Genomic DNA, 144,179 nt, shown 5'->3' with positions numbered 1-144,179 from the left:
TGGTTGATAGAAATTTGCATGTTATTTATGCTCAGTAGGTTGGTATTAAAATCATTTACACGACACACGACACAGAAGAGGAGAGTATGGTGTTATAATAATAAATCACTTAGGATGAGGTGTTAAGGAGAATATGGGTTCAGGTTCGCCGGTATGGTCTTCGGCCTTCCATATTTATCAATCGTACTAAAATATATACAGTATATATATATATATATATATATATATATATATATATATATATATATATATATATATATATATATATATATATAAATATATCGTCCTTCCTCCTCACAGTATCTTCCTCCTCAAACGACAAATGTTATCCTTCCTTCTCACTCTCTTTTCTTGTATGCTTCGTGCTTCTTTGGCATCAAAATACCTTCCATTGTAATACCTTCCACTGACGCAATTGGTGGTGAAGCGTCGACAAACTTTTGCACGTGACTGTACCTCTAATCAATACGAAAGCGCTCTACCCAGTTCCTCTCCTTCATAAGCTTTCATTCCCAATCATACCCCTCCCCCCTCTCTCTCTCTCTTTCTGCTGATTTCCCCAGCCTCTCACTTAAATTCTCCTTCCTTCTGTTACCTCCATCTGTTTGTCTCAGTCTTCCTTTGTTCTCCCTTTCTCTCCCGTCTCCCTCCCCCTCCCATACTTCCCTCAGTCTCTCACACACTTTCTCTCACCTCCCTCTTTGTCCCCTATTCCCTTGTTTAGCAGTTTCTTCCACCACCCTCTTTCTCCCCTATTTCCTTCTCTTTTTCACTCTATTGTTCCCACCACCCTCTTTCTCCCACACTTCCTTCTTGTCTCTCACTCTGTCCTCCTCTCTGCTCTCCTACTGCCTCTCTTTCTCCAATTCCAGTGAACCTAAGCATGTCCTTTGGGGCCAAGTTTGCTCAGGAGGCGATGAGGGTCCTTCTTTAAGCTCTTGGGAGGATCAAGTCTGAAGTCTGATAATTGCATCCTTGCCTTAAGTTGGTCCCTCCTCCTCTCTCTACCCCCTTACCCACTCCACTCTTCTTCAGATCCTCTCTCCTCTCCTTCAGTCTCCTTCACCATCCTTGCGTTTCCTTATTTCGCTTTTCCTCGGGTTCGTCTTCGTCTCTCTCTCTCTCTCTCTCTCTCTCTCTCTCTCTCTCTCTTTATCTATCTATCTATCTATCTCAAGTGTCATCTATCAATCCCCATCCATTCTTCGCCTCCACTTCCATCCTCCTCGTCCTTCTCCTCCTACTCCATCTTGAACTTCTTCTTCTTCTTCTTCTTCTTCTCCTCCTCCTCCTCCTCCTCCTCCTCCTCCTCCTCCTCCTCCTATTACTCAAACGTCAATTAATTATCAATCCCCATCCATCCTCTTGCTTCCTTTCCATCCTTTTCCTTTCCTCCTCCTCCTTCTCCTTTTCTTTCATGTTTAATAGTCTTCCTCCACCTCCTCCTCCTCCTCCTCCTCCTTGGCCTTGTCCCAGAGAGCCCTTCTTACAGTCCATCTCCTCCCTCCTCATCAACAACTTCACTGGATTCCGTGGACTGGGAACCAATGTCATTTCCCTCAGTATGATGTAGGCTAATCAAACCTTCATTTCGCTTCCTTTAATTAATTTCAAATCTCCTAATTCATTTCACTTCCTCTAATCACTTCACCTCCTTAATATATATCACCACCTTTAATCCATTTCACTTCCCAAAATTCATGTCACTTCCTTTTATTCATTTCACTCCCTACATTCATTTTACCACCCTTCATTCATTTCACTTCCCTTAATTCATTTCACTTCCCTGAATTTCACTTCTCTTTATTCATTTCACGTCCCTATATTCATTTCACGTCCCTAAATTCATTTCACCGCCCTTACTTAATCTCACTTCCCTTAATTCATTTCACGTCCCTAAATTCATTTCACTTCCCTTAATTCATTTCACTTCCCTTAATTCATTTCACTTCCCTTAATTCATTTCACTTCCCTTAATTCATTTCACTTCCCTTAATTCATTTCACTTCCCTTAATTCATTTCACTTCCCTTAATTCATATCACTTCCTTTAATTCATTTCACTTCCCTTAATTCATTTCACTTCCCTTAATTCATTTCACTTCCCTTAATTCATTTCACTTCCCTTAATTCATATCACTTCCTTTAATTCATTTCACGTGCCTAAAATCATTTCACTTCCCTTAATTCATTTCACTTACGTTAATCTCATCAGTGCTACAGAGAATTTTACTTTTCTTTTTCCCTAGAGCCAGATATTTTTAACATCAGTGGGAATTCGTGTATCAAAAAAATATTCTCTCTCTCTCTCTCTCTCTCTCTCTCTCTCTCTCTCTCTCTCTCTCTCTCAGCTACAGCCACACGATTTCATAAATTTTTTGGTAGATGTCTCTTAGTGCGAAGATTAATAACACTATTTTACCTTAGCGGTGGTTGAGAGGGACACCTTCATGTGGTCGCACTGATATGCTGGGCGCTACAGTCCAAATGGGGGATGGTGGACTGCACGAGAAGGGCAGTGTCAGTCTTATGTCGACCGGGTTCACGTTCAAATGAGCCTGGGTTGCATTTACTATTACTACTGCCACTGTTACTACTACTACTATTACCCATAAGAGTACATTCAAGGGTAGTTGAGAGGTTATTGCTCATAATTTATAAAGCAACTGAGGGGGAGATCGAGTCTGGTCACCCTCGCCTATGTCAGGTCTGAGGAGTCTAGCACAGGTCTGTGTGTGTGTGTGTGTGTGTGTGTGTGTGTGCTAATTGTTTAGCGTATATACCTATAAATCAGTACAAGTATTTACCTACACGACATAAAAAATATTAAAATTGGCCATCTAAGTTAACCAAAGACCAAATCAGTGTAGGTATAAAGAAGATGATGATGATGTACATGATCCCTCTTACCTCTGTTTCAACTTCGTTTTTCAGGATTTATGCAGCTGACTTGATAAATCGAAAGGGGTTCCTGTCACCAGTCTTCAATGGAAATTGTATTGGAGCTGAAGAAAAAAAAATAATGCTTGATTTAATACCTGCACAGAGGGGAAAAAAATTGAGGCACCCTGGAAATTTCATTTCCTTCTTTCTTTTTTTCCCCTTCCTAGCTGTTGTTTTTGAGCTAAATTCCTCCACGCTGGTCTTCCTTGACCTTTTGACCTTTTCGATCTTATGTTCCCACCTGGCTTTTCCCTACCTCTCCTGCAGTGAATCAACGCACCTGCCAAAATTCGTGTACCAGAGTGGATATTTAAGATTCCTTTGGGTGGCACTCCACCACACAGCTAATACACACCCCCACTCCCTACGCCTTCCATATCCCTGGTGAACGCTGGAGTGCTTGCGTTGTTCTCAGTGAACCTGTATCACCTTAGCTCACACGCAAAGCAAGCACACATGCACGTACACCGCACCTATGTTACCTCAGCACACATGCACACAAGCGCACACGCACACATGCACACACACAGCACCTATATCACCTTAACACATACGCACACAATCACGCGCGTGCAAAAGCACACTATCCCTTCATTTCCTCAGCACGCCCGCACACAAGCACGCACGCACACATGCACATACAACGCACCGATAGGGGGGCACGTACGCATAAAAGCACGCTCACACGCCAGCACACACACAATCCCTTCTTTACCTCAGCACGCACACACACACACACACACAAAGGCGCACACACACATGGACGTACAACGCACCCAGAGTGGGGCATGCACGCATTCAAGCACACACACTATCCCTTCATTACCTCAGCACGCAGGCACACAAGCATGCACGCATACATGCACATACAACGCACCCATAGGGAGGCACGCACGCATACAAGCACGCACATACACAAGCACACATACTATCAATTCATTACTTCAGCACGCACGCACACAAGCACGCCCGCACACAAACGCGCACGCACACAAGCACGCCCGCACACAAACACGCACGCACACACGCAAATACACTGCATCTATATCACCTCAGCACGCACGCGCAGACGCACGCACGCATATTGGCACGCACGCCATCCCTAGATCACCCATACTCGATTATTTTCCAGCTGATGATCCACTTTCGCGAATGTGGCACCTGTGCACTCCTGCCGCGAGGTTGGTTGGATTCAGTTTCATACCTGAAATATCAGATTTACTAAAAAAATTGTATCTTCTACTCTAATTCTCATAAATGCTGTTTTGTATTGTCACTGTACTATACAAATAGACATGAAACGAGTATGTATCTGTGCTTCACCCAAACTGACAATGAATTTGAGGAAGTTGAAATTGAATTGAAATATTTATTGTTGTAAAAGGTACAGGGTTATTCCATCTCCCTATATGTTTTAAAAAATAAACGCATTTGGCTGGGTAAGTGCAAATAAAAGGTACCTTAATATTTAGGCACTTGTTACAATACACAATAGTACCATTCTAAGTAAATTAGTTTTTTTTTTGTCAGTGGTAAAGTGGTGGAAGTGGGACGGCGAATGAAACAGTCGCTACAGAGGAGGGGGGAACATGAGAGACGGCCAGGCGGGAAAAACAAGTTGTCTCGTCTCGCAGAATGTCAGACTTTATTATGGATCACACCTACTCCATTGCATCGATACCTTCGCCCATATTATCCGTAAGTATATATATTTATTTATTAGAGATGCAACCAAACCATCATAATGGTCTTGGTATTTCATTCTCTACACCATTCTTGTATACCTGGCGTCTAGTGGTGTGAGACGCCAGGTGGAGACACGGTATTGTGTGGTGCACAGGCTCGAATCTCAAGAGAAAGCGGGTAATTTTCATGTATTGCCACCAGGACCACAAGCAACAATTCTTTCACCTTATGTTTTCCCAGATATTCGTTCTTTTCCAGCTTATTTCATGTAGCTCAGTGGCAGAATAAGATGATACAACAGCTCTACAGTTCTTCCATTGCACTTCCTCATGACTAACATCATTTTCTAGTGTAAGTCTCTTGCTACAAACCAGCATACAAGATGAAGAGAAGGCAATTTTAGGCCAAGTGAGAGTAAAAACAGTATAGTCATTGTTCTAGACTATGGTAGTCAAATTTCAGGCCCCAGCACTTCGAAAAGGGTAACACTGGACTGGATTTTACCGTATCTAGCTGACATACCCTTCAGCTACCTTTCTGGTCCTGCTTGTTTCTTCTATACCGCGTTCATTCTAACTTGAAGACCTTAAACTCTTTTCAGCTTAGTTAATGGCCAGGAGTAGTAAGACTGAAGGGTTGATTTGACTAAACACTCTTTTACTCTAACTTGGCCTAAAATTGACACCTCTCCATCGTGAATGTTGGTATAAAAAGAGATTAACACTTGAATGATGCTAGTCACGAAGGAGTGCTATGGAGACGACGTGGAGTCGTAGCATTGTTTTATCCTGCCACCGAGCTACGTGAAAGAAGCTGAAAGGGAAAGAAAATCTGGGCCAAATTAAAGTGAAAGGAATATAGTAACCACGGCAACTCAATATTACCTCATAACAAAAGCCAACTGAAAGTCATGGAACTATAACTTAGTTGTACGATGTGTGGGAGTTGCCCAGTTCCATCGGACAACAATAAAACCACTGAAATAATAATGTTTTTGAAGGAACATTGTATTCAGAGACTCTCAAGACTAAGGAACCATAACCCATAAGTGTTTGACTATAGACACACGGTATCATATGAAGCTGCTGAGTTTTTTTTTTTTCCAATACCTACAGTATAGTACAGAAATATTCTATCATAATTTTTTCCACCTTGAGATTTTATTGAGCTTGTTTTCGTCTACCTGTGAATGCTTTTCTTAAGTTGGGAGTGGATCCCCATTTTTTAACGCTGATCAACAGTCATAACAGAGCGTGATTCACCTGCGCTAGACCTTAATCAAACACTTTGATCTGACAGAACCTGACTTATCAATGACCGTAATGTAATGAAGTACCTAAATAACCGGTAACTGTAATTTGCAAGTGATACCCGACCATCAACTGAGCCTCACTGTTGACCATCACATACACATTAAACAACAGGGCTCATTAACTTTTACAGAACAATACTGATCTGAACTGTACCGAAAATCTTTAATTACAGCGCTTACACAATCTCACGGGACTGTCTTTCTCAATTTATTATGTATGCTGAGGCCAGGGAGTGCTAGACTCAGGCAACGCTTCCATTCAGCCCTGGATAGAAGACACTGTTTTTGATCTAGCTTAAAACTGCCATACTTCCGTCTTGAATGCTTAGTTGTAACAATTAACCAACACTAGAATATGTTGTTGTGGAAATGATGTAGAGCGAGAGTATCGTCTTTTTTTTTGTCACTGAGGTACTTGAAATACCCAGCAAAAGGATGAAAAACTGAGTCAGGTTTGAGTAAAAACAGTACAGTGGACTGAACCAGCACTCCGATAATCCAAGGAGGTCTCAATTACCCTTACTTCAGCACATACAGTTTATGGTATTTCAGAACAGGACGCAATAATCTTATGTACATTATTATGATGCTACACAACTGAATTCAATATGCCACGGATTAACACAGTGAACAAAATATATTACTAAGGAAAAGATACAGGAGAGATTTCTGTACCTGTGAGAATATAGCCACAAGTTTGGAGGGTACACACCCAACTTTACCTTAGTTTATTAACGCATCGTAAGTTTAGGAAGGACAGAGAGAGAGAGAGAGAGAGAGAGAGAGAGAGAGAGAGAGTCAGGGACAGTCGATTAGGTGTCATCGTACACCTTGGAGTAGTGAGAATAATTACATTTAGCCAGACAGCTGTCGCTTTGTTCCCGCACCACAACACTCTGTAGTGTACTCTCTTACTTGCTTAACTTACGATGGTAGGAGGAATATTAAAATTGGATGTGAGTCAAAGGGGAATTATATTACTTGTTTAACTGTACAATGATAACAATTCAGTGATAATACAGGGACAAACTTGTTATTATTTCCGTACTGTGGCGAGCGTGAAACACTAGTATGTGAGGTGCCGTGTGTGAGTGAGGGAGTGTGGGTTAGCGTGACCATGCGTGAATGTGTGAGTGCTTAGGTGTGACGTGTCAGCTCTACGGGATGCAGCTGTGTGTGTGTGTGTGCGTGTGTCGGAGTCTGGAGCTACAGGGAAGAACAAGGGACCCGGGCAGGCCGCTTTTATGACAGGCTGCAGCAGGGCACGCCGGTGTTAGCATCTCTAGAAGGCCCGGTGATTGGCTAAGATGAGGCACGCGGCAGCTCATTGGTCAGGTGGGGTCACGAGGTCAAGGACTGCGACTTCATAGGTCAACACAGCAGCTGAGTCATAGTGGGACGCGGTACCACCTGGTGCGTGATTGGCCGGGTACCTGTGATCTTCCCATGTCGACTACAGGCGGGCAACAGTGCAGCGTCCCTGACCACGTGTATACTGCTGGCCGTGTGGTGCATGTAATATGATGCAGGGATAATTGTGTGGAATGTATGAATGTTATTACACATATGGGAGTATGTACTTATATAGGCAGCTTATAAATTATTAATTTTACAAACATACAACATAGAGATACATCATATGGCAGTGTAACTGAGGGCAATTTGTGTTGGGCATTGGAAATACTTGGGCAGTCTGATAAGTCGGCCAGCTCTAGTGTAAGTGTAGGAGGTTGCGGTGTTAGTCTGAGTGGAATGTGGACATGCTGCAGTTGCAGCCATGACTGGTAAGGTCTGTGACGTGGAAGTAGGCGGTGTCATGTTGGAAGGGAGGGATGAGGTGCATGTAGCTGTGGGAATAAGGTTGGAAGAAGAGGGTGGGGGATGGGAGGAAGGTGGTGTGGTGGAAGTGGTGGTGGAAACCAGTGGACTAGAGGATCTGAGTGATAGTGGTAAAGGGGGGTAGCAATTAACAAAGGGCGTCTGGGGTGGGCGACAAGTCGTGGTGGGTGGGGGGGGGAGATGTGGTGGAGGAAGTCAGCCGAGTAAAGGGTGTGAGTAATGATGGTAAAAGAGGGTAGCAATTAACAAGGGGAATCTGAGGTGGGGGACAAATTATGGTGGGTGGGGAAGGTGGGAATGTGGTGGAGGGGGAGGATGTTGTAGTGGGTGCACTGGTAGCAGGGTGTGGTGTTGAAGGCATGTTAGCTGGTTTGATTCTGTCGGCCGACACCGTGTACTGTTTGCCTTCCCTGTCTATAGAAATTAATTTGTCTGTTCTAGCAGTGACTGGGTAGGGGCCTTCATAAGGTGTTTGAAGTGGTGGCTGGTGCTGGCCTTGCTTGATGAGGACATACCCAGCAGTTTGCCATTGCTGAGGAATGTGAGTGGGCTGCAGGGGGTGTAGGCTTGGGGGTGTGGGTTGAAATGCCTGCATAGCTTGTTGAAGAGCTGGGAGGAGTGTTAGTGCTGGCATTGCATTTTGCTGCCGGGTGAACTGGCCCAGAAGTCACAAGTCCTCCCCATAAGTCAGCTCAGCTGGAGAGTTCCCTATATCCTCCTTTTCTGTGGTTCTGAGGTTCAGGAGGATTATGGGAAGAGCGGTCACCCAGTTGACAGGATGTGGAAGAGCTCACAGTGCCTCCTTTAAGCCGCAGTGGAACCGTTCCACCATCCCATTGGACTCCGGGTGGTAGGCTGATGTATGGTGTCGCGTAGTACCTAGAAAGGAGAGCAGGTCTCGCCAGGCCTTTGACTCGAACTGGACACCTTGGTCAGTGATTATGGTGTGCAGGGTGCCGAAACGAGCCACCCAAGATGACAGGATGTGGTATGCCACCCTCTCAGCCATAGCTTCCATCATCGGTGTCGCTTCTGCCCACCTTATAGCCCTGTTGATGCAGGTGAGAATGAACCTGTTCCCCCTGGACTCTGGGAAAGGGCCAACGATGTCAAGGTGGACCGTGTGGAAACGAGTGGTGGGAGTGGGTAAGCTCTTTAATGGGGTCTTAATGTGATGGTGCACCTTGGCAGATTGACAGTGTGCACATGTCCTTATCCACTGCATCACATCTCTATGCATGCCAGGCCACACCATGTGGCGGCTAAGGAGGCTATGTGTGCCGCATATGCCTGGGTGTGACATGTCATGGTAATGTCGGAAAATCTGATGCCAACATGTGTTGGGTATGAAAGGGCTAGCTACTCCACAGGATATGTCACACCACAGCTTAATGGGCGAGTCTGGAACATCGAGTTGCTGAAACTGTAGTGCAGTTGAACCCCCGATTGTCGTAGGTAATTCCTGATCCGTCGTTTGAGAGAGGGCCAGGGTGGCATGGCTGATTGGAGGGGGAGATGGGGCCACCATCGTCACTACCCGGGAAAGAGTGTCAGCCACAGTGTTTTGTTCACCTTTGATGTGTTGTATGTCTGTGGTGAAATCAGAGATAAAAGCCAGCTGCCTTGCCACCCGCAGAGACCAGTGCTCACCTCTCTGGGCCATGGTGAATGTAAGTGGTTTGTGATCAGTAAGGACACTTAATTCCCTGCCCTCCAGGAAGTACCTGAAATGTCTGATCGCTTCATATATTGCTAGTAGCTCCCTGTCAAATGCTCTATATTTGCACTGCGCTGGAGTGAGACGCTGGCTGAAGAACGCAATGGATGCAGTAACTCCCTCAGCCTCCTGCTGGAGAACAGCGCTCACTGCGTCCGAGGAGGCGTGTGTGACAAGGGACATGGGAGCACTGGGGGCAGGGTAGGAGAGGCAGGGGACACTAGTGATGTCTTTCAGGGTCGTGAAGGCTTGGATCGCCTGTGGAGTCCAATCAATTGGTTTAGATGAGTTTCTCTATGTGCCCTTCAGGAGATCATTGAGTGGAGCTAAGATGGAGGCCTCTTGGTGGAGGAAGCAGTGGTAATAGTTGACCATCCCAAGGAATTCCTGGAGTTTGCATGGTGTTGCTGGACATGGGAAATCCCGGATGGCCTGCACTTTCTGGGGAAGGGGCAAGATGCCAGTGGCTGAGACTCTATGCCTGAGAGAGTCCAGTTGCTCTGCACCCAGGATGCATTTTGCCAGATGGATGCCAAGGCTGTGTTTCTGCAGCTGGCAGAACAGGTCTAGAAGATGATGCTCATGCTCAATGTGCGACGGGGAGGAGATGAGGATGTCATCAATGTAGACAAGGACGTTGTCTAGGCCCCTAACCACCTGGTTCATGTACCTTTGGAATGTTTGTGCTGCATTCCGTAACCCGAAGTTAATTTTGGTATATTCAAACAGTCCAAACGGGGTGGTGACAGCCATTTTAAGGATGTCCTGGGGGGTGACTGGGATCTGGTGAAAGGCCCGTACCAGATCTATTTTGGAGAAGACAGTCGTCCCATGCAGTTTGTGGTGGAAGTCCTGGATGTGGAGAATGGGGTAGCGATCAGGGGTGATCATTGCATTAAGGGCCCTGTAATCCCCACATGCTCTCCACTCATCCTCCTGTGCCTTCGGAACCATGGGCAGTGGTGAGGCCCAGGAACTGGATGATGGCCATATTATGCCCTCCTGCAGCATGGTCTGAAACTCCTGCTCTGCTGCCCGTCGTCTTTCATGAGGCAAACGGCGTGGGCAGACGAAACATGGTGGTCCTGAGGTAACTACACAGTGCTGCACACTGTGGTCGGTCTGCCCGCATTGAGGAGTCAGTGAGGTTAGGAGGGGAAACTGCCACAGAATGACATCATAGGAAGAATCACTTTGGAGGTGGGTGATAAGAACAAGGCTGGCTGCACACTTCGAGGCTTGAATAAAAGAGTTAGATGGCCTGTGATACAGCTGGTGGTGCTTGGTGTCCTCCACCAAATCGCATGCCTCCAGGAAGTCGGCTCCGAGGATGGGTTGCTTAACGTCTGCTATCACGAAGGGCCATGTGAATGAGAGGGTGTGAGAGAAAACCACCTGCCGGGCTCAGTACTGTATGTGGCGATAAATGAACCATTGCCCGCCACAAGGTCAAAGGCAAGTTGATGGTGGCACATGTGATGGGGGCTTGGGGGAATGATTCTAAATCCAGCCCCTGTGTCTATTAGGTACCTTGTGGCAGTGGTGGCATCCTCAACCCACAGCAAGTCCCGAGTGCCTAGCAGTTTGTGAGGGGAATGTGGAGCATGGTTGGCCTGTTCATGATTCACTTTGGCGGGAGACGTTACTGCCTTGGTCTCCTGCTGGCGGCGTTTCCTGAAAAGATACAGGGGGGAGTGCAGCAACGGGCCGCCTGACCGAGCCGTTTATGATGCACACAGAGGGTGTACTCCTGTTGCAGAGGTTGTACAGTGTTTAGTTTGGTATATGACACTACAGGGGCATTGGTGGGATTGTGCGGGGGATAAAGGGTTTCATTGGGGAACTCTGTTGATGGCGCACTGGGGAGATTGTTATTGGGTGGACACACTGGTAAAGGGATTGATGCACTGGGGGAGTTGTTATTCAGGACAAGTATGGATTGTTCTATCTGGTTAACTTTATCTGTTAATTTACTGAGCAGAGCACACATATCTGAGGATTGCTTGTCTCTGTAAGACACACTATTAACACTGGGGGTTGCACTAGGGTTGATCACTCCTTTGTTGAGCGTGGGATTATTTATAGGAATTGCATTTACTTTGGTACTGAAGTAATGTTGTTGCATTTCATAAAGTGTGTCTGCTTTTACGAGGAAGTCTTAAAGGGTAGCATCAACACCGAGAGAAGCCAGGTGTAGGCAGAATTCTGGCGGCATGAGCTGCAGAAGGCGGTGCCGCAGGAGATTGTCAGATAGTGTCGCCCCCGCAGTTGTCAGTGTGGCTTGGATATGGGCGCACAGTACTGAGGGGCACTGGTCTGTTGGTTGAATGTTGTTCAGCTCCAGAAGCAGGGCCTGTTTTCATTTACCCAACACCCTCAGGAGACTGTTTCTCAGTGCTGTGTACTTCCCTGTGGTTGGGGGTGACAGTAGCACATCCCGCACGAGAGCTGCCACTTGAGTAGGTACTGCTCTAACAACTGTAGTGTATTTTGTGTCGTCGGTAATGTCTTTGGGCCATGTGGCATCAATGTGTGTAAACCACGTGTTTATGTCGTAAGAAAACGTGGGGAGACGTTGCTGGATTATATATTCCATCGCAAGCTCACTCCAGGGATCACCAGTGTAGTGTACTCTCTTACTTGCTAAACTTATATTAAATTGGAGGTGAGGCAGAGGGGAATTGTATTACTAGTTAAATTGTACAGTGATAACATTTCAGCAATAATACAGGGACAAACTTGTTATTATTTCTGTACTGTGGCGAGAGTGAAACACTAATACGTGAGGTGCTACTGTGTGAGCGAGGAAGTGTGAGTTAGCGTGACCATGTGTGAATGTGTGAGTGCTTGGGTGTGACGTGTCAGCTCTGCGGGGATGCAGGTGTGTGTGTGTGTGTGTGTGTGTGTGTGAGTCTGGAACTAGAGAAAAGAACGAGGGACCCGGGCAGGCCACTTTTATGACAGGCTGCAGCAGGGCATGCCGGTGTTAGCGTCCCTAGAAGGCCCGGTGATTGGCTAAGGTGAGGCATGCAGCAGCTCATTGGTCAGGTGGGGTCACGAGGTCAGGGACTGCTACTTTATAGGTCAGCACAGCAGCTGAGTCATAGTGGGATGTGGTACCACCTGGTGCGTGATTGGCGGAGCACCTGTGATCCTCCCACGTCGACTACAGGCGGGCGACAATGCGGCGTCCCTGACCACATGTATACTGCTGGCAGCGTGGTGAATGTAATATGATGCAGGGAAAATTGTGTGGTATGTATGAACTGTGGAGGTGGATTATTACGCCACAACCCACACACATCACACATACCAATTGTTGGCCATGCCACACATTTAGTTCACTAATTAGAAATAGTTCATGACTGAACAGAAATAGTAATTGCCAACTATTAAAAAAGAAATAGAAAGAAGGAAATAGATTTAGAGAGATAGACTGATATTGATAAATAGATAGATTGATAGAAGGACAGATGGGCTTTCAATAAGTATGGCAAATCAGCTGGAACCGACACTGATGATATTGATCTGTGGCCAGATAAAGTAATCAGTGTCAGTTGCTACGGATTCACAACACCGATTTTCAAGGACCATGAAGTGAAAAACATGCGAGGCGACAGGAATTTTGATGCTGAATCTAAGCTGCCACACCCCCACCCCCCAAAAAAAAGTTGTCCACAGTATGTACGAAACTCTACGACGCTGAACGAAGCCTGTTCAGAAATGCAAACTAGTCCTGCCGAGATATTAGGCGGCGTTTCGTTCATTAGGGAAACTGTCGCACACATCCTAACAGACACCTTTTTTAAGCATTGTACACCCGCAGACATTTCCGCTTTTAACACCTGGCAAAGAATTCGAAGCACGGACAGTGAGTTTCGTGACGTCGAAGCAGCTGCCACAGAATAATTTTTCTGGTTAATGTGTTTTGGAGGAGGCCGTGGATCGGTGGAGAGGGATGGGATAATAAGAGGGAAGGGGTAGGAGGTGATGGAGTATTCTTCCCTCTAATACTCTACTGCTATAGGCATCAGATCGCCATGACATTAAAACAGGTCAGGTAACATTTCCCATTACCACAGTGTAATGTGTATGCCATACCGTATAGCTAGTTGTATGATGCAGTTGTAGTCAAGGTTGTGGTACGCTCAGCACCAATTAAATTCACGTAATCCCCTTTCCTTCACAATGAAGAAAGAGCAGGATTTAAGAAGACAAGTTATATACAATGCTGATACTGTGTGTGGAACTGTGATCCGTATAAAATCAAAGGAATTACTCTCATCTATCTATTCTCAAGATCCTTTCATTCCCATCTTTTTCATTTCTTTCGTCCTTTTTTTCCCCTTCCGACGAGAAAGCTACACTTCAAACAATAATTCTTCTGTGTTCTCTGCATTCCGGACGTATCTTCCAAATTTGCTCACGTCTATCTTTCTTCCTCACCCACATCGTTGATGTGATAGAAAGCGTTAGGAATACACTGAGGTGGTTTGACGGTGTGGACAAGGTGGAGAGTGAGACTAACGAGGAAAATATGTAAATGAGGTGGACGGGAGGAGAGGGAGGGGGAAACCGAGGATGAGATGGGGAGATGGAGTGGAGATGTGTGGAGAGGAAAGGGGAGACCGAGGATGAGATGGAGGGATGGACTGATGTATGAGGAGGGAGGAGGAGACCGAGGATATGTAGGGGTGGGGTGGAGATGTATATGAGAGAGGGAGGTTGTAAGTAATATAGGCATTTATAAGCATTGTTTCACTCACTAATACCTGACCTTTTTTTGCCACATTACCTGATCATCATTTCTAACTGTTTCTTCCTCTAATGCTATGTAAAGTTTGTCCTCCACATTGTCATTGATTGGGGAATCACTCTGGCCCTGAATTTCGTACCGTGGCATGACATGGCTATACTGGCCAGGTCACTGATAACAGGTGAATTGCTGAGACAATGGCATGCAGGGGGGGGGAGGAGGTCATGCTGGGTAAGGCATTGTCCCTGCCTGGCATCTTGTTGAGGAAGGTGTCACTTGTTTACGTACCAAAAATGACTAGCGAAAATTGAAAATTGTGCAAATTAGGGACCTTGCAATTTTTTCGCGTTTATGTACGTCGACGGGATTGGCAGTGACAAAACGTGTGGACGTTAAAGAACGTCGACGGGACGCCGCGGGTTAAAGGAGGCACTGTGAGCTCTTCCACATCCTGTCAACTGGGTGACCGCTCTTCCCATAATCCTCCTGAACCTCAGAACCACAGAAAAGGAGGATATAGGGAACTCTCCAGCTGAGCTGACTTATGGGGAGGACTTGTGACTTCTGGGCCAGTTCACCTGGCAGCAAGATGCAATGCCAGCACTAACACTCCTCCCAGCTCTTCAACAAGCTATGCAGGCATTTCAACCCACACCCCCAAGCCTACACCCCCTGCAACCCACTCACATTCCTCAGCAATGGCAAACTGCTGGGTATGTCCTCATCAAGCAAGGCCAGCACCAGCCACCACTTCAAACACCTTATGAAGGCCCCTACCCAGTCACTGCTAGAACAGACAAATTAATTTCTATAGACAGGGAAGGCAAACAGTACACGGTGTCGGCCGACAGAATCAAACCAGCTAACATGCCTTCAACACCACACCCTGCTACCAGTGCACCCACTACAACATCCTCCCCCTCCACCACATTCCCACCTTCCCCACCCACCATAATTTGTCCCCCACCTCAGATTCCCTTTGTTAATTGCTACCCTCTTTTACCATCATTACTCACACCTTCTACTCGGCTGACTTCCTCCACCACATCTCCCCCCCCCACCCACCATTACTTGTCGCCCACCCCAGACGCCCTTTGTTAATTGCTACCCCCCTTCACCACTATTACCCAGATCCTTTAGTCCACTGGTTTCCACCACCACTTCCACCACGCCACCCTCCTCCCATCCCCCACCCTCTTCTTCCAACCTCATTCCCACAGCTACATGCACCTCATCCCTCCCTTCCAACGTGACACCGCCTACTTCCACGTCACAGACCTTACCAGTCATGGCTGCAACTGCAGCATGTCCACATTCCACTCAGACTAACACCGCAACCTCCTACACTTACACTAGAGCTGGCCGACTCATCAGACTGCCCAAGTATTTCCAATGCCCAACACAAATCGCCCTCAGTTACACTGCCATATGATGTACCTCTATGTTGTATGTTTGTAAAATTAATAATTTATAAGCTGCCTATGTAAGTACATACTCCCATATGTGTAATAACTTTCATACATTCCACACAATTATCCCTGCATCATATTACATGCACCACACGGCCAGCAGTATACACGTGGTCAGGGACGCTGCATTGTTGCCCGCCTGTAGTCGACATGGGAAGATCACAGGTACCCGGCCAATCACGCACCAGGTGGTACCGCGTCCCACTATGACTCAGCTGCTGTGTTGACCTATGAAGTCGCAGTCCCTGACCTCATGACCCCACCTGACCAATGAGCTGCCGAGTGCCTCATCTTAGCCAATCACCAGGCCTTCTAGGAATGCTAACACCGGCGTGCCCTGTTGCAGCCTGTCATAAAAGCGGCCTGCCCGGGTCCCTTGTTCTTCCCTGTAGCTCCAGACTCCGACACACACACAAACACACACACACACACCTGCATCCTGTAGAGCTGACACGTCACACCTAAGCACTCACACATTCACGCATGGTCACGCTAACGCACACTCCCTCACTAACACACTGGCACCTCACATACTAGTGTTTTACGCTCGCCACAGTACGGAAATAATAACAAGTTTGTCTTTGTATTATCACTGAATTATTATCATTGTACAGTTAAACAAGTAATATAATTCCCCTCTGCCTCACATCCAACTTTAATATTCCTCCTACCATCGTAAGTTAAGCAAGTAAGAGAGTACACTACAGGGTGTTGTGGTGCGGGAACAAAGCGACCGCTGTCTGGCTAAAGGTAATTATTCTCACTACTCCAAGGTGTACAACGACACCTAATCGACTGTCCCTGACTCTCTCTCTCTCTCTCTCTCTCTCTCTCTCTGTCCTTCCTAAACTTACGATGCGTTAATAAACTAAGGTAAAGTTGGGTGTGTACCCTCCAAACTTGTGGCTATATTCTCACAGGTACAGAAATCTCTCCTGTATCTTTTCCTTAGTAATATATTTTGTTCACTGTGTTAATCCGTGGCATATTGAATTCCGTTGTGTAGCATCATAATAATGTACATAAGAAAGAGATTATTGCGTCCTGTTCTGAAATACCATAAACTGTATGTGCTGAAGTAAGGGTAATCGAGACCTCCTTGGATTATCGGAGTCCTGGTTCAGTCCACTGTACTGTTTTTACTCAAACCTGACTCAGTTTTTCATCCTTTTGCTGGGTATTTCAAGTACCTCAGTGACAAAAAAAAGACGATACTCTCGCTCTACATCATTTCCACAACAACATATTCTAGTGTTGGTTAATTGTTACAAGTCAGCATTCGAGACGGAGGTATGGCAGTTTTAAGCCAGATCAAAAACAGTGTCTTATATTCAGGGCTGAGTGGAAGCGTTGCCTGGCTCAAGCACTCCTTGGCCTCAGGATACGTAATAAATTGAGAAACACAGACCCATGAGATTGTGTAAGCGCTGTAAATAAAAACTTTCGGTACAGTTCAGATCAGTATTGTTCTATGAAGGTTAATGAACCCGGTTGTTTAATGTGTATGTGATGGTCAGCAGTGAGGCTCAGGTGGTGGTCAGGAATCACTTGCAAATTACAGTTACCGGTTATTTAGGTACTTCATTACATTACGGTCATTGATAAGTCAGGTTCTGTCAGATCAAAGTGTTCCTGCTGATTAATTTGATTAAGGTCTAGCGCAGGTGAATCACGCTCTGTAATGACTGTTGATCAGCGTTAAAAAACGGGGATCCACTCCAAACTTATGAAAAGCATTCACAGGTAGACGAAAATAAACTCAATAAAATCCCAAGGTGGAAAAAAATTATAGTAGAATTTTTCTCTACTATAGGTATCAGGAAAAAAAAAAAAAAAAAAAAACTCAGCAGCTTCATGATACCGTGTGTCTATAGTCAAACACTTAAGGGTTATGGTTCCTTAGTCTTGAGAGTCTCTGAATACAATGTTCCTTCAAAAACAGTATTATTTCAGTGGTTTTATTGTTGTCTGATGGAATTGTGCAACTCCTACACATTGGACACTAAGTTATAGTTGCATGAAATTCAGTTGGCCTTTGTTATGAGGTAATAATGAGTTGCCGTGGTTACTATATTCCTTTCACTTTAATTTGGCCCAGATTTTCTTCCCCTTTCAGCTTCTTTCACGTAGCTCAGTGGCAGGATAAGACAATGTTACGAGTCCACGTCGTCTCCATAGCACTCCTTCGTGACTAGCATCATTCAAGTGTTAATCTCTTTTTATACCAACATTCACGATGGAGAGGTGTCAATTTTAGGCCAAGTTAGAGTAAAAGAGTGTTTTAGTCAAATCAACCCTGCAGTCTTACTACTCCTGGCCATTAACTAAGCTGAAAAGAGTTTAAGGTCTTCAAGTTAGAATGAACGCGGTATAGAAGAAACAAGCAGGACCAGAAAGGAAGCTGAAGGGTATGTCAGCTAGATACGGTAAAATCCAGTCCAATGTTACCCTTTTCGAAGTGCTGGGACCTGAAATTAGACTACCATAGTCTAGAACAATGACTATACTGTTTTTAGTATCTCACTTGGCCTAAAATTGCCGTCTCTTCATCTTGTTTGTTGATTTATAGCAAGAGACTTACACTAGAAAATGATGTTAGTCATGAAGTGCAATGGAAGAACTGTAGAGCTATTGTATCATCTTATTCTGCCACTGAGCTATATGAAATAAGCTGGAAAAGAACGAATATCTGGGACAACATAAGGTGAAAGAATTGTAGCTTGTGGTCCTGGTGGCAGTACATGAAAAACACCCATTTTCTCTTGAGATTCGAGCCTGTGCACCACACAATACCGTGTCCCCACCTGGCGTCTCACACCATTAAACGCCAGGTATACAAGAATGGTGTAGAGAATGAAATACCAAGACCATTATGATGGTTTGGATGACAGAAGTAAATGGATAATATCGCTAGAAGAAAGTAGAAAGTACAGTTAACAGGAGGCCTATTGGCACATGAGATAATCTGTTGGGAAAAAAAGTCTGCTAAGATCTAACCAACGTGGAAGAGAAAAGGATAGAAAAGAGAAAAGCTCTCCCCCTCCCACCCACCACACCACTTTCTGAGCATCATCAGCAACATCTAAATGAAGCTGTACTTGAACTAGAAATCATAGTTGCATTTCCCGGTAGTGAAATGAAGACGACCGCTGCTATTTCGAATTTCATTGTTGCATGTAACTGGTGTGTGTGTGTGTGTGTGTGTGTGTGTGTGTGTGTGTGTGTGTGTGTGTGTGTGTGTGTGTGTGTGTGTGTGTGTGTGATATACTTTTATATTTTTCCCTCTAATCTATGTCCTGACGTTAGTGATTTTGTTTGTACGAAAATAGTTTCGTAAATGACTATAACAAGTTTATTGTAAACCAGTATATAATTTTTTTCTTCCAGAAAGTGCATTCCACGGCGCTGCCTCCTTGACTGAAAGTTGACAACATGCAAGGTAAATTATACACACTCTTATTTACCTCTTGTATAGTTGGCCACTCATGAACCTGGGACAGTGTCTGCATGAAGTGGAGGTCTAGCCACAGTTTTTACGATCATGCATCACAATTACTTGGTCATTGCAGCAGCAATTTGACACTTGCGTTATTCATGTCAGTGCCGCCAACAACCACGCGATTATGTCAGTGTTGTCAACTGTACCAAACCCCAGATCCTTGCTATACCGCGATGCTGTACCAGGTGCGTATGTTGCCTACTGTATCTCATACCTTTCTTTATGTATGGCCTCTTATCCCTTGAGCATTATATTCTGTAATATCGATGATATTGTGTTTACATATCATACTTGATTCTGTGTGTGTGTGTGTGTGTGTGTGTGTGTGTGTGTGTGTGTATTCTTTATATATATATATATATATATATATATATATATTATTTCTTGCCATCGAGCTAAAAAGCGTTGTTTCGCACCAAAATTCCTCTTCATCTTTAATTAATTCATTGTCTGATAAAGGGACAAATGTTGGGATTGTCTGTAGCACTTTCAAAAAATTTAAGTTTTCATTTTGCTCCCTCCTTTCCATCCCTCTTACACTGCCTTAATTAGTCAGGCCAGGAGAACATGGACTTTTTTTTTTTTTTCATATTTACAGTACACCTTCCTCTGGCTTCTCCATCCTTGATTTCTTCTTCCATGTCTGTCATATATAACATTCATTGCCTTCTACCGTTTTGTGACATATGTACCTCCCATATCTTTGTTTTGTTCTCTCTCTCTCTCTCTCTCTCTCTCTCTCATTCCAACCCTATTATTTAATACGCCTCCTCTGTCACTTTCTCCGTTTGTCCTTCGCAGTTCTTCAATAACTTTTTCCGTAATCCTACCACCTCATTGCGTTTCTTTGCCTTACGTTTTTAAAAAAATAACAAAGGAAGGAAAACACTCTGATACAGGGGTAAAAAAAATACAGCAGTTTACAGGTATTCTCCATTCAAAAATAAATCTGAAGCAGTTTGACTTGAACTGCTGCTGGCAAAATTTTGGAAGGAAACTAACCTGGTGTAGCGAATTCCATCAATAACGCCATTATTCCATATTGCTGATCATTGTTCTCGTCTCCGTACATAGAAGCTAACGGCCTCCATCCACCTATACACTTTTTGCTTCCACGTTATCTACCAGCGCCATCCTTCCACCTTTCCACTCCTCTCTCTCCTCTCCTCCACGCCTAAATTGCCCCCATTTCATCAGTCAACCAAGACACAATCGTTACTTCTCTCCAGGCTTTCCCTTCTACGCACCTCTCAACTATACTTTCTTTACCTTAACTTAGCCCAGATATTTGTTCTCCTCTAGCTTGTTTCACGTAGCTCAATGGCACAATAGGACAAAATTCTTCCCTCACCCTCTCACTTCATTTCCAATTTCCCTCACTACCGGTAACTTCTTTATTCCCCTCACTTTCTTCCCTCATCCCCTCTATTTCTTCCCCATTCCCTTCACTTTCTTTCCTCATTCCCTCACTTTCTTCCCTCTTCCTCTCACTTTCTAAACCTATTTCCCTCATTTTCTTCTCAATTCCTCTCACTTTCTTTTTCTCCTCACTTTGTTCCCTTTTCCCGTTACTTTCTTCCCTATTCCCCTCACTTTGCTCCCTATTCCCCTCACTTTCATCCCTATTCCTCTACCAGTCTTCCCTATTCAACTCACTTTCTTCCCTATTCAGCTCACTTTCTTCCCTATTCCCTTCACTTTTTTCCCTTTTCCCCTCACTTTCTTCTCTACTCCCCTCACTTTCTTCCCTATTCCCCTCTTTTTCTTCCCTATTCTCCTTCCTTTCCTATTCTCCTCATTTTCATCCATATTCCCCTCACTTCTTTTGTATTCACCTTACTTTCTTCCTTATTACCCTCACTTTCTTCCCTATTATCCCTGTTAAATAGGATAAGGTAGGAAGGTATGCAGGTAGCCAGGCAGATAGGTGAAAACCAGTGTTGATAATGTGGATGATGTGGGGAATAGTGCTACCAGTATAAAGTCGTGAGACGTTGGATAGTTCATTTATTTTCTCTGTCACTCCTGCAGCTCCGTCTCTCATGAATCGTAGGTGAGGGATAGACACTCTTGGATTACGAGGCTTTATTGCGAGTTATTGTTGGTGTGCTGGACAGAGTAACGTAGCGTGACGGCTAACCTCCTACACTGTCCTATCTCCTAAGCTCCCTTCTGCCTTCTGTTGTAGACTCTGGCTCTATGATTGCTATACCTGACTTCCAGGAATCTATACTACTTTGGTGGGTATGTATGTAATGTCTGGTACTTTTCCTGTCACATGAGCTAACCGGCTTTCGGCAGTTACCCCACGAGTTAGCTGCATAATAGGATTCTCCAGCATCTGGAAAATGTTTGCTATACATTCTGTGTATGCATTCTGGCTAGAGGATGTGTACGTCTTTACCGGAGCGCCAGATATTACAAGTGGCACAAGTGGTACCTACTGTGATATGAGGTATATACAATGAAAGACAAAAGTCGTGTCCAGAAATCTGGTGAAAACATCTGCTGAAAGGCTAAAGTTTTGGTGCACTTGGCTCTGCGTCATACGGAGGGTTGGCAGCACTGACATGAGTTGCCATGTGCTCCAGGTGACGAGCTGTGGATGAGATCATGGCTTTAATTACTAAGCAAAATAAATATATATAGTTGTGTTTTCCAGACTGCTAATTTTACTTGATATATGTATGAACAGTTTCTCATCTGTTCTCTTTTTTCAGTACCATGGTGGGAACACTGTAAAGCAGTTTTAAAGACATGTCCGGGTTTGGGTTCTTCTTTATTTATTTAACTTCTGCTTAGCTGAAGTTGGTAATTATAAGCTGTAATTGTAATTGTCTGTCACAAACACCGTTGTCACATATGGGGATAGAGTTAGTGCATAATGACAATCAATTGTTTTGTTGTAAGTGGCGAAATGAATCCCATAGGCTTGAGTTCGAACGCATAACTCAGAAAATCGAAATCTACACAGAACTATTAGTGTGCTTTATTCTAGATCCAATTCGTGTTTTACGGAATAAGCACTGCTTACAGGTGCTGCCTTCCATCGCTGTGATTGCTTCCTGGTCCTATATTGGTGTGGTAACAATAGGAAGACTTGAACAATGACTGCTGTCCGTTGTGCCTTCTTCCCGAATGCACCTAATCCGAGCTATCTGCTTGGGATTCTTTCCTCCTACATAAAGATATATCATGTCCTCTCAGTAGCTGGACGCATGCTGTTTTGCCCTGCCCATTCCAAGGAATAAACTAGGTCTGCCTGACGTTTTGTAGTAAGGTTTAAAGTGTAACGGCCAACAGTCATTACCTGACCGAATATGGTGCACACTTCGTCTCTCAGATGCAGCAGTTCTCGCAAATGGATGTTAAGGCTTCAGCATTTCCTGGTTTCGTTTATACTTTCATCATCGTAAATATGAAGCTTGAGGAAAGTCTGGCTAGCCAACCACGAATATGTAGCTGTGGTAGAGCCCTCAGAATGTTTCACATGTTACACTTAATCTTCGGACAAAACTGGGACACGACGTTTGTCTTCCACTGTACTAGTGCCTATAATTAATACATGTCTATAACAATTACATAAGACGTATTAATGCCTATACCCTCACTTTCATCCTATTCCCCTCACTTGCTTCCAATATCCCCTCACCTTCTTCCCAGTTCCCCCCCACTGTCTTCCGAATTCCCTTCGCATTTTTTCCATTTACTCTCTTCTTTTTTGCTCCAAATATCTTCCTTTTGCCCTTTCTTTCATCCCTATTCCCTTCACTTTGCTGCAGTGGCTGGATTTCACTAATATTTTACACCCTCCACTTTTTTTTTTTCATCTTTTCTCGTTTTTTTAATTGTATGTTTACTACAAGTCTGGCGATTTTTTTTTTTCAGTTTGTGAGAATGATTTTTTATTTATTGATTTACTTTCTGAGTGAATAAGATTATGAGATGTAAGTTTATTGAGAGTGTGTGTGTGTGTGTGTGTGTGTGTGTGTGTGTGTGTGTGTGTGTGTGTAACAGTAGTAGTAGTGTTAATAGTAATAATAATAATAAATATAATAAAGATAAGAAAAATAATGATATAGTAATAATAATAATAATAATAATAATAATAATAATAACAACAATGTATTGTCGTTATTATTATTATTATTATTCTATCTATCTATATACCTAGGCTGCTTCCCCCAAGGAAAGGGAGGTAGCCGAGACAGGACGACACACTCCCCATTTACTCATCCATTCAAACACATTCATTCGCATCTTAGCCCCAAAGGGGAAAACGGACAGATCCTCACCGCACCACACCGCACAAGGGTCAACTGCGCAATGCAATCAGCGACATCCGCAGCAGGGCCCGACAGCAGAACTGGTTTACCCCTGCCACATCATAACAGACCTATCCCCTTACCCGCACCTGACCTGACTAGCTGATTATTATTATTATTATTATTATTATTACTGCATTATTGTGGTAGGTGGAGGCGCTCACCATCAACTCATTCGATGTAATGCTGCACTTGGGTGACTGTCCATTCCTCCCTTCCTTCTTTCTTTCCTTCCTCTTCTGTCTTTATGTCCTTTATTCTTTCCTCTTCCGTCCACGGGTAACTCTACACTCAATGACAGGCCGATTGGTTTCCTGTACACAAGGGCACCATTTACTGTTTTGGGTGAAAACCATATAACCAAACCATGGCGCCTGATGGTTTAGTGGGTAATTAAGGCGCTCCAGCCGGATTGAGACCGTGTAGATTCATATCCAAGGGGTGGTTGGGGTTTACTCCTCACGTTATACCACTCAGGGATGAATGAGGCTGGTAACTCTCATCTTAAATGTCAGGACCAACCTCCCTAGCCCCGGGCTCCTACGCTCCTATGGGGCATTACAAGATTATTAGATGATGATGATGATGATGATTATTATTAGTAGTAGTAGTTTGTACGGTTTATCAAGTCTGTAGCGCAAAGTTGTCAATACACCTGCTGAAGCAGCTTACTATGCATGCTCATTTCATGGGATAGATAGATGATACTTACAGCTTATTTTTCAGATAACTCTCCATCTATTGCCAGACTCCTTAATTTCGTAAGGGATGGACACAAACAAATTGCCTCCGTCTCTCTGTCCCCCGCCATTTCACAGCCCTGCTCCAAGCTCGCACCTCCCTCTCTCATATACCTCTCCACTCCATCCCTCCATTTCATCCTTGGCTTCCCCCTCCCTCTCCCCCCCCCTCCACATCAATCACATACACTCTCCTCGTCAGTCTTTCACTCTCCATCCTCTACACATGACCAAACTACCTCTGTGTTTCTCTTAACGCTTCCTAACACATCTACATCCACACCACAACGCTCCTTCACTTCCTTATTTGTCAATCTGTCTCTCCATGTGACTCCACATGCTCCTCTCAAATAACTCATTTCCACTGCTCTCACTCTTAACTTGTGTCCCTCCAACAAGGTCCAAGCTTCACTTCCATACGTTAGAGTTGGTATCACAATACTGTCATGCAGTAACTTCTTCACTTCCATGCCCACTTCCCTGTTTTTTATCATTGCTTACAAGGAATCAGCAACCTTTCATCCTTGTTGTACCCTTCCAAACACTTCACCCTCCAAATTTCCATCCTTACTCATCACACTACCCAAGTACTTAAACGTACTCACATTTTCCATTTCCTCCTCGTCCAATCTCACTGTAATTCACTGACTTCATTTCTCTCGAAGACCATAACATTATTCTTCCCTACATTCACCTTTAGATTCCGTTTCTTACACACTCTCCCAAACTCATCCACCACGCCTTGCAGCTCCCCTTCTTCTTCACTTAAAAAAACACAGTATTATCTGCAAACAACAGTACACGGAGTTTCCAAACACTACACTCTCTCATTAGGCCCGCTCCAACAGCCACTGCCCTACCCTGTATCCATTTCATAACCCCATCCATATACAGATTGAACAACCATGGAGACCTGACACATCCCTGTTTCAATCAATAGAAAAATTCACTCAGTTCACTGTCCATACGCACTGCAGCCGTAGCACCCTCATACATACTCTTCACGGCATTATAATAACTTCCCATTTACTCCATATACTCGTATTCTTAATACTTTCAGATAACCAATAATTATAAACAGTTTCTTTTAGCTTTGGACCAATAAAACCACAATAATGTGTGTGTGTGTGTGTGTGTGTGTGTGTGTGTGTGGTGATGTGATAGATGAGCAATGTTTGTGTGTCTGCGTGAGTGTGTGCTTCTGTGCGTGCGTACTATACTCGATTTTTTCCAGCTGATGATCTACTTTCGTGCATGTGGCACCTGAGCACTCCTGCCGCGTGATTGGCTGGTTTCATTTTCGTACCTAAAGTATCATACTGTATTTACAAAAAACAATTGTATCTTATTTTCCAATTCTCATAAATGCTGTTTTGCATTGCCATTGTAATATACAAACAAACGTGAAACGAGTATGTATCTGTGCTTCACCCAAACGGAGAATGAATTTGAGGAAGTTGAATTTGAATCGAAATTTTTATTGTTGTAAAAGGTAAAGAATTGTTGCATCTCTAATAAATAAATATATATACTTACGGATAATATGGGCGAAGGTATCGATCAATGGAGTAGGTGTGATCCGTAATAAAGTCTGACATCTTGCGAGACGAGACAACTTGTTTTTCCCTCCTGGCCGTCTCTCGTGTCCCCCCTCCTGTGTAGCGACTGTTCCATTCGCCGTCCCACTTCCACCACTTTAACACTGGCAAAAACGCTAATTTACTTAGAATGGTACTATTGTCTATTGTAACAAGTGCCTAAGTATTAAGGTACCTTTTATTTGCCCTTACCCAGCCAAATGCGTTTATTTAATATATATATATATATATATATATATATATATATATATATATATATATATATATATATATATATATATATATATAGGGAGATGCAACAACTCTGTACCTTTTACAACAATAAATATTTCAGTTCATATTCAACTTCCTCAGATTCATTGTCCGTTTGGGTGAAGCACAAATACATACTCGTTTCATGTCTGTTTGTATAGTACAATGACAATGCAAAATAGCATTGAAGAGAATCAAAATATAAGATACATTTTTTTTGTAAATATGATACTTCAGGTATGAAGCTGAAACCAACCAATCACGCGGCAGGAGTGCGCAGGTGCCGGATTCACGATAGTGGATCATCATCTGGAAAAAAATCGAATATAGGTGATCTAGGGATGGCGCGCGTGCAAATATGCGTGCGTGCGTCTGTGCATGCGTGCTGTGATAGAGGTGCAGTGTATTTGCGTGAGTGCATGCGTGTTTGTGTGCGGGCGTGCTTGTGTGCGTGCGTGCTGAAGTAATGAATTAGTAGTGTGTATGCTTGTGTATGTGCGTGCTTGTATGTGTGCGTGCCTCGCTATGGGTGCGTTGTATGTGCATATGTGCATGCGTGCTTGTGCGCATGCGTGCTGAGGTAATGAAGGGATAGTGTGTGTGCTTGATCGCGTGCATGCCGCACTATGGGTGTGTTGTACGTCCATGTGTGTGTGCGCCTTTGTGTGTGTGTGTGTGTGTGTGCATGCTGAGGTAATGAAGGGATTGTGTGTGTGCTGGCGTGTGAGCGTGCTTGTATGTGTACGTGATTGCTTATGCACAGCGACTTTCAAGGCTTAATTATCTGTAATGAGAAAAAACAATGATTTTAAACTTTCCAATTAATCATTCAACAAACTGAACTGCACGCACATTCAGTAAAATCTGTATAGCTCATCTTCTACCACGGGCAACGAAATTATCATTCATCCCTCTTAATTTGTTTTGCCTAAACTTGGCACAGATTTTAGTCCCTTTGTAGTTTATTTCACGTAGCCCAGTGACAGGAAAAGACAATGCTAAGGCCACTACTTCCTTTCCAAAGCACTTCGTTGTGACAAGCATCATGTTGCAGTGCACTTTGTCGTGACAAACATCATGTTGCGGTGTTAATAGCTGGGGATTTGGCAGCTTCAGGCCAAGTTAGAGTAAAAAGAGTATAACGTCTTCCTCCAGGTTACTGGCAAACTCCAATACAGTGTCACCAAAGCACGGCTGGTATGGTACAAGAAAGATAATATTCTCGGATATTACCTGCTGTATAACCGCCACTGATAGTATGATCACGCAGACTGTTTCTCATTCCTCCACGGGGGGCAGGGTGGTTCAGTGGTAGGACTCGGGACGGGGGGGTTGTGAGTTCGAGCCACGCCCAGTAGCTGCCATGCCGGGAGGGTAGTGCCCCCCTGTCATCTAGCAGGACTCTGTGGTCTAACAAAATCAAGCTCAGGGGAACATTTCCCTTTCCTTCCTCCATGTTACGTTCAATATCGTGTTGTGAGGGTCGTCCACTGTATGGGTATGTCATCGCCCTGGCTGTTAACCCGCCCCATCCCAACCACTTTTCCACCACTGACTCCCTCCAATCCTGACCATTTTTGGAAAAAATTTTTTTTTGGCTCAAACCTCCGCTTTTGGTGAGAAATATCGAAAATTCATAGAAAAATCGCTCACCTGAGGTTTAAAACACTCGATACAGGTAGGAGTACCTCCTTACCTTACTGGGTTTTCTAATAGGTTGGCACCAAAGAAAACGAGTTCTATGGGAGGATAACTATTTCACACCACTCATAAACGGTATTTATTTATTTACTTGGTACGAATTTATATGTAGTACGAGAGTATATTGGTTTTCAAGCAGTAATATAGGCATTATAAGCATTGTTTCACTCACTAACTCATCACCATACCTGACCTTTTTTTGCCACATTACCTGATCATCATTTCTGACTGTTTCTTCCTCTAATGCTATGTAAATTTTTGTACTCCACATTGTCATTGATCGGGGAATCACTCTGGCCCTGAATTTCGTACTGTGGCATGACATGGCTTTACTGGCCAGGTCACTGATAACAGGTGAATTGCTGAGACAATGGCATGCAGGGGGGGAGGAGGTTATGCTGGGTAAGGCATTGTCCCTGCCTGTCATCTTGTAGAGGAAGGTGTCACGTGTATAGGTACCAAAAATCACTCACGAAAATTGAAAACTGTGCAAATTAGGGACCTTGCAATTGAATAGTGTTTATGTACGTTGATGGGATTGGCAGTGACAAAACGTGTGGATGTTAAAGAACATCGACAGGACGCCGCAGGTTAAAGCAATGTTAATGGCATAATGAGCTTAATTGTTACTGATATACATTATTTGCTAGCTAATTCATCCTACACTCATTCCCCTCTCAGTGCTTGCATGCATATCTATTCATCTATCAATTTATCTATCTGTCTCTATCTGCACACACGTGTGTGTGTGTGTGTGTGTGTGTGTGTGTGTTTGTGAGTGTGTGTGTGTGTGTGTGTTTGTGAGTGTGTGTGTGTGTGTGTTTAATGGTAGGTGACCAGGTTAAGTAACTAGTGGTATAGTATATCCAGACTACCTTCTGCCACCTCACAGAGATTAGAACCGCTGCTCATAAGGCACATGACCGTCAGTCCGACCGGCATTCTAGACCACTACATCACCAGTAAGACAGTAGATAAAGTTATCGCTACAACCGTATATATAGATTTCCAGTTGCTGCCACACTCACCACAGCAACTGCCACACTCATCCTCACAGCAGCTGCCAGACTCACCACAGCATCTGCCACACTCATCCTCACAGCAACTGCCAGACTCATCCTTATCCTCACAGCAACTGCCAGACTCATCCTTATCCTCACAGCAACTGCCACACTCGTCATCACAGTAGCTGCCACACTCATCCTTATCCTGACAGTAGCTGCCACACTCATCCTCACAGCAGCTGCCACACTCATCTACATCCTCACAGCAGCTTCCACACTCATCCTCACAGCAGCTGTCACACTCATCTACATCCTCACAGGAGCTACTACACTCATCCTCACAGCAGCTGCCACACCCATCCTCACAGCAGCTGCCACACTCATCTACTGTACATCCTCACAGCAGCTGCCACACTCATCCTCACAGCAGCTGCCACACTTATCTACATCCTCACAGCAGCTGCCACACTTATCTACATCCTCACAGCAGCTGCCACACTCATCCTCACAGCAGCTGCCACACTTATCTACATCCTCACAGCCGCTGCCACACTCATCCTCACAGCAGCTGCCACACTTATCTACATCCTCACAGCAGCTGCCACACTCATCTACATCCTCACAGCAGCTGCCACACTCATCCTCACAGCAGCTGCCACACTCATCTACATCCTCACAGCAGCTGCCACACTTATCTACATCCTCACAGCAGCTGCCACACTCATCCTCACAGCAGCTGCCACACTCATCTACATCCTCACAGCAGCTGCCACACTCATCTACATCCTCACAGCAGCTGCCACACTCATCTACATCCTCAAAGCAGCTGCCACACTCATCTACATCCTCAAAGCAGCTGCCACACTCATCTACATCCTCAAAGCAGCTGCCACACTCATCCTCACAGCAGCTGCCAGACTCATTCTCATCCTCACAGCAGCTGCCAGACTCATCCTCACAGCGGCTGACAGACTCATCCTCATCCTCACAGCAGCTGCCAGACTCATCCTCACAGCAGCTGCCAGATTCATCCTCATCCTCACAGCGGCTGCCAGACTTAACCTCATCCTCACAAACCAAGATAGGTTTCAGACAGCGGCAGAATGCAGTGGCTCTTAAGTAAGCGAGAACTGTTGCAAATGCAACACTTTCTTTGCAGTAATTCCTAATTCCTAGGCTAAAAGTTGACACTTTTGTCGTGAATAGCGAAGTTTGGTGACAATTATGTTAACATCGAGGCATAGAATTAAGAACTCTATATTTATTGCAACCGCAGAAGAGTTTATTCCTGTGATTAGATTCCACCACAGTCAAAATTATCATCGGCTAGCTCGTTGGTGTGACTAAATTGTTGGACGGCAAGTGATACGTAAGCCTTCTTCCTTCGTGCAAGCAAAACTTTTGTCATTTTATATTTCATTTGGAGTCAGTAATAAAAACTGAAGTAAATTATCAACTTCCCACTGCAAAGACAATAGAGTAAATACCAGTTCCCATAAGTACGGTATATTTAGACGTGAACGATGCTCTACCACATAATTTAGTGACTGTGATTGCTGTAGAAGGGAAGAGGGGGGGGGGGAGACCAAAGATGAGATGGAATTATGGGGAAGGGGAGACCAAGTATGAGATCGAGGTATGGGGACGGGAGACCAAGGAAAGGATAGAGGGATGGGGAGAGCGACACGAAGGAGATGGAGAGGGGGAGACAAAGTAGGTGATGGAGGGATTGGGAGGCGGAGACGAAGGAGGAGATGGAGGGATAGGGAGGGGAAGACGAAGTGATGGAGAGGGGAAGATCATGGGGATTAAGGAAAGAGAAGAGGAAGACGAAGGAGGAGATGGTTGGATAGGGAGGGGAAGACGAAGGAGGAGATGGTGGGATAGGGAGGGGAAGACGAAGTGGGAGATGGTGGGATAGGGAGGGGAAGACGAAGGAGGAGGTGGTGGGATAGGGAGGGGAAGACGAAGGAGGAGTTGGTGGGATAGGGAGAGGAAGACGAAGGAGGAGATGCAGGGATGGGGAGAGGGAGATGGAGGGATAGGGGATAGGGAGACAAAGAAGATGGAGAGATTGGGAAAGGGACACCAAGGAAGAGATAGAGGGATGGGGAGTGGGAGATGGAGATGGAGGGATGGGGAAGAGGATAAGGAGAGATGGGGAGGAAGAGACTAAGGAGGAGATGGAGGGATGGGGAGGGGGAGACCAAGGATGAGATGAAAGGATGGTGTGTGGAGATCTATGAGAGAGGGATGTGACTTGGAGGAAAGGAAATTAAATATCAGAGGACAGGGTGACTTGAAACCAGCCACGATAACTAACGCTTTCTTCGACCCACCCTCCAGGTACTGGATATAATAGCGAGTCGTTTGTATACACGGTGTCCCGCTAGATTTTCTATAAACTTCCGCAGGATTTTGTATATCTAATTTTGAGTAAACACTGCCATATGAACAGGATTCCATTTCTCGGCCTTTACGGATATACAGACACTTATAACTTTATGGGTGAATTATGAGACACCACTTCACCCATACGGTCATGGGTAATTGTAGCTCCGTAATAATCGAAAATTTGAATCCATATTGTATTACGTTTTTCACATATTATTATCTTTAAAGTATTCTCATGAACATTTTTAAAAATCTGGCGGGACAAGCTGTATGCTCCGTGTAGGCGATAAACCCGAAACCCGTGGCACCTGCACTCTGATGACAAAGTGACGTTAATGGTGCTGCTCTTGTTAGTGATGGTGATGGTGATTATGATGCCAGTGTTGATAATGTTGGACAATGATAGTGTTGGACACCTTGCCTCCTTCCTCTTTTGTAGCTTGTAAATACAGTATGTAATGCAGTGGTGGCTTCGACTTACTGTGTTTAATGGTGATGGTGGTGATACTGATGTTCATGATGATTATAGAAGTGTTGGCGGTGATGATGGTGATAGTGATGGAGAGTAGATTTTATAAGAAAACTGTTAATTGTATGCATAATGACGCTGATGAAGTTGGTGGTGTCAGTAGTAGTGATAGTGTTTACTGTACATCTAATATTCTCTCTAGTATATTAGGAACTTCCTCTTCCAAGACGCTAAGCTCGCTAATGAATTTTTTGTTTCGAATGAGGTATTTCCTAACTTTACAACGTTCACCTTGTCTTACACACACACACACACACACACACACACACACACACACACATACACACACACACACACACACACACACACACACACACACACACACACACACACACACACACACACACACACACACACACATACACATACACACACGTCAGAACACCCTGCATATGACTCGACGTCCACCAGACCCAGCATCAACAAAATCATGCCAATGAAAAGCTCTAAACTGATTTTTCCGCAGAGCACTCTCAGTCATGTTGAGAGGAAGTGACATCAGTGGCAGCCCAAGCCAAGGCGGCGACAAGATAGGTCATGGGGTCAGTAACACGACAGAAACACGGTCATGGGAGTAGCAACATAAGAGACACATGGGCATGGGGTCAGTATCACCATAGACACGTAGTCACGGGGCCAATAACAAGATAGATACAAGGACATAGGATCAGTAACACGATATACACACAGTCATGGGGACATTAATATGCTGCATTTGGATCTGTTCCAGGATCTGTTTAGTGATTCTCTTTGGTGCTGCACGTTATAGAATGGTTACACTAATAAGCTGGCAGGCTTAATATCGCATGTTGGAATCCTGATGGATCAATGGCAGATGCTATTGGCATCAGAATATAAAACATATATTTCCACATGTTTTTCGTGTGTCCACCAACTTTCATGAGAACAACATTTTGTTGCCAATACACGATTCATTATAATATTCCCTTATTTCAAGGACCGGTGGGAGCAAATAGTACCCAAACAGGTGGCATTAATGCTGGCAATTCTCTGTTGCTCATAGCAGGGCGCCTTATAAAACCGATGGAAATTTACATTGTTTAGTGGTCGAAAACAAAAAGCAAGAGGACACGCTATATTTTGCACTACAGACCCCTGGTTTCTTGTTTAATGATGAGCGCGCGCGCGCGTGCGTGTGTGTGTGTGTGTGTGTGTGTGTGTGTGTGTGTGTGTGTGTGTGTGTGTGTGTGTGTGTGTGTGTGTGTGTGTGTGTGTGCGCTTGAGTAAGAGAGAGAGAGAGAGAGAGTATGCAAAAGGATGTAGGTATTATGTGAAGGATTTTATAAAGGCGTCAATTGCAATCTATACGATCGAAGAACAGTTAACCTCATGCACTGTCAATTTCGAGATGCCTGGACGCATCGCGGTAAAAGTTCGGGGGGTCTTTGGCAGGAGGTGACAGACCGAGAATGACAGTTTCATAACTATTCATGTGCATTTTTTGAGTGTGTGTGTGTGTGTGTGTGTGTGTGTGTGTAATTCTCTAAATGTCAATGCAGAGTTCAGGAAATGTATGTACGTGCGAAGGAAGGGTCATGAGTTTGAATATTAGTTTGTGCACGCGCGCGTGCGTGCGTGCGTGTGTGTGTGTGTGTGTGTTTGTGTGTGTGTGTGTGTGTGTGTGTGTGTGTGTGTGTGTGTGTGTGTGTGTGTGTGTGTATGAATGCAGATTCATCAAAATGTGTGTAGCCTATGTGAGAAGGAAGGGTCATGAGTGTGGATGTTACTTTGTGTGTGTGTCGGGAGGGGGGGTGTCTGTGTGTGTACTATTGCGTACATGTGAATAAGCAGATGTGTAACTAAGTATTTATGAGGTTGAATGTGGGTGTTGGTGTGTCAATGTGTTAGTAGTATGTTCCAGAGTGTTAGCACCGCAGTGTGTCAATACGCCTGTGAGCAGAGGATGTCGGCTAGAAGTACGGTGAAAACATAGATAAAAGAAGGAAAATGACAAGGACAACAGAACAGGATTAAGAATACAGAACCTGACAAGAAGATTGAAGTGCTGAAACAAATTTAAGAATTGGATAGCGAATGAGTGAGGGAAAGAGAAATGACTGTGAGGGAATGACAGCAAAGAAAGAGAGAGAGAAGGTTCGAGAGGCGAAGAATCAGAGAGTTATAGTACAAAAGGAAAATATACATATGCCGAAAATAGGGTATAGCTAAGACATGAAGAACAGGGCAAGGGAAAGACAGTGGTAGAAGTCCGAGAAAGAGGGTGGGCCGGGAAGAAGACAAACTAAAACATGAGACAGAAAACAAGGAAGAACATAGCAATGAGAAAACCGAAAGAGGACAAGAAGGAAGAGAAGCATCAAGTACAGACAGGATTCACGAAGACGGAACAAAGAAACAAGAAATATTATGATAATTAAAAGAGATGTATAGGAGAGGATCACTAGGAAAAAAAATATGCCATTCAGTAAGTTATCCGATTATTTGTTTTATTCTGTGTAGAAAATTTTAGTTGAATTCAGCCTACAAATTACCTTCCTTGGTGGAGGGCCTAGAGACAGTCTCCGTTAACTCATTCAGTACAATGACGTGTTGCATCGTCTGTTCTAGTTTCCTGTACGTCAAGAGGTTTGAGACGGGGAAATGACTCTAGAACACACGGAGATTTGCCATCGGGTGGAAGGGCCTACTCATGCTAGTCGGGTTAATGGCTTATAACTTAAATTTAAACGTCATATCTTTTATTCAGCCTTTACGAAAACACTGGGAGTGAAAGGATTAGAAACGACTTCCGGTAAAACCTCTAGTAACATGATGTCTCCTATTGCATCTTTGTACAATTAGACATTCCCATTTTTAGATACGGGGGCATCGCTAAGAACTAACTGTCCGGCCGTCATTTACTAAAGAATTTGAGAAATGAGACATTCAGCGCATGTAGAATATAGTACTCCTGGAACTGTTACTTTTGCGTTTATTGAGCTAAGAAGAAGCATGTGTATAGTTTATTATTATTTGCTTATTGAATATAGCATACTCCATCATCGGGACCCACAGAGAAGAGGCACAACAGACCACAAACGACTCCGAAAACAGAGAAACGGTGGAAGAGAAAGGCAGGCGAAGTACTAAAATCTCATAGAATACCAGACAGAAGTGCAAGACTCGGGTAATACTCTGAGCCACACAGACTTACGCACCAACACACTAACACTGAGCAATGCAACATTGAGAAACGTTGCTCTTTGCAATATTCCCGCAGCTCCTGTGCACTGAGGAACGACATAACGTCTCGGCAACGAACAATACAATACAATGCTAAGGCGACACTGGCTGTTCACTATCGTAATATAAAACACGGACAGGGCACCCATACTTTGACGATAAGTCAAGTCATTCAGAGCGGGGCGCCGATACATGTTGCACCGTATGTCCAAAATGCTATCTATAGTCGGCCTTGCGCCCGTAAGCGCCTGTGGTGTGGCTCGCACCTGTTTACAATGGTGCCACGTTTCCTCAACTTGCGATGTGAAACGGAAGCTATTTATGTACAAGGCATCACAAATTCGATAAATTCAGATGAATAAAACTTACACTTGTGTATTTTGATGGATGAATCAACAGTAATCTAATTATGCATAAAATATTTATACAGTAACACAGAAACATGGCATACATATTGTACAGTGTTGCTAAAAGAAATAGCAGTCACTTTTAATGTTTTTTAGCGTAGTTTTAGGGTGGTTAATAATATTACAGTTATGGATATAATAGAATGAGCCTGAAAAAAGAAGAAATATGCCAATATCCAAAGTAAAAGAAATAATTCATATAATTCTTGTGAGTGGCAGCACTGACAGATAGCTTCCCTACAGAGAGAGAGAGAGAGAGAGAGAGAGAGGCAGGAGAGGGGCATGCATTGAATGCATTGTCGGCATCACTAAATATAACAAAACCAAATTAACAAATGAAAGCACAATTATAAATAACTTATAAAAGAATCAAAAGTACTCAGGGTGGCTCACATTTCCCGCCATGTGGTAGGTGAATCCAGCCCCCCCTCCCCCTTCCCTCCCTTCTTAATCCCTCCTGGGTGTCTCAGGTCAAATCCCCCTTCACACTTCCCCTCCCCCCTGGACCACCACCCCAACAAACCCACATCCACACTCCCACCCACACCTACACCCACACCCCACTACGTCGGGGTGTATGAATCAGTAACGTAACAAACCTCTCAGCAGACAGTAACTTTGACACTCCATCTACTACTAAATATAACAAAACCAAATTAACAAATGAAAGCACAATTATAAATAACTTATAAAAGAATCAAAAGTACTCAGGGTGGCTCACATTTCCCGCCATGTGGTAGGTGAATCCAGCCCCCTTCCCCTTCCCTACCTTCTTATTGCCTCCTGGGTGTCTAAGGTCAAATCCCCTTCACACTTCCCCTCCCCCTGGACCACCACCCCAACAAACCCACATCCACACTCCCACCCACACCTACACCCACACCCCACTACGTCGGGGTGTATGAATCAGTAACGTAACAAACCTCTCAGCAGACAGTAACTTTGACACTCCATCTACTACTAAATATAACAAAACCAAATTAACAGATGAAAGCACAATTATAAATAACTTATAAAAGAATCAAAAGTACTCAGGGTGGCTCACATTTCCCGCCAGGAGAGAGAGAGAGAGAGAGAGAGAGAGAGAGAGAGAGAGAGAGAGAGAGAGAGAGATAACGGTATAGAAAACGTGGCAACACTGTACACAGGTGCGGACCACACCACAGCCGCAAACGTGCGCGAGTCCTACTATAGTAAACATAAGGTCCTGCAGAACCCAATGATATGTACTCATTCTGAATATTATCCACAAAGCAATATTGACGCTGGTTACATTGGTTTAATCGGTTTACCAAATCTCGGGGGGAGACGGCGGCTGAATCTGCAGAGAGGCGGCCTGTAGTCCTAATGGACCCAGGTTCGAATCCCGGCTGAGGCAGAGAACAGTTTAAGGATTTGAATTTCATAAAAAAACAGACTTTCCTGATCTACCAGTTGACCCGCCGACATGTAAAAGAACCCCCGCTAATACCGATACACCAGTCCTGTATGAGACAACCCTAGCAGGTATTCAATATGGACCGTGGTTGTTAGCGCCGAAGTGGTGACATGTGGAGGTGTAGGAGGACTACTGGGCCTTGATATAGGCCACTGCCCCGAGAAATAGGCCCTGAAGCCTTTGCCCAGAGTTGGACACCTTAAAAAAAAAAATCGCAGCATTTGCCATTTCGCATGAACAGCAATAAGCTTACAGTTATTAGTTAGATCGTTGTTTCTTTCTCTAGCTATCTCTCTAACACCTCCACCCCGCCTCTTCCCACCAGTTTCTGTCCACAGACGCCACCACCGCTACTGGGCATCTTCACCTTCACCCTGACACTTTCCAGCCTCCAGCCTCTTCTTGCAGACTTGCCTCTACGTCACATTGCCTCTTCTGCACTTTGTCTCTTCATCTCCATCTTGCCTCACCACGCTACCTCCAGACCCATTCTGTCTCTCCTTTACAACCCTGCCGCTCGTCTTCAACCCAATATTTATTCACCCTACATATCTTCTACTAGGTTAACTTTCAGATTCTTCGCTTCTGCGTCACCTTGCCACTTCTCTTTCCCACTTCTATTTTTTCACACTTTATTTTCTTGTTCTTCATTGTGTCTTACCTAAACTTCCCTGCTGCCTCTCGTGAACTTCAGCTTTCCCTCTCCACCATCTCTCCTCCACTCACTTCCCAAACCGGAGCAGGAAAATGTGTGGTCAATTTACTCTTTAAAGAGTAATAAATATGTGCGAGTGCGGAAGGAAGATAAGTTCAAGGAATAGGGTGCGAATGTGTGAGAAATGGGAGGAGTGTGGAATAAAGGAGAAAAACGAGGGATTTGGGAATGTGGAGTGAGAAAGGTGATTCGTGGATAATGGGATGTGACTGTGGGATGAGGTACGATGTAAGACTGTGAAGCTAGGTGAGAAGGAAGGAATTTTGTGCATGGGTAAAGTTAATATAAGACATGGAATGCAGTGCAAGAAATGGTTTGCACAGAATGGAGTCAGCGTGATGGGAAGTGAAGCGAAAACTGGGCAGTGTACTTGATGGGAATGAAAATGTAAGTGATGGAGCAAAGGCCGTGGGAGAGATGACTGGTTGTGGAAATTTGAAATGAACTGGGGAAGGAAAAACGTGAACTAGATATTTATAGTCGGAAGGAAGAGGCCGAGTAAAAAATGAAATAATTGAATGTGGGCATTTACTGATTCAGTTAGACAACTTTACCGTATGACTGTGCCCCTTTTTATTTCGTTTTTGCCACTTTTCGGGGATTTTATTCAAATTAAACGATAACTTCGTGTGGTGACGGGAAGAATAAATCTCGTATAACCCATACTTTACGGTACCATATTTCTTCCTCTAATCTTGACATAGTCAATTATGTTTCTCCTTTACTATTTGTCGCTTTTTATTACTCATCTTTCCACTTCAGATGATTCTGCACTGAATGACAATCCTTAATGTTTCCTGTAATAAAGGAAACAGTTTACAACACTAGGTGGTAACCATATGATGCAAAACTCGTAACGGCATGATGTGGGGCCCACCATGGTACCTCTGTTAAATGAGTGGAGAGACGTAAATATGACGTCCATCCGAGAACCAAACTACCAGACTTTTCCCCCCACCTCACTGTGGCGTCTGCCACAGGGAACATCTGTTCGCTGCACGGGATGGCCCTGCAAGGGAGGTTGCTTTCCTACGGTTGACGGGTCTGCACGGACAAACAGACAAAAGATTCTCAATAACAACAACAGCAGCAAAAACTGTCAAATGATTTTATTCAGACTGGAGAAAAGTTTTCGCAGTTAAGCACTATCAACAGACATGCCTGCGATAGATATTTTCTTAGGATAGAGATAAAGCAATTTACGTCTGAAATTAATTGTCGGCATCATATCGAATACAGGCATACTACTGTATCAGAGGAACATATTTTATGCATATAATAGTCGTGCATCATCTTAATTACGCCAGTTGCCTAATAAACTATAGATCTCCATTAAGTATTCGCTGACCCTTTAAATATGGTGACTTAATTAGTTTACTTTTGTTACCGCCAGGCAATATTCAAGTTAGGAGCTATCTTTTGACGTGAAGAGGTAAGTCGCAATGTTTAGGTGGCGAAATTCCTGTATGAATGAATGTATTTTAATGTCAACCTTTATTCAAACTTTTTTTTTATGTGTGAAGTGCAATCAACGGGCAATGTAAACCCAGTATTGCACAGAATCTATTTTGTGAGTTATGTGAGTTAAAAAGTTGTTGGTTATGTGAGTTAGTGATGAAGTTTGAGGTGGGCCACTGGAATGCACCTTGCAGGCTGGAGTGTGCCTGGGACGTGACTCAAGCCGGTGTGTTGGTTCTCACGCCCTCATCCCCCGCCAAGTTTACTATTTACACTGTTTTCTCTGCGTATCCGAGTGTTGCTATACCTCTCTTACTGTAATTTGGCCTTGGTGGTAGGTGGTGCCGGCTATCATCTACTCGCCTGATGTGGTGCTACCTCCTTCATCTTTAGCAGTTTTTTCATGTCTGCCCTCCTCTCTTCCTATCGCTCTCATCCTTCCTGTCACTTTTTATTCGTCTTACCACTTCAGGAGGCACGACACTTAATGACAAGCCTAAAGGTGTCCCGTAATCAGGAATCCATTTACAACGCTGGATGGTAACCAGACGACAGGGTGATGTGAAGCTTACTATGGTGCCTATGTTAACTGGGTAGAGAGATGAAAATGTGACCTCCATTCAGTAACTAAACCTCCACTCCCCTCCGCACCTTGCTGTGGCGAAGCGTTGTGTGCCGCACGGGAACGACAGTTCACTGCATGGGACGGCCCTGCAGGGGTTGTTGCTTGCCTGGGGCTGATGGGTCTGCGCGGCCAGATAGTTCGGGGTTACTCAACACCAACAACTACAAAACAACAACAGTAACATTAACAGTAAGAACTCTAATTTGGCCTAAAATTATTTCTCCATATTAAATACTGAATTGTAAATGTTAACGCTAGAACATCATGGTCGCCATGAGGAAATGTTTTTAAGTGAATGGAAAATCATATAATGGTGTTACTCTCCCGGTGACCTATATGATATAAGCTGCCAAAAGACAACAACCTAAGTCACGCGAAGGTAAAAGTACCATAGTTCACAATGTTTACATGTTTGCTTACATTTAGACGCCCACTGGTCTTATAGCACCTATTGTGGTGATCTTCAAGCCCTTACGTGCAGCTCTGAATCACTAAAAGTCAGGTGTTGGATTTCCTATCATGTAAATCCACCAGGGAATAGACCATAACATATTATAATGTTGTGGACTACGGTGGTCTGACCTTGGGTCCTGGCTGTTGCTATAACCTTACATGCTACAGCTCACTATGCCTCATTCAGCACATCCTTGCTCTCGCATTCCACATACTATTTTGTATTGTATTATGAAGAGGTTGCTTGGGATTTGGTCCACTCCTGGTAAAAAAAAAAGAAAAGGACGTGGCTGTATCAGTTCTGAACCTCCATAAACAATATATGAGATATTCTCAGTCAATTTATCTATTAGCAAAAGGTTGAGGTGGGTGCAAGCACCATGTGGCACTTAGCCACAGTGCTCATCTCCTGAATTTTGGCCTTTGAGCCAGAGACTGGATAATCTCCCTTTATCTACAGACACTAGGACACTGCATCATCCACTTTACCGCAGTTACCTTTCCTAGGTGTTATCCCAGGTAATCATTTCCACTACCAGCACAGTTGCCCTCACCAGGATTTGAACAATGGATTACAACAGAAAGTAAACAGCAACAGACCTAATGTCCCTTTCGAGCACGTTTGTTACAGAGTGGACTATGATTACGATACCTAAATCTATGGACAATAACCGGCACCATATAGCTAACAATGTTAACCACTCAGCCACTGCTTATTCACAGTATCGTATTCCTAATTATACTCCATAAGGTTGCACGGTGTAATAAATTATATCTTTCTTCAAGCTAATCGCATAGTAGAACACTTCATCCTACCGTTCTACAAAAAGACACGTTAGAGCTGAATTAATTCGTGTGCTGGTAGCATGAATGAAATACAGACCACCTCATGGAACCAGAAGGATTATTGAGGACGGTTTCTCTATCCGTCACTACGAGAGTCTCTAACTTCAATAAAATTGTCCGTCAGTGAAGAAAATAATACAACAAATACAGTTGTAATAAAGACATTATACCTCACATATTTATGTCCATCTCACCCAGTCTTGCCTTTGCTCTCTCAAAACTGCCCTACAATTGCCTATGTCTTACTGAGTGGTGTATAAGATAAAATACTTTTGTTCCTTGCTCCTGCCAGATAAGTTCTTTCAAATTTGGACAGACCTACCAGCGAAGGGGTAAGGGACAATCTCTATCAGCTGTGATGGTGTTTACATCTTTTTTGGCTACCGGGGTATTACACTATTCAGTTTAAAAGGCATTGTCTTGAAGCGAAGAGAATAATGGCTTAAACATTTATGACAAGATTATCACCTACCTCATTAAGCAGAGATACACTATAATTATGAATTCGACTAATGTCCAAAGGCTGACGGCAGAATGTATAATGTGGTCTATTGCCTTGCACAGTTACTTTCATATTACTAATATCTTGTCATTGCGCCTTGACTTCGTGTTATGACTATGCCTGGCATGAGCGGCAGAGGCCGTGTGTTCCTTGTGCAACAGTAGATGCAGCTACTCTGCGCAGATGTTGCCAGTTCCTGGGGTACTGTTTGTTATCCTTATTTCACGAGTTTAGGAACCTTCTTACGGCAAAGATATTTTATGGCCATTCATTGCGGAAAGGAAAGAACTATGAAAATAAGGCAGTTATAGCATAACTCAGGTTCCAGCAACATGAACACTCAACCATTACTCCAATGCACTGTCCATGAAGTAGGACGATTGCTGACTATATAACACTTCAAAATGTTAAGTGTGTAACAATTTCTGGCTTCAGAAGTTTACAACAGCTCTAGGTCTCACGGTCACGTGCATTTTCCTCAAGATCTGGAAGGTCAAGTTTGCTTATGGTATTACCCTGCGAGTCACGTCTCTGGCAGCGGCACAAATTCCCGCGAGAAGAAAATTTTATACCACGTGGTCTGGGGTTATGATGCTGGGTCGTGACTAGCCCTGGTTAGGTGTGGTGCTGGTCGTACTGCGCTGTGATAGTGGTGTGTTGGTGTTGTACTGGTGCCGTGTTGTGTTGATGATATAATGCATTGTGCTGTCGCTGAAAAGGTCTGCTTTGTTTCTTGTTAGTATGCTGTGGTGTTGCAATGGTGCTATGTTTTATAATCTTTCTGATGACAGTATTGTTGTTTTGGCAGTACAGGTAAACCTATCTAACTATTTCCGCCGACGAAAGTTGGAGAAGGCCATGTATTAACCCCATTTTGTCTGTTTCTTTGTTTGGTCACAAGGTATCTCAAAAAGTTACTGATGGATTTCAACAATTGTTTGTTGATATGTGTGTCGTAAGTCAGGAAAGAGTATAACAATTTTAGTGGTGATCTGAGTTGTCTGTATAGGCGCTGGCGGAGGTATGCGCTCTCTGACTAGTCATTTTTGTAAATGGTGCTGTGGTGTGTTACTTATACTGGGATATATAGTTCTATAGGATTCAATTGAACTGCTTTATTATACTGCTGGTGCTATTTCGTGCTGCTGATCCTGTGATGTGATATAGTGTGATGCTGATTTTCATCAATGTGTATTCTACTGTAGAAGAAAGCATATAGTGAGTGGATGAGAAACAGGGGGGTGGAAGAAGTTGAGAGACGGAAGAGAGAATTATATGTAGAGAGGAAGAGTGAGATGAAAAGATTAGTAAGAGAGAGTAAGAAGAAAGTAGATGAGGAATTTGGAAGGACCTTGAGTGTAAAGTGGAGGGAATGTAAGAAAATGTTCTGGAAAGAGGTAAAGAAAGTTAGACAGGGTGCAAAAGAAGTTAGCTGGGGAGTGAAAGATAAAAATGGTAGATTACTCGTGAACAGGGGAGAAAAAGTGAGCAGATGGAGAGAACACTTTAAGGAATTGTTAAATACAGAGAATGAAAGTAATGCAAGGGTAAGTGGCTGAGGAATGGCTGGGAAGGGGAGATTTGGAAGAGAGGAAGAAATCAGTTGTGAAAGCAATGAAGAAAGTCAAATTGGGGAAAGCCCCAGAAACTGATAAAGTGTGTGGTGAAATGCTGAAGCATGGGGGAGAGACAGAAGTAGAATGGATGTGGAAGATGTGCAAATTGGCCTGGGAGGAACGTAGAGTCCCGGAGGATTGGAAGTCAGGTATAATTATTCTCCTCTACAAAGGAATACAGAAAAAAAAAGTGTGTGGTAATCATAGGGGCATTTGTCTTCTTAGTGTAATAGGAAAAGTATATAGTAGGATACTTATTGACAGAATTAGGGAAATAACAGAGGAATTAGTTAAGAACAGGGAGGTTTTAGGAAGGGAAGAGGTTGTGTAGATCAGATATTCATTCTTAGATGTTTAGTGGAAAAGTTTCTAGAGAAGGGAAACAAGTTGTATGCGGCCTTCATGGATTTGGAGAAAGCATATGACAGGGTGGAGAGACAAGGATTGTGGAAAGTACTGAGAATATATGGAGTAGATGAGAAGTTGGTGAAGACCGTGAAGAGTATGTATGAGGGTGCCAAGGCTGCAGTGCGTGTGGATAGTGAACTGAGTGAATTTTTCTATTTGAAGGTTGGATTGAAACAAGGATGTGTCATGTCTCCATGATTGTTCAATCTGTTCATGGATGGGGTTATATAAGAGATACAAGGTAGGGCAGTGGATGTTGGAGCAGCCCTAGTGAGGGAGGGCAGTGTTGGAAACTACCTGTAATGTTTTTTGCAGATGATACTGTGTTGTTAGGTGAAGACGAAGGGGAGCTGCAAGGCTTGGTGTATGAGTTTGGGAGAGTGTGTAGGAAATGGAATCTAAAGGTGGATGTAGGGAAGGGTAAAGTTATGGTCTTCGAGAGAAGTGAAGTCAGTGAATGTACAGTGAGGTTTTATGAGGAGGAAATGGAAAATAAGAGCGTGTTTAAGTACATGGGTGGTGTGATGAGTAAGGATAGAACTTTAGAGGATGAAGTGTTTGAAAGGATGCAACAGGGAAGAAAGGTTGCTGGTTCCTTGAAAGCAGTGATAAGAAACAGGGAAGTGTGCATGGCAGTGAAAAAGCTACTCCATGCCAGTATTGTGATTCCAAGTCTAACGTATGAAAGTGAAGCTTGGACGTTGTTGGAGGGACAGAAGTCAAGAGTGAGAGCAGTGGAAATGAGCTATTTCAGAGAAGCATGTGGAGTCACATGGAGAGACAGACTGATAAATGAGATTGTGAGGGAGTGTTGCGGTGTGGAAATGGATGTGATAGGAAGCGTTAGAAGAAACACACTGAGGTGGTTTGGACATGTGGAGAGGATGGAGAGTGAGAGACTGATGAGGAGAGTGTATGTGAGTGAGGTGGACCGGGGGAAAGGAAGGGGGAAGCCAAGGATGAGATGGAGGGATGGAGTGGAGAGGTATATGAGAGAGGAGGGTGTGAGCTGGGAGCAGGGCAATGAAATGGTGGGGGATAGGGTGACATGGAGGGGATTTGTTTGTGGCCACCCCTTACTGGATTAAGGCGTCTGGCAGTAGTAGTAGTAGTAGTAGTAGTAGTATTCTAGTACCAGTATTGGATATTCTAATGACAGCAATACATGCTTACCGGCAGCGATACCGTGTCCATATCAGTGTCAGGAATGTGTGCATTTGCAGCCAGCAATGTGTTTCACAGAGGCAGTGATGTGTGTTGTGTTGCTGACAATGTGTGTTCTTGTGGCAAAGATTTGTTGTAACGGTATCGATGCGAGTTCTTAAACTAACTCTGCCATTTTTACTGCCATCAGTATGTGCTCTGTTATGTGGCAGCACTTTGTTCTTCAGCCAGCGATACACTTTCTCCTGCCATCAGTGTTTGTTCTAATGCTGTCAGTGTTTATCCTAACACCAACAGTTTGTATGACAGTATCATCACTATGAGCTTCAGTTAGTGTCAGTAGTTTCTTCTAACAACAGCGATACACATTATAGTGAAATAGGGACATTTTCCATCACATTGATCCACCAACCTGGGACAGCCCCAGTTTCCTTCTAAACTGTGGTTAGATATGATAACCACCACAGCCACTGCCACGTGCCCTGTAATGGTCATCACATCATTGATTAGAAACTTTTATTTGGCCACACATTTTCCTGCTCTGGTTTGGGAAGTGGGTGAAGGACAGATGGTGGAGAAGGAAAGCGGAGGTTCAAGAGAGGCAGCAGGGAAGGTTAGGTAAGACAAAATTAAAAACAAGAAGATACAGTGTGCAAAAATAGAGGTGGGGAAGGGAAGAGGCAAAGTGACAGAGAAGCGGAGAACTGGAAAGTTAACCTAGTAGAGTATATGTAGGGGGAAGAAAAAATGGTTTGAAGACGAGGGTCAGTGTTGTAGAGACAGAATGGGTCTGGAGGCAGCATGGTGTGGCAGGATGGAGATGGAGATGTTAGGTGGAAAAAAGGTAATGTGACAAGAGGCAGGTCTGAGAAGAAGAGACTGGAGGTTGGAGAGTGTCAGGGTGAAGGTGAAGATACTCAATGGTGGTGGTGGAGTCTAGGTGGACAGAAAGTGTTGGGAAGAGGCGGGGGTGGAGGTGTTGGAAAAATAGCTAAAGAAAGACACAGAGATCTAACTGATAACTGTAAGCTTACAGCAGTTCATGCGAAATGGCAAATGCTGCAATTTACTAAGATTTGGTAAACTGATTACAGTAATGTAACCATTGTCAATATTACTTTTTGAATAATATTCGGAATGGACATATATCATGAGAAATAAAGTCTTTTCTCCGGAAGTGACTTGCTTAAGGTCATTTGTTCATCTACTGAAGGAGTACTGTTCTCCAGCCTGGAGTTCTGCAGGACCTTATGTTTTCTAGATAGCATTATGGACATAGGGTGCAACATGTATCGGCGCCCAGATCTGAATGACTTGACTTATCGCCATAGTGTGGGTGCCCTGTCCATGTCTTATATTATGATAATGAACATCCCGTGTCACACAAGCATCGTATTGTTCATTGCTGAGACATTATGTCGTTCCTAGATGCACAGGAGCTGAAGCAATATTGCAAAGAGCAGGGCTTCTAATTGTTGCATTGTTTAACCCCTTACCCGCTGGGATGGCTGGACTGTGCAGTGCCCCTCCCGCAGGGATAGCAGCACTCTAAATACATGATAAATTAGCTACTTCCAGGTCGATGGAAGTATCACTTATCCTTTTCCCTTTTATATATATATATATATATATATATATATATATATATATATATTAGTCTGAGAATAGGTCATAAGGGATATTTCAGTGGGTAATGAACATGGAAAATGAGCGACCAAGTGCACATGGGGTGTTGCCAGGTGATAAATTAGCTACTTCATGGCCAATGGCAGTATCAGTTAGCCTTTTCCCTTTTCTATATATATTTTTTAGTATGAGAATAGGGCATAGGGCACATTTCAGTGGGAAAAGCGAATGGAAAAAACCAGCCGGGAGTTGCGTTGTGTGGCCTGGCTGTACCTATGCGGAGGAGGGGGTAAGGGAAGGGAGGTGGGGAGGCAAGGCAAACACAAAAAAAATGGCTAAATTGGTAACACTGGATGTGAGCACTAGCGGTTTTAGCAGTGCTGCCTATAGCTACACACTGGTAGTACTAATAGATGATACAAGACGGCACTTGAAAGCATGGGAGTTTTAAAAAATCCCTGAATCACAAAAGTGATGCCCTGCAGTAGGATACTTATGTAACGAGTGTCACGAAAGTGGCGGCCCGCGGGTTAGGGGTTAATGATGGTGTGTTGGTGTGGTTTAAGTTGCCTGAGTGTGTAATTATGTTTGTTCCTTGCAGTGCTGAAAGGAGTGATCCCTCAATTATCTGGACGCTCAGTATCTGGAAGTATCCAGTATCTGGATGCTAGGCATTGGCTCTATTAAACCATTATCCGAATTTACTTGCTATTATCCGGACGTAAAGGTGCCCAAGAACTTCGGCCGGCCAGCTGACATGTCCAAACATTTGATGTTGTGGCCTCTGGGCTCGAGCCGTGAGTGGGAAGAAGTCAGTAAGCCACAACCAGAGCTAAAATGTCTGTCCACTCCTGTACTGAATGGTCAAAGTTGTGTGTTCGTCCAATCGCTCCAAATGAACCTCCAGCACCAGAGCAATATGACTATGATGCACAAGTGGTGCCAAAACATCTGTACGCATTCCCACCCAATGTCTAGTATTGCGCTGCCACCAGGCTAGCTCTTTCCTCACTGCCACTGCGTGTGTAACACGGACCACAAGCCACAAGTACACATTCACTGACAGCACCTGTCCGCCTCTCCACCGCACATTGATAGTAGCACGGCCACAGGGCTAAGTCTTGCCCAACTGCCACCACCATCAAATAGAGACCACAAGCCACGAGCACATGTTCAGTGACAGCACCCATCTGTCTCACTACCGATGGTCGAAAATTGCGCGACCATAGGGAGGCACTCACACCACACACAATGAAAGAGAGAGACCTTTCCATGCTGAGGACAATATCAGTACAGTAGAGTAATTTCTGTATCAATGCATATGATAGTAGAACAATAGTGTACTGTACACAGTACAGTACTGTATGTGTGTATGTACAGTACAATACTGTACAGTACACTTCCATTAGGTATGGGTATTTGTTTCAGTGCCACAGTCACCTGCCTTTACCAAGTAGCCGTATTTGGACAGGATAGGTTTGGTAAGGTAAAATACAATTAATCTACGTAATTTTGCCTGGAAAACATATTGAACATATTTTTGAGAAAATCCTATGTTTTTTTCTGAAAGGATGAGACGAGCATGGTTCCTGGCTGAGGGGTGCGGGTGGTCACATCGTGTGTAACACAGACAACAACCCACTAATACATGTTCGGTGACAGCCTCCATCCTTCTCTCTATCGAAGGTTGAAAATTGCGCGGCCACCAGGAAACACACATGCACAACACACACAAAGAGATTCCTTCACAAGCCATGATGACAAAGAGTATCAGCACAGTAATTTCTGTACCAATGCATATGATAGTGCAGTACTACGGTACTGTACTGTAGTGTATGTGTGTACAGTACTGTATGTACAGCACAATACTGTACTGTACTACACAATACACCTCCATTCGGTATGGATATTCGTTATGATACCTCAGTCAACCACTTTTGCCAAGCAGCCCTATTAGGAAGGTTAGGTTTGGTAAGATTAGATAAAGATATCCTATGTAATTTTGCCTGGGAAAGACACTGAGCATATCTTTGAGAAAATTCCATGGTTCATTTTGAATGGAGGAGGTGAGCATTGTTTCCGGCTGAGGGGTACCACTGGCCACCATGCATGTAACACAGATCACAACCCAAGAGTAAATGTACGGGAAAGCCGTCTGTCCGGCCCTACACCGAATGGTGGGAGTCCCTCAGCCTCTGGGATTAGTATGGAAACCCCCCATCACACGGGCCTGTCTGCTTCTCTTCCGAATGTTCAAAGTTGCCTGGCAGGCCGTATTAGCCATACACTGCCTAAGGCGGTGATCTACTGGTCATCCGCTGTTGCCGTCATGTACTAACCCTTGCCTGGGCGAAAGGAAGTGAATCTTCTAGACAGATGTCCGTTTGCTGCATGTGGCTTCCTCTGTGCTCAAAAACAATCATTCAGTGCGATATGGCAGTGCTGTACTGTCCTGCTTGCCAGCAAACAGAAGTCTGCATCTCAGTTCCTGTCTTTCTTCCCCTCGTGAGTGATTCCGCTTGCAACGATGGCTGTGACTGCCGTTGCTTTTGTGGTGGTTCCCTACCTTCTTCAGGTTGTGTCCTTTCTCTGCTGCATTCTTGTGTGTGTGGTGTTGGCCTCACCACCATCTGAGAAATGGAAGAGGAAGGTTCTAAGTCTGGAGAAGAAGCTTGAGTTATTGGGCAAGGTTGATGTGGGTTGGACCACAGGATGCATTCTTTGCTAATATGATCTAGCCCGTTCAACACTGTTCGATATCAAGAAGTCACGTGACAAGCTTACACAGTACAGACAGTACTTTGGTGAAAGCACACAACGTGGTGACAGGAATGTAATGGCCCAGGCCCGGCATGCCATTATCGACCGGTCAACTTTGATGTGGTTTCATCAGCAAAGTGGTGTCAGTGCACTAGAGCATGGGACCGAGGTGAAGGCTGCTGCTAAGAAGTTTGCATGCCTGCACAATGTCCATGCCTTCAAGGCATCAGAGGAATAGCTCTTCAGGTTCAAGCTATGCCATGGAGGCTGTAAGGCATACGGCGAAGCTTTGAACGCGGCTGTGGAAGAAGTAGATCCATTTTGCCAGAAACTGGTGTGCTTGATCAAGGACAAGGGCCTTGCCCTTGGTCACATCTATAACGCTGACAAAACTGGTCTGTTCTACCACTCCTTGCCCACCCACACGCTGGATGAGGAAAGGGAGAAGTCTGTGCTTGATCGGAAGTTGTCCAAACAATGTGTCTCTGTTTTGTGCTGTGCCAATGCTAACGGGATGCACCACCTCCAACCCGTTGTTGTTGGGTGGGGAAAACAACAACATTGTCTCTGTGGGTTGATGGATAGTCTGCCTGTCGTGTGGTACCATTCTGTGAAGGCATGGTTGACCACTAAGATCTTCAGAGATCGGTTCTACAGACATTTTGTCAAGGAGGTTATCCGTTATCAAATGGAGGTTATTGGAATCATTGAAGACCAGTTGAAAGCACTCTTGCTCTTGGACAGTGCTCCTGTGCATCCGTATGAGAAGGGTTTGGTTGCTTTTAATGGGTGGATTAGGTGCATGCTTCTGCCACCTAATACAACTGCTCTGATTTAACCAATGGACCAGGGTGTGATCGTGCCTGTGAAGAGACTGTACTGCCGGTGATTCCTCAATGAGGTGACGTTGGTGCTGGAGGATGAGGACGCAGTGGAGGACACACGTGGGGAGCAGACCTTGCAGAATCTTCAGTGTTATGACTTGAAGTCTGCTGTGTTCAATAGGGCAAAAGCATGGAAGGAAGACTCTGTCAAAACCCTCGAGAGCAGTTGGTCTCATCTCCTGCAGGGAATCAAAGCCAAGCACGACTTCGAGGGCTTTGACTTGGATGATTTCCACAATCGTCTTAGACAGGCAGGAGAGAAGGTGAATGCCTATGACGTGCGGGATTGGTTGGATGACGACGGCAGCGATCCTGGCTACCAGACCATGTCTGATGAAGGGATCGGCACTGCCACCTGTGCGGGCATGGAAGAGGACAGCGGGACTAATGAGGATGAGGATGAGAACCCTGACTCGCAGCCCTCCGCAAATCCTTCACTCCCTCGTCTCAGTATCCTCCATGGCTACCTGGAGGGGATGCTGGAGTATGATGAGCATCCGCACTGTGACAGAGAGTTAGTGCCACTCAGCCTGGCGATGGAGCTGTGGGCAGTCCGGGATGTTGTTTTCTTCCAGCAGAATAGTCAGTCCTACCATCAGACCAGGATCAACTCATTCTTCAAGCCTGCTACCCCCACGAGTGCCAGCCCATTCTAACTACCACTACCACCACCACCTTGTTTCCCGCCTTCACCTTTGGACCCACAATCGAGCACATTGACAGCCAATGAGTGTATGTTACACATAAGTTTGTGGCTGTCTTCGATGTCTCCTGAGATGGGTAGGCCACCATCACCGCACCGCATATCACCAGTCATTGCCCAGATCCAGGTGGTTTAGGATGACGAGGACAAGTTGTTTGACCTCTGTTAGGTGCCAGTGCTTGCCACTAGACCACATGGGACAACCTGCTGGAGGTGGTGGGTTACGAAACCTGGTGGCAGTGCTCTGGGTGGTAAGTACCCCAGCCGAATGTTTTTTGGCAGGTAGCTTTAGGTTTCTTTCGTAGTTTCCTTGATGCTAAAATTTATTTGGGATATTCCTATGTGTGTTTGAGGTCGCAATATGGCAGAATGTCCCGAAAACAGTGCCAATAATAGGAGAGGTACTGTACATATAGTGGTGTTTAGATAGGGTGTTTTTTGGTTTTCAGTGGTTTTCATGCATGGTGTTCTTGGTGTTGAAAATTATTTAGGATATTCCTATGCATGTTTTGATGCCACAGTATGCCAGAATGACCTGAAAACACTACCAAAATAAGGAGGGGTACTGTACATACAGTGGTATTTAGGTAGGGTGTTTTTTGGTGTTCATTGTTTTTTCTGCATGGTTTTCTTGGTGCTTACCATTACTTTTGATATGCCTATATGTGTTTGTATGTCTAAATGTGCCTGAATGACTGGAAAACACTGCCAAAATAAGGATAGGTGCTGTAGAAATAAGTTTGGTATAGGTTGGAGGTGGGTAGAGGTAGGGTCTGGGTGTGGTAGGGGAATAATGTTCATTATCCAGATGTTGCCACTTCCCAGACACGCCTTTGGCACTATTACGTCCGGATAATCGAGGGATTACTTATTACCTGAATTGTGTACTTCTCTCTGGTATTCTATGAGTTTTTAGTATTTTGCCTGTCTTTCTCCTCCACCTTTTCTCTGAGGTTGAAGTCACTTGTGGTCTGTTGTGCCTCTTTTCTAGGGGTGCCGATGGTGGGGTATGCTATATTCAATAAGCAAATAATAATAAACTAAACACATGCTTCTCCTTAGCTCAATAAATGCAAAGGTGACAGTTGATGGAATACTATATTCTGCATGTGCTGAATGTCTCATTTCTCATATTTGTTAGTAAATGACAGATGGACAATGTATTTCTTAGAGGTGCCCCCGTATCCAAAAATGGGAATGTCAAATTGTACAGATATACAATAGGAGACATCATGTTACTAGAGGTTTTACTGGAAGTGGTTTCTAATCCTTTCACTCCCAGTGGTTTTTGTAAAGGCTGAATGAAACGGTGTGACGTATAAATTTTATTTAAGGTAGAAGCCACAAACCCTGCTAGCATGAGTAGGCCCTTCCACCCGGTGGCAAACTTCCATGTGTTCTAGTCATTTCCCTGTGACGTGTGCCTGATGTTATGTATTAATCTTTAGTATACTTTATATGTTCTCATGTATGAAATAATTATTTAATTGCCTTTGTAATCACAAGTGATTGTTTAGTTATATATATATATATATATATATATATATATATATATATATATATATATGTCGTATGTATACGTGTACGTGTGAAAGACTCGTGAAAACCTGTAGTCTTTTCCCACGTGCCCCTCATTTATAAAGACTTACCATTTTTTCTGTAGTGTTGGGGGGTGTGGATGTGTATTTTGAAGTATCCTTATTATAAAAACATTGTGAATCCCTCTCAGACAGCATTTGGTGCCAGTGTTTCCGTATTCATGATCGTTGTATTATAACTATTAGCACAATGGAAATGTTTTGTCACTTAAGTTTAATTGTGAAAGGGCGTCCTCAATTGCTACTTTTGCACCCGCACTTTTGTCATATAAACGACATTGTTACCATGCGAAAGTCGACTTTTATGCATGGTTGCGAAGAGAGCGGACGTGTGCTGAGCTCTTCTCTAGCTTTTAGGACTGACCCACTGGCAATAGTTTTATTGCATTTTTCCCTAATTTAGTTAGGTTAGCTAGTTCTCATATTCCTCCCTACCCTTCTTAGAGATATAGTAGGTGTTTGTATCTACCCACTGAGATTGCCTTTGCTTACTCACCTCTGGAGTGTACCCCCCACTGATCGCTGTGGGATGTGAGTTATACACAGGTGTGTCTTCCCGATAGTGGTTTGAGAGGGTAATCTCAGACTAGGTGTGTCTTTCCCGGGTACTTTGTCCTTTACTCATTTTTCTCCTTCTTCCCACTTCCCCCACGAGGAGGAAGTGGTTCCTATGGCATACGCCCCTACTGCCACCCCCCCCTTCAGGGGGGGAGGTAGTCCTGACCGACCCCTGACTGCTGCATGAACAGACTGCCCTGAGACTGAACGGCCCCAGACACGTACCCCGCTAGACTTTAATGTAAATAACACAACCTTTGTCTTACTTCATGCGGTTGGTTCTGCACCCCTGTCCAGCCTCAATCCCTTCATCATTAAGAAGGTGATTGATGGGTGTGCCAGTGAGGTGGAACAGGTGAAAAAACTTGCTAGTGGGGACGTTCTAGTCTATCTATCTATATACCTAGGCTGCTTCCCCCAACGAAAGGGAGATAGCCAAGACAGGACGACACACTACCCATTTACTCATTCATTTAAACACATTCATTCGCATCTTAGCCCCAAAGGGGAGAAGGGTCAGATCCTCACCACACCACACCGCACAAGGGTCAACTGCGCAATGCAATCAGTGACCTCTGCAGCAGGGCCCACAGCAGAGCTGGTTAACCCCTGCCACATCATAACAGACCCATTCCCTTACCCGCACCTGGCATGACTAGTTGATAAGACCAAATGCGGGAGAACATCCCCTCAGGGCTGTGTCATCACTTATTCATTCACAATTTCCCTCCATTTATTTCTGTCACGCACAGTCACTCTTCGTTGTTCAACAGACATCTCTCTTGCATCCAGCGTTCTCTTCACACTGTCCATCCATCGTATTCGTGGTCTTCCTCTCAGCCTTACACCTCTCACATCAGATCTAGTTAACTTTTTCACCAATCGCTCATTATCCATTCTCTCCATATGCCCAAACCATCGCAACACCCTCTGCTCAACTCTACCAGCCATCTCCCAAACAACTCCAGTTCTCCTTCGCACTTCATCATTTCGCACTTGATCCATACGCGTCACTCCACACATACTTCTCAGACACCTCATCTCCATTACATTCAAACTTTTCCTCTCTGCTACACCCATATTCCATGTTTCAGCCCCATATAACGCAGTCGGTACCACAACACCCTCATACAGCCTTCTCTTTACATCCATTTTAAGTGAACAACATCTAAACACTTTTTTAATTCCTCCCAGCACCTTTCCTACTTCATTTATTCTGAACTTCATTTCTGCATCTATTCTTCGATCCACAGCAACATGTGACCCTAAATATTTAAAACACTCTACCTCCTCAAGCAACTCGCCATTCAAAACTATATTCATCCCCCTGCCATCTACCAACCTCGTTCACTTCATCACTTTACTCTTATTTTCATTTACTTTCAATTTCCTCCTTTCACACACCCTTCCAAACTCCTCTGCCAGCTGTCTCAATCTCTCCTCTGAATCAGCCACTAGTGCAGTATCATCTGCAAACAGCAGCTGCTTCAGATTCCACTCTCCACCAGCAACATTCACCAGACTCAGACCTCCACCTAAAACGCTTGCATTCACCTCCCTTACAACACCATCCATGTAAATATTAAACAACCAAGGCGACATCACACATCCCTGTCGCAGCCCCACTCTCACGGGAAACCAATCACTCACAGCATTTCCCACTCTTACACACGCTATACTATTTACATAAAAACTTTTCACCCCTTTTAGTAACTTACCATCAAGTCCATACAATCATAAAACAGTCCACAAAGCCTCCCTATCAATTCTATCATACACTTTCCCTAAATCCATGAATGCCCAAAACACATCCTTGCCTTTCGCTAAATACTTTTCACACACTTGTCTCACAGCAAACACCTGATCCACGCATCCCCTTCCTTTCCGAAAGCCACACTGCTCATCACCAATCACTCCCTCTGTACCTCTCTAACTCTCATAATTAACACTCTACCATAAACCTTACCTACAACACTCAATAGATTTATACCCCTAAAGCTAGTACATTCATACTTATCACCCCTGCCTTTATACAACGGGACCACACAAGCACTTGCCCAGTCAACTGGCACCATACCTTTCACAAAGTACATATTCAACAATCTTACTAACCAGTCAACAATAGTCACTCCACCACCCTTCAGGCATTCCACAGCACACCCATCCATACCTGCAGCTTTCCCTGTTTTCATCTCCTTTACTGCCTTCTCCACCTCCTCCTTCGTGATCAAAGAATCATTCAACTCTCCCAACACATTTATTCCTTGCACCCTCCATCCGCCACGATCTCAGCCACCCTTTCCTCCTCTACATTTAACAATCTTTCAAAATACTCTGCCCATCTCTTCCTTACTGCATCCATCTCAATTAACATCCTTCCATCCTCTGCTTTTACTCGTTCTTCCTTCCCAGACTCTCCCTTTCGCACCCTTTTCACCTCCTACGAAAACATTTTCTTATTCTGTTGAAAATTCTCTATCAGCTGCCTACCCTATCTCTCATCTGCTGCCACTTTATCATCATGCACAGCCCTTCTCGCCCTATTCCTCTTTTCCTTATACCTTTCATATGACATGTCATCCTTCCTCTGTAGCCACACTTCATATGCACGTCTCTTGTCAGCCACAGCCATACTTACTTCCTCGCACCACCAGTCACTTCCTTTTCTTACACCACTACCCACATATCTCACACCACACACCTCTTGTGCATGCCCCACCACAGCACTCTTAAACAACTCCATTCCTCCTCCACACAGCCATTTTCCTGATCTTTCACTGCGTTCCACTCATCTTTCAATTTCTCCTGATACTCTATCTTTTTCTATCTTTTATCCAACTCACTCGCTTTCAAAACCTCCCTGCCACACCTAACCCTCCTAGCTCTCGCCCATCTCTTACCTACTCTTAACTTTCCCTCCACCAGGTAGTGGTCAGACATACCTCCACCCTCCCCTCTCAGAACTTTCACATCCAACAGTCTTCCGATTACATTCCTAGACACAACCACATAGTCCATCAAAGCTCTATCAACAACCCTTCCACCCTCCTGTCTCACCCATGTATACTTATAAATATCTTTCTTCTCAAACAGCGTATTTCCAATCACCATCTCTCGCTCAACACACATCCCTATCATTTGTTCCCCATTTTCATTTCTAGTCTTCTAGTAAAGACCGTAAACTCGTGCCAGGTAAAGGATTTAATGATGTTGAGCAAATTCCACTGTTATGATGTTGTGCCGAGGATCCCTCATTCCATGAATTCCTGTAAAGGTGTTATCACCTGCAGGGACCTCCTGGTAGTGGAAGACGACAACATCATCCGTGAACTTGCTCAGCAAGATGTAATTGATGCCCGCCTCATAACTTGTTTCCAAGAAGGCATAAGGACAAAGACAGCCACAGTAGTCTTCACTTTTGGAAAAGTATCTCTTCCTACCAATGTGAAAGTAGGATGTGAAATTATCAATGTCAGACCCCCTGGGGGTAGGGGGGTTTCAAGAATACTCCCCCAGTATCCCTGCTTGTCGTACGAGGCGACTAAAAGGGTTGGTGGTGGATTAGTGCCCCACCCTGTAAAAAGAACTAACTAAAAAAGCAAATAAAGTGCCTCGGACCCAGACGGACCATACATTGATGACTAAGGAACAGACAAAGGACATTCTTAGGGTGGGAACATGGAATGTAAGAGGAGTGAATGATGAAGTGAAAGAGAGAGAGATTGTTCAGGTGCTTGAGGATGCAAAAGTGGATATATGTGAAGTTAAGCAACGTTGGGTCTGGTTAGTACTTGGATGGGTGACCGCCTGGGAACACCAGATGCTGTTGTTCTCCCTACGTGTCAAGTGGGGTTGGTGGAGGATTAGTGCCCCTCCCCTGTACACAATTAGTGATTAAATCTAAGCCCTTGGTCACCCCGTTTGGGATACATGGCTTCTGTAAATACAGAAGTTCACTAGATCATTTAATGAATATGGAGCATTGTATTGCAGACGCGTTTGCCAATAAAGAATTCATGGTAGGGGTGTTCTTGGACATCAATAAAGTCTATGACATGACATGGCTACACAGTATACCGATGAAGCTCTATGCTTATGGTTTAAAAGGAAATTTGCCTATTTCTATTTCAAATTTCTTAACGGACAGAACTCTCTCTGTCAAATTGCCCTGTAATGTAACATCGGATATATTTATCGAGGAAAGCGGGGTGCCACAGGGAAGTGTGCTTAGTCCCATTTATTTAGTATTATGATCAATGATATTCTGTCATCAGCTCCCATCTCGAGGAATCTTAAATACTCACTCTACGCTGATGATTGAGCAATATGGCACTCTTCCCATAATACACAATTTTCGGCTGGGCGGATTCAAGCAGCCCTTGATTCCGTCCACCAATGGGCCTTGCAGTGGGGATTTAAGATTTCCATCCCTAAGTGTGCCACTGTAGTTTTTACGACTCGTAAGGTACCTAATTTGTGCTTAACTTTGGATAATCAAGAGGTACCATTTCAAAATTCTGTAAAGTTTTTAGGAATACATTTTGATCGTCATTTGAACTTCAAAGTTCATGTTAATAATTTGATTGCTCGTTGTGACAAGCCGTTAAATGTCCTCAAGTACCTAGCGGGTACTACATGGAGGGCCAACAGAAAATCTTTATTAATGGTGTATAAGTCCCTTATTCGATCAAAGCTAGACTATGGCACACAGGTGTATGGCTCGGCATCCGATGCCACGCTGAAAGGATTGGATGTGTTGCAGAATAAATTTTTGCATATGTGTCTTGGAGCCTTCCAGGTGTACCCGTGTAGCTCGTATGGAAGTGGAGGCGAATGTGCCTCCCCTCCGTATTCGCCATGACCACCTGGCATTATCGTACAGGTTGAGAACATCAAGGGAAAGTAATATCAGCAATGTGGCCTGTACCACCCCTGCGCCAATACCACCATCTTATGCGGGGGAGGGGGTGTCGGCCACTTGCCGTTCTCCTCCACTTCCTGACTCAGGAGCTTGGTGTGGACCTCAGTGACTGTGACAAATTAGTGATTAAAAATATAGTGCCTTGGGAGCCACCTGCTTTCACTGTTGATGTGTCATGGCTCCCAGCACCAAAGACCAAGGCGCTAGAGGTGGAGGTCCACCACTTGTTTCGTAACATCATCGTGCACCACTTGAGATCCCACCAATTGTACAGCAACGGTTCCAAGTCGAGTGAATGTGTGGGTGCAAGTGTATGGTCGACCGAATGTGCCCTCAGGTATCGGTTGCCGACTCATATATCTGTGTTTACCTCCGAACTTTTTGCTATTGACAAAGCCATAGACTATGCTCTCAATTCTAGGCATGACTTATTTGTCATATTATCAGATTCAAAATCAGCTCTTCAGGCGATTGCTTCTTGCACTACAGATTCTAATGAGATCCAGGGCTGCATTGTTAATAAACTGCATTCATGCAACAAGTCCTTCATGCTGATCTGGGTGCCTGGTCATTGTCGCATTTACGGCAATGAGTAGGCTGACTTACTTGCAAAGTCAGCTGTAGAGCTCGAGGAGACTTGGGACGTTCCTCGTGATCTATGGTCGAGTCTCTCTCTCGGAAAGAAATCAATCAATCTTCTGTGGCAAGGTCAGTGGACCAGAATAAATATTCCAACACGAAAGCCGTACCTGGGTGACTGGGACACTGCCAACCTTCCCAGATGCCTGGACGAAAAAGTGTTGGCTCATTTGCGGCTTAATGCCACCATTGTAACGCACATTAAACCTTATATGGAAAGACGATTCTCACGGCACTGTGACATCTGTGATGCGGTGTTGTCTATCAGTCATATCATCCTGCGCTGTCGGCGATTTATTCGTGAAAGGACTTCACTTATAAATCACTTTCTGTTGCCAACAGATGTCCCATACCACTTTCCACCATCCTGGGTGATGGGGACATTGTTATGACTGATAAATTGATAACTCTTGAGACAGACCAGATTGATCAGAGTGATGTGACTTTTTGCTGCTTGGGTGTGGCATTTTATCGACTGTAAAATATGTATATATTGTACTATTAATTAGGGTTGACAGTTGACATATTTGAAATAGTTCCTCCTCCCACTGATCTGTTTCTAATATTGATGTCCCCTACATTAAAGCCCGTTCCTCGCCTGACAGTCACCAGCTGATGAGTGCAAGTGTGCAATATAGAAAGGTATTGGGCACTTGCAGTCGATGGTGGTTGGTTGGGCGAGGTCCTTCACTTTTTGTACATATTACGTAAATATATTATATCATCTTGTTTAAGTCATTCTAATTAGGGCCGACAGCTGACGTATATGGAAATATTCACGGCAATGCAGAACCTTTCATATATTGATGTCCCCTATATTAGGTTGTGCCTCGACTGACAGTCAGCAGGTGATAAGTGCAGGTATGTAATGTAGAAAGGCATTACATATCTGCAGTCGATGGTGTTCTCTTGGTCAAGGTATTTTTATTTTAATCATTACTGTACGTTTAGCTATTTGTCTTTTTAGGATTTAGTATAGATTAGCGATTTGTCTGTTAGGCTATTAGTTTTAGGGTCATTAGATTAGGTATTTTTGTTTATGAATAATGTAAGGTCAAAAAAAAATAAAAAGTAAAAATAAGATACAGAAAAATAAAATAAAATAAAAATTTTATATATATATATATATATATATATATATATATGTGTGTGTGTGTGTGCATGAGAGTGTGTCTGTATATATGCATGGAAGTGTGTGTGTGTGTACATATATATATATATATATATATATATATATATATATATATATATATATATATATATATATATATATATATATATATGGTCTTAATGACCAGGGCTTTCTTGTGGTCCAGTAGGCCAACCCCAAAAAAATAAGGCGAAATTCAGTTGAGGGCTGAAATTTGCATGAGGAAGGTCTGCCGAGGGAGTACGTGAATATTTGTTTTCGTTCCTGTAATGTAAGCTCCGCTGTTGAACCGCATCCACACCCATATACCCGTAACTCAGATAAGTCTTAGTTCGTATATCATACTTAGGAACTCTTATTATTGTTATTATTACTATTATTATTGTTATTATTACTATTATTACTAATGTTCTTATTGGTTTGAGACTCCTCGTGTCCCTCCCAACTTTGTATCTATTGTTTATTAATTTTAGGATTTCAGGGTATTATCGTGCATAAAATATTTCATTCGTTTTGATAATATTTCTTTACGTGACATTTCTAGTCATGATTTTTCTAAATTAGGTGTTTGTTATTGTTCATCCATTATCCCTTTGTAAAATTTAATTTGTTATGTATTTTTTTTTCTATTTTTATTCCCCCTAGTGCCCCATGATTTTATTATTGATAGTGGGATGAGAACCTGAGTTATTGCTCTGAAGTGTGCCTTTCCTTGCTTCAGATTTCTTTTTCATTCAATATATTTTTTTATTCTTTTATAACGCAGTCAGATCATCATAAATAATTTTATATCCTTTGCGCCACTTCAGAGTCGTAACAAGAAAATGGCTTAACCTCGCCAGGATAATACTCAGAAGTATCATGTGTTTATAATTATTATTGTGAAATATTTGAAATTTACGGGTGAAGGCGTTAAACATATTGTTTCAACAGCTGCCCAGTGAAACTGTTTCAGTGCTATCATGGAAGGGCAGAGTAGCGATAGCATTGTGGCTCCATTGCACATTAATAACCAACAGGATGCCCAAGATTTTCTTCGGAGCACACCAACAGAGGAAAGAGTTAGACAATTAAAGAGACAGCAGTTGTTGTGCCTAGCTAAAGTGTTGGATGTCACATATGAATCTTCTAATGTGTTCCCCCTTGCAAACTTGATCTATCACCAGTTATTTGGGACTGACCCTTACTATGTTCCTCCTTCACTGTCTGACCTTGAGAGTGAAAAATCAGAGCACTTATAGGTATCATTTTACAAGTGGACAATACGCAGTTTGGGAATTTTAGCACCATTAACGTATAGTATAGTCCCTAAGGATCATAATGAACCCCATAACCCCATGTGGAAATTGATATTTTCAGAGATAATGAGTTTCATATAAAATTCCCAAAAAACCTACCTTGGATCTTTACTCGGCCACTCTGGGTAAAAAATGAGTGCGTTTGTACGTGTGTTTGTCTTCCCTTCAACTGCGCATGCGTCTCGTATGTCTGTATCATCCACTCATAGGCCTACTTTAGGTCACGTGATGGTATTCTACCAATGAATTTGAACGCTGGTCTTTGATTCCTTGTGGATGGAAAATTCAAATCCTTCTCGGTATGGCCTCTGAAGAAGAAGGACGTGCTGTGTGTTCCTGATGTGATATTGATTATTTACAAGTGATTAAGCGTTTCCACTCAGAATCGGAGGAGGCTATTGAGTTTCTTAGAAATCACGGTGTATTACCTTCGGAAGTTTATTGCCCAGACTGTCAGGAACCGTGTAAATTTAGAAAAGGCAGCGGTACCGTGGTCGGTACAAAAAAAAAAGCAAAAACCAAGAAATGGGTACAGTGCAGTTTTTGTGTCTCTGACTACAAAGGAACTTTTCTGGACAACACACACCTCCTGGCTTGGCAAATTATGTTGTTCATAAACCACAGGATTCAAAGGTTCTGGAACCACGACGTTATTGCCAGATGACCCTTGTCCTGGACAATCATATCTCTAGGGTAAGCATTCCGCTAGGATAGGTTGGGTATATTGGGGTAGGTTTGGTTAGGTTTAGTGTGTTTGGTGAGGTTATGTTACCTATTCCCCTAGGATAGGTTAGGTATGTTGGGGTAGGTTTGGTTAGGTTTAGTGTGTTTGGTGGGGTTACGTTACGTATTTCCCTAGGATAGGTTAGGTTTGTTGGGTTACATTTGGTTAGGTTTAGTGCATTTGGTGAGGTTACGTTACATCTGTTTGGTTAAGTTTCGTCTGTTCCGTTATGTTACCCGGTGGTGCAGTATATTTTTCTGGTGGTTTTTGATGCGATTTGAGTTGTTTTTTTACTTCATTTTTTTTGGGGGGGGAAAAATGTTTGATTTCAACTACTTGTCCAATCAAAGTTCATGATGGGAAAAGAGGGGAAATGAGGCATTTCCAACAAAAATGAAGGTCAAAAACATTTAAATCGCATCAAAAACTACCAGACAAATATATTGCACTACCTGGGGGGTGTATTGTCCACTTGTAAAAATTTACCCACTTATCTTATGACAGCCTTGTTAATCAGACTGTTGTTCATCAGAGAGATTGATTATAATGAAGGAGAAGCCCAGCGTGATCACGAGCTTAGAATGTTGCAGCTCAGATGGCATATGCATAGGGAAAAGAGAGAGAAAGAGAAAGGGAACTGAGAGAGAGAGAGAGAGAGATGGAGAAACCTAGAATGAAAGAGATGGAAAAGGAAATTGAGTTAGAAAGGATTAGATTAGAACAAAAGAGATGTGGTCAGGATACAGGCTCACTTCATCAACATGTAAATCCGACTCAGCTAGTTCCTGCATTTGATGAGAACTTTGTACTGGAATGCTTTGACTGCTTTGAAAAGGTAGCCAAAGGCAATCCATGGGATAAGGATTTGTGGGCTTCCTATGTACAAACGGCGCTTAAACCCTTAACCGTGGGACATCACTTTCGTGATGCTCGGGAGCACGGGATCATACTGCAGGGCATCACTTTTGTGATTCTGTGTTATTTTGAATTCACCCGGGCTTTCAAGTGGTGGCTTGTATCATCTAGCAGTACTACCAGTGTCCAGCTATACTCAGTTGTGCTAATGTCACCTGTACCCCCATCCACTGTTGTTAATTTAGCCATTTTTCTCCCGTCCTTGACTCCCCCCCTCCTTACCTCCCCTCCATTACCCTCCCCTCCCGCCTGACCAGCTGTGCTGCGCTACACAAATGCTGGATGGATTTTTCCACTCATTTTATCCATTAAAACGTCTCTTAGCCCTATTCTTACAAAAAATAATATATAAAAAGAAAGAGAAAAGATAATTGATACTGCCATACATCTGGAATGGGCTAATTATCACCTGGCAACACCTCATGTGCACTCGTTCGCTAATTTTTCCTGTTTATTTCCCCTTGAAATATGCCGTATGACCTGTTCTCATAATAAAAATATATATAAGAAAGGAAGGGAGAACCCTAAGTGATATTTACATTCACCTGGAACTACCTAATTTATTATGTATTGTCTAGACTTCCTGCCAGTCATTTCATAGCGTATATATTAGAAGCTGTCACCACGCTGACATTGGCAGCCCTTCACTGCCCCTAGGCCACAGCATTCAGTTTACTGTCGTCTTTCAAGGTGAAACCACGTCGGATTCACGCCTGTCCAATTCCGCTGCTTTTTAGCCTCATGCAAAGGGCCCTGTGACCTCCACCCCTACTAAACCTCGTGTGGAAAGGGGTAAAGGGCTAAGTGACTGCTATGGAACGTGGACTGGCTAATTTATCAATGAAAATGATGGACAGTGACTACGATCTTTCTGATGACTGTAAAACAGTGCAAGTGGAAATGTAAATAATGTGTAAATAATGTGTAAACAGCAAACGAAAGCAATGAATGTAAATATAAGTGAATAGTAGAAAATAGTTTTATAAGTTACTGCAAGTGACAGTGCATAACATAGTGTAAAAAAATAGAAATGTAAATAATGTAAATAAAATAGAGAATGTAAATAGAAATGTAAATGAGTAGTAATATAAGCATACGAGTATATATACTAGGAGTAATGAAAGTGAAAGTTTCACTCTAGCATGTATGAATACTGGGAAAATGAGAGTGAAAGTGACAGATTCGCTCTCTACGCTAGTATACAGGACGAGAAAGTGAATGCCTGGAGTGAAAATAAATACTAGTACTGAAAGAAACTTGTAGATAAATATTGTATATATAAATGAGTGTAATAAAGTACTAGGAATATAAAGTGTGAATGTGTTTATAAATAATAAATGACACCTCTGCCTCAGAATACTATCGGGGAACAAGCATGGGAGGAAAGCTCATATGCGCTCATAATTTACATTGCTTTCACTGTGTTTTTTTTTGGGGGGGAATATGGATTCCAAACTACTTGAAATTCATAGAGTAGTGTTTGTAGTTATAATATCATGCAGTGGTAACCATATTACGGGGTATCAGGATGTGTAAAGTGGAGACTTTGTTACCCAATTCAGAAGTATCCACAAGTCCTACAGTAGACGACGAAGGCTCAACAAACATCCCAGGGAAAAGATGAAGGTATGTGCCATATGCATATTTTATTTTAATATTCAATGACTAATAACTGATTTTTGGCAAATATTTTTAAAAAGTCAGTCGGAGCGCGAATATCCTCGTGGGATGCGCTAGGAGTGCAAAAACAACCCCGCGGTGTAGGGGTTAAAGAACCAACAACTTTTCTTCTTTGTTTTACACTTTTGAGCACTTCACCCTCAAAACTTCCATCCTTACTCATCAAACTACCCAGGTACTTAAACGCACTCACGTTTGCCATTTCCTCCTCATCCAGCCTTACTGTACATTCTGTGACATCATTTCTCTCAAAGACCATAACTTTATTGGTCCCTACATTCACCTTTTAATTTCTTTTCATACACACTCTTCCAGACTCATTCACCAAGCCCTGAAGCTCCTCTTCATCACTTAACACAGTATCATCAACCAAATGGGGTCCCTTCTGTTGTCATCAAGAACTGTGCTTCTCCGCTTAAACCCTGCCTAGGTAAACTCTTTTGCCTTTGTCTGTCAACTTGTACCTTTCCTTCTTGCTGGAAGTTTGCTCTCATCCAGCCAGTCCCAAAGAAGGGTGACCATTCCCAACCCTCTAACTATCGCCCAATTGCTTTAACATCCCGTGTCTCAAAAGTTTCGAGTCAATTCTTAACAGTAAAATTTTAAAGTATCTTTCCTATCATAACCTTGTTTCTCATTGTCAGTATGGGTTCCGTCAGGGACGCTCCACTGGCGATCTTCTCACCTACCTTTCACACTCCTGGTCATCCTCTTTTCGGGACTTTGGTGAAAGCTTTGCCATTGCACTTGACATCTCAAAGGCTTTCGATCGAGTCTGGCATAAATCTTTAATTTCCAAACTGCCCTCTTACAGTTTCTATCCATCTCTCTGTGCCTTCATCAATAGCTTCCTTTCTGGTCGTTCTATAGTTACTGTTGTAGACGGCCCTCGTTCTCCTTTTAGATTTGTCAACAGTGGTGTTTCTCAGAGGTCTGTCCTATCACAAACTCTCCTCCTTTTAATAGGCAATGGCCTTTTAAGCTGTACGTCTAACCCTATCTGCTCATATGCTGATGATTTCACCCTTCACCTTTCCATTCGGTTCCCACAACGTCCATCTCAGCAGTTACTTCAACAAACAAGGGATGAGGCTATGGCACACCTAATGTCTGACTTGGCTCGTATCTCTGACTGGGGTAAAAGTAATATTGTTTTTAATGCATCAAAGACTCAGTTCTTACACCTATCAACACGACACAATCATCCACAGGAGGACCCATTAATGTTTAATAATATCCAGCTTAATCCTGCATCGTCTTTAAACATACTTGGGGTTTCATTCTCTCGGGACATATCTTGGAAAGATCATATTACATCTCTTGTAAAATCTGCTTCCAAGAGATTAGGTGTGCTAAGCCGACTCCGTACCTTCTTTACTCCTGCACAGTTATTGACTTTATACACGGGTCTTATTCGCCCCTGTGTGGAGAACAACTCTTGCGTGTAGGGAAGCTTTCCACATACAGCTCTTCTCAGTAGGGTGGAGTCAAAGGCTTTTCGTCTCATTAACTATCCTCCTCTTTCTGGCTTACTTTAACCTCTGTCTCTTCGTCGCACTGTTGCAACTTTATCTCTTTTCTATTGCTTCATCAATGGTCACTGCTCCTCTGAAATGTCTGCTTTCATCCCTCTACCTCTATGATGGGCGGGTAGCCCCCATCTACCAACAAACTCACACCCTTTTTCTGTTAAATTCTCTAATGCAAGAGTTAATCGTTACTCACAATTCTTTATTTATCCAACAGGCCAACTCTGGAACTGTCTCCCTCATTCTGTATTTCCCATATCCTATGATCTCCAGTCTTTCAAATGCAGTGTATCCAGGCATCTCGAAATGAATAGATTTTGAATCTGGCTCTCTATTGTATTGTTTTTGGTTTTTCTTGGAAGGAACGGTTTGCGATCTCCTGGCTTTTGGTTCCTTCTTACTTGCATGAAAAAAATAAAACAAAACAAAACAGCGTAGGGAGTTTACAAAAACTGCCCTCTTTCATTAGGGCCACTTCAACATCCACTGCCCTACCTGTATCTCTTTTATGACCCCATCTATACACAGACTGAACTACCAAGGAGACATGACACATCCCTGTTTCAATCCAACTTTCTAATAGAAAAATTCATCAAGTTCTCCATCAATATGCACTACAGCCTTAGCATTCTCATATTTATTCTTCAAGGCATTCAGTAACTTCCCTTTACTCCATATATTCTAAATACTTTCCACATTCCTGGCCTATCCATCTTGTCATATGCTCTCTCCAAATTCGTGAAGGCCGCTTTCAATTTCTTTCTCTTCTCTTCTCCACCAAAGATCTAAGAATGATATCTGATCTACGCACCCTCTTCCCTTTCTGATACCTCCCTGTTCTCCAACTAATAATTTCCCTAACTTTGTTAATAAGTAGCCTACCATATACTTTTCCTATTGCCCTAAGAAGACATATGCCCCTGTGATTACCACACACTTCTTTTTCCGCTTTTCCTTTGTACAGGGGAAAAATTATACCAGACTTCCAATCCTCCAGGACACCACCTTCCTCCCAGGCCAATCTGCACATCTTCCACATCCATTCTACTACTCTCTCCCGAGTGCTTCAGCATTTCATCACACACTCCATTAATTCCTGGGGCTTTCCCCAATTCGACTTTCTTCATTGCTTCCACAACTTCCATCCTACTGATTTCTTTCTCTCTTCTCACATCCCTCCGACTCCCAGCGACTCTCCTACCACTTATACTTGCATTACTTTCATTCTCTATGTTCAACAACTTCGTAAAATGTTCTCTCCTTCTGCTCACTTTTTCTCCCTTCTCCACTAGCAGTCTACCATTTTTATCTTTCACTCCTCGATAACTTCTCTGTCATCTTGTCTAACAGTCTTTACCTCTTTCCAGAACAGTTTTTTACATTCCCTCCACTTCACACTCAAATTCCTTCCAAAATCACCATCCACTCTCTTCTTACTCTCTCTTATTAATCTTTTCACTTCTCTCCTCCTCTCTGCGTATAACTCTCTCTTCTGTCTCTCAGCTTCCTTCTCGCCCCTGTTTCTCATCCATTCACTATATGCTTTCTTCTTTTGTGCCACAGCCTGTCTCACCTCTTCATTCCATCATGCAGTTCCTTGTACCGCCTTTCGTCTGCTATTCGCCCCACACGCCACCTTACATGGTACACAGATTTCTTGTGACAATCTTGGCTTGTAAGGGTAAAAAATAAAGCAATAAGGATAGTGAGGAGGAACAGAGGCGATAATATGAACACGAATAATGACAATGAGAGATACCTATCCACACGGAACTCACACAATGCTTCCATAATGGGTGACTACTTACAAAAAGCTCGATGAAAACAGTTCCTTCATCAGTGGGGTAAGCAGCAGCCAGGTAGTAAAGGAGGAAGTCAAAAGCAATGTAAATATGAACTGTGTAATATGTACTATACCTTGTAATGGTTGCCCAAAAGTGTATAAAGGTGAGACCGGGAGAGGTCTTAGGAGAAGACATAAGGCAGATGTAAGCAGGCATTGCTCTTTAAATTCCCCAGTCCCACATATACAGTATATCAGTGCCAGCATCTAACAAAATGTTAAGAATATACTCGTACCATTTTAAGTACCTGAGGACTTTGATGAGTAAGGATGGAAGCTTAGAAGATGAAGTGCTTGAAAGGGTACAGCAGGGAGGAAAGTTGCTGCTTCCTTAAAAGCAGTGATAAGAAAAACGGAAGTGAGCATGGAAGTAAAAAGGTCGCTGCTTGATAGTATTGTGATACCGACTCTATCGTATGGAAGCGAAGCTTGGACCTTGATGGAAGGACACAAGTCAAGAGTGAGACCAGTGGAAATGACTTATCTGAGAGGAGCATGTGGTGTAACATGGAGAGACAGGCTGACAAATGAGGAAATGAAGACACATTTGATGTGGATATGGATGTGATAGAAAGCGTTAGGAGAAACAGATTAAGATGGTTTGGCCATGTGGAGAGAGAGAGAGAGAGAGAGAGAGAGAGAGAGAGAGAGAGAGAGAGAGAGAGAGAGAGAGAGAGAGAGAGAGACTAACGAGGAGAGTGTATGTGAATGACGTGGAGCGAGAGGCAGGGGGAGACCGAGGATGAGATGAAGGAATGATTTGGAGAGGTATATGAGAGAGGGATGTGTAAGATGGGGGGAGTGCAGCGAAATGGTAGGGAACAGGGCGACATGGAGGCGATTTGATTGTGGCCACTCCTTACGGGATTAAGGCTTTTGGCTATAACTGGATAGATGGACATTATTAAGTCTTATAAATATCTTCCAAGCATCTCAGTTCAGTGACGGGTTTTACTTATTCACAGTTTTTAGTTGTACTCAAATTACTATATATTCAGCTTTTGGATCCCTCATACACGACTGGATAAAAGATGGCAGCGGTAAATGTCACTTCCATAGCTCGAAGAGTTTCTCCAGTTTGGAATATAATCACCTGAAGATGGCAAGAATATATCAGAATATAATTTACGTGAATGTTAGGATTAACGTGACCCATTTAGATTCACGTAACTTATTAAAGTTAATGTTAAAAGAAAAATGGTTCATATTTGTTATTCCACTACCAAGGTCAATGTCTCCTTATTTGCTCCATTTTAATATATATATATATATATATATATATATATATATATATATATATATATATATATATATATATATATATATATATATATATAGTACGCTGATAGTTTCCTTTTATTTATTCTTGCTACTCCCGGGAGATTGAACTTATTTATTAATTTTATTTATTAATACATCTGCAAAGAGACAGACCAAATAATGTTAGAACATCGTCTGCGTTAACCCCTTCGCTGATGGAAATCACCTGATGGTGTCATGAAGGAAAGAATAAAAGGGATAATCGACCTGAAGGGATTTTGCTCGACAAATACCCTTTAATATGATCAATTTTACATCGAAGGTCCCTAAATTACACCAATCATTTAGCCAGCTTCTCCAGAAACATCGATACTAAAACTATCCTCTCATTCCAGCAATCACTTGCCCGTTCGTTCGTTTTTCGATATCCTTCACCTGTAATGAAGGCCGGGCCATACATTACCCCGGATCACGTGCCCTTTCCGTGGCCACAGCACTGGATACCGCCTCCTCCTTTCTACGTAAACGCTATATTCACGACGTCCAAAGTCTCGTTTACCGACATTCGATCGACGGGGGTGTTCATTACGTAAGCGGTTGGCGGTGGCGGGGTGTTTGAAGGCTTTGCCAAACAATGCCTCCCCCCAACACACACAACAACACGGGACCTTGTCAGACCCAGCCTTATCACGACTAAAAGCATAACACTCTCTCTCTCTCTCTCTCTCTCTCTCTCTCTCTGACTAACACTGACTAAAACTAAAAACATAACATATTAATTCACCCTCTTTCTTGACTGCCCACTACCCCTATCTGACTGTCTGTCTGTCTATCAAACTAAAAACATAACACAATAATTCACCCTCTTTCTTGACTGCCCACTCCCCCCATCTGTCTGTCTGTCTGTCTGTCTGTCTGTCTCTCTGTCTCTGTCTCTGTCTCTCTCTCTCTCTTTCTCTCTCACTAACACTGAATAAAAAAATATTCCCTAATTCTGCTTACTATGAATAACTCTTTGACTATCTTACTTCTAAGATGGAACACATCCTACCAGTTTTTCCTGTCTCTGACACCTCCATTGTAGGTAATTTCAAAGTTCATCACCATCTTTGGTGAGGATGCCTACTTCTTTTCTATCCTCAGTGCCCTAGAGGAGCTTGTACAACACCCTAGCCATATCCCTGACCGCCATGGCGAGAGATCCAACATACTGGACCTCTTCCTTACAGCTAATCCTTCTATTTACATTGTTACTCTTTTCTCTCTGTTGGGTTCCTCCTATCACAGCCTTATCGCCTTAATCTGTCCTATCGATTCAGTAAGGCCTGTGGACCCTCCAAAGAAGCGGCAGGAGTGGCATTTTGGAGCTGCTGATTGGGAGGCCCTCAGGCAGTACTTATTCGATTTTCTCATGAATGATTACTACTTCCATGGCAAAGAGCCATCGGAGTGTGTCTCATGCATTATGGGGTTTATTTTCTCAGGCATGGAAGTAGCCAACCCACCCCTGAACCTCGTCTTTTTTTTATGTCCCTACCCGGAACCGTGGTAAGTCTGTTCTTTGCTCTTTTAAGTCTGTTCTTTGCTCTTTTAAGTCTGTTCTTTCGTACTAAATGCTCTGAACTCTCCAACTCAGACTCTTCCTGCTCAGTCTGACACCTCGTCAAAATCCTTTCTAACACCTTTACTTCACCATCCCTCCCTTCCTCCTCTGTTCTGCTGTGATGGCTCTGTAGCTGTCTGCACTACTGAAAAAGCAGATCTCTTTCCTCAGACTTTCTCCTCAAATTCTGCCATAGACAATTTCGGTCCTCTTCCTCCATAGTTACCCCTTCTGACTTCTTCATGGCTGACATTAAGATGTCTTCAGTTGATATGCTGTCTGCCATCACTGGTCGCAATACTAACAAGGCATATGGGCCTGATGAGGTTCCTCCTTTTGTCTAAACCCACCGCGTGCTGGCTATTTTTAGCCCTCTGGGTCACCCCAGTGCCAGCCATTTTTTGACCTTTTTTTTTTTAAACTAAAATGATAGATTTTGATGTGGAAACAACGAATTTCGCCATTAAAATGCTCACCGAGGCTCGGAAATGAGTTTCATTGAATCCTGCACACTCGTGTACAGGTATAGCCGCTCTCTCACGCTTACCATGTATGTGAGAGATAGCCAGTTTCTATGAAAGGTATACTCAGGTATTTATACTGGGAAGGTATAGCAATGTTCAGTACACTTTTCTGATCACTTATTACTTCAGCATCTATCACAATTTGCATGTCTTTCTCACTGTGAATGCATTATCTTACACTTACTTGAAGATAGGTACGACCTGACTTCATTATGTACAGTCCTGACACTTACAAGAAGGTATTTACAACTTGACTTCACTATATAGTCCTTACACTTACAAGAAAATATTTACAACTTACACTTACATGAAAATATTTACAATATGTCCTCACTATGTACAGCACTGGGTGAGGCACACAGGCAGAGTGAGGCAGATTGAGCGTGAAGGGGGGGAAACGAGTGAGTGTATGGCCTTGACAGCCTGAGGGATGGTAGAGGAACAGTTACCTTACATGGCTGCCAATTCTTACCTGCAAATCTTGAAAAATGCAGTCACAGTGAAGAATTTTTATTTTAGACTGTTTTAAAACGACACGGGCACTTGCCGCGGCATTATGTCAGACCCTTTTAAAATGGCACTGGCATGCGGCGGGTTAAAGAACTGTGCTTACACCCTGCCTAGGTAAACTGTTTGGCCTTTGTTTGTCAGTTTGTACCTTTCCATAATGTTGAAAGTTTGCTCTCATTCTGCCTGTCCCAAAGAAGGGCGATCATTCCCGGCCCTCTAAATATCTCCCAGTTGCTTTAATGTCCTGTATTTCTAAAGTTTTTACATTTATTTTTTAAGAAAAGGCACCTTTCCTGTCATAACTTTTCTTCCAATCGTCAGTATAGGTTCTGCCAGGGATTCTCCCCAGTTGCGATATTCTCACCATCTTTTCAGACTCCTGGTCATCCTCCTTTAGGCACTTTGGTGAATTATTTGCCATTGCACTTGACATCTCAGAGGCTTCGATCAGGTCTGGCATAAATCTTCAATATCCAAATTTAATTTCCAAACTGCCCTATTACAGTGTCCTATCCTTCTATGTGTGTATTCATATCTAGTTTCCTTTCTGGTTGTTCTGTAGCTGCTGTTGTAGACGGCCACCGTTCCTCTTGATACAATAAATAGTGGTGTTCCTCATGGTTCTGTCCTATTGCCAACTTTCTTCCTTCTGTTCATCAGTGACCTAAGCTGTAAGTCCAACCCTATCCACTCATACGCTGATGATTCCCCGCTTTTCCTTTCCATTCTCTTCCTGCAGCATCCATCTTAGCAATTTCTTCAACAAACAAGGGATGAGGCTATGGCACACCCAATGTCTGACTTGGCTCATATTTCTGATTGGGTCGAAAGTAATCTTGTTTTTGTTTTTTTATGTATTAAAAGCTAGGTTCTTACATCTTTTGATTCGTCAAAATTTTCCGCAGGATTATCTTCTAATTTTTAACAATATCCAACTCAATCCTTCATCGTCACTGAACATGCTCGGGGTTTCATTGTTTTGGGGATATTCTCGGAATCAAGTGGTCTAATCTGACTACATGCCTTCTTCACCCCTAAACATTTGTTGACTTTATGCACTGGTTTTATTGGCCTCTGTATAGAGTACTATTTTCATGTGTGGGGAGGTTCCCCACATAAAGCTCCTCTCAAAAAGGAGTCAACGGCTTTCGTTTCATTAACTCTCCTCCTCTTACTGGCTTCCTTCAGTGTCTGTCTCTTCGCTGCATAGTTGCATCTTTATCTCCCTTCTGTCTCTTTATTAATGTCACTGCTCCTCTGAACTGTCTGCTTGTATCCCTCCACCTCTACAATGGGTGCGTAGCACCCGTCTTGTGGGAAACTCTCATCCCATTTCTGTCCAACTCTCTAACGCGAGAATTAACAGTTACTCGCAGAACTTCGTGTATGCTACAGGTAAACTCTGGAGCTGTCTTCCTCCGTCTGTATTCCCTGCAGCCTATGATCTTTCGAAGGCATGTGTCCAGGCATCTCGAAATGAATGAATCCTGAATTTAGCTTTCAGTTACTTTTTTTTTTTTTTTCTTAGAAAAACAATCTTGCCTGCTTTTGACCTGTCGTTCCCTCTTCCTTGCGTAAGAAAATCCTTTTGACTCTCTCTCTCTCTCTCCACTTCATACTTATGATTATGCCTGCGTCACTTTAACCTCTTTGGTGTCATTCTAAGCTCCTTTCACCTAAATTTGGCCCACATTTTCGGCCTTTACTAGCTTATTTAACGTAGGTCACTGGTAGGAAAAGACAAGGCTACGACTCTACATCCTATCCACAGCACCTCTTCGTGACAGACATCATAACTTTAAATCAACGATTACAGCTCAGCAATCAAGAGGGTGGCATGGTAATTTTAGGGTAAACTGAGTATGACATTTGTATTTTTTATTTTTAATCAAAGGGGAAAATCCTCCTGACCCAAGAGAATGAAAATACAGTGCTTTCTCATCTACCTGGTCCAAGTGTTCATTCTTGTGTAGCCTATTTCATGAAATTCATTAAAAAAAAAAAAAAAGTAATCCTGTACATCCTTTCCATTACACATCTTCGTTACTAGTACATCTTATTGTAGTGTTGAAATATTGTTAGAACTAAGCATTGAATATGGGGAGATGACAATTTTAGACCAAGTTAGTGTCTTGATATCTCGCAACAATTCTCTAATTATGTAAACTATATTCATTTTACTCTAACTTGGCCTAAAACTACGGTCTTTCCATCTAGAATGCGGAACTGTATCAAGAGATTAACACTAAAGTCTGGTGCGAGTCATGAAAAAGTGGTGTGGAAAAGGGGTAGAGCCATTACATTGTCTTTCTCTGGCACTGAGCTACGTGAAATATGTTGTAAAACGACGAAAATATGAGCCAAGTTAGAGTAAAAAGACTATAGATTTTTTCAGACAATAATAACTTTCATCCTTGACATACTATCACAATTTTTTTCTTCAACCAGAGATTCGTCGAGATACGAACCAGGATTAAACGGAAATTAGGAAGATGATTATGATGAACATGATCCTTTCCCCTTTTCCATCACGCCTCAAACATGACAAAACAGCATAAATCACGGTTTTTGTGGACTTTTTGGTGTGTGTGTGTGTGTGTGTGTGTGTGTGTGTGTGTGTGTGTGTGTGTGTGTGTGTGAGAGAGAGAGAGAGAGAGAGAGAGAGAGAGAGAGAATCTGTATTTTGTCACCGTTATAGTCAACCCGACACGAGTCTTGATGCCAAAAGTTGCCTAATTGGTGAAGACCCAAGCCATTAACCTACTGTTACACCGCTTCGTTATAGTCCGATTATTACAACCTGGCAAAGGTCCCTAACCCCTTTCAGTTCAGTTGATGGCCACTTGTAATCAGACTGGAGGGTGGATTTCAATACAGTTCTTTTACCTTAACTTGGCCTTTTTTTTTCCTTTTGAAGATTATCTCACGTGGCAGTTTGGCAGAATAAGACGATACTTTAGCGCTACATCCTCTCCGTAGCATCATATTCTGAAAATCTGTCACAACTCAGTACCGAGAGGGATGGTAAGTTTAGGCCAAGTTAAAGTAAAAAGATAGTAAACAGGGAGACTCATTACTACCATATAACTAAGGATCATTGATTTTCAAGCAAGTGTGACTGTGTATTCAGTATTTCTAAGTTGTTCAGTTCAGCCAAATGAAAGCAAAAGGATTTTCTTACCGTCTACGCCACGTCTGTCACTTTACTGTTTATCTGCTATCCCCAGACGATTATATTCGACCTCCCATAGTGAAGGGGTAAATATTATATACACATGAAAAAGAGCCAAAATACAGGGTGTTCGGCGAGGTTTTTGAGAATGGCGGGTTATTATAAGATGAATTTTGAGTACTATATTAAGAATTTCAACAAAATCCTAATCTCATCCGTTTCAGAATTAAAGTTACTGATAACATTATGGGTAAATTTTGAAGTACACCATTTTCACCCAAAAGGACTTTAGTAATTGTCGTTTCATAACGGCCTGGTATTAGACCCATGTTGAAATATATGGTTTGCCTTAAATTTGGCCAGGAACTGCAGGAAAAAGGTAACTTTAGCCTGCAGTCCACTTGGTTCGTATTCAGACCAGCCCGGGGTTACAAATACGACTACCATTACTGCTGCTGCTGCTACTATGATGATGTTTAAAGTAATTACTTTTGTCTTTTCTCTTTTTCTTTTATTTTCCAAGCCACAATCTTCTCCTGCAGCATATCAGGGTCTCCACTTCATCCCTGGTGAAAAGGGATATAATGGAAACTAACTTTGCTCCAAAGTCTGACCGGCCCGGGCATCGAAATTAGTTTTTTTTTTTTCTTTTGGTGTGGAAGAGGACACGTGTGGGCCAGGACAGGTGTGACAGGACTGGTGTCGGATAGGAAAGGTGTGGGACAGGACAGGTGTGGGGCAGGTGTTCGACAGGACAGGTGTTGTTACTGTTAGATGAGGGCACATCTAATATCACTGTAAATGCATGGTGTGTTAAGCAGAAACATAGATTGGTTGATAGGCAGTGAGACTAATAGATAGACAGATAAACAGATTGACTGATTGAGAGAGAGAGAGAGAGAGAGAGAGAGAGAGAGAGAGAGAGAGAGAGAGAGAGAGAGAGAGAGAGAGAGAGAGAGAGAGAGAGAGAGAGAGAGACGGGGGAGGGGGGACATGAGGTGGGAATTAGCAGAGGGTGTTGGACTGAGTAGGGAGGAAATTCAGTTATAAAGCTGCAATAGCGGACTGGATTGGTGGGGGGTGGAGTGCATAAACCTGAGAGAGAGAGAGAGAGAGAGAGAGAGAGAGAGAGAGAGAGGTGGAGAGGTGATGGTTTTGCGGATATAGTGGAATTAAGATCGGTGCATTGCTACCCTTTTTCTTTCAGCACATTATTTCCCGCTCCCCCACCCCCTCTCTCTCTCAGTCCGCCTCCCTCCATCCTTCCCCTTCCTCCTCTTTCTCATCCATCCCCCCTTCTCCTCTCTCTCTCTCTCTCTCTCTCTCTCTCTCTCTCTCTCTCCATAATCTTTCCCTCCCAGTCTGCCCCCCCCCCCTTACCCATCCCCCTCTCCTCACTGGTCTCTATCCTTTTGCTACAATATGGTCCTTTATTTTCGTCGGGTAAGGAAGTTCCATAACACCATTTCCTAAGTAACTTATTTTGACCATTGCATCTTGCTGTCCATCTCTGTGTTGCGTAAATCCATCTAATATCGCCATACTCTGCACAGATAACATGCGAATGGATAGTAACTAGCCAGATCCAAAAATAAATCGTTAAGGAAAAGGTGTTAGGGAACAACCTTAACCCTAGAATACATACGTGGGTGTATCACACCCGACGCGTACCCGAGTTCACATGATCATCGAGTGGGTTATTGTCTGAGACGGCTGGGCACCCAGATACCCTCCTTCCACGTGTTGCCCTAGTAAGGAGAGGCAGTGTTGCTCCACTCTCTTCGAAGGAAATTTCCATATCGGCGCCCATGGGTATCTTACGCCCATCGTATGTACTCCCGTACATATGTGACACAGAGTTTGTCATATCCAGGAAGTAGTTTGAGTATGATTTCTAAAGTGCTTTTCCTTGCAGGAAGTGAATATTTCTTAGAACACAGATATTTCTTTGTGAACTGTGAAATCATGGCCTACCATTTTTTGAGTGATGAAGAACTTGATAAAATAATGAACCCCACTGGGTGCTAAGAAAGAGTCCACCTGTCCAGTGCCGGGAGTGCCCTGTTCGGACTGACAGGAAGACATGCTTCCGGTGCACCAAATGTCAGAAGGCTGTCTGCCAGGGGCATTATTACCCTGTCTGTGGTGATTGTTTGTGAGTCCAAGTAAGTGCTCATGATTTTGAGAATTGTCAAGGAAAATTTGAACAAATTATTTTTCTCACGGCCATAAATACACCACAAGTGACAAATAGCAACTATTTTGGATTGCATACCACTGTGTTTTGCAATTATGAGGTTTCAGTAGTAAAATAATAACATTCATCACTCAAGAAATGACATTTCCTGATAATTGTAAGTTCTATCTTAGTTACCCCCTAAAACAAGGTTGTGGGGGTGGGTGGGTGGTGAAAATCACTGGGTAAAGCCTTAGAGAGGTCCAAATACCATGTAGTGTTCAACTTCAAGGGTCTGGGATTGCATGAAAAATTGCCAATCTTCGTACTCCATTTTTTTACTTAAAAAAAAATACCTCATTTTTCATCTACCTCCACCACGGCCCACCGTGAGTCTGTAAGGATTAGAGTGCCATGTGCTGCAGCGCCCATGACCCAGGAGTGTGTGTGCAAGTGCAGAAGTCCGCAGATCCTCTTTCAAATTTTCCACATATTTTTTTTAGTTACATCAGAATTTTTCCCCATTTTTTATACTTTTTTTCAAGTTACCACTTAACCTTTAAGATATCATACAAACTCATTTACATAAGGTTCAAGTGAAAGTACAAAGCTTGTATTTTTTATATGTGTACTTGGTTTTACTAAATTTGGATTTTCACATAGGTGTATGACTTTCCGAAAAATGGGTTTATCAAACCCAGCGTATGTATTAAGATGCAGTAAAATTAGCGTATGTATTCTAGGGTTAAAATAGCTTCCCAGTCTGAACGAAAAGGACTTAAGTGTGAACGTTATTTTTAGTGATTCGAAATGTGAAAGACACTTTCAGAGACTCACTTTACTGAGAAGTTGCCGAATTCAAGCGAAACGGACAGAAATGTGAGGTTATTATTAGAGACTCCTATTGCAGTCTCCCTTCAAGCTGTTTCTCAGGATTACCCTCGTTTTCTCTATTTAGGGAGCGCTATTTGAGACGATAGAAATGTGGGTCTGCACCGTGGGTAGATAAATAGATAAATAAATAGATAGATAGATAGAATGGTGGATGCATGAAGATATGAGACAGAAAAAGATATGTTGATAGATTTGTACATTGTATTACTTATAGACGGACTGATAGAAAATATCTAGATAAATAGATAGTTTTACAGGTACATAAGTAAAAAGATGAGTTTAGATAAGTAGGATTATAAGGAGTACAAACTGATTAGTAGATGGGAAGATGGATGGATGGATTGGTGGATGAATGAAGAGAGAGAGAGAGAGAGAGAGAGAGAGAGAGAGAGAGAGAGAGAGAGCATGACTTCAGTCAACACTGGTCTGTAAATATTGTTCCAATATTTACAACCTCTATCCTGTACCCAAGTCAACCCTTGCATACTCCTATCGCATACTTTCATTTTTCATTCAATACAAGGGATGTCTTTTAACGCGCCTATCCACTTTCTGTATGTCATTTTTATATCTGGCTTCCTGCACTTCTTCTGATGCTATTTTCTTCTAAATTTTGAGTCTGGTTTCTGTCATATCTTACCTGATTTTTATTTTTTTTTTTTTTACGTCTGTTTTCTCGTGTGTAAATGCTTGCCCTTCCTTAGTTTTTTTTTTTTTTTTTTTTTTTTGGTCAAACTAGGCTTCTTTGACTATTTTCGGTTTGATTTGGCCGAATTGTTTCATCTATTTCCGAGCGAAGGCGTGGTGTTACCGAATAATTTCTCGATAACCTGCTTCAATGTTGCAGATGTACAGTACCTGAATGACTAAGTGTGCCCGGAAAAAAAAAAAAAAAAAGTGGGACCGACCGCGCCAGGATGCATCTGCCGTGGGCAATACCTTAACGGTCTGTATGGAATACAGGGCCAGATTAACTTCACTGAGGACCCTAGGCTTTACTAGACATGAATGCCCCTTCTAAGGATAGGGGCCCCCCCATAAAATTATTAATGACCATCACTGGATTTTGTATGATGTCAGCTGATGTAATTTCCGTTTATCCATTTATTTATTTATTTATTTTATATTCTTTTCCCAATAAATGGCCCCCCTTCAAGGGTAGGGCCCAGGGCTGCAGTCTAGTCAGACTAGTGGTTGATCCTCCCCTGACATCATCAGTGTATGATGCCAGCTGCTGTAATTTTCATCCTTAATACATTTATTTCTGTTTTATTTTCCAAAAATAGGAGCCCCTTCAAACGTGGGGGCCCTGGGCATGTGTCTACTGTACCTGTTTACTATCCGGCGCCTTTTATGGTATTTATATGTTTAGTATTGGCCGTACTGATTTATCTTCAACATTATACCTCATTATCTTATATGCATTCATTTTTTTTTCTGTAGCGAAAACCACCCTTGGGGGTAGGGGGAGTTTTCAAGAATACTCTCCCAGTATCCCTGCTTGTCGTACAAGGCGACTAAAAGGTTTGCCGGAGGGTTAGTGCCCCTCACCGGAAAACAACTAACTAAAAAGATGAACAAGAGGCCTTGGACAAGGACTGACCAAGAGATGACGACCAAGGACCTGACAAAGGACATGGTAATTGCAACATGGAATGTAAGAGTGCGAATGATGAGGTGAAAGAGAGAGAGATTGTCCAGGTGCTTGAGGGTGCGAAAGTTGATGTATGTGGAGTAACTGAAACTAAATGGTGAGGTGAGAGTGTGAGAAAATGGGAGTATGGATGGGGTATATGTGCAGGAGTTGGTGAGAATGAGAGGACAAAAGAAGGAGTGTGTATACTTGTGAGTAAAAGATGGAAGAAGAACATAAGACAGTATGGATCAGTTGGGTCAAGGATTGTGTGGGTAAGATTGAAAGTTGGAATACAAATGTGGGCGATTGTGTGCGTGTATGCACCAACGCAAGATCGTGCAAGCAGAGTGAGAGAAGAGTTCTGGACAAATGTGGAAGTGTGCATGGAAAAGTTTGGAAGGAATGAGAGAGTGTTTTTGATCGGTGATATGAACGGTAAAGTAGGGAATGTGAAGGTGGATGGAATAGTTGGTGAGTGGGGTGTGCCTGCTGAGATTGATGAGAATGGCAGTGCGTTAGTGGACATTTGTGCTGGGAGGGGGTTGGTGATATCCATACCCTCTTCAGGCATAAAATGATCCACAGGTATACATGGCGAGTGATGAGAAGGGTGGGTGGTGAACTGAATGAAAGAAAGGCAATGATTGATTATGTGTGTGTGGATGAAAGGATGTGAAGATGTGTAATGGATGCAAGAGCATATAGAGGTTGGGGGAGTGGACTATCTGACCACTGCTTGGTGATGGCCAGAATCAAGATCCAAATAAGATGGAGAAATAGAAGAAGGGAAGGACAGGAAGAAGGGGTATTTGCAAGGAGAGTGGAAAGGTTACAAGAGGATGAGAATAAAGCAGAATATATGAGAGAAGTGGAGGAACGATTGGGCAAATATAAATTGGAGCAGATGGGGGACGTGGAAGATGTGTGCAGGATATTCACAGAAGAAATATATGCAGCATGTGATGTGGTGTGTGGGATGAAGAGAAGACGGAGGGGGGTGCAAGGAACAGTGTGGTGGAATGAAGTGGTGAGACTGGCTGTGGCACAAAAGAAGAAAGCATACAATGAATGGATGAGAAATAGGGGCGTGGTAGAAGTTGAGAGGCGGAAGAGAGAGTTATATGTAGAAAGAAAGAGGTGAAAAGATTAGTAAGAGAGAGTAAGAAGAGAGTGGATGAGGAATTTGGAAGGAATTTGAGTGTAAAGTGGAGGGACTGTAAGAAAATGTTCTGGAAAGAGGTGAAGAGAGTAAGACAGGGCAGATGTGAAGTTAGCAGACGAGTGAAAGATAAAAATGGTAGATTACTAGTGGAGAAGGGAGAAAAAGTGAGCAGATGGAGAGAACACTTTAAGGAATTGTTGAACATACAGGATGGAAGTAATGCGAGTATAAGTGGCTGGGGAATGGCTGGGAGAAGGAGGGAGGTGAGAAGACAGGAAAAAATCAGTAGGATAGAAGTTGTGGAAGCAATGAAGAAAGTTAAATTGGGGAAAGCCCCAGGAATTGATGGAGTGTGTGGTGAAATGCTGAAGCATGGGGGAGAGATAATAGTAGAAAGGATGTGGAAGATGTGCAGATTGGCCTGGGAGGAAGGTAGACTCCCGGAGGATTGGAAGTCAGGTATAATTACGCCCTTGTACAAAGGAAAAGGGGAAATAGAAGTGTGTGGTAATCATAGAGGCATTTGTCTTCTTAGTATAATAGGAAAAGTGTATGGTAGGATACTTATTGACAGAGTTAGAGAAAGAACAGAGGAATTTATTGGAGAAGAACAGGGAGACTTTAGGAAGGGAAGAGGTTGTGTAGATCAGATATTCATTCTTAGATCTTCAGTGGAAAAGTTTCTAGAGAAGGGAAAGAAGTTGTATGCGGCTTTCATAGATTTGGAAAAAGCATATGACAGGGTGGATAGACAAGGATTGTGGAAAGTATTAAGAATATATGGAGTAGATGGGAAGTTGTTGAATGCTGTGAAGAGTATGTATGATGGTGTTAAGGCTGCAGTGAGTGTGGATGGTGAACTGAGTGAATTTTTCTCTTTGAAGGTTGGGTTGAAACAGGGATGTGTCATGTCTCCTTGGTTGTTCAATCTGTACGTGGATGGGGTAATACATGAGGGACAAGGTAGGGTAGTGGATGCTGGAGTGACTCTGGTGAGAGAGGGTAGTGTTTGGAAACTCCCTGTACTGTTGTTTGCAGATGATATTGTGTTGTTGAGTGAAGATGAAAGGGAGCTGGAGGGATTGGTGGATGAGTTTGGGAGAGTGTGTAAGAAACGGAATCTAAAGGTGAATGTAGGGAAGTGTAAAGTGATAGTCTTTGAGAGAGGTGAAGTCAGTGAATGTACAGCGAGGTTGGATGGTGGGGAATTGGAAAATGTGAGTACGTTTAAGTACTTGGGTAGTGTGATGAGTAAGGATGGAGGTTTGGAGGGTGAAGTGCTTGAAAGGGTACAACAGGGAAGAAAGGTTGCTGGTTCCTTGAAAGCAGTGATAAGAAACAGGGAAGTGAGCATGGAAGTGAAAAAGTTACTACATGACAGTATTGTGATACCAACTCTAACGTATGGAAGTGAAGCTTGGACGTTGTTGGAAGGACACAAGTCAAGAGTGAGAGCAGTGGAAATGACTTATTTAAGAGGAGCCTGTGGAGTCACATGGAGAGACAGGCTGACAAATGAGGATATAAAGGAGCATTGTGGTGTGGATGTGGATGTGATAGGAAGCGTTAGGAGGAATGCACTGAGGTGGTTTGGCCATGTGGAGAGGATGGAGGGTGAAAGACTGACGAAGAGAGTGTACAGTATGTGAGTGAGGTGGAGGGGGGGAGAGGGAGGGGGAGGCCGAGGATGAGATAGAGGGATGAGGTGGAGAGGTATATAAGAGAGGGCGGTGTGAGTTGGGAGCAGGGCAGTGAAATGGCGAGGGACAGGGCGACGTGGAGGCGATTTGTTTGTGGCCAGCCCGAACGGGATTGAGGCGTCTGGCAATAGATAGATAGATAGATAGATCTTAATGACCTATCTTTAATATTACACCTCATTATGTTTTAAAGTCATGTATAAAGATATTATTTAATACTGTTAGAAACAACATAAATACCATAAAAGAGGCTTCCTAACACCTCTCTTTTAGCGATTTATGTTTAATCTTGTACCTCATATCTTTCTTTAGTTTGCAAGAGACTGCATAAATAACATACCCGAGATTAATAACGTATAACAGGCCAATATAACCCACCTGAGTACTCTCTCTCTCTCTCTCTCTCTCTCTCTCTCTCTCTCTCTCTCTCTCCTCATGCTACCAGGGATGATTAAGAAAGAAAACTGCTCAGTGCGAAGAAACAGCGTCCATTCACCCCTTCATGGCGAACACACACACACACACACACACACACACACACACACACACACACACACACACACACACAGGCCAAAGAATTAAAAAAGAAAACTGCGAAAAATCTTCGATAATGAATTTACCAAACGCGTTTTTAAAAACAATTTTTCATCCTCACTCCTCTCATATTTTCAGGCCAAAATCTTGACGGTGGTGGTGGTGGTGGTGGTGAGGTAGTGGTGATGGTGACGGCTTCTTGCAGTGTTGGTGGTTGTTGTGGTAGTAGTGAGGACTGGTACTATGATAGCGGTTGTTGTTATTGTTGTGGTAGCTGTGGTTGTTCTGGTAGTGATAATGGTATCAGAGGTGGTTGTCTTGATATTAGCTGTGGTGGTAGTTCCAGTGAAGTATATTTTTTTACGTTCTCTGCCACGTCTGGGATACACAAACACACTTACGATCAGTTCCCTGTGGTAATTCAGGTTGTGATTTGCAGGAAGGACGAGGAATCTGTCGAATCTTCCTTTGCCTCCTGTTTTAATTTCATAAATTAAACTAGTCGTGACAAGAAAATTACGGCAGGTTCTAATTTTCTTTCTGCATGAAGATCTGGGAAAGGAATACATTGTCCCTTGTCTAGTTATTCCTGTAAAGACATATCTAAAGTCACGATATGGACCAGTATTCTCGTCAGTTGAGGAGGCTCCCTGACACTTCATCCTTAGTGATTTTTTTAGGTGTCTGGTTAATATCTAATGGTACTTTAAGTATGTAAAGTGAGGCAATATTAAAAGAATATACATCACACAAAAGAAGAGAGTTCGGTGTAATATGCAAAAAAAAAAAAAAAAAAAAAAAAATCTCTTAGGAAAACGTACATCACTAGCAGAGAACGACAATGTCATGGCTCTACATTGTTTCCGTAATAAAACTTCGTGACTAGCATCATACTGTCGTGTTAATCTCTTGATGCACCTCAATCACTCCAGATGGAGTGATTGCGATTTTTAGGCCAAGTTACAGTAAAACGAGAATAGCGAAGGCTCTGAATATATATACATATATATATAGAGAGAGAGGTAGATCGATAGATAGATAGATAGATAGATAGACAGATAGATAATTGGGAGTAGGCAAGACTAGATAACTACATCTGACTGCGTAAGAAACTTGAGAAAAAAAAAGTGTAAAGTGAAATGATCAAATAAATAATGAAAAACAATTAAAAAAAAAACTCATTCCAATCTCGCAACACAGGTCCGAAAGTAAATAAAATCAGCTGGCGTTAGCAAGGGCAAAATAAACACGATAAAAAATACCTTATACAATACAAGCTAATAATATTAACAAAATTTACGATGAGATAAAACACAAAAGAATGGGAAAAACAAGCTACTTGATAATACCCTGAATAATCAAACTGAAGTCTGGGAACAAACTTGCCAAACACAAGAAATAAAATCATACAAAAAGTGATTACTAAACTGCACTCTATAATTATCACAAATAATAATAATACAATATCAGTAATACTTGTGATTGGATGCTGATACGAAGTGAAAAGATGTTCAGAAATATATACAACACAGGACACTGCTTCTCTCCCTCTCTTATCTCCAGTCCAAACACTCCCTCTCTCGATGCCAGTCCCACAAAAACTCTCTTCTCCATCCAAAATTCCCTCCTTATATATCCTCCGGCTGTTTGCCCACTTCAGGCCACAGCTGCTGGCCAGACGAGAAATATACGGAATAGAGCTAAGCAAACTAACCCATTCACTGAGTAAGTGTTTGTTTACATGTACAGCTCCGGACAGATGAAACGGCTACACCCCATCCACCAGCGACTTGGTTTGGGTCTCAGTGGTTCTGGTAACAGTTGCAGGTGGAGGGAGGGGGGATGTGGGAGGGTGAGGAGGGGAGAAATGTGGGCGGAGTTCTATAGGGGGTAGTGTGGGAGGGTGAAGAAGCACCACAGTCTGGCTGGTGGGAGGGGGAGACGAATGGTTGGGTAGTGGAGACGAGAGTCTGCTGGAGGGTAAGACAGGTGAGTGTGATTAGATGAAAAGAAATTACAAAAAGTGAATTATTATAATATCTGCTGCATATATTGCATTTTATCTACTAAATAAAAACACTGTCTATTATTCACCACCGTATTTGGGTATCCTACTCATTATTATTATCCTTTGGATATTAGGCAATAAATAAAGATATTGGACGGTCTTTCGGACCCGAACCAATTTTTTCATAACATTTTCTTCAGCTATTTCCGTATTCCTATTATCCCTCGTGCTTGAATTCCCCCTTTTTATCACTTACTCCTACGCCCTATATTTTTTTTAGGCATAAGGCAGTTTAACTTTCTCTTTAAATAACCATATTTGTCAACAAATATTCCTTTCATTAATCTATTTAATTACCTGTTTTCTTTCAATATGCATTTGTCTAATAATGGGTGTTACACCTTAATTGGCGCCGCTATTTGACGTTGTGAATAAATTTGGTCTAAATTTACGCATATATTGCAGTCTCTCTCAAGTAGGCTGGCAACCTCACACATCCTCCCCCCTGCTTTCTCCTTCTCTCGCTACCCGTTCCCTCCTTTCCTTTTGTAGTACTGTTTATCTATTCTTTCTCATATTTTTAATCTCATTCCTTCTTACAAACTTTTAGTGCCATAGGAATTTCTCCCTTATCACCTACAGTCCTACTACATGAAAGTGGAAAAAACTGCCATCGGGAAAAGAATAACTGGAAATTTATGGCGAAGGTTACGATATTAGTTATTTAGAATGAAAGTGTTGGCAGATACGCATTCTTGACGTGATTATCGCAGCCACAGCATTTCGCCTTCATAAAACAGAAGGACTATAGGTTTCATGCATTACCTCCTTACGTCCAGCATTACTGTGCAGAACGCCATGTATAACACATTAAGGACCACAAGGACAGTACTGGTAGTCATCGTGATTCTCATGAATCTCTCCATAGGCTATTGAAAACAGTGCTTTATGCTCAACTTCAGAATTATGTTCTCATCATGGCAATGATAGGCAAAGACAATAAAAACAATATATACAACCAAATTATCATTTATTATACAACAAAGCTCAAACTGCCTCCGTGCTGCAGTCTCAAGGGTGTAACCAGCTCACACAATTACATGTAACCTGAAGAAATTAAATACATGATCCTATATATATATAAATTAATAACCATGAACAACACTGTTTGATCTAAAATTTATTGTGTTGGGTAAAGCAGAGGACACTAACTAGCATGGCAACCTACCACACGGAAACCACCATGTTGCACTACACGCCACAGAAACCGATGCACAGACCATGATATCAGCGAAAAGACTATGAGAAGAGTATTGCACGAAGCAGGATTGCATCACAGGACCCTAGCAAACGTTATGTTGACAAGCCAGAGGATTTTTGGAAGTGTGTCACTGAAGGCGCAACTGCTGGAGAAGGAATAATACTCGGTGAGTATTATTTATGAGGTTTTCGCTTGTATAAACAAAACTATTCAGTCATACATGACCATAAAAATATATTAATAATTACTGCAGGGGGACAACCAGTTTCGTTACAACGTCAGTCCATGCAGAGGAAATTACTTTGGGCATATAGGGGTACTCGATGTTAAATTTCAGAAGTATAGTGCCTGTATGATTATATATATATATATATATATATATATATATATATATATATATATATATATATATATATATATATGATCAGGTATTTAATTTTTTTCAGGTAGCACGGAGGCAGTTTGAGCTTTGTTGTATAATAAATGATAATTTGGTTGTATATAATGTTTTTATTATCTTTGCCTATCATTGCCATGATGAGAACATAATTCTGAAGTTGAGCATAAAGCACTGTTTTCAATAGCCTATGGAGAGATTCATGAGAATCACGATGACTACCAGTACTGTCCTTGTGGTCCTTAATGTGTTATACATGGCGTTCTGCACAGTAATGCTGGACGTAAGGAGGTAATGCATGAAACCTATAGTCCTTCTGTTTTATGAAGGCGAAATGCTGTGGCTGCGATAATCACGTCAAGAATGCGTATCTGCCAACACTTTCATTCTAAATAACTAATATCGTAACCTTCGCCATAAATTTCCAGTTATTCTTTTCCCGATGGCAGTTTTTTCCACTTTCATGTAGTAGGACTGTAGGTGATAAGGGAGAAATTCCTATGGCACTAAAAGTTTGTAAGAAGGAATGAGGTTAAAAATATGAGAAAGAATAGATAAACAGTACTACAAAAGGAAAGGAGGGAACGGGTAGCGAGAGAAGGAGAAAGCAGGGGGGAGGATGTGTGAGGTTGCCAGCCTACTTGAGAGAGACTGCAATATATGCGTAAATTTAGACCAAATTTATTCACAACGTCAAATAGCGGCGCCAATTAAGGTGTAACACCCATTATTAGACAAATGCATATTGAAAGAAAACAGGTAATTAAATAGATTAATGAAAGGAAAATTTGTTGACAAATATGGTTATTTAAAGAGAAAGTTAAACTGCCTTATACCTAAAAAAAATATAGGGCGTAGGAGTAAGTGATAAAAAGGGGGACTTCAAGCACGAGGGATAATAGGAATACGGAAATAGCTGAAGAAAAAAGTTATGAAAAAATTGGTTCGGGTCCGAAAGACCGTCCAATATCTTTATTTATTGCCTAATATCCAAAGGATAATAATAATGAGTAGGATACCCAAATACGGTGGTGAATAATAGACAGTGTTTTTATTTAGTAGATAAAATGCAATATATGCAGCAGATATTATAATAATTCATTTTTTGTAATTTCTTTTCATCTAATCACACTCACCTGTCTTACCCTCCAGCAGACTCTCGTCTCCACTACCCAACCATTCGTCTCCCCCTCCCACCAGCCAGACTGTGGTGCTTCTTCACCCTCCCACACTACCCCCTATAGAACTCCGCCCACATTTCTCCCCTCCTCACCCTCCCACATCCCCCCTCCCTCCACCTGCAACTGTTACCAGAACCACTGAGACCCAAACCAAGTCGCTGGTGGATGGGGTGTAGCCGTTTCATCTGTCCGGAGCTGTACATCCTGTGTGCGGCAGTTTTCAAATAATTAGAAAAAAAATATTAGAAAAAATAATATTGTCAAAAGATAGAGAAAAAAAATCCCGAGTTCAATGGTCTATCTATCTATCTATTGCCAGACGCCTCAATCCCGTTTGGGGTGGCCACAAACAAATCGCCTCCAAGTCGCCCTGTCCCCCGCCATTTCACTGCCCTGCTCCCAGCTCACACCCCCCTCTCTCATATACCTCTCCACCCCATCCCTCCATCTCATCCTCGGCCTCCCCCTCCCTCTTCCCCCCTCCACCTCACTCACATACACTCTCTTCGTCAGTCTTTCACCCTCCATCCTCTCCACATGGCCAAATGGTATATAACGTTCAGTGGTATATAACGTAAAATACGTGGCTTGAAAAACAGTGCCCCCGAAGAATACCATAGTACCCCCGACGACAGGGCAAGCCAAAAACAGCTTAGTATGCCCGCAGATGCGCCGACACCCCTACACGGACCCCACGGGGTAGCCGCCACCAGCCACCACCACTCTGGGCAAGAACGACACATGTCAGCCCGGGCCGTGCGCCCCTGTGTCATGCAGCCACCATGGCGCCGCCACTGTAGAAGGACACTACCTTCGCGGAGTGGAATTGCTGCCAGCTAGCGGTGGAGTTAGAAAATATACTCCAGACAGCGCCCCTCTGGTAGAGATGATCTATGGTCGCTCCCAAAGTGTTCCGGTAGAGACAATCTATGGTCGCTCCCAAAGTGTTCCGGTAGAGACGATCTATGGTCGCTCCCAAAGTGTTCCGGTAGAGACGATCTATGGTCGCTCCCAAAGTGTTCCGGTAGAGACAATCTATGGTCGCTCCCATCCTCGTGAGACGATCTATGGTCGCTCCGAAAGTGCTCCGGTAGAGACGATCTATGGTCGTTCCCATCCTCGTGAGAGGATCTATGGTCGCTCCGAAAGTGCTCCGGTAGAGACGATCTATGGTCGCTCCGAAAGTGCTCCGGTAGAGACGATCTATGGTCGCTCCGAAAGTGCTCCGGCAGAGACGATCTATGGTCGCTCTGAAAGTGCTCCGGTAGAGACGATCTATGGTCGCTCCGAAAGTGCTCCGGTAGAGACGATCTATGGTCGCTCCCATCCTCGTGAGACGATCTATGGTCGCTCCGAAAGTGCTCCGGCAGAGGCGATCTATGGTTGCTCCCATCCTCGTGAGACGATCTATGGTCGCTCCGAAAGTGCTCTGGTAGAGACGATCTATGGTCGCTCCGAAAGTTCTCTGGTAGAGACGATCTATGGTCGCTCCGAAAGTGCTCCGGTAGAGACGATCTATGGTCGCTCCCATCCTCGTGAGACGATCTATGGTCGCTCCGAAAGTGCTCCGGCAGAGGCGATCTATGGTTGCTCCCATCCTCGTGAGACGATCTATGGTCGCTCCGAAAGTGCTCTGGTAGAGACGATCTATGGTCGCTCCGAAAGTTCTCTGGTAGAGACGATCTATGGTCGCTCCCTCCCTCGTGAGACGATCTTCGGTCGCTCTGAGGGTGTGCAGAGAGAGGTGAATAGAGAGACGTCCCCACGGCAGGAGACTGGAGCCCAGGCTCCCTGTCCCAGAGTGACTCAGACAGGCCTCCCAGCCTCCCCTGGTCTCTGTTCCCTACGCCTGGCTCTAGAGCAGACGCAACTGACGGACCCCAGTGGAAGTCGCTGCCGCAGCCCTCCCCTGTCGGCGCCCCTAGACGCTGGAGACCGCAGCCCACAGTCTCTCTTGGTTCTCCCCAGGACACCCGGGCGTGATCTCTCTACGCCCCCACGACACCGGGACTTATCACAGAGGTTCCCGGAGCTATTCGGCCCCAGTCCCGAGGGCCATACGCCCGAGCCAAGCCTGGAAGCCACAGGAAGCCCAGGACGCGAGAGGATGCCCTTATGAGTTATCTCGTGTCCTCTCGGCACGCCTCACATTGGCGGTGCCCCTAGCCCAGCAGGATCGCCGACGACATGTTCCTGCCTATCCCCCTGATGAATACGTGTGATATTGTAACACAAGTGATTTAGGTTAAGTGTGCTTTCCCCTAATGTAAATATTGTGCAGTGATTTCATATAGTGAATATCGGGGTAAATTAGATCACAGTGAGAAGTTAAAGGACGAGAGTGTGGAACAAGATCTGATTGACTATACATGTGAATGACATCCCTGTTATACAATTAATAAGCCTGTGCCGCCGGGAGATTCCCCTATAAAGACATACCCCCATTACTGCGAAGGAATATTGTGAAAGGAAGTATTAATGGTATTCTCTCCCTCCCCCACGCTACCCATAAATCTTGTTTACCACCCTCTCTCACTCCAATATCCCGAGTAAGTGTAAATCAAGAATAAAATCAATTATCAAAGTATTTTGGCTAGTGGAAACCATATAAACTTCACGGCTAATATCTGCCGCCCTCCAGTATTACCATAACTTTCCCCTAGCCGTCACAAGTCACTCCCCGCACCTCCCCTATCTCCTCCTAGTGAGACTCAACTCCCCTCCCGTGCCCCCGCGCGCGCCTGTATTTACTGCTCTCCTGATACATTAGGATTGTTTGTGTTGTCATTACTATCAGAGAAGCAAGTATCCTGCGAGATACACATATCCTAGATAAGGTTTTATATTGCTAAATATTGTGCTGTAATATCTGCTGATTTGTCCTGTGTCTGATTGTGGTAGTATACGTGTAAAGGTTGTTGCCTAGAGTTTTTGTGTCCTGCCTCTCTTTATTGCACTAGCTCCGATCTCGAAAGAGGACCCCACTCCACGTTAGGTGAAATAGGAACGAGAAGTCGAGCCTAATTTCACCTAGCATTACATTGGTGGCCAGCGGTGGTTCTAGACCTGGGCGTAAGAGAGAGGTAATCAGGAAATATTTGGCAAAATGGCAACCAAACCGCACGTTCAGTTACCCAAGTTTGACCCCGACCAGTATGATATACACACATATCTGGCAATAATTAAACCCTTACTGGATATTGGCTTTGAAAATGACCAACAAAAAATTGCAGTCACACTACCACTATTGGGTAAAGCGGCGGCGAACATAGTGCCAAAAATCGTCCCAGAACTCACCTGGCAGAACTTTACAAAGTTCACTGTACAAGCCATCACCCCATCATTAGGGAAAGTAGTGGCTCTATCCAAATTGGATAGTTTTTCATTCGACGGGGATTTAGATAATACCCTGATACAGGCAAGACGCCTGGTTACTGCTGCCTACCCGGAGGCAGATGAGGAAACCCGGGATCAGCATACATTTAACACTCTGCTCAGAGTACTCCCAAGTGTTGTGAAACAACACTTCACTATCCATGACCCAACAGGAGACATGGATAGAGGTATCAGTTTAATGAGGCGCCTTTTAGCCATCCATGCCACCCGTTGACCTCATCACCATCAACCCGTGGGAATTTTCTCTGTGCTACCACGGATGCCCGATCCATGACATCCGTGAGCAGCTAGAAGCTGCCCAGTGCAGCCAAATGACACGAGGGCGCTTACAAACCTCCCCACCATACGCAAATTCTCCTAAGCCTCAGGGGAAGAAAATACAAAAAGGGAAACACAAAAAGCGCCCCCCCACTGCCCCCGCATCCCACCGTAATGGCGGGGGCCACCTCACCTCTCCCCCAGTCTACGACAGGGGAGAACGTTATCTTTCCTTTTCCTCCCCTCTCACTATCTCTTCTGTTCTACCTTCCCCTATTCCTGCCCCTAGTTCTAACCTTCCCACCCCACACACCACTATACCCCCTCAACACAAAACTGGCCTCCCTCTTCACAGGCCTCCTAGGACCCTCTCCTCATCTTCCCCTAACCTACTTCCTAAAACCACCTCCCCCCGTCTACTGCCTTCCACCTCCCACCCCGCACTACCCACCACCATCACTTCACCACCGCTCGCTTTCCCCGCCCAGATGGTTAACTCATTCTTCTTCCCTATCACACCCTCCTCCTCATCCCCACCCACCTTTTTTTCCTCGCTTACCTTCCCTACCCCACCTTCAACCTCACCATCCCCATGGACCACCACCTCATCCCCAATAACCTCACCAGATGCCCCGCCGCCCACCACACCCCGCACCCCACCACCCATCACTCTCTCACGAGCTCAGCCCCCTGCTACCACCTGCACCGCCCCATCCCTGAACATTCAGGCAACCCCGTGAGGCCGCATCGCCCAACCACCACCGGCTCCCTCTCCCCCTACACCTCACCCTACCTTTCCTCGCCTCTGATGACACACACTACCTGCCACATCCCACTCCACAGCCCCTGCCAAGCCACCACGGTTCCAGCACCGCACATCATCCACCATCACCCCCACACCCACACCATCCCCTAGCTTCGCACCCACCGCCCACCCCACACCACTAGCACAGAACCCTGCTACCGCCCAAACCACCCCACCACCAAACACCGGGATGGCTCCACAAGATTGCACTCCCTCCTCGCCACCTACACTCCAAGCCACCTCTCCTGCCACCTCACCACTGCTACCGACCCCTCACCCCCAACCTCCCCCTGCTCCCGTACCGCCTGTCACTTCCACATACGAGTGCTATGTTTCCTCCTCGCCATCCCCCTCTACCTCCCCTACCACCTCAGCCTCCCCCGCCTCCACCACCCCCTGCACCTCAACTGACATCTCACCCGCCACACCTCGCTCACCCTCACCCCTTCCCTCCGCTGCCTCACCCTTTCCACCCAAGCCCACGTGCCCCGCCCACCCCGCCACCCCCGCAGGACAACCCACTACCACCGCCCTCTCCCCTCCACACCTACGCACGCCCACTCTGACGATCTCACCTTCCACCGCCCCCCCAACACGCGCAACAGCCTGTGCTAACTGACCCCGCCCACCCTGCACACCTACTTCCCCACCCACACCCACCCTCAGAACCACCACCACCCCCTCCGGCCGACTCTTATGCCCACCCACCCGATACACCCACACTCCTACACCACCCACCTCCCCACAACATCACACCATCAAGCTACATCAGGCCCAAATCCCCTCTACCTGTACTCCCCAGAGACTCAATGCCGCATTACCATGGCACAAAACCCGGCCCCTACCCTCGGTGTCCAGCATTCAGCTTCCGACCTCACCGACAGCCACACCAAACAAGATGAGAGTAAGACCGTATGGGCGCCTACCCTTGGCAGGAACCAAAGACTCTACGGACCACACCACCTGCTGACCCTCCTTTATTCCACCACCACCGCCTCCACACTCTTCCTCACCTGCGACGCAGAGCAGGAGGAAAACCCCTACACCATCGCCTGGCAAACCGTGCTGCAACACCTCCAGCCCATGTACACCACCCACGACACGCAGGCATTCCACCTCCAGCCACGAGGATGTGACTCTTTACAGGGGGAGAGTGGTAAAATACGTGGCTTACAAAGCAGTGCCCCTGAAATGGAAACAGAAGAATACCTTAATGCCCCCGACAACGGGGCAAGTGAGATACAGCCCAGTATGCCCGGGAACGTGCCGACACCCCCACACGGACCCCCCGGGGTAGCCGCCACCACTCAGAGCAACCCCCGGCAACAACGGCATATGTCAGCCCGGGCCGTGCGCCCCTATGTCGCGCAGCCACCATGCCGTCGCCGTCGCAGGAGAAGGACACTACCTTCACGGAGTGGGATTGTTGAACCAGGTAGGGGTGGAGTTGTTCTAGACACTCCAGACAGCGCCCATCCTCGTGAGACGGCCTATCATCACTCCGAAAGTGTCCTGGTAGAGACGGCCTATTGTCACTCCCGTCCTCGTGAGACGGCCTATTGTCGCTCCGAAAGTGTCCCAGTAGAGACGGCCTATTGTCGCTCCCGCCCTCGTGAGACGACCTATTGTCGCTCTGAAAGTGTCCCGGTAGAGACGGCCTATTGTCGCTCCCCTCCTCGTGAGACGGCCTATTGTTGCTCCCGTCCTTGTGAGACGGCCTATTGTTGCTCCGAAAGTGTTCTGGTAGAGACGGCCTATTGTCGCTCCCCTCCTCGTGAGACGGCCCATTGTCGCTCCGAAAGTGTTCTGGTAGAGACGGCCTATTGTCGCTCCCCTTCTCGTGAGATGGCCTATTGTTGCTCCGAAGGTGCCCCGGTAGAGACGGCCTATTGTCGCTCCCGTCCTCGTGAGATGGCCCACTGTCACTCCGAAGGTGCACGGAAGGAGGCAAAGAGCAAGACGTCACCCCAGCAAGAGACAAGAGCCCAGGCCTCCCGTACCAGAGTGGCCCAGACAGGCCTCACAGCCTCCCCTGGCCTCCGCTCCCTACACCTGGCTCTGGAACAGATGCACCTGACGGGCCCCAGTGTAAGCCGATGCCGCAGCCCTCCCCTGTCGGCGCCCCTAGACGCTGGAGACCGCAGTCCGCAGTCTCTGCCGATCCTCCCCAGGACACCCGGGTGCGATCTCCATACGCCCTCACGACGACGTAAGGCTCCCACCTCCGGCCGAGACTTACACCAGAGGTTCCTGGAGCTATTCGGCCCCAGTCCCGAGGGCCATACCCCTGAGCCCAGCCCAGAAGCCACGGGTAGCCAGGGACGCGAGAGGACGCCCCTACGAGTTGTCCCGTGCCCTCTTGGCACGCCTCACCTTGGCGGTGCCCCTAGCCCGGCAGGATTGCCGACGGCGTGTTCCTGCCCCTGCCCCCACGATGAATACGTGTGATGCTGCCCAGACACAGTGCAAGTGATTTAGGTTAAGTGTGACTTTGCCTAGTGTAGTATCGTGCAGTGACTTAATATAGTGAATATCGGGGCAAGTAAGATCCCAGTGAGAGAATAAAGGACGAGTGTGCGAACCAAGATCTGATGAACCGTATTTATGAGTGACGTCCCTTATATACAATTAGTAAGGCTGTGCCGCCTGGAAATTCCTCCATAGTAATATACCCCTACTGCTGTGAGCTCTAAAGAAGTAATATGAGAAGGTGTTAGTGATATTCCCCCACGCACGCTACCCGTAAATCCTGTACGACACTCTCTCGTCCCAGTATCTAATGTAAGTGTAAACCAAGAATAAAATCAATTACCAAAGTCCCTTCGCTATTGGAAAACGTGTAATCCTCATTGTTAATACTTGCCTCTCTCCAGTATTACCATAACTCCCTCCTAGCCGTCAAAAGTCACGTCCCGCACCCCCCCCTTTCTCCCCCCCCCCTTGTGAGACTCACTCCCCACGCCTCACGCACGCGCCTATATTCACTGTACCCTGAATACACTAGGATGGATTGTGTTGGCATTAATATCAGATAAGCAAGTATCCTGCGAGATAGATAAGGTTTTATTTTGCTATATGTTATGTTGTGATATCTGCTGATTTGTCCTGTGTCTGATTGTGGTAATATAAGTGTAAAGGTGATTGCCTAGAGATTTTGTGTCCTGCCTCTCTTTATTGCACTAAGCTCCGGTCTCGAAAGAGGACCCCGCTCCACGTTAGGTGGAACGAGAAGTCGAGCCTATTTACACCTAGCATTACAAATGTTCCAACCAAAAACTGCGTTTTTGCTTCGACACTGTAGCAGTACTCTAGCATTTCATCACCTGTTTTGACATTTTTCAGAAAGTTTTCATCAGCATTTGAATAATCAAATTGCTCCTGACTGACTGACCCAGTTCTCTTTTGGTCATCTGTCGCAGACGTGACAGTTTTGTGGTAAAATCATGCATCTTCAGTTTTCTGTTAAAATCGTGTGGCCCAAACTTATACAGATGCCTACTTCTTTGGAAAGTTCATGAACAATCAGGCGACGATTTTCATGGGTCACAGCACGCATTTTCACAATGTAACCATCGTCCATTGATTAGAAAGGCCAACCAGATTTGGGATCGTCCTCAGTGCATATTCTTACCGATGTCAACCGCTGGAATCACTTGTGACATTGAGCACGGCCCAATGAATCCTCTCCATAAGCCTTTTGCAACATATGAAAACTCCCTGAAAAAGGTATTTCTAATTTCAAACACTTTCACACAAAGACGTTACTCTTCAAGATCCTTCATTGTTCAACTTGCAATAAATCGCCACCCGTACTAACGTTCACTCAAGCACGTATACCTCGATGACTAAAGTGACAGGGCCTGATGAGGTTGGTGTTAGACTCAAGCTCAGAGTCGCTGCTACACAGCGCTCTCGTCGCGATCAAGCTAAGCCAGCCTCTAATTTGCTGTATAAAAAGTTTTTCTTTCTGGACAGACCAAGCATTATCGTCGTTGAACACAGTTAAATGGAATACGGAAACTTACTACAAGACGCATTACACACTAACCTCAACTCTAAATATACATTTATGCCAATAACATGCACATAACTAGAAACCCCTCAGGGAGTGCATACCTCCGCTAACGCCAATAAAATTCAAGATTTACTGCTGTAATTCCTCTTTGCTACCAGACGAATACTTGTACGGTATCACATAGTTACATCGCGACTTTCTCTCTCTCTCTCTCTCTCTCTCTCTCTCTCTCAAATAAATAAATAAATAAATATATATATATATATATATATATATATATATATCACCAGTCGAGCAGGACTATGCTCCCAAAGTGGATGGAAATCTGATGACAGGGAGAGCTGGAGCTCCCGTTTCATCAGCCTTCAGGACTAGTTCCTGACCATCCCCCTTTGACGAACTTTTTCTGTGTTTCGGTAACACAGCAAGTAGGCCAGCATGCTCTCCAGTACAAGTTCTCTAACTGTCAACACCAAACTACATGCACAGTACACGCTACACTTCCTTAAAAAAAAAAAAAATGGCACACCATAACCAGACCTTGGAGTCCCGGGAGGGGGGGGACGACCATGGATGTCCCCATCCTCCCCTCTTCCTTTGACGACTCAGCGAGATGCCTGGAACCACTGTCTGACTCACTTCTTCATTTCTGCAACGTTCGTGACCTTTCCTCTAACTTTCTCTCTGTTGAGCACCACCTCTCCTCCTCTAGACCTCACCTTCTCTTCTTGACCGAGACTCAGCTGTCTGAGGCAAATGATAGCAAACCCTTTTCTGTTTCCTCCTACTTTCTCTCTACTCATTTCAAAGCCAAAGGTGGCTGTTGTGTATAAGTACGCAACGACTTATCTTGCTCTCATGTTCCTGAACTTGATTTTTCTGAATTCTCTACCTTCTGGCTTCGGCTTTCCTGTCATTCTCTAACTAAATATATCTGTGCTGTTCACTTATCTCCTAATTCTACTGACTATAAAAAATTCTTAGACTGTCTTACTTCTACGATGGAACACATTCTATCCGTTTCTCCTATCTCTGAAATCTCCATTCTAGGAGATTCCAATGTTCACCACCACCTTTGGCTCTCCTCTCCTTTCACTGATCCACCTGGTGAACAAGCCTACATTATTTCTATCCTTGACCCTTCGTTAGTCCTGTGGGGTATTCAGACATGCTTAGACTGGTGGGGTGTTACAACACCTTAGTACAAAAATACATGTATTGTTAGTAATATGTAAAATATATTCATACTGCTGCTTTAGCATATCTCTGCAATTACTAATGAAAAGATCGAATGCCTTGTAAGTGGTGTTTATTAATTTATAATAATAAAATACAGTAAATCATAATACCAGTATAAAAATAATAAATGGACTCATATCTCATTTGTCAGGTAAAAACACACAGGAAAATACTTTTTTTTATTTTTAAAATCAGTATAATGATAAACAATATGCAAAAATATGATTTAAAAAAAAAAAATCTATATCACAATATGATCTAAATGGTTAGTTTGATGGGGTGACTGGACACCCCAGGGGGGGGGGGGGAAGTGCCCCTTTCTCTCACTACAGCAAAGGCAGGACTAAACCAATCCATATGCTCCCTTCCCTCACTGAATCAGGAGAGTACTGGAACGGAGAGAAGTATTCGAATTACAGGCTAGGAAATATGAGCTTTTAAAAAAATTTGGGGTGCCAAACACCCCACCTGACTAACGGAGGGTTAATGACCTAGAGCAGCTTGTACAGCACCCTACCCGTATCCCTGACCACCGTTGAGAGAGCTCCAACATATCTGACCTATTCCTTACAACTAATCCTTCTGCTTACACTGTTGATCTTTTCTCTCCATTGGGCTCCTCCGATCACAACCTTATTACCTTGACTTGTCCTATCGCTCCAGTGCGGCCTGTGGACCCCCCCAAAAAATGTTGACTGTGACACTTTGGAGCTGCGGATTGGGAGGCCTGCAGGCAGTACTTCTTTGGCTTTTCCTGGAATGATTATTGCCTCAACCATGGCTGGGAGCCATCTGAGTGTGCTTTGCACATTACGGAGGTTATTCTCTCAAGCATGGAAGCATACATTCCCTTCTCATATCCTTTGACTAATGCAAGAAAGCCTTGGTTTAATCACGCTTGTTCTAATGCAGTCTGCAACAAGGAGAGGGCCTATGATAGGTACCAGAGCCAACCCACCCTTGAATCACATCTTGTTTATGTTTCTGCCCGGAATCGTGCTAAGCCTGTTCTTAAATCTGCAAAAAATAATTTCATTGTACTAAATGCTCTCAACTCTCCAACGCGAATTCTTCCTGCTCCTTCCGGCACCTTGCCAAAAACCTTTCTAACAACTTACCTCATCATCCTTCCCTCCTCTTTTCTACTCTGATGGCTCTGTAGCTATTTCTTCTACTGATAAAGCAGATCTCTTTGCTCAGACTTTCTCCTCCCGTTCCACCTTAGACGATTCCGGTGCTGTTCCTCCATCAGTTTCCCCCTCTGAATTCTTCATTGCTGACGTTAAAATTTCTTCAGCTGATGTATTTTCTGCCATCACTGGCCTCAGTACTAACAAGGCATATTGGCCTGATGGCGTCTCTCCTGTTGTCCTCAAGAACTGTGATTCAGTGCTTACACCCTGCCTAGGTAAACTCTTTCGCTTTTGTCTTTCAACTTGTACCTTTCTGTCTTGCTGAAAGTTTGCTCTCATCCAGCCAGTCCCATAGAAGGGTTATCATTCGCAACCCTTTAACCACCGTCCAGTTGCTTTAACATCCTTTGTCTCAAAATTTTTCGAGCTAATTCTTAACAGAATAATTTTAAAGCAACTTTCATAACACAACCTTCCTTCTCATCGTCAGTATGGGTTCTGTCAGGGACACTCCACTGGCGATCTTCTCACCAACCTTTAAGACTCCTGGTCATCCTCCTTTCGGGACTTTGGTGAAAGCTTTCCAATTGCACTTGACATCTCAAAGGCTTTCGATCGAGTCTGGCATAAATCTTTAATTTCCAAACTGCCCTCATACAGTTTCTACCCTTCTATCTGTTCCTTCATCTATAGCCTCCTTTCTGGGCATTCTATAGCCGCTGTTGTAGACGACCATCGTTCTTCTCCTAGAGCTATCAACAATGGTCTTCCTCATGGCTCTGTCCTATCACCAAATCTCTTCCTTATATTCATCTATGACCTTCTAAGCTGTACATCTAACCATATCCTCTCGTACGCTGATGATTCCACCCTCCACCTTTCCATTTGGTTTTCACAACCTCCATCTCAGCAGTTACTTCAACAAACAAGGGATGAGGCTATGTCACACCTTATGTCTGACTTGGCTCGTATCTCTGACTGGGGTAAAAATAGCCTTGTTGTTTTTACTGCATCAAAAACTCAGTTTTTACACCTATCAACCCAATGCAGTCTTTCACAGGAGTACCCACTAATATTTAATAACATCCAGCTTATTCCTGCCTCATCTTCGAACATGCTTGGGGTTTCATTCACTCGGAACTTATCTTGGCAAGATCATATTGCATCTCTTGTAAAATCTGCTTCCAAGAGATTGGGTGAGCTAAGCCGACTCCGTACCTTCTTTACCCCTGCACAGTTGTTGACTTTATACACGGGTTTTATTCGCCCCTGTGTAGAGTACAACTCGCATGTGTGGGGCGGTTCCCCACATACAGATCTTCTCAGTAGGGTGGAGTCAAAGACTTTTCGTCTCATTAACTCTCCTACTCTTACTGGCTCCCTACAACCTGTGTCTCTTTGCCGCACTGTTGCATCTTTATCTCTTTTTTTATTGCTACGTCAATGGTCATTGCTCCTCTGAATTGTCTGCTTTCATACCTCCACCACTATGACGGGTCCGTAGCACCCGTCTAGCAACAAACTCTCATCCTTTTTCTGTCGATCTCTCTAATGCAAGAGTTAACCACTACTGCCAGTCCTTCATTTATGCAACACGTCAGCTCTGGAACTGTCTCCCTCTGTCTGTATTTCCTACTTCCTATGATCTCCATCTTTCAAACGCAGTGTGTCCTGCCATCTCGAAGTGAACGGATCTTGAATTTGGCTCTCTTTTGTATTGTTTTTGTTTTTTCCTTGGAAGGAACGATTTGTGGGTTCTTGGCCTTTGGCTCCTTGTTTCTTGCATAATCTATCTATCTGTATATATATATATATATATATATATATATATATATATATATATATATATATATATATATATATATATATATATATATATCCACTCACTTGATGTAATACTGCTGTCAGGTGTCTGTCCTTTCCTCTACTCCATCCTTCTTTCCTTTCATCATCTTCTGTCTTCCATTCCTTCATTCATTCCTTGTCCTTTTGCCTACGTGTAACTTTACACTCTCTCTTCTGTCTTTCTTTCCTTCATTCTTTTCTCTTCCTTCTGCCTGTGGGTGACTACACTGAGTGACAAGCCAAATGGTTTCCTGTACACCAGGAAACTATTTACAACTCTGGGTGGTAACCATACAACCAAATGTTCACACCTTGTGGTTTAATGGGTAATTATTGAGCTCCAATCGGATTGAGCCGGTGAAGGTTTTTATCCAAGGGGTAGTTGGGGTTGATTGTTCATGTAATGCCACTCAGGGATGCGTGAGGCTGGTCACTCATCTTAAATGTCGAGACCAACTAGCTAGCCCGAGCTCCTACCTCCACGTGGGGCAATGTAGGATTGGATGATGGATATATATATATATATATATATATATATATATATATATATATATATATATATATATATATATATATATATATATATATATATATATGTATATATATATATATATATATATATATATATATATATATATATATATATATATATATATATATATATATATATATATATATATATATATATATATATATATACATGCTGCATCTAAAAAGAAAGGAATGATATGTTCAGCAAACAAAGACAAATTATCTTCCAGTTCAATAGGATATTTTTTCCATTCTGAACTTGCCTCTCCTTTTTCTGTTTTCTTTATTTTTACCGAAGCTGGGGCTAATGTCAGGAGTTCCAAACACTGTGCGCGAGTGGAAGTTGAAGCTGTCAGTGAACCAGGGTGAGGAAGAGTGGAAGGGATTAGAGTGAGGAGAGGATAGAGAGATGGGGAGGAGAGAGAGAGGTGGAAAGAATGAGAGAAAGAACAAGAGATGGGGAGGAATAGAAGATGAGATGAGAAAGAGAAGAGCAAGAGATGAGGAGGAGGAAGAGAAGAGGACAAGAGATGATGAGGATGAGGAGGGGGATAAGAGATGGGAGGGGGGGAAGAAGGAGAACAAAAGATGGGGAAAAAGGAAAAGAAGACGAACAAGAGAGAAGGAAAGAGAGGGGGATCAGGTAAAAATGAGAAGGGGAGGAAGGGAGGCAGAGAGAATTGCTGTGAAACTCGAGAGGCGTCTGTCAGGTAAAGTTTGTTACTTAAGTTACAAGTCGCATTTTAGAGTGAAGTGGAAGGCGTTGTGTACAGACTGAACTTTGTTTATGTACTTGTCTGTTTATCTACGTCTGCCATCTGTTTGTCTCTGATTATCAGTGTCGATCTGTCTTCTTATTTATCTACCTATATATACTCATCTACCTCCCTATTTATTTATCTATCTTCCTATCTAAAGTATTTGTTCATCTATCTCTGTAAATACCTGCGTGTGTTTGTGTCTGTCTACTCGTATATACCCATCCATCCATCCATCTGTCCCTATATCAATTTAACAACCAATGAAACGACTTTGTCGGCGAGGTACGAGTGAGACCAATTAAATCCGAAAGCAATGGAATGTCGCCTTACACCCCTAGGATGCCTAGAGTATACTGATGGCTATCTACCTACCAAGTATCATGCCTTTACATCAAACTGTCTGGCCTGTGGCCCTCTTTTGAAGATTTTCGATATACTGCACTTGGCGCGTGTCATTTGCTACGTGCACTGCCTGGGAGTGATGAAACCTGTCAAAAATAAATTTTAATGAATTGAGCTGTCATATGGTGCAAACCACGCAGGGATCAGCCCTGTTGTTGCTGACATATAACCTTCTCAAAGTGTTACGGTCGGGCAGGTCCGAGTTGGGTCGGGCCTGGTTGGGCCGCTCATACGTGAGAAAATGCCACTACTCTAACGAGTGACTCGCGAGGACTTCGCCATCGCTCGTAATCAGTTACTCTATCTATCTATCAATATATTACAATTGTCTATTTTTCAACCAAATAAGGTCCATGACACATATATATTTTCTTTCGCTAGCCCATAAGATGGGGGGAAAGCTGTGGTAGTTTAAGGATTTAAAAACTTTAACCTCCTCAGTATAGACCATGATTTTAGTATTATATTCTTGATACCTCCTGACTATTTTATATTACTTTAAAAAAAATCTTGTACACAAACAGTTAATCTACAAGGCGGTAGGTGGTCCATATATAAAGCCCTTCCACTCCTCCTGGTTATTTTTCATGTGTTGAGGAAACGGCTCAGCGTTCTCAATGTTTATCCGGTTCATTTATTCGCTTTCTAATCCCACTGCTACATCCACGCCCACACCAGCACACCCCGCCTAACCAGCTAACCAAGCCTTAGCCAGCCACACCTCGTCCTTTCCTGACCCACTCTGTCTCGGCCCATCTCACCAACCATCCACATGCCACCTCACCTTGCCTCTCCCTGCCCCATCCCACCTCACCCTGCCCCATCCCACCTCACCCTACCTCCCCCATTCCCATCTCACCTCACCCTGCCTGTCCCTGCCCCATCTCACCTCACCCTGTTTCTCACTGCCTTCATTTCACCTCACCCCGCCTCTCCCTGCCCCACCCCATCTCATCCTGCCTCTCCCTGCCCTATCCCATCTCACCCTGCCCCACCCCACCTCACCCTGTAGTGGCGGCATTCTGAAGGCAGTCTGCTGTTACATCATCTGTTTGTCTTGCAGTCAATAAGAGGACTCCGGAGCTTGTACCAGGCGATCCCATAACACCAGATCCTTTGTCCACGTAAAGAAACATTAAAAATTTATATACCACAATAACTTCAAGTGTGGTCAATACTGAATTTACTTTACCATCACGCATCTGGCTAGCCTACCATGAACACAGAATTATATGGGCAGATATTTCCATCTTACAGGTAAAGCAGACAGGCATATCTTTTTATCCTTCCATCTGTGACCTCCTTAAAAGTTTTCCTATTTTTCTTCATCCTGTTGTCTGTGACATTATTTCCTTCCTCCCTTCTTTGTCGTATCTGCGATATTTATATAGGAATATTATGTTTTCTTCCTGTCAGTAGTCCCTCATCGGTTTCATGGTTTTTCTTTAATCGCAATTATCAATAAACCGATACCGTTCCAGTCAGCAATTTCTAAGTGTTATAGTTATCACTTTCACAATTTTTCTCGCAATGATTTCTTTCCATTTTTCCTTTTTCTTTCTCCTATGTATCGCTACGAGTCGATCTCCTTCATGTTCTTTTAGCCATTCCTTTATCATCTACTGAGTTTTCATTAATATTTTTCATTAATGCTTTATGCTTTCATTTATCTCATCATACTTCTGATTCTTTTCCCCTTTCCTCCTTTCGTCCATCTCCCCTTCTGCCTTCCCCTTCACATCCGCCTCTAGTTCTTTTACAATAACTTGGCCGAGATTTTCGTCTTTTTGTGGCGTACTTCACATTCTCCACTGGCTGAAAAAGACAACAGTTCGGCTCTCCATCCTTTCCACAGGACTTCCTCATGACTAGTACAATATCTGAGTGTTAACCTATTGCTACAACACTGCATCCAAGATGGAGAAAGGGCACTGTCACGCCAAATTAGAGTAAAACGTGTACAGTGACCAAGGGAAGCGCAGACCTCCATTACTCTCCAGGACCAATTAGCCGGCGGATATATATGACTCCTTAACGCCAGCATCCAGCCAGCTATATAAATCCCCAGACGCCTCAACACCACCACGGCCAGGAACTGTATTAGAAAAAAAAAAAAAAATGTTTCGGTGCATGTTCCTCGTGAAACAATTTGACATCACACTCGATGGCTATTGAAAAATGCACAATGTTTCCACCTCACGTTGGTAGTCCTGCAGACCATTATTCTCGTCTGTTAAGGAAGCTCCCTGACGCCTCTTCCCAAGCGATTTATGTTAGCTATTATTCTTAACTATCCTCTTACGTGTCATGTAAATCACTCCAACACCACCATACTCACCATAAATAACATAAAAATTGATATTAACCAGCCACATCCAAAATTAAATCGCTGAGGAAGAGGTGCTAGGGAGCTTCCTCATCCGACTAGAATTCGGACGACTGTATTGCAGGCTCATTACATTTTCTACCCAGTGTTTTTATCATGAAATATTTAGATGACAAGACACTAAATATCCTGGATCATTCCCAGCAGGGAAGAAATTTGAGTGTAAAGTGGAGGGACTGTAAGAAAATGTTCTGGAGAGAGGTGAAAAGAGTAAGACAGGGTGGAAGTGAAGTTAGCAGGGGAGTGAAAGATAAAAATGGTAGATTACTAGTGGAGAAGGGAGAAAAAGTGAGCAGATGGAGAGAACACTTTAAGGAATTGTTGAACTTAGAGGATGGAAGTAATGCGAGTATAAGTGGCTGGGGAATGGCTGGGAGAAGGAGGGAGGTGAGAAGACAGGAAGAAATCAGTAGGATAGAAGTTGTGGAAGCAATGAAGAAAGTTAAATCAGGGAAAGCCCCAGGAATTGATGGAGTGTTTGGTGAAATGCTGAAGCATGAGGGAGAGATAGTAGTAGAATGGATGTGGAAGATGTGCAGATTGGCCTGGGAGGAAGGTAGAGTCCCGGAGGATTGGACGTCAGGTATAATTATTCCCTTGTACAAAGGAAAAGGGGAAAAAGAAGTGTGTGGTAACCATAGGGGCATTTGTCTTCTTAGTATAATAGGAAAAGTGTATGGTAGGATACTTATTGACAGAGTTAGAGAAAGAACAGAGAAATTAGTTGGAGAAGAACAGGGAGGCTTTAGGAAGGGAAGAGGTTGTGTAGATCAGATATTCATTCTCAGATCTTTAGTGGAAAAGTTTCTAGAGAAGGGAAAGAAGTTGTATGCGGCATTCATGGATTTGGAGAAAGCATATGACAGGGTGGATAGACAAGGATTGTGGAAAGTGTTAAGAATATATGGAGTAGATGGAAAGTTGTTGAATGCTGTGAAGAGTATGTACGATGGTGCGAAGGCTGCAGTGCGTGTGGATGGTGATCTAAGTGAATTTTTCTCTTTGAAGGTTGGGTTGAAACAGGGATGTGTCATGTCTCCATGGTTGTTCAATCTGTACATGGATGGGGTAATAAAAGAGGTACAAGGTAGGGTAGTGGATGTTGGAGTGGCCATGGTGAGAGAGGATAGTGTTTGGAAACTCCCTGTACTGTTGTTTGCGGATGATACTGTGTTGTTGAGTGAAGACGAAGGAGAGCTGCAAGGCTTGGTGGATGAGTTTGGGAGAGTGTGTAAGAAACGGAATCTAAAGGTGAATGTAGGGGAGAGTAAAGTGATGGTCTTTGAGAGAGGTGAAGTCAGTGAATGTACAGCAAGGTTGGATGGTGAGGAATTGGAAAGTGTGAGTACGTTTAAGTACTTGGGTAGTGTGATGAGTAAGGATGGAGGTTTGGAGGGTGAAGTGCTTGAAAGGGTACAGCAGGGAAGAAAGGTTGCTGGTTCCTTGAAAGCAGTGATAAGAAACAGGGAAGTGAGCATGGAAGTGAAAAAGTTACTACATGACAGTATTGTGATACCAACTCTAACGTACGGAAGTGAAGCTTGGACGTTGTTGGAAGGACACAAGTCAAGAGTGAGAGCAGTGGAAATGAGTTATTTAAGAGGAGCCTGTGGAGTCACATGGAGAGACAGGCTGACGAATGAGGATATAAAGGAACGTTGTGGTGTTGATGTGGATGTGATAGGAAGCGTTATGAGGAACACACTGAGGTGGTTTGGCCATGTGGAGAGGATGGAGGGTGAAAGACTGACGAAGAGAGTGTATGTGAGTGAGGTGGAGGGGGAAAGAGGGAGGGGGAGGCCGAGGATGAGATGGAGGGATGGGGTGGAGAGGTATATGAGAGAGGGGGGTGTGAGCTGGGAGAAGGGGAGTGAAATGGCGGGGGACAAGGCGACTTGGAGGCGATTTGTTTGTGGCCACCCCAAACGGGATTGAGGCGTCTGGCAATAGATAGATAGATAGATTCCCAGCAGGTTTGAATTCCGACTAACATCAGAACCATCCTGGGAGACTCCCCCCCCCTCTCTCTCTCTCCCTCCCAATCCCCTGTACATGGATTTATTTAATCCCTTGTGTACATAGATCGCTATCAGGTTGACGTTCTAGGTGCAGTTATTTTTATCGTTCTACTTCAGCTTGTTTCCTACCATTAACCCCTCCATTACGATAAATTCTTCTGTTATTCCTCCTGCCACTAAACGATTGTATTCATCTTGCAACATCTCCCTCCCTCTGACGTCGTTACCTAGTTTCAGTTTTGTGTTGCTTTATCAACAATTACATTATTGACCCCATTGGATATTCTTGTCCTGTCATCAGTCTTAGGAACGTATTCTCGTCGGGTAAGGAAGTTCCCTAACACTACTTCCTTAGTAATCTATTTTTGTTTACGGATATAGTAGGACTCGCGCACGTTTGCGGCTGTGGTGTGGCCCGCACCTGTGTACAGTGTTGCCACGTTTTCTATACCGTTATCTCTCTCTCTCTCTCTCTCTCTCTCTCTCTCTCTCTCCTGGCGGGAAATGTGAGCCACCCTGAGTACTTTTGATTCTTTTATAAGTTATTTATAATTGTGCTTTCATTTGTTAATTTGGTTTTGTTATATTTAGTAGTAGATGGAGTGTCAAAGTTATTGTCTGCTGAGAGGTTTGTTACGTTACTGATTCATACACCCCGACGTAGTGGGGTGTGGGTGTAGGTGTGGGTGGGAGTGTGGATGTGGGTTTGTTGGGGTGGTGGTCCAGGGGGGAGGGGAAGTGTGAAGGGGGATTTGACCTGAGACACCCAGGAGGGATTAAGAAGGGAGGGAAGGGGAAGGGGGGGCTGGATTCACCTACCACGTGGTCAGTATTAGAAGAGAGAGAGAGAGAGAGAGAGAGAGAGAGAGAGAGAGAAATTACGTGTATAGATATATGTGCATCAATAGGAACAATGTATATCAGTGTGTGCAGTATGTACAAAGGAACAAATGAATACAAAGAAGGCAGTGACAGACCTCTCTCTCTCTCTCTCTCTCTCTCTCTCTCCTGGCGGGAAATGTGAGCCACCCTGAGTACTTTTGATTCTTTTATAAGTTATTTATAATTGTGCTTTCATTTGTTAATTTGGTTTTGTTATATTTAGTGATGCCGACAATGCATTCAATGCATGCCCCTCTCCTGCCTCTCTCTCTCTCTCTCTCTCTCTCTCTCTCTGTAGGGAAGCTATCTGTCAAGGCCACTGACTGGGTGTGGAAGTGTTGCCGCTCGCGAGTGAAGTTTTTTTTTTTTTTTTTTTACTTCGGTATTGGCATATGCCTACTATTTTGTCCTACATATTAGCTTATGATAATAAATGTGATTATTCCTCGCCCTTAAAATTATGGTAAAAGCCAGTAAATGTGAGCATTTTTCCCAAGCAACACCTGTACAAGCTATGCTTGGGTCTATGGAGGTAGGCCAGATGGGGTGTGTCAGTGCTGCCACTCACAAGAATTATATGAATTATTTCTTTTACTTTGGATATTGGCATATTTCTTCTTTTTTCAGGCTCATTCTATTATATCCATAACTGTAATATTATTAACCACCCTAAAACTACGCTAAAAAACATTAAAAGTGACTGCTATTTCTTTTAGCAACACTGTACAATATGTATGCCATGTTTCTGTGTTACTGTATAAATATTTTATGCATAATAAGATTACTGTTGATTCATCCATCAAAATACACAAGTGTAAGTTTTATTAATCTGAATTTATCGAATTTGTGATGCCTTGTACATAAATAGCTTCCGTTTCACATCGCAAGTTGGGGAAACGTGGCACCATTGTACACAGGTGCGGGCCACACCACAGACGCAAACGGGCGCAAGGCCGACTATAGTCAATATAAGGCCAAGGAGTCATCATGAGTGGCCAGTTCTGCCCGACATATTCAAGACGTCCTTTATGAATCTTGAGGAGCAAATAAGCAATAACAACGCGGGAGACTTCTGATGGAATATTTTAATTATCAGGCGTATTGAAGTAGTTAACAGAGACAGTATTCAAGTTCTTAATCAGCAAAGGTCTCTCTGATCCGTATTCTCGTCGTTTAAGGAAACTCCCTAACACCTTCTCTTATGTAATTCATTTTGCTTATTACACCTTACTTTCCTATTTTGTATTGTATAATTCCTTCACACATCGCCATACTCACGCTCTGCATAAATAACGTACATAAAGTTATTACCCAGCCATATCCAAAAATGAATCGCTAAGGACGAGATGCTAGTGAGCCTTCTTACCCGATGAGAATACGGGCCCCTAACTTGAAGAAATTCGTCTGGTGGTAGTTAGGATGAAACAGGTGTTGGAAAGGGACGCCCTCACGTGGTGGCACTGATGTAAGTGGACGGCTTCACTGCCCAGCTATACAGACGTTTCTTAGTTCCTTCCTGATCCCTTGAAGGGAGGGTGGTGGCATGCAGAAGGATGAATGCGGCCTGCAGTCGACAGTGTTCATGTCCATATGAGCCTGGTGTTGCAACTACTACTTCTGCTACTACCACTACTACTACTACTACTACAGCTACCACTACCACCACCACTGTTACTACCACTACTACTACTAAATTAGATTAAGAGGGACATCACACTGAAGGAATTATTATTTTTTTTAACCTCATCGTTATGAATGATGTCCGTTAATCTAAATAACACTGACTATATATCCTTCTTATACGCACTTGGTACAGATTTTTCTCCTTTTGTTGCTTATTTCACATACCTCAGTGGCAGAAAAAGGCATACTGTACTACGGCTCACCATCCTCTTCATCACAGTTCTTGACTAGCACCATATTATCAGCATTCAAAATGGAGAGATGGAAAATGTAGGCCAATGTAGAGTACGAGCAGTAAGGTATATTAGTAAGAATGTAAGACGGGGCTTCATCTTTCACCTACGCAGCGCCTTCAGTCCGATGATATTTATTTTATCCTTGTTATACCAGAGCGATCTTACTCAACTCTAGATTTATGTTCAGCAGCGAAGGGATTAAGGAAGGCTTTGGCTCTTGGTCTGGTCGGGTAAGGAGGCTCCTTGATACCTTTTCCTTAGCGATTTGTTTTCCTGACTACCCATTATCATCCTTGTTTTAAGCTTCTTATATCTTTTTAATATCGACAACGATTCAGGAATAACACACAGGATTATAGTAACTGAGAAAATACAGAAATAAACCGTTAAGGTGGAGACGTTAGTAAGCTTCCCAACCGCATGAGAATACCACCCTTTATCAAACCTCTCTAGTTCGACGCGTTTGTTATCAGATGAATAAAATCGTATGGAGATAGCAGGAATAATATACAAGATACGTCATCGGATGGATGGGTTCACTGTGCGTGCCCCACAGGTAATCATATTCCTCCAGGCTGAAAGACACAACCTCAGGGCTCACCTTCGACAACGCTCCCAGGCAGGAATATATCACCAGGCGTTGCTGAGTTACACTCGCACCCGTGCTGTGTGTGTGTTTGGTGCTGTGTGTGGGTGGTGCTGTGTGTGGGTGGTGCTGTGTGTGGGTGGTGTTGTGTGTGGGTGGTGGTGTGTGTGTGGGTGTTGTTGTGTGTGTGTGGGTGGTAGTGTGTGTGAGTGGGTGGTGGTGTGTGTGAGTAGGTGGTGGTGTGTGTGGGTCGTGCTGTGTGTGTGGGTTGTGCTGTGTGTGGGTGGTGGTGTGTGTGGGCTATGGTGTGTGTGTGGGTGGTGTGTGTGGGTGGTGATGTGTGTGTGGGGGTGGATCTGTGTGTGGGTTATGCTGTGTGGGGATGATGCTGTGTGTGGGTTGTGCTGTTTGTGGGTGGAGCTGTGAGGGTGATGGTGTGTGTGTGTGTGTGTGTGTGTGTGTGTGTGTGTGTGTGTGTGTGTGTGTGTGTGTGTGTGTGAGTGGTGGTGTGTGTGGGTGGTGGTGAATGGGGGTGGTGTGTGTGGGTGGTGGTGAATGGGGGTGGTGGTGTGTGTGGGTGGTGCTGTGTGTGGATGGTGGTGTGTGCGTGGGTGGTTGTGTGTGTGTGGGTGGCGCTGTGTGTGCGTGGTGTTGTGTTGGGCTGGTGGTGTGTGTGGGTGGTGGTGTGTGTGGGTGGTGGTGTGTGTGGGTGGTGGAGTGTGTGTGGGTGGTGCTGTGTGTGGGTAGTGCTGTAGGTGGGTGATGGTGTGTGTGTGGGTGGTGGTGCGTGTGTGGGTGGTATGTGTGTGTGGTGGTGTGTGTGGGTGGTGGTGTGTGTGGGTGGCACTGTGGGTGGGTGGCGCTGTGTGTGGGTGGTGCCTTGTGTAGGTGGAGCTGTGTGTGGGTAGATCTGTGTGTGGGTTGTGCTGTGTGTGGGTCGTGCTGTGTGTGGGTCGTGCTGTGTGGGTGGGTGGTGCCGGAGAGCGAGAGGGATTGATATAGGGGGAAGATGGAGATTTCAAGGGGAGATGGGACGAGGGGGAGAGAAGGAAGGATAAGATAAGAGGAGAGGGGAGACGGAGGGGGCGAGGAAAGGGGGGGAATGGCTGGAGGGGGGGAAGAGGGGAGGGGGGAAGGATACGGGGAGAGGAAGAGAGAGACTATGGGGGTGAGAAGAGGGAGAGGAGAAAGAAGGGATGAGAGGGGGGGGGAGACGGAAGAAGCAAGGAGAGAGGAAGAAGACAAAGGCGGCTCGAGGGAAAAGGAGGGGACGGGGTACGAGGTGAGAGACCAGGGGTCTATGCAGATAATGCCACAGAAATAAACCAATCAACTTAATTAGATAAAATTCAACCAAACTACACCACACAGCTGTACTCTGATACTGGATTTTGAATTTCCTTCTCACCCTCTAGTTCTTCTCACAATAGTACCTCTTGTTTCCCGTCCTACTTAAACCTTGACTATAAAGTAAAGCGGGGAAGGTGGGCAGAGATGCGGAGGTGATGCAACAACACTACATCAGCTTACACCTTAAAATATTTGCCACGTCAATAGTAAGTGGAATGTCAGTAAAGCATATTATCCTTTTCACAAATTACAATGTTCCAGTGATTGGTGTAACTTATATTTCTCTTTTGATGCTACTGCCTAAATTTTCAGTGAGTTTGTTTCTGTTCTCAACATAACATTTGCACACCATGATCAGGGTGCCGTGTAACTGTAGTAAATGGGGAGTATCTGCAGTAAATTCGCTGCAAAGAGGGCTTAAACTTAGGTAACTTTAAGGTAAAAAGATTATGCTTAACATTACATTTAAGCTGATCAATACATCCCCCGTCTCTTCGTCACCGTTTTCTCCATCACTGTACTCTCATCAGTTTTACCCATACCAAGCTCAGCCAATTTCACTCGCACTGTTGGAGTAGACTGTAGCACCAGTCGAGCAGGGCAGTACTCTCGAGGTGGATGGAAAGCTGATGAAAGGGAGTGCTGGAGCTCCCGTTTCATCAGCCCTCAGGACTAGTTCCTGACCATCCCCCTTTGCTGAACTTTTTCAGTGTCTCAGTTATACAGAGAGTAGGCCAGCATCCTCTCCAGTACAAATTTCTCTAACTATCTACACCAAACTACATGCACAGTACACACTACACTTCCTATTCAAAATTCAACAAAAATGGCGTCTCTTCACCAAGCCTCGGAGTCCCCAGGGGGGGGGACCATAAATGCCCCCACCATCCGCCCCTCTCCCGGTGACGACTCGAGGTGCCTGGAACCACTGTCTGACTCTCTTCTTCTTCATTTCTGCAACATTCGCGGCCTTTCCTCTAACTTTCGCTCTGTTGAGCACCACCTCTCCTCCTCTAAACCTCACCTTCTTTTTCTAACGGAGACTCAGCTGTCTGAGGCAACTGACAACAAACCCTTTTCTGTATCCTCCTCCTTTCTCTATACTCATTTCAAAGCCAAAGGTGGCTGTTGTGTATATATACGCAACGACTTATCTTGCTCTCGTGTTCCTGAACTCGATTCTTCTGAATTCTCTACACTCTGGCTTCGGCTTTCCTGTCATTCTCTGACTAAATATATCTGTGCTGTTTACTTATCCCCTAATTCTACTGACAATAAAAAATGCTTTGACTATCTTACTTCTACGATGGAACACATTCTATCCATTTCTCCTTTCTCTGAAATCTCCATTCTAGGAGATTTCAATGTTCACCACCACCTTTGGCTCTCCTCTCCTTTCACGGATCCACCTGGTGAACAAGCCTACATCTTTTCTATCCTTAATGACCTAGAGCAGCTTGTACAGCACCCTACCCGTATCCCTGACCACCTTGGAGAGAGCTCCAACATACTTGACCTCTTTCTCACAACTAATCCTTCTGCTTACTCTGTTAATCTTTTCTCTCTGTTGGGCTCCTCCGATCATGGCCTTATTACCTTAACCTGTCCTATCACTCTGGTACGGCCTGTGGACCCTCCAGGGAAACATCGTCTGTGGCATTTTGGAGCCGCGGACTGGGAGGCCCTCAGGCAGTACTTCTTTGATTTTCCCTGGAATGATTATTGCTTCCATGGCCGGGAGCCATCTGAATGTGCCTTGCGCATTACGGAGGTTATTCTCTCGGGCATGGAAGCATACATTCCTTTCTCATATCCCTTGACTAACGCAAGAAAGCCTTGGTTTAATCACTCTTGTTCTAATGCTGTCCGCAACAAGGAGAGGGCCTACAAAAGGTACCGGAGCCAACCCACCCCTGAATCACATCATCTTTACGTTTCTGCCCAGAATCATGTTAAGTCTGTTCTTCGCTCTACTAAAAATAATTTCATCCATACTAAATGCTCTCAACTCTCCAACTCGAATTCTTCCCGCTCCTTCTGGCACCTTGCCAAAAATCTTTCTAACAACTTTACCTCATCATCCTTTCCTCCTCTTTTCTACTCTGATGGTTCTGTAGCTATTTCTTCTACTGATAAAGCAGATCTCTTCGCACAGACTTTCTCCTCCAATTCCATCTTAGACGATTCCGGTGCTGTTCCTCCATCACTTCCCCCCTCTGACTTCCTCATGGCTGACATTAAAATTTCTTCAGTTGATGTATTTTCTGCCATCACTGGCCTCAGTACTAACAAAGCATATGGGCCTGATGGGGTCCCTCCTGTTGTTCTCAAGAACTGTGCTTCTGTGCTTACACCCTGCCTAGGCAAACTCTTTCGCCTTTGTCTGTCAACTTGTACCTTTCCTTCTTGCTGGAAGTTTGCTCTTATTCAGCCAGTCCCAAAGAAGGGTGACCACTCCCAACCCTCCAACTATCGTCCAATTGCTTTAACGTCCTGTATTTCAAAAGTTTTCGAATCAATTCTCAATAGAAAAATTTTAAGGCATCTTTCCTATCACAACCTTCTTTCCGATCGTCAGTACGGGTTCCGTCAGGAACGCTCCACTGGCGATCTTCTCACCTACCTTTCAGACGCCTGGTCATCCTCCTTTCGGGACTTTGGCGAAAGCTTTGCCATTGCACTTGACATCTCAAAGGCTTTCGATCGAGTCTGGCATAAATCTTTAATTTCCAAACTGCCCTCCTACGGTTTCTATCCTTCTATCTGTGCCTTCATCGCTAGCTTGCTTTCTGGTCGTTCTATAGCCACTGTTGTAGACAGCCATCGTTCTTCTCTTAGATCTATCAACAGTGGTGTTCCTCAGGGCTCTGTCCTATCACCAACTCTCTTCCTTTTATTCATCAATGATCTTCTAAGCTGTACATCTAACCCTATCCACTCATACACTGATGACTCCACCCTTCACCTTTCCATTCGGTTCCCGCAACGCCCATCTCAACAGTTACTTCAACAAACAAGGGATGAGGCTATGGCACACCTAATGTCTGACTTGGCTCGTATCTCTGACTGGGGTAAAAATAATATGGTTGTTTTTAATGCATCTAAGACTCAGTTCTTACAGCTATCAACCTGACAAAATCTTCCACAGGTATACCCACTAATGTTTAATAATATTCAGCTTAATCCTGCATCATCCTTGAACATGCTTGGGGTTTCATTTACTCGGGACTTATCTTGGAAAGATCATATTACATCTCTTGAAAAATCTGCTTCCAAGAGATTGGGTGTGCTAAGCCGACTCCGCTCTTTCTTTACCCCTGCACAATTGTTGACTCTATACAGGGGTTTTATCCGCCCCTGTGTGGAGTACAACGCTCATGTGTGGGGAGGTTCCCCACATACAGCTCTTCTCAATAGGGTGGAGTCAAAGGCTTTTTGTCTCATTAACTCTCCTCCTCTTACTGACTCCCTTCAACCTGTCTCTTCGCAGCACTGTTGCATCTTTATCTCTTTTCTATCGCTACTTTAATGGTCACTGCTCCTCTGAACTGTCTGCTTGCATTCCTCCACCTCTACGACGGGCGCGTTGCACCCGTCTGGCAGCAAACTCTCATCCCTTTTCTGTCCAACTCTCTAATGCAAGAGTTATCCGTTACTCCCAGTCTTTCAGTTATGCAACAAGTCAGCTCTGGAACTGTCTCCCTCTGTCTGTATTTCCTGCTGCCTATGATCTCCAGTCTTTCAAACGCAGTGTGTCCAGGCATCTCAAAATGATCAGATCTTGAATTTGGCTTTCTATTGTATTTTGTTTTTCTCTTGGAGGGAACTGTTACTGCAGGCTCATGGCCTTTGGTTCCTTCTTCCTCGCATAAAAAAAAAGTAGAAGCCAGTTTATGAATCTTTTTTCCCATATTTTCTTCTCTTTAACCCGCCCCGTCCCGTTGACGTATGGGTACGTTGCAACGATTTGCATTTGCCAGTCCCGGCGACGTACCGGTACGTTGTGCAATTGCAAGGTCCCTAATTTGCACAATTTTTAATTTTCGAGCGTGATTCTTCGTATGTATACACGGGACATCTTCCTCTATTCCTCTACAAGATGCCAAGCAGGGACAATGCCTTACACTGCATAACCTCCCCCCTCCCCCCCTCACGCCATTGTCTCGGCAATTCACCTGTTACCAGTGACCTGGCTAGTAAAGATATTCAGGGCCAGAGTGATTCCCCAATCGATGACAATGTGGAGGACAATGTTTACATAGCATTAGAAGAAGAAACAGCCAGAAATAATGATCAGGTAATGTGGCAAAAAAAGGTCAGGTATGGTAATTAGTTAGTGAGTGAAACAATGCTTATAATGCCTTTATTACTGCTTGAAAACCAATATACTCTCATACTACATATACATTCGTACCAAGTAAATAAATAAATACCGTTTATGAGTGGATAAAATAGTTACCCTCTCATAGAACTCATTTTCTTTAATGCCAGCATGTTAGAAAACCCAGTCAGGTAAGGAGGAACTCCTACCTGAATTGAGTATTTTAAACCTCAGGTGAGCGATTTCTCTATGAATTTTCGATGTTTCTCACCAAAAGCGAAGGTTTTAGCCAAAAAAAATTTTTTCGAAAATACCTCCGGACTGGGGGATGTCGGAGGTGCGGAAAACCTCGGGATGTGACGGGTTAAGGTGTTGCCAGTGTGCTTATTGTGGTGTCAGTATTATCTCGTGTGTGTGTGTGTGTGTGTGTGTGTGTGTGTGTGTGTGTGTGTCAAGTAAGTCCAATTTAGGTGGATGCAGTGTGTAATTAGGAGAGTCAAGTGTACTTCACGGGTTTGAAGTGTGTCCTTAACTTGTGCGCTCACCACCAAGGCATCACACACTCTTTTACATCACCGGCTTATGATGTACTTAGACCATTTTTTTTTTTTAATGCACAGTATTGGATGATTTTGACTCATAGGCCTGAGTTTCTACGTTATCGTTCTCGTTACACACACACACACACACACACACACACACACACACACACACACACACCTACTGTATTGATGTCTACGAGGGTACTAAAAATAATGTAACGACATCTGTATGAGTGTACAAATAAACATACATGTAAAGTTATGAGACTGAATTTATACTCTCTCTCTCTCTCTCTCTCTCTCTCTCTCTCTCTCTAGCTCCAAGACCAGGTAAGTGTGCTAGTAACCCAAGTAGCTTCAACTGTTTCAAATAAATATGTACTCACCAATCAAACAGACGTAAACACAACTTCAAAAGAAATGGAAACTGAAAATGAGAGTAGCAGTGATAATGCCATAACTACTAAAGAAGAAAATAAAATGGATGAGAAGAAACTAGACAGAAAGGTGGTAATGAGTAAGCCTGTACTGCCAAAGAACATCACAGCTAAGTTAATTAACGGTACACTAGACAATATCTCAGATGAACCATCCCAGCGTCTCCTAGCAGCATTGAACAATGGATAGGTCTGGACAGGATGTAGGTACAGGTATTAAGATATTATGTTGGAATGTTAATGGAATATATCAGCGGTTTGTAGATCTTCAGTATTCTGCATTGTCTCATGATGTTGATACAATATAATATGTCTTCAGGAAACTAGAGTAAATTAATCTTTTTGTCCTTGGTTCGGAGATTATATTCCACACGTTCACAATTGCACTGAAAATTCTGCTAGAGGATTAGTTACATATGTCAAAAAATCTATTCCTGTAGAAAGATTTTATTGTTCTTTTGGTCTAAACACTGAAAATATTTCTCTAAAAGTACATGTAGACAATTACAACATCAATATAGTAAATTTGTATGTTCCAAATAATAGCTGGAACCCACTAGACTTTCCTGATTTCCTGTATGAGGAGAAGACTCTTATGATGGGTGACTTAAACGCCATTCATGAGGCCTTGTCCTCACTTAACAGCCATAATCTCACTAATACCAATGGACGTCGATGGCTTAACTATATAAATTCTTGTAATGAATTAAAATTAATAGGTCACCCTGAACCAACACATATTTTAGGAGGTAGCCTAGATTATGTTTGTTTGTACAATGAACGTTATCGAACTTGTTCTGTGCAACAAATCAATCTTTTTTCTGATCACTTAGCATTGTTAACAACACCTGATGTTAAAAAAAGGCTAGTTACTGGCAGGGGGAAGAGGTTACAACTACCCATAAAAGATAAAGGGAAATTTATGGAGAATATGAATAATTGGTTTAAAGCATACCCCCAGATTACACTATTAACTCTTTTCTAAATGATCTAACTAAACTTACTGAACAACTTCTGTCACAGCAGGAGAGAACAAAGACAAAGAAAAAACACAAAACTAAAAATAGAAACATTGGTAATAGTAATAAAAACTTCTGGAAGAAATTGTATGAAGATGACAAAGAGGTTCAAGTTACAGAAAATTTTCTTAAGGTAGCAAAACAGTACTGGAAGGATGATCGGTCAGACATTAATCTAAATACGTTAAAGACCTGTGCTGAAAGAGCAAGACAGGCGAAAATTAGAGCTAGAGAAAAATACTGGGAAGAATTCTGAACAATTTTGACAAAGATACTTCATTAGCTATCATTTGGAAAAAAAATTAACATAGCCAGAGGTGTTAAAAACCAAACCTCAGCTCACCCTAATCCATGAGAGTATGCTCAAACCCTCATGAATGAATGGGCCTCAGAGTCCAAGTTCACCAACCTCCCTCTCAGAATACAAAATAAACTAACACCTAAGCTACACTTCTTTCACCAACAACTTGAACAAGCAACAGCACTGCAGGATGACACGTGTAAAGAAATAACTACATTTGAACTTAAAAGAGCCTTGAAAAATAATAAATTTAGTGCCCCAGGTGAAGATGGCATAACCTATCCCATTCTTAGTGCTATGGCTGAAGCAGAGAGCAACCCACTGCTCAGTATCTTTAATCTTAGCAACCAAACTGGTAAAATTCCCACTGAATGGACAAGAGCTGTCATAGTTCCTGTCCCTAAGACAAGTTCTGTGACAGCCATGAGACCTATTTCCTTATTGTCTTGCTTCTGTAAAACACTTGGAAGAATAATTCTAAACATGTTGTTGCATAAAGTTAGGCATCTATTAAGCCCAAATCTTGATGGTTACATTTCAGGCACAAACACAACATCATGTATTATATCATATCTTGCAAATTCCAATAGTCAATTTTCATTATTTCTGGACTTGAAGGGTGCCTTTGATGTGGCTAATCATGATATAATATTTAATGAGTTGGTGAATTTTGGTGTGAAAGGCAAACTACTTGGCTAGATTAAAGACTATCTTTGCCACATAACTGCTTATGTTGTTTTTCAAGCAAAGAAATCAAACACATTTGAGCCTGAACTTGTTACCCCACAGGAAGGGGTGTTAAGTCCTACACTATTCAATATTTTGATGAATAAAATAGTAAGTGTAAAATTCCCAAATGGTGTGAGTTGCATCAGTTATGCAGATGATATAATTCAGGCCAACAATCATCGTGATATGCAAAAATCACTAGATTTATTGGGAAGGATGTGTGATGAGCTAGGCTTAATTATATCAACCGTAAAGACTAAATTCATAACAAAATGGTCCAACTATGTAAATACTCTGTACTTGCAAGGGAGTCCACTGAAAAGAGGTGACTTTGTTAAATGTTTAGGAGTATACGTTGGGAATATTAGGGGAAAGAATGCTGAATTTGATTTGGTTATGACAACACGTACGAAAAGGCTTAGGCCTTTTAGAGTGATGTCTTGGACGGGCCTGGGGGCCTCTATTCCAGTTTTTAAATATATTGCATATATGAGATCAGTCATTGATTATCACACTCCAATTCTCTCTTGTTTGCCTGCTGATAACTTTAACAAGCTTGACACAATACAGAATGAAGCAATGAGACTAATTCTAGCATGCCCAGAGAATGTTAAAGTATCTAATCTTAGACTAGAATTAGGGTAATCTTCTCTCCCAGATCGGATTAAGGAGATAAATACACTAACAGAAGTCCGAGCACTGAGAGACAAGAGAGACACACTACCTAAAACAGAACTCATAAATTTATTAAGGCTGGAAGATTTGACTGGCAGTGACTGGACTCATGTAACTGCTGCAAACCTTGTCAACTACCAAATGACAGATCATCATTTAGGAGACTGGGACTGGGGTGATCCACTGCCGCACTGGGAGGAGAGACCACTAGACATCGCCTTCACTACATTAGCTACAAAAAAAGCTGACCTACCATATGCACTCAAAGATGACTTTATGACATATCAAGACTGGCAGGGGAAGACAAAGACCAAGACAGTGTACTGTGACGGTTCTCTTCACAGAGACTGAACGTACTGGGGCTGCTGTTACCATTGTAAGTGGGGGTAGCTTTGTTCATGGGGCTGAGACACTCAGCAGGCTACATGACTGGGCTTCATCCACCCAGTGTGAATTTGTAGCACTTGTGAATGGGCTGGAACAAGTTTATCTGAGGAAACAAGATCCCATAATCTTAACAGACAGCATGTCTGCTCTACAATCTCTCTCTGACCCTCACCCTTCATACCCTGACCTTGTTCACAGGATCAGGAGGATTGTGGCATAGCTTAGGGAGATCAGTGTACAGGTCAAATTTGTTTGGATCCACTCACATGTTGGAATCCCGGGTAATGAGCTGACATCTTAGCCAAAGAGGCTGCTAACAAGGACACTTGTGACTATGACCTAAGACTTTCACTTAGACAACTTAAAAGAAAGATCATGACCATACAAAAAGAAAGGGTGACTGACCTTAGACTCAGAGAACACAACACCAGCACTTCCATACACTGCTACAAAACAGTTGCATTGACGACAAGTTACGTATATGACAGACATACGACGAGTAGGTGGGTTGACTCTGTACATGCAAGAATAAGGCTTGGCTACTGTTACCTTTGGGAACTGGGTTGGCAGGTTGATGAGGAGAAGAGGAAGTGCAGAGTATGTGATCAACCCAGCAAGCACACTTTGAAGCATTATTTATTGGAATGTCCACACACGCGTGATTACAGGAATACTCAGTTTAAGACAATAGAGAGTCAGGCAAAATTAATGTTAGAAAATGATAGTGTCAGAAAAATACTGAGGAAATACAAATTATTTGCATCTCCTCAGTAACACAACAATTGCCCCCCAAATATACTTATCCTATTATAACTACTATGAAATTTGTCAGCTTAAGAACTTATTTCATATATGTGAGATCAGATCGTTCAACTCTCTTACCTTATGTATATTGATAATATAAAATGAGTTATATTTATGTTGATATACTGTCGTAAGGGGTCAAATCAATCAAATCTCTCTCTCTCTCTCTCTCTCTCTCTCTCTCTCTCTCTCTCTCTCTCTCTCAGCTCAGTTCATACCTTTAAGTCAACTCTTTAGACTCACGCCAACTGTCGCCAACTCACGCAGCCTCCACAATATACAATTCTAGGATGAAAATATCTACATCTCTGACATTATAATTTACCCTGAAGCTCCTGATTAACATCGTTCTCTCGCTCTCTGCCCTCATCAACGTTGGCAAATGCACTTAGTTTCGACATAAATCCGACATGAACTGTATTTACCGTTTGAGCTTATTTCCAATTGTTGATAAAATCCCTGATAATCGTAAACGGCACTAAACGATACAACAAAACCGAGAAATTACTGTAATGACAGTCCTTTTTGGCTGACAATTAGGGGTTTGTAAAGTAAAAATAATGACGATTGTTTTAATACTGTCACATCAACAAACCATCGCATAACAGGCACAAAACCTTGACCTTTTCCATCGTGAAAAGTGCTTTTAATTTCCATTTTCCGACATTCGGATGACTTTATATAACTAACTTGAAGGCTTCTCGTATTTAAGAGACTGATGAAGAATATAACTTCTTTACTAAATAAAATCTTGATACCATTTCTTGAAACAGCCAGAATAACATAATAGAAGGGACAACTTTGACAGCCGCACCTACCCGTGCGGTATTCTTATGTGAAAAAAAATTATTACTAGTGAAGCACGTTATGACACTCTTCTGGCTACATGTATCCTCGTTGCTTAAGGAGGCTGTCTTGCACCTTTTTCTTAACTATTTATTTTTCGATTAGTCCCGTTAATAAATTTTAGTACGTTATTTTGGAGGAGTATGGTAATACGATTTAAATAACACAAAAGCGGATAGGAAAGTGTTATGACCAAAATAAATCGCTTAGGAAAATGGGTTACAGAGCTTCCTTAACCGACGAGTGGACCGTAGTGTCATGTATACTGCTCTTGTGTTATATTTAAGGATATTCCAACATAACAAATACTCTTTTGACTAGATACACACTACCTTAGACATCCCAGACACGCCCCTTTGTGTCATATCCATTGTATAGATGCTCACTACACACACCTCAGATGCACACCAGACACCACTCCTACCCTCTCACTCCCCTTAAGGTCAGTCAGGGACAACACTGGATTTGAACACCTCTGTAGTTGTATTACAAAAACAGGTTATCGAAAGGACGAGGTTAAAAGACATTAGGAAATATACTTGCTCCAATGTTAGACACATAGATAGAGATAGATACCTACGTAGGTACAGATAGACACATGCAAATAGACAGATAGGTAGATAGATTGATAAACATATATAGCTATGGTATAGATATACACATATATATACCCAGAACACTGATGTTGATATATAATTAACCATACCTCTTTTTTTTCTTTCACCCAGATACGAAGCATTAATCCACCCTCATGTAACAAACTCTGATCAATGTTCATTTTGTCCACTGGTGCCCAACCAATGGATCATGGGCCAAATATTACCTAATGCTGATTGTACAATATGACAACTGTGTAACAGCCGTTATTTTAATTACTGCAGCTGTATAAAATTTTGTGCAAGTAAGCCGTCCCATATAGTTGTATTGTTATTCAGGTTTGAATGAACACTGCAGTTCTGCGGTGTCGGATCCGTTTAATGATTCAACCTGGTACATACAGCTTCATAAATAATAAACAACAAAAGAATGAACTCAGATTCACTTCCCAGCAATAATCGCAAACATACGTCATATATATAATTACAAAGAACCTTAGTATGATATCAAATAATAATATCACACTATACAATGTGACCGACCATACTAAATATGCAAAATAAAATGGACAATTATTCATGAACTTAAGCATAATTTGAAACTTTAAAAAATGCAGTAAACTTACAACATGGCCGCACTGTCTTCCAAACATCCACCCGAATAACGTCAGTCCACATACAGTATAGAAAATTTCACACAGGACAGCTGCCAGACCTAAACTCGGGGCCCCTCTGCTCAGCTCCTTAACCTCGTACCAACTGACCCCAGGACTCCCGGTCCGGCTGTGAGCCAGGCTTGAAATATGGCCACGTGACTGGCTACTAATAGTTTATCACAAACTGCCGCCATTCGGCTTGTTTCACACGTTAACCGTACAGCTTAAATTTGACCATTCATAAACAAGTATCAGTTAAAACATTGAACCTCGCAAATACAACATTTTCAAGACATTCCAATATTAACTAATATTAACAGTACACTATGATTATACATAAATGTAACTTAAGCTTATATCACTAACAGTACCAAATCACCCAAGGGTATCAACATACTCCTCGTTATTCCAATAAACAATCAGTGAAATCTTAATACATACAATATACAGTATATACAGTATTTACACATAAATAATCCTACACATATACATCCACAATTGTGATAGACAAATATGCATCTAAATAATCACCATAGAATAGTAATACAAAAATATCGTAATTTCTGATAATCACGATACACTCCCCGCCTGACATTTAAGCTAACTTGATTACTGCTCCTCCACCGGAAGAAGTACAACTAAGCTATGAACTGATCTGGTTACATTTACATCCCGTTGGCCTGAATATTTGCCTCCTGGCTTATTAATTTTATACCGGAGCAACACATCCCTGACCTTTCCATCTTTACTTCTGAGAGCACTTACGACCTGTGCCATTTTCCATTCCCCTTTCAATACATTAGAATCCTTTACCAAGACTATATCTCCAGTCTGGACATTCCGTACATCTACATGCCATTTCTGCCTAATAAGCAGACTAGGGAAATAGTTTCGCATCCATTTCTTCCAGAATGAATCAATAATTCTGCTCATGAATGCATGCCTTTTACTAAAATTGCTACTTTCATCCCACATCCCACTTGGCACTGTGACTGTAGAACGACCCAAAAGAAGATCATTAGGACGAACAACAGAAACATCTTCGAGGTCAGATACTTTGTTACATCCAATCGGTCTTTCATTGAGAAGGTTAGCTACCTCAAACATTACTGTTTGTAACTCGCCATATGACAAGATACAGTCCCCAACAATTCTACACAGGGATCTCTTAACCAACCTAATCAAGGCCTCACTGCATCCGTTCTGCCACGGTGCATCTGCTGACTTATTAAACTCCCAAGAAAGACCCTCAAATCTTCCAAATTCAGTTAATTCCTTAAGATTCCACTTAGAAACCATGTCTCTCAACTCCTTGTTTGCTGACACCAACTGAGCACCATTATCTGAGAACACCTTTCTTGGAAAACCTCTAATAGATGTGAATCTTTTAAATACCTTAAGAAAGCTGCCAGTATCATAGCCTTCTGCAACATCTATATACACAGCTCTGGTAGCCATACAATTAAATATGACTCCATATACCTTCCTTTTCACCCTTCGTTTTACAGTATCACAAACAGAATAAGGTCCAAAAAGATCAAGTGATACATTGAAAAATGGTGGTGAAGGTTCAAGTCTCTCTTTTGGTAATTCGCCCATGCATTGAGAGGTCACTTTCTTGTCAATCATACGACAGGTGGTACAGTGCCGTTTCACAGATTTAATAACTCTTCTAGCACCAGGCACCCAAAATTTTAACTGCAATTTAGCAAGACAAGCCTCTACACCATCATGATTTTCCTGATGTATCTGACTAATGTATAGTTTTGTGAATGGGTGGTCTGATGTTAAAAGAATGAATTCATCACGGTTCCAATTAGCTTTCATCCACTTCGATATTCTGGTTCCTACCACTACTACTTTCTGATCATTTAGCGTGGGCCCCAGTCGTTTGAACCTAGTCCTCCAATCTAGATGGATTGAGACTTGAACTTGTCTGATCCAGTAATTTTCTGCTGCTTGTAGGCATTCTGCGGTAGGCTTTTCACACAATCCTTTCAATGACTTTGCCTTGACAACTTGCATTACCCGAGCTGTGACTGAAAGCAGTTTCTTGTAGCTGCTAAACCTACCAATATCTATCACTGTCTTTACCTCCTTAGCCTCACATGCATGGGTAGTTGCTTTCACAAACACAGTATCAGGTACATCTCCCTCAAAACTCTGCTTCACCGGCCATTGATCATGATCTAAGTAGAGAAATTTTGGGCCTCTTTGCCACACAGAATCTGGTCCTAATTCTGATGGGGTACACTCCCTTGTTGTCAGGTCTGCTGCATTATTTTCAGATGGCACCCAATACCATTCTGTTGGTTTTGTCCTAGATTGGATTTCAGCCACCCTATTTGCAACAAAAGGATTAAATCTAAAGGATTCCTTTTGAATCTGAGCTCGTACTATAGAGGAGTCTGTGATATGAATAACTCTTTGGAACTTAAACTGCATTTCCCTTTCAATTGTAGATCTCAAACGACTAGCTACAACAGCACCACATAATTCTAATCTCGGTATACTGATCTGTCTTGTTGGTGCAATTCTGTTTTTGGAGCACAATAGATATGATCTAACTGAACCATCAGACAATTCCCATCTGACGTATGCAGCGGCCCCATATGCTTTCTTACTACCATCAGAGAAAACAACCAATTCTGGGTGGCCTACGGTGGGTATCGGTTTTATACATCTGGGAAATTCCAACTCTTCTAACAGGAACATCATCTCAAACAGTGATTTTGCCTTTTCATACAAAATTTCATTAATTGGTTCATCCCACCCTCTTGGTCGATCCCCCTCACTGTCTGTAACTACATCTCTCATCAATAGCTTCGCTTTAAGGGTAAATGGAGTAATAAATCCAAGAGGATCATACAAGGTTGCAATTTGACTAAGAATCATGCGCTTCGTCAACTGGCTTGGCAAACGCCTTTCTAGATCACCTAACAAAACATCTGGTTCAGACCTTCCTTGACGAGTTTTCCTTGAAAAATTGAGTTTGGCTTTGAACAAAAAGATATCCTCCTTAGGTTTCCAATCTAGACCTAAAACCTTTTCATGATTTGTATCCAAAACTTTCTCACTGATGCATCCATCATCTCCAGACATGATCCACTGTTTCATTACAAATCCTCCTGCTTCCAACACTTCTTCCACTTGTCCCATCCTTTCAACAGCTATTTCGGAACTATCAAAGCTTCCTAACACATCATCCACATAAGAATCTTCAATAATAGTCTTTATAGCCAAAGGATATTCCTCATTCATTTGAGCAGTCTTCCTCAATGCCACCATAGCTATTGCCCCCCTGGTTTATCTCCAAATGTCACAGTCTTCAGTATATAATGATCAGGAACTTTCTCTGCATCTAAATCTCTCCATAGAAATCTATGAGTATGCATATCAAACTCTGATATTTTAACACTGTTGTACATTTTCTTGATATCGCCAACTATGCCAATCCTATTTTGTCTGAAACGCAAAAGAATCCCCAACAAATTATTTAGAACATCAGGCCCTTTAGCAAGAAAATCATTTAGAGCCATTCCTTGGAATGATGCAGCTGAATTAAACACAATCCTTAGAGGTGTTGACTGAGATTCTGGCTTATGGATTTCATGGTGTGGCAAGTAAAAAGTAGGGCCCTCATAACTCTCCAATTCTTGTTGGGTCAACTTCTGGGCAACTCCTCTAGATACCATGTCATTAATTTGTTCCTGATACTTTAAACAGTACTTCATTCCCATCTTTTTTAATCTTTTCTCTGTAGCTCTTAATCGAGCCAAAGCCATGGGGAAGTTATTAGGTAACTTAGAAGGGTCACAGATCCAAGGGTATTCTGAAATCCAACATTTATTTCCCCTATCATAGTGCAATCCATCTTCAATAAGTCTAAGTTCCCTTTCTTCCTTTATAGTTAAATTTCCTTTAATGGAACAACCTCCACACTTGCATCCCCCACATCTTGGGGTACACAAAGTTCCTAAGCTTTCAGTCAAAAAGTATTCTTCAATTACTTGACAAGGGTTTAGCCGAGATGTAAGAAGCCACTCTTCAGGCTTAGAACATGCAACATGATTCACCTGAACATTAAGGCTAACGCTTTGCTTTCTTTCTCCATCTATACTTCCTCTAAGGCAAAATCCAAAGTCATTAGCCAACAGTTGAACACTGTGCACTGTTTTTACAACTTGAGGTAAAAGAGCACAGTAATCTGATCCAATCAATAACTCAATACGTCCGCTGGGTCTCTTTAACTGCCATTCCTGTAACCCAAACATATGTGCAAATGGAGTCACGTCTATCTCACTTGACACACCAGTGATTTCAGTTATACCACAGGCATCAATTATTTTTTCCCTCCCAAATTTATCTTTCAACAAGACTTTATACACGTAACTTTCTACCTGTTCTGTTTGCGCACCAACCTTGGTTAAAGTTAAACTCACAGGAGTCCCAACAAGACCCAGTTTCCGTGCCATCCTATTGGTGATTAAACTTAAATTACTTCCTGGATCATAAAGGGTGGGTATTACCTGATTAGCACTGTTCACATAACCCGTCATGAGCATTACTCCATCTCTTGTCACATGGCTACTTGATGCTTCCACAGCAGTACTTCCATGGCTAATGAATATGGGATGAAGGGCAGAATGATGATATTTTCCACAGCGTTCCCCATCTACCAGAACTCTACATGAATATCCTTGACTGCAATTCCTTGCTAAATGTCCTTCCTTCAAGCACATATAACATATACCCTTAGATTTCAGAAATTCAAATTTTGTCTCCTTAGGCCACTGTTTAAAGGTTGCACAATCTTTTAGATCATGAGTATCAGACTCATGCACACAACATCTCTTGGTATTTCCCTTTGGTCCAAAATTTGACCCATTTCTGCTTGGCATTCCCTGAAACTTATTACTAGCAAAGGATAAGTTAGATAAACATTTGAACATTTGATTTTGAAATTTTTCCTGACCTGTAGCTAACTGCTTAATCGCCTCTGCAAGTTCAGAGTCCTTGGAAGTCTCTTCTTCACACACATGAACTGTCGCCCTAGCACTTGCAATCCTTGACTCATCTTGCAAATACTCTATAACTTTGCGCTGTTCAGTCAAGAATGTTACTAAGCTTTTAAACCTGTCAGTACCGATAGACTGTACCTTTATTGCCCATTCTCTTTTCAAAGTAGGTGGCAACAATCTCTCCACTTGAGTAATTACAGTAGTGTTTTCAAGTTCCTGTAACTGACCCAAATTATCAATATCCAACCACACTTTCTCTACAGTATTAATCATGTTAATAAGCCTTTTATTGTCACCTTCAACCACTGGTTTAGTTGCTCTGATATCTCCTAAAATAGAATCTATCATTTTAGCTGGATCACCATAAGTCTCTTTCAGACGAGCCCACATTCGGTTATAATCGTCTAAATCTTCCACTAATTTCCTAGGTTCACCTTCCAAGGAATTCCTCAGCACGTACGGGTCCATTCCTTGCTGAGACACAACTAACCTTTCATAATCCTTAACAAAAGTAGGAAATGCTCTGACAGAACCACGAAATTTAGGAGGCTCCAGTTTCTTTATGGCAAGTGATGGTTTCTGTTTCACCTTCCCAGTCTCAGTTATCAAAATATTATAAACTTCATGTTTTATATTTTCAAGTTCAGTTATGTATTGTTCATACTCATCATAAGGTTCAGATTCCTTTAAAAGAGCGATCATTTCCTCATTCCTTTCATCCACCACTTTGAAGCACGTACTAACCTCCTCATACATTCGTTGAAGCACTTCACATGATAACTTCTTTCCGTGGGCTTCCTTGAAGATGTTGACCTTCCTAGTGAACCTTCTCTTGGCTGCTGTCCGGTTTTTCTTGAGCTCATCCATAGTTGCGCGTTGTTGAATTGTATTGTTATTCAGGTTTGAATGAACACTGCAGTTCTGCGGTGTCGGATCCGTTTAATGATTCAACCTGGTACATACAGCTTCATAAATAATAAACAACAAAAGAATGAACTCAGATTCACTTCCCAGCAATAATCGCAAACACACGTCATATATATAATTACAAAGAACCTTAGTATGATATCAAATAATAATATCACACTATACAATGTGACCGACCATACTAAATATGCAAAATAAAATGGACAATTATTCATGAACTTAAGCATAATTTGAAACTTTAAAAAATGCAGTAAACTTACAACATGGCCGCACTGTCTTCCAAACATCCACCCGAATAACGTCAGTCCACATACAGTATAGAAAATTTCACACAGGACAGCTGCCAGACCTAAACTCGGGGCCCCTCTGCTCAGCTCCTTAACCTCGTACCAACTGACCCCAGGACTCCCGGTCCGGCTGTGAGCCAGGCTTGAAATATGGCCACGTGACTGGCTACTAATAGTTTATCACAAACTGCCGCCATTCGGCTTGTTTCACACGTTAACCGTACAGCTTAAATTTGACCATTCATAAACAAGTATCAGTTAAAACATTGAACCTCGCAAATACAACATTTTCAAGACATTCCAATAATAACTAATATTAACAGTACACTATGATTATACATAAATGTAACTTAAGCTTATATCACTAACAGTACCAAATCACCCAAGGGTATCAACATACTCCTCGTTATTCCAATAAACAATCAGTGAAATCTTAATACATACAATATACAGTATATACAGTATTTACACATAAATAATCCTACACATATACATCCACAATTGTGATAGACAAATATGCATCTAAATAATCACCATAGAATAGTAATACAAAAATATCGTAATTTCTGATAATCACGATACAATAGTGTAATTCAGGATGAGTCACTAGAGGATCCAAAATAACTGATATGCTTTCGTTGTTTATTTACCAATTTAAGTGAAATGTGGTACCTTCTTTCTTCATTCCATGGCAATGTAGCCACTGTTGCATCAAGTCTTAAAGCCGTCTCTTTAAGTTACAAAGCATAATTTAATCCGGTACATCGCACGAGGGAGTTTTCGGTAGCCAGCAAATTCTCCGTTGGTATGGCTGCATTGTCCCTCATAATGTTATCTTTTAGCTAAGCAAATAGGGGAGGTTTGTTCTTACATACAGTAACTTTCCCTAAAGGTGTCATCACTGCCGGGAAATAAGAGTTTTATCAGGAAAATTCAGTATATTACTGACAGACTGAAGTATGTATGTGGGGAGGTTCATTTCAGTCCGTTAATTAATAAGGGATATATTGGCGTTATTCAAGGGCTCAGAGTAGTGAATTACCCTGAGCCATGGCAAAGCTTTAGGCTGGTATTCTCGTCAGGTAAGGAAGCTCCCAAACACCTCTTCCTTAGCGATATATTTTTTGTTACGGCAGGTTAATTTCATTTTTGTGCGTTACCTGTGCCAGAGCATGGCGATATTGGAAGGATTAATATAACACAGAAGAGGACAGTAAGCTTTAATAAGGAAAATAAATCGCTTAGAATATGTGTCATGGAACTTCCTTAACCAACGAGAATAAAGACCTGAACCCCTTACCTGCATACAAGGCTCCGTGCACTCACCTGACGTGACCTGAGCCAAGCAGACTCCAGCCAGCCCTACACCCTGCCTCACCACACACCTAAAATAAAGAAAGAAGTAAATAAGATGAAGAAATAATGAATAAATAAATAGGGTTGGGTAGGGGGGAGGAAGGGATGGAAAGAGGAAAAAGGGATAGAAACAAAGGAAGAAAGGATGACAAGGAATTAAAAGAAGGGAGGAAGGAATGGAAAGAAGGAAGGAAAGGATGGAAAGACAGGAGGAAGGGATAGAAAAAGGGAAGGAAGGGATGGAAAGAGGGGGTGGGAAGAGAAGGAAAGAGGGGAGGAAGAAAAAGGGGAAAAGAGAAAGGGGTAGAGGAGGTAAGAGAGGAAAGTAGGAAGACAGAGGAGGAAAAAGGGAAGGATCAAGGAAGGAATGCACACAAGGAAGGTAGAAGGACGAGAGACCAGAAGCAAGGGATAAGATCAGTAGGGATGGAGCTAAGAGTAGAATGGAGAGAGAGAGAGAGAGAGAGAGAGAGAGAGAGAGAGAGAGAGAGAGAGAGAGAGAGAGGTAGGGAGGCAGGAGAGTTAGGCAGTAATACACTTAGTTGGCCTAATCATATACAAGAACTGTGCAGAAGGGGGGGGGGCAGGGGGTGCCCGAGCACCTGCCCCTTTTGCTCCATGTGTTGTGAGTGCCCCTTTGCCTGGATTGTATTATCCAGTAGTGTCTGATGACGTCAAATGAGAACCTGTGACGCCAAAGAATGGTGCGTTTAGTAGAGAAACTATGCCTTTGTTGCCAAATCTTTGAAACGGCATGCTGCATTCATGGAAATACAGAGAGCAATGCATTCAGGACAGCGTCCACCTCCCCGTGATGCATCAGCAGGGGATGCTTTAATGTTGCTGAAGAGCAGTAGCTTTGAATTTTTTCTCTGTCTTGAGATCACCACTCCAATTTTTCAAGAGACTGAATATGCAACTGATGCATTACAGCAGAAACACCTCGATTTGACAGCATCCTACACAATTGTAGGTGGAGTGCTACAGAACTTAACTTTAAGAAATGAAGAGAAGTTTCAAGAGATTCATATTAGTGTCAATGAAAATGCTGAATCTTTGGGCATAGACTTCCCATCTGTGATTTCTTGACAAGGTAAGAGAAGGAAAATCCCCGAACAATACAGGTATAGTGCCATTTCTGCTAATGAAGACCAGCAATTTGAAAGTGTGGCTGACTATTACCGTGTAAAAGTGTTCTGTGTGTTTCTAGACACAACTGTTCAAGAGCAAGAAAGGAGGCTTAAAGGTGGAGAAAACGCAACTTGGGATATCCTTAATGCATTACACTGGCTTATAAAACAAGATAACTGGAAAGAAACTGTGAAAGAACGGACACTCAAGTCAGTGCAAAAAGTATGTCAGTTCTATGAGACTGAAAAGGCAGACAAGATACAGCCTGAGCTGAAGATCTTGTATTCTCCATTCTATTGCCCTCCAAAAAAAAACACTGTAGCTATGATGCTCAACACAGTGAAAGAAAGCAATGTCCAGGAGATATTTCCAAATTTGTTTGAGCTGTAGAAAACTTATGCCACACTGCCAGTCTCAACTGCAACCGTGGAAATGTCTTCCTCCAAACTCAAACTGGTAAAGACAAAGATGCACAACCTGTGCAGTGAAGAGAGGTTGTCTGATCTCTTACTGCTGGCAATTGAAAAGGAAATCAAATTAACCACAGTGAGTTTATTGATATATTCAAAGACATTGCCCACAGAAAGCTTCATCTGTGAAACGTCATCCATTTACATTGTTAAAATAATGAAGTTTGTGTTGAAGTCATTGAATCATTATTTTCTGTAGTCTATCTATGCTGTAGTATTTTGTTCAGCTAAACTGCCTTATCTTCGAATGAACACTTTGTTGATGTATGTTTGTTTGATGTCAGTCATATAGAAAAATTTCTCAAGTGTACTGTTGTTGCGTAGTTTGAATAAATTTGAATGAATTTTAACTGCGTGTAGATTTAATTCATTCAGTAGCAGCTAGGTGCCTTTTTTAACTTTGAACACCTGCCCTAAACTGGTCTTTTGCATGATCCTGTGAGAACACCTGAAAGAAAAGTCATATCCCGCTTCCGAAAAAGCAAATACATGGTAGTTATATTTCTACTTATTATTTTGTTTTAATACAATTTTTGTCCTTAAACATCGTTACTCTTCCTTTCCTTGTACTATTAAAAGAATGAAACATTTAAAGATAAGCTCCATTCATTTGTGTTAAATATATCTGTATGTTAGCTGTTTTATATGAACGTAGATTAAGGACGGGACATTATAGTGCATACCAAAAAAAGTCATGTATTATCTTTTACAAAATAATACTTCAGTAATAATAATTATTCATAACTACACAATGGACCCTATGAATATACACTATGAAGTTTTAAAAACTCCGACTTACACAGTCGATTCCAACCCCACTCCGCCTTCATACGTAGTGTATAAATGAATTGCCAACAGTCACAGGGTCAGTGCAATTGGACGTGAGTGAAATTTTTCCACTGGACGTGAGTGAAGTTTTTCTCTATTTTATTGGTATGTTTAGCATCTGCAGAGCAACTTATCACTCAGGTCGATGTCCTATTGGTATATTTACTTCATTATCAAGGCATGAAACATACAGTATCTCTCTCTCTCTCTCTCTCTCTCTCTCTCTCTCTCTCTACTCATGGGAGACTTCAATGCAAAAGTTGGGAAGTCGAAAAATGGAGAAGCATGTATGGGAAAATTTGGAGTGAGAGAAAGAAATGAAAGAGGAGAAATGCTGATAAATTTTGCTGAAATGATTAACATGAGACTAATGATTACATTTTTCCACAAAAGAACAGGGAGAAAGTGGACCTGGAGAAGCCCAAATGGAGAAACAAAGAATGAAATCGACTTCATCATAGCAGATAAGAATAACACGATCACAAATGTCACAGTTCTCAACAAAGTAAATATATAGTTGCACAGCCAGATTAGATTTCAGAGGTGAAAGAAAGAAGATGATTAAAGATAAAAAGATATGCCCAATAATAGCAAACGAAAGCAAAGCAGCCTTTCAGTTGGAAATAAGGAATAGATTTCAGGCTCTAAGTAATGCTGAATATGACACTGATGAGCTGAATGACAGACTAACAAAGGCGCTAAGGGAATCAGACGAGGTAGTAGGAAGAGCTAATACAACCAAAGTCAAGAAATATTCAGAAAAGACACTCGAGCTTATAAAAGAAAGAAAGAAAATGAAAGTAAAAACAAAAAAAAAAGACGAAATAGCATGAGTGGAATTAAATAAGCTTATCAACAAAGAGAAGAAAAAAAAGAGAAACATGGATCAGATCAACGAAACCATCAAAAATGGAAAAAGTCTGAAACAGGTCCGAAGTAAAATGGCACTAGGAAAGCAACAGATGACATCACTGAAAGAAAAAAACCGTGAAATCATTAAATGTAGAGATAAGATGGTGAAGAGAGTTGAAGAATTTTACAAAGAACTGTATACATCAAAGACAGTAGTACCAATAGCTAACTTTTCAGTTGACACAAGTAAAATACCTGAGGTAACACCAGACGAAGTAAATATTTGTCTTAAAAATATGAAAAGAGGGAAGGCTCTGGGAGAAGATGGAATAGTAACATATTTACTGTTGGATGCAGGAGTAGAAGTACAAAATAGACTTGCTCACTGATTTACCCACTGTATAAACCAGAAGAAATTCCCCAAACATGGTCTAATGCAAGAGTTATTTTATTCTACAAAATAAAAGGTGACTGAAAAGAACTTAGTCGGCGTCCGAGGGTTTGCTTGGGATCTAGCCACTACAAGTCCCACCCGGATTCTGGCTAGTGTTCTCTCTCTTCTGAAGTGTAGTGTACATTTACTGTACACTGCCCGGTGGTCTGACTGCGGGGAAGAGGGGCATAGGGTCACGGGAGAGATACGCTGTTTATGCCCGGAAGGCTCGGCAGGTGAAAAGAACCTCTCTGTCATCTCCTTGTGGGGTGGGAGTCACCTCCCTGTACCCTCCTCCCAGGATGGCGGTGTCTGGCTCGCTCCGCTGAGCCGGTATTTCACCTCGTTTCATAAAGAGTCACAAAACAGTTTCGACCCATTGGCTTATTATCAGTCATTTACAAACTTTTCACTAAAGTCCTTACCAACAGAATAACAACAGTTTTGGAGGAAAACCAACCTCGTGAACATGCAAGATTCCGAAGCGAGTATTCGACCACTGATCATCTACATACAATTAATCAGCTAACTGAGAAAACTACAGAATATAATAAACCACTGTGCCTAGTTTTTTTTAATTACGAAAAGGCTTTTGATTCAGTGGAGCACATAGCAATTATAAATTAATTGCGAGAACAAGGAGTGAATGAGAACATTGTAAAACTGCTCGAAAACATATATAAAGAGGGAACTGCTACAGTTAAATTACATAAGGACTAGGAAAAAATTAAGATTGAGAAGGGCGTGCTCCAGGGAGATACAGTTTCACCAAAATTATTTCCAGCATGCCTAGAAAATATTTTCAGAAAGCCAGACTGGGAAAACAAAGGAGTGAACATTGATGGAGAAAAGCTAAACCATTTAAGATTTCCAGATGACATTGTCCTAATCTCAGAAACAGCGGAGGCATTGCAAGAAATGATAAATGACCTGAACAGAGAAAGTCTGAAAGCAGGACTGAAGATGAACCGGAGTAAAACTAAAGTGATGTTTAATCCACAATCACCAAAGAGCGTCATCAGAATAAGTGATGAGTCTTGAAGAAGTTGAGGAGTACAACTACTTGGGACAAATACTAAAATTAACGAAATATCATGATAGCAAAATAAAAAGACACATTACAGTTGAATGGAAAGCTTTCGGTAAACATAGAGACATTATGAAAAGTAACTTGCCAGTTTGTATGAAACGAAAAGTATGTAACGAATGTATAATTCCAGCTATGACGTATGTTGTAAGACCTGGAAACTGACAAAATCAATGGAAAATAAATTAATCCGTTCTCAGAGAGCAATGGAAAGGTCAATTTTGGGAGTATCTTTAAGAGAAAGGAAAAGACCAACTTGGGTGAGAGGGCAGACTAAAGTCAAAGATATTATGGAAGTTATAAAAGAACAGAAATAGAGGTGAGCAGGCCATATAGCAAGAATAAGGGTTAACCGATGGAGCAAGAGGCTGACTGACTGGACACCAGGAGATTGTAAGCGTAGCAGAAAAAGGCCAGACAGGAGAGGGAGAGATGAGATAGAGAAATTTGCAGAGAAAACGTGGTAAAGATTGGGGCAGTCATGGAATTCGTGGAAAAGGTTGGGAGAGGCCTTTGTTCAGCAGTGGACTAAACTCATTTTTTTTTTTTTTTTTTTTTAATCGAGGCGAAGATGCACTTGACAGACTGGTGATTATTGGCTGAACGCAACATTACTTCATAATCTAGCATTATTAACTGACAACAAATATCTGAGGGGGAAATTTAGGTTAGCAAATATTTTTTGGACATGTTGCATTCAGCCAATCATCATCAATCCGTCAAATGCATCTTCGCCTCAATAAAGAAAAAAAAAAAATCAGTATAGTTATGGCTGAATATATATATATATATATATATATATATATATATATATATATATATATATATATATATATATATATATGTCAGTTAGAGAGAGAGAGAGAGAGAGAGAGAGAGAGAGAGAGAGAGAGAGAGAGAGAGAGAGAGAGAATATTTTCTGCAATGCAATCTGTGAAAGAGGTAAAAAAGTTAAAGTAATAACAATTAACTGTAGAAAATTGGCAGAAATCCATTACCAGAAAACGTTTTATTATATTTCCATCAAAGATCCTTCCTTGTTCGCGTTTTTTTTTGTTCATGACAGCGTAGAGAGATCTTTCCATCTCGTCAATCCTCACTTTCTTATATATTCTATACAGTGAAATTAAAGACGCATATTTTCTGAATATCACACGATGTACCTCCACCACAGAAAAAAAAAATAATGATCTCCATACATGAAGCACACGAAGAAAATTCAATGATACAATACAGAATCCAATCACATTAAAACATCTCTAGCAAGGGTGAATACATTATCCACTCACATATACAGACCACCAAAATATTCTCCCCATACCGTAAATATTGCCATCACGTTCTGAGTCGCCTCACAACAGATATCACGCCATTCTCTGTGATCCTTCCCTTCATCCCTCCTTCTTTCACACCAACGCCAGCCCCACCATACCAATGACACCCACTCCACACCTACCCACACACATTCCACCTACCCCAATGTTAATACGACACCTATCCGCAAACACTCGACCTAATCCAGGGTTAACACCACATCTACTTACACACACAGACCTTCTCCAGCGTTAATACCATATCTACCCAAAGGCATTCCACCTACTCCAGCATTTATACCAAACCTTCCCTCACACACTCGGCCTATTCCTGTCCATACCACACCTTCCAACCCACACCTGACCCACACAGAACTCATATCACACTTCCCTATCCTCACCCAACCAACTCCAGCATCCATACCACACCTCTCTACTCCAGTAAATAATCACTTTACTCCCCTAAGGCTAAATTTTAATCTATTTAATACTTGTAATTTTTTCCAATATCAGTGGTAGTCTGACTTGGTTCTAAGACGGGATAAAGGAACTATTGGCTTTAAATCAATCTTCCTTTCATCATCTGATCTTTGACACTAACACCAACACCCACACCCACACCCCCATCCACACCCAAACCAGCATCCATTATTGGCTCCAAATCAACTTTTCGTTCATCAACCTGATCTCAGGCACAACACTCACACCCACATCACACTCACACCCACATCCACACCCACAGCAGCCTCATCCGACTTAAACACCTAATACCACCCCCACGCACACCCTTATCCCCTCTTACACTTACTACCCGACCGATCCAGATCTTCCCCGCTACTAATTCGACACTTTCCCTTTCACTCGCTACTCATTCCTAAACCCAAACCACACCTTTCAACTAGTACCAATATTTCTGACATCCTAATCAATCAACTCTCGACTGTTGTCATACCATATTCGGTACCGTGAATGCTCTGTCTCCTGCTCTAACTCACACCACATCAATTTGTTCAAGTACCTACATCACGCCTACCAACCAGCACCGATTTTTATAACATTCTCACCCATCTTCTCATCTTCCTTCCCCTTCCCCCCAGCTTTTTCTAACATTCACAGCACAGAGCACAACACCGATCTTCCCACACACCACATCACACCACACCACACCACCTATATCATAACCACCACACCACACACACCATACTATTCTGACACCTACATCAAACCCGCACAACACCTCTACCAGTACCACACTGCAGCCACAGCACTCACCACTAACAATTTCAGCACAACACCCACACCATACCTCCACCAACAACACACCACTATCATATCATTTCACACCAGTAACACACCACTGTCATAATTATTATTCCACTCCAGTATAACACACCACTACAATATTATATCATTCCACACCAATGTAACTCACCACTACCATATCATTCCACACCAACTACACACCATTGTTTCTTTCCACACAAATAACGCACCACTACCCTATTACTCCACATCTTTAACACACCAGTACCATATCATTCCACACCAATAACACACCACTACTACATCATTCCACACCATTAACACACCACTACCATATCATTCCACACTGATAACACACCACTACCACATCATTGCACAACATTAACACACCACTACCATAACATCCAACACCACCACATTCCATACCAATTCAGTCTCATTCCTTGCCACAGTAAACCACCCTCACCACATCGCACCCGAACCGTCTCCAACCTACTCTGAATAGTCTGAAACCCAAACCACACCATCACCACATCCACACCTCACCCACTTAACATTCGCACCACATTCAAACCAAACCCACACCACATCCACACCACACCCACACCTCCATTATCTCCGGGCTCGTCTGTTGCTGACAAGATGTGTTCCTTTTTTCACTTGATCCACCGCACCTCCAAAACAAACATCGAAGCAGGATGTGTGTGTGTGTGTGTGTGTGTGTGTGTGTGTGTGTGTGAAACAGAAGTATCTGTATAATGAATTATGGTGCAGATGTAAATTAAGGTACACCGTGCGAATGGAGAGTGTGGAGGGAGAGTGGGAAGCTTTGAACTTGAGAAAACTGTGTGAAGGAAAGTCTTTGTTGAAGGGAATGGATACGAAGCAACGCTTGTTTCACTAAATGTGCTGTTAATGCACTAGGTCTTTTAATTTGCGCATTGCGTAATGTTCCAGAATTCTACCTACACCCATATACTAATTGGAACAAGGGTTAGAAGATGATGGTGATGATGTATATGCTATTCTATGTACAAGCATGTTTGCTCCTGAATACCATCTGACACCTTTTCCAAGATATAATCACAAACATTATCATTATATATATATATATATATATATATATATATATATATATATATATATATATATATATATATATATATATATATTTCTGTGCAATAAGGAATAGTAAGATGGGAATTCTGACCAAACTGTCATTACGAACACGATCCGGCCATAATTCAGTGTCGATATTGTAGTTTTATGGTGGAGGCAATTAGAGGAAGATAAAGTGGTCAGAATGGAACACATACCACAATATTACAGTGTACAAAGGACTGACTGGTGGTGGTTGTGGCTGTGGTGGTGAGGGTGGCCATGGTGATAGTGGTGGTGGTGATGGTGGTGGTGGTGGTCGTGATGCTAGTCGTGGCAGGCAAGTGATGATCGTGAGGATGACAGTGACAGTGGTATAAGAAGGGTGTTGGATTGAAAAGTCTGAATGGATTGAGGGAAGGAAAGCTGCAACTGCCATTGCTGAAGTCGTGATGTTAAGGGTAGTGGTGAAGTTGAGAGTAATGGTGATGCTTAGGGTGGTGGTGAAGTTGAGGGTAGTGGTGATGCTCAGGGCAGTGGTGATGTTCAAAGTAGTGGTGATGTTCAAGGTAGTGATGATAAGGGTAGTGGTGATGTTAAGGGTAGTGGTGATGTTCAAGGTAGGGTAGTGGTGATCATATGATAAGGGTGGTGATGTATAAAGGGTAGAGGTGATGTTAAGGATAGCAGTGGTGATAACAGTAAAGGTGTTATCTATACATCTATCATTCAATCCTTTTTTGCCCCATCAGGATCGTAGGGGTTCGGGGATAGGCTACTCAAGTCCCGACATTTAAAGCCAGGGTGACTAGCCTCACTGTCCCCTGAGTGGCATTATATGAGCAACAAACCCCAACCGTCCCTCAGACGGAAACCCTTAAGGGTCTCACCACCCCTCAGATGTAAACCCTTCAGGCCTCCTCCGGTTGTGACGCGCTAACCAAATGGACCACCAGGCGTCACTTGGTTATAATGTCACCAACCAGTAGTAAATGGATTCTGAGTTATAGGAAACCATTTTCCTTGTCACTCAGTGTAGAGTCACCTGAAGGTACCATTATATCAAGTGAGTGGATGGTTAATACAGTGATGGTGTAGGAAGGCTGTTGGGTTGAATGGTGTGCCTGTAGGGAAGAGTGGATACGAGTGTGACAGCCAATATTCTCGTCGGTTAAAGGAGGCTTGCGACTCTTCCTTAGTGATTTATTTAGCGCGCCCATGCTCACACTGCGCAGGAAACAGTAAACTAGAATGGCACTCAGTAGAACGCCATCAACATCCATGCAATACTCACTGAAAAATTTACTAAAATGTCGAGAAACACCCTATCATGCATTGTTAAAGAAAGTGAAAAAAAAATCCTGGATCCGCACACCTACACCAAAATTCAGTGGAGTCTAATTTGGGCCAAGGCCCATTCTTGTACCAAAGTTTTGTGGAAATCCGTCCAGTAGTTTTTGTGTAATCTTGATCACAAATCAACTAAACAACAAACAAACAAACGGACAGGGATGAAAACATAACCTCCTTGGCGGAGGTAATAAGTGAAATATTTTTCAACAGAAGAAGCAGGGCCCCCTGTTGCTCTTACCAGGCAAATATCAGCCTCCTGTATCCAGTCCAGCCAATCAGAATCTTCCTTTATCCCCGCCAGCCATTCAGAATCCTTCTTTCACTTCCCGCCGATTCGTCACAGCGACACCCCGAGCATGCCCATCTCAATATTGGTGGATTCAAGTTTGGTACACTCCGTTTCAGTGTGGTATACTCCCTCCATATACTGTATATATATATATATATATATATATATATATATATATATATATATATATATATATATATATATATATATATATATATATATATATATACAAGATGCTACCCAAAAGTTCCAGTAATTTGAATAGAGGGAGCCAACCATTTGCAGTTTTGCCTTTTGCTGCTAGGAGGAGTCAGCAGTACCTGTTGTGCATCAGTGTGGCCCCGGCCGTGTCTGTGAGCTGATGTGTTGTTGAGCTACACTTACTATTGTAACGTGGTGTGTGGGTGGTTTGGCGGTATTGCAATGGCGGACCTCACGGAACAAAGAACCTGCATCAAGTTCTGCTTCAAGATCAAGAAGATGGCTGCAGAAACTCACCAGGTGCTTCAGGAAGCGTTTGGTGACAGTACCATGCCCAAAGCAGACCATTTTTCTGGTACAAGTGGTTCCAAGAAGGACAAACGTCCGTCGAAGACGATGACCGTTCTGGACGACCATCAAAGGCAATAACACCAGAAAACATCAGAAATGTTCATCAGGCTATCCTTGCAACATGTAGAAGTACTATCCATGATGTTTGTGATATCGTTGGACTGTCATAAAGGAGTGTGCTACGCATTTTGTCTGATGTGTTGGGCATGACACGCATCGCTGCAAATTTTGTGCCAAGACTGCTGAGTGACGAGCAGAAGGCACATAGCGCTGCAGTTTGCAGGGAGCTCAAGAATCAGTTCCGAGATGATGCCACCTTCATCTCCAAAGTCATAGCTGGTGACGAATCATGGGTTTATGGTTATGACCCCGAGACAAAGCAGCAGTCATCGCAATGGAAGTCTCCCAATTCACAGAAGTCGAAAAAAGTGTGTCAAGTTCGTAGCAATGTCAAGTCGATGTTGATCGTTTTCTTCGATATCCAAGGGATTGTTCACAAAGAATTTGTCCCACCTGGTCAATCTGTCAGCAGAAAGTTTTACTGTGAAGTTTTGCAGCGTCTGGGGAAGAACATCCTCCGCAAAAGTCCAGAACAGTGGAAGAACAAGGACTGGGTCCTGTATCATGACAACGCCCCTGCTCACACATCAATTGTTGTTCGGCAGTTCCTGGCTTCCACTAATATGGTAGTCATTCCTCATCCACCCTATTCGCCTAACCTTGCCCCTTGTGACTTTTTCCTGTTTCCCAAGCTGAAATAACGACTGAAAGGGCGTCGATTTGACTCGATTAAGGAAAGCCAGACAGAATGGCAAGAGATGCTCAAGACCATCACGCCTGAAGCCATCCAGGGATGCATGGACTCGTGGAAAAAACGCTGGGACCACTGAATACATGCCCAAGGGGACTACCTCGAATGCGACAGTGAGGACTAGGAGGTAAGGCAATTTATTTTCCAACAACATTCAAATTACTGGAACTTTTGGGTAGCACCTCGTGTGTGTATATATATATATATATATATATATATATATATATATATATATATATATATATATATATATATATTTATTTATTTGTTCTTTCTAAAACCGTTTGTGTTGGGATGTTTTTGACATGCATTCTTCCTCTTCTTTTTTCTTTCTTCTTTCATCCTTCGCTTCCCTTTCTTTTTTTTTGCTTCTTCCTTTCTCCTATTCCCTTTTTTCATCCTTGTATGGTTTGATTGAAGAAAAACTGAGTTAAATGGTGAAAACATTTGTGGAAGATGTAGAGAGGAAATGTACTCAGAGAAAGTGTTTGACTTTCTCTGCGGAAAATGACATGCCAGCTGGTGAAATTCCTGCGTCATGACTTGTGTAGCTTAGGCCGTCCACTTGGGGATGCATTGCGCTGGTTCTCGTGATGGCCGGTTAATACCCTTCTGTGCGTTATTCGTACAGAATATGACATAAACATTTATATAACACGGAATTGGATAGTATGGGGCAATAAGCAAAATTAATCGCTTAGGGAACGATGTTAGGGAGCTTCCGTAACCGATGAGAATGCAGGCCGTGGTTATGGTGGTCAGATGAACTTCACACTTATGACATTTTTTTGTTCAATATATTCTTGCTGACGTCAGACGGTTTTGTTCAGATAGGAGGAGACGTGGAAGGGTTTGGAATTGTCTTCATTGATTAATCTCGTCAGTGCGATGACCTACAGTTTCATGCGGCAACCAGGCGACCAAATTAACCAATAGAGTCATTGTGGTGAAATGTGGTGACATCAATGGTGACTGTAGTGATAGTGGTGATAACAGTAGTGGGATACTTGACGAGAATTGGCTTTGGCTGGGTGGGAGGGTGGACGCAGAATAAGACCCCGGGAGAGATACTGATTGATTGATTGAGAGAGAGAGAGAGAGAGAGAGAGAGAGAGAGAGAGAGAGAGAGAGAGAGAAACTTGAAAACTGATATCTGATTTGGTAACGCCTTATATTATCTCACTATTTATAATGATGATAATGACATCAAGGGGTGAAAGTGGGAAAAATGGTAAGTGTGGTGGCGTGGGAGACGCTGATAAGGTAACAGTGATAAGACTAGGGTTCCTGTGGTGTGTGGAGATAAGAGTAATGATAATGATGATAGTGGCTGCGTGTGGTGGGAGAGGCAGGAGAGGAGGACCAAATGCAAATTTAGCCAGAGAATCACAACAGATATTATAACTTTTCTTCTCGTTAATACTGGAAATATATTTTGGAAGAAAGACAAATAATATGGGACGATTCTGTACTCTCCTTGTCCTGTACTTCCTGCAACAAGAAAAATTGTTATGGTTCACAATGACGTATGCCTTAAAGTGATTCTATCTCCCGAACCCCTTTTTAAATGAGCAGACAAGGAGATGATAGACTGGGAACTAAGAGAATAGAGAAGAAGAAGGGTATTACATGTTCAGAGAGGGGGAAAGTAACACACAGGGACACAGGAAGGCAGGGAAGAAAAGAGAAAAATAATAGAAAGACAAAATACTCGTAAGAAATGAAGTGAGAGAGATAAAACAATAAACCAACTATGTGCACGGAAAGATAAGAGAAAAGGTAAGATGGAACTGAGAGAGAAGAGAAGAGGAAGGGTATTTAAATATTAAGAAAGGGAGAGAGAAACATATAACAAGAGAGGGAGACGGGAAACACAGGAGTTAAAACAGAAAGACACAGGAAAAAGAGACAAAGTGAGAGATGTAAACCATTTAACCCGATATCAGTACCCAAAGATAAGTGAGAAGATAAGAAGGAAGTGACAGAGAAGAAGGGTAATAAATGCTGAGAGTGGGTGAGACACCCATCAGGGGAGAGGATGACGGGAAAGATTAGACTGAATATAAGAAGGGATAAGATCAAGACGCAAGGTGAGAGATATGACATTAAACTCAATAGGAGCAATGAAAGATAAGAGAGAAGATATACGAACAAGAGACAAAGTGAGAGATTGGCACTGAACCCAATATGAGCACGGATAGATAAGAGAGAAAATAGGGAGACATAACAGAAGAAACAAGGTGAGAGATAAAGACATTAAACCCCACATCAGTATGGAAAGATAAGAGAGAAGATAAGGAGACATAATACAAGTGATAAGGTGAGAGATAAAATAATAAACCCAACATGAGCATGGTAAACCATGAGAAGATAAGAAGTCATAAGATAAAGACACTAGCTAAGATATATATGACATTAAACTCAACATTAGTGAGGGGAAATAAGGGAAAAGATAGGGAGACATAGTACAAGACAGAAGGTGAGATAAAACATTAAACCCAACGTGAGCACAGACAGTTGCAGTCAGCTGTTTGATATATTTCATTATTTATTTATTTATTTATTTATTTTACTCTACGCTGTGTTATATTGTACTCAGATCCTACTAACTCAAGGCCTAATGACCCAGGCTAAACTCTGCTCCTTTTACTCTAACTTGGCTTAAAATATCCATCTCTCTATTTTCATTCGCGGGTCGTAACAAAAGATAAACGCTAGAATATAATGCCAGTCGCAAAGAGGTGCTATGGGAAGGGTGTAAAACGGTATTATCGTTTTTTTTTTTTTTTTTTTTTTTCTGCCACTGAGCTACGTGAAGTAAGCT

At 43.0% G+C, this 144,179-nt stretch overlaps 1 protein-coding gene across 1 annotated transcript; it reads right to left on the bottom strand.

Annotated features, from left to right (window-relative positions):
* Positions 1-51,474: 51,474 nt before the first annotated feature.
* Positions 51,475-128,172, bottom strand: LOC145409499 (uncharacterized). The gene is made up of 6 exons (XM_080279890.1): positions 127,003-128,172; positions 126,706-126,760; positions 124,357-124,692; positions 123,462-123,708; positions 92,783-93,042; positions 51,475-51,584 (listed from the first exon to the last, which is right to left on the bottom strand). The coding sequence occupies exons 1-6, from the start codon at positions 128,170-128,172 to the stop codon at positions 51,475-51,477; spliced, it is 2,178 nt and encodes a 725-aa protein (XP_080136016.1).
* Between the last annotated feature and the right edge of the window lie 16,007 nt (positions 128,173-144,179).

The sequence above is a fragment of the Coenobita brevimanus genome, chromosome 81 (genome assembly GCF_032717465.1).
Source record: "Coenobita brevimanus isolate Jiangsu-jjx chromosome 81, ASM3271746v2, whole genome shotgun sequence".
In the NCBI taxonomy this organism is placed as follows: domain Eukaryota; kingdom Metazoa; phylum Arthropoda; class Malacostraca; order Decapoda; family Coenobitidae; genus Coenobita; species Coenobita brevimanus.
The sequence above is the reverse complement of the archived record's forward strand: the minus strand, read 5'-3'. Positions and strand labels throughout refer to the sequence as shown.

Coding starts and splice junctions, on each gene's coding strand:
- LOC145409499 (XM_080279890.1), bottom strand. CDS start 128,172: ATGGATGAGCTCAAGAAAAACCGGACAGCAGCCAAGAGAAGGTTCACT. Junction 124,693..126,705: donor TGAGTTTAACTTTAACCAAG/GTTGGTGCGCAA, acceptor TTCATATCACAG/ACTCCTCTATAGTACGAGCT. Junction 123,709..124,356: donor AAAGACAGTGATAGATATTG/GTAGGTTTAGCA, acceptor TAGATGTTGCAG/AAGGCTATGATACTGGCAGC.